Source organism: Eleutherodactylus coqui, chromosome 1 (genome assembly GCF_035609145.1).
Source record: "Eleutherodactylus coqui strain aEleCoq1 chromosome 1, aEleCoq1.hap1, whole genome shotgun sequence".
Classification (NCBI taxonomy): Eukaryota; Metazoa; Chordata; class Amphibia; order Anura; family Eleutherodactylidae; genus Eleutherodactylus; species Eleutherodactylus coqui.
In genome coordinates, this window is record NC_089837.1 from 458,001,255 (window position 1) to 458,140,699 (window position 139,445).

Below are 139,445 nucleotides of genomic sequence, written 5' to 3' on the forward strand. Positions count from 1 at the left end.
CCATTCTAGCACTCTATGATTCATTGGGCCTAAAACACCTTCAAGCAAAATGTCTGTTTTGAAAGTCACCTGCTGCTCCTTTCGTTTTGGGCCCCGTTGCATACGGACATAATATTAGGGCCACAATGGGTATGATTCTGAGCACAGGACAAACAGAAGATATCCATTTTGGTGTGTAAATCCTCATTTTTATGTGCACTATAGAAAAAAAAACTCTTTAAAATTACATATTTGCAAAAATATAAAATTAAATTTTTTTCTCCTCTAAATTGCATTAACTCCTGAAAAGAAACTGTGGGGTCAAAATATTCATGACACCCCTCAGTATATCTATTAAGGGGGTGTGGTTTTTAAAATGTGGTGATTTGTGCGGGTATCTATCATTCTGATGCCTTTGCAATTTTAGCTTCGTATAGGAAAACCAAATGTTCCTCGAAATGTTAATAATTAATGTTAAATTTGTACGTCTCCCAAATAGTTTTTCCAATGTGCATCCAGAATAAAGTAAACAGATTGGATTATATATCTAATAAAATTCTGTACAGTATGTTTGTACATATGTGACATATTGCTGTTGAAAATGTGAAAAAAAATCACAATTTTTTCCCAATTTTGGCGCTTTTAATAAACATACACAAATTCTATTTTTACAACCTAAATGAAGTACAATATTTGGCGAAAAAACAATGTCAGAATCACTTGGATATGCAAAACCTTTACGGAGTTATTATATGCTAAAGTGACACATGACAGATTTACAAAAATTTGCTTCGTCACTAAGGTACAACCAGGCTTTATCATTAACCCCTTAAGGACCCGGTTGTTTTGTACCTTAAGGACCAGACACTTTTTGGGGATTTTACCCATGTGGCTGTTTTACTGCTCTATTTTTTTTCCTTTAGCTACCAAAATTATTTTTGCTGTGTTTTTTTTTCCGTGACATATAGGACTATTTTTTAAATATCTTTTTCACTGACTTTTTTCCCCGTTTTTTAGTTTTATTGGGGGTAAAATGCTAAAAAAAAATGATTTTTTAACATTTATAGTTTTTTTTTAAATTATTTTTATATTTACACTAAAATAAAGTATGGAAATGGGTTCCTCTATTTGTTTCGGACGTTTTGATATATAGTATGTATGGTTTTTGTTCACAGGGCGCATACAGCGACGGTTTTTGTTGGCGTCTGCTTTGCGTTATTCTCTTTCTTTTGTATGTATTATTTTTTTATTCTGTTATTTTGTTTTACTTATGTAATTGTGTATTTTACTATCTGTGTCCCCCATGATGTTATATAAGACCTCTGGGGGACACTCACTTTTTTTTTTTTTTAACTTTATTTGACACTTTCCCACTGTAGCTGGGGCGTCCATAGGATCCCCAGTTGCAGGGGAAAGCAACCCCTGTGGTGACATTAGTCACCTGCAGAGCTGCCAGGGTCTAAGTCTGACCCTCCAGCTCTGCAGTAGCAGGGAATCCCGGGAGGTCACATGACCCCCCGAGGCTCCCGTAGTGAAAGAACTTCTTACTTTCACTTTGCCCCGACAGTGCTCATTGAGCACTGTATATCGGGGAAGCAGAAGGCAGGAAGGGTTAAAAACCACTCCTGCCATCTGCTCTGGGTTATCAGCTGTTATCAGGAGACTTGGAGCACCGCCGTATTTTTACGATCAGTGGTCCTCTAAGCCCAGCACCAGCCGCCGTATATATACAGTGGCTGGTCCTAAATGGGTTAAGGGGTTAAATAATGCAGTCACCATATGATGATGGCTCTATACAGTGATAGTGTCCCATCTGTGGTCCCTCAAGGTACTAGTGTCCTCCATCTGGCTCCAAAAAATAATAGTGCCCCTACTGTGGCCACATGAGGCACTAGTGCCCCCATGCCCCCGAATATCTGGCTAACAGCATAAGTTTTTCAGTAATTTAAAGGGGTTCTACCAAGTTTGCAAGTTTTACCCTATCCATAGGATAGGGAATAACTTGCTGATTGGTGGGAGTCTCACCGCTGAGAACCCAACGGAGCTCCAGAAATGTCTGTCACGGTGGGGGGGTCGCTTCTCCCCAGCAACATGAAGGGAGGGCTGGCACTCCATTCTTTTGAATAGGGCTGAAAGGTGCTGCTCGAGTATCTCCACTATTCCCTATTGAAAGTGAACGGAATGCTAGTGCGCTCACATGACCAAAGCTCATTTCAGTCTCCTCTTCACTGTGGGGGGTGCAGTAACCTTGCAGTGAGAAAGATGGGGAACATGAAAACACACTCTCAGGTTTGGAAGGGGTCTTAGCGAAGAGACCCTTACAAATCAGCAGGTTATCCCCTATCACTTGCAATCTTGGTATAACCCTTTTAGGGCTCTTTTACAGGGCAAGATAAATTGGAACAAGTGTGCAACCAGCAGTGACGTAGTAATCGTATATCGTTAGATTTGCATGCATCTACACTGAGCAATAATTGGGTAGTTTTGATCAATAATTTGAACATACCCACTCCTCTAGTTAACCCATTCTGCCACTGTTTTCTAATTGGGACATCATACGATGCCTGTTTATACCAAAAGATGCAGTGGCAGACGAACCATAACTTTCAGGTCTGCATAAAAGATCCAATTAGTGATGATTTAGCGCTGATCTTTATTGGCTGCCCGGGTTTATATTTAACAAATATTGTGCAAATCACTTGATTTAATGATTAGTTGCACAATAATTATGCCATACAAAAAGGCCGTTACAGTACTGTTGCTGGAAATTTTTCCCTCAGTCATTGCAGAGACGGCCTCCTCCTCCCTTTCTCTAGGAAGGAGGGGAAGGATCCGCCTGCACTGACTGAGGACTCCGTCTCGAGAATCAGTTCTGTAAGTTACTAAAACTCCTGTGCTGATGGCCGGACTTTCAGGGTAATAGGGAAGCGAGTCAGTGGTGGGATAGGGGGCGGGGGCCTTTGCCCACCCACGGCCCTATAGCAGTTGTATGGTCAGCGTACATTGGCAGTATGCCACTTTAGTACGAAATATGACTGCAAAGTTAGATTCACACATTTATTACGGCTGCAAACACTGACCTCAGGTCTAACTAACAGCATCATAGGCCCCTGTGATACTGGTCACATAAGCTGCCCACAATATGAGACCATTCGTTGAGCAGGTCACATTCCAAAAAGGCCTCTGTAACCTTTCCTTATCTTTACCCTATTGACATTGTCTGGCAGCCATGTGGTAATCCAAATAGTCATTTTGTCCATTTCATCTACCGGTAAATGTAACACAACTCCAATTGTGAATAAATGTTTTCCTCCAGGTTAGTGGTCTACAACCTGTGTGAAATCACGACTTCCTAGCATGTCTTGCAGCATCTGGAGAACCTCAGGTCACGGACTACTTCTTTAGGTCAAGTAAACTCTCATAGGTTCAGAAAGTGGATAATAAACTCAGTGGTGAGCAGATAAGCGATGGATTCTTGCTGATCCACCAGTACATATTTTCTTTCCATCGTATCATTTGGACAGATAGAGCAAGGTTCTCTTGGATTCCAAAGGTTAGATCAGATCTTTAAGTTGACAGCAGGTTTTAGTAGAAGAGTCTTCACTGTTTGGAAGTTGGGGAGAAGGAAATTGATGCCAGTGAGTACAGCCAGGACAAGGGTTGTTATGCATATAACTTTCCCAGAAAGGGTGTTCCCGGCACGTTGAAAGTACTTCTGTGGACTCTATCTCTTCAGTGATACACGATGACATCTACCGAAGAGACAGCAAAACCAACCGTGTGCCAGAGAAAGAATAATCCCACTCAGGATGATGCCATCCCACAACACAATGGTAACTATTGGGGTCTTTTAATTATGCAGATAAATTGTGGCTAGGGGGTTTGTGGTTATTTGGGAGAATGGTAATGATTGAAGGCATTACATACTGGTCTGCATTCTTTATTATGCCTTATGCATGGAGCATCATGACAAATGTAATAGCATGATTTTCAATTGTCCTTAATGAACGTTGTCAAAAATAAGTCTGGAATCACAGTTTTGTTTCTTATTTTTTGGCTATTAATCTAAAGGTACCTTTACAGGGGCGATTACAACCCAAATAATTGCTGGAAACAGTGAATTGGAGCGACAGTTGTCCTGTATACACACAGCCACTGACATGGCACTGAGCGAAAAAAATTTTCACTTGTTGGAGGTACTTGGTTTTGGCTCATCTAAAAACCAAGAGACTATCGGCCCGTATAAACAGGAACTGTTCGCGGGCAGCGAAAAGTGATCTCCGGCCCACTCCATCTCCATTTTCTTAATGACTATTGCATCTGTGTGAAATCAATGTGCTATGCCTAGAATTTAATATTTATAGTCTCAGAATCTTCCTGCCTGTCCACATCTTAATCTGAATATTATAGGGGTATGCCCATTTCGGAAACCCCATTTTTGTGTATTGCAAATGAAACAAAAGCACTTACCTATGCCATGTCTATTTCAAAAATGACCAGTTTTCTTGAAAAGCTGTAGCCTTCTTTGCAGTTGTTTCCTGCTCATTGCTTGGGGGACTGACCACCTCCGCTATGGAGCAAACAAGTCCTCATTGCTGGTGAAGCCCTTCTATGTAAAAAAAACAGCAGAACGCAGCAGTAGCTGGTGGCTGGGAGCTATTGCAAGTGCCATCCAGGGCACAAGGGTCCACTAGGGTTAAATTGTAACCAATCTTACCACAGCCTTTGCCATATAAGCTGAAAGCCACAGTTGGGTCCCCTTAAAAAGTAACAAAGTATATTAGAGTAGCAACGAATTAAAAAGATCAAAGTCTCAATGTAGTGTGAGTGAATGTAACATAATAGACAAAACTGTCTAGGAGAAACAATATCCTGCCCTGCTGATTATACACAAATATCAGGGTCATGACTAACGCTTGCTGCAAATCATGCACGCTACCCTGCAGCAATATACTGCTGTGTATTAAGGATTTTGCAAGTGATTTGATCTCTGTATGAACTGGCAGCATGTGTGATAAATGCTGCCAGATACACCGAGACTGAGATGAGCTTTAGCAGTATGAACTACATGTGCTAAAAGACCAGCTCCCCCAACATGTTTCACCAGAATTCTGGCGTCATCGGGGTATAAGATCTACACTGAGTTAGAAGTGCGCAAGCATCGGTCATGTCCGCTCCATAGCAGAGGTGGACGGTTCCCCTAGCAATGAGCAGTAAACAACTTCAAAGTAGGCTACAGGACGAAAACGTAGCATTTTGGAAACAGCCATGGCATTGGTGAGCGCTTTAGTTTTGTATTTGCAGCACATTGGCATGTTTTTGTTTTTTTTTTGCAGTTTTTTTTTTTACTACAACTACCTCCCAAACAGCAGAATAAATAGTGATCAAAAAGTCATCTGCAGCCCAAAATAGTAGCAATAAAAACTACAGGCTGTCCTGCAAAATGTAAGAGCCTTCAATGAAATAATAAAAATGCTATGCGGTGACAGAGAAATGATTTCATTTTATTTTCTAAGTGTTTTTAGTATGTAAAAGTAGTAAAACAAAAAAACTATATAAACTTGGAATTTACAACAAATTACACGTACCCTAAAGTGGTGTGACCGATGCTTCACATCTACAGCTGCGGTTGTGTTTTACTGCTCTGTTTGGGGAGCTGGAAATGGGAATTCCCTGGCCGAATGGGTCGTCGTGACTGAACCAAACAGTGCCAAATGGACTCCAATCACTATCATAGAATGGTAGAGTTGGAAGAGACCTCCCGAGTCATCTGATCCGACCCCATGCTCAGTGCAGGATCACGAAATCATCCCAGACAGATATTTGTCCAGCCTTTGTTTGAACACTTCCATTGAAGGAGAACTTACCGCCTCCCGTGGTAACCTGTTTCACTTATTGATCACCCTCACCATCAGAAAGTTTTTTTCTAATATCTAATTTGTGTCTCCTCCCTTTCAGTTTCATCCCATTGCTTCTGGTCTTTGCTTGTGCAAATACGAATAGGGCTGATTCTTCTGCACTGTGACAACCCTTCAGATATTTGCAGACAGCTATTAAGTCTCCTCTCAGCCTTCTTTTTTGCAAGCTAAACATTCCCAGATCCTTTAACCGTTCCTCATAGGACATGATTTGCAGACGATTATCATCTTGGTAACTCTTCTCTGAACTTGCTCCAGTTTGTCTATGTCTTTTTTTAAAGTGGGGTACCCAGGACGTGACACAGTATTCCAGATGAGGTCTGACTAAGCAAGAGTAAAGGGGGATAATTACCTCATGTGATCTAGACTCTATGCTTCTCTTAATACATCCCAGAATTGTGTTTGCCTTTTTGGCTGCTGCATCAGATTGTTGACTCATGTTCAGTCTATGATCTATTAGTATACCCAAGTCTTTTTCACATTTCAATTCCTCCCAATCTGTATGCGCTTTCTTCATTTTTCCCAGATGTAGGACTTTGCATTTCTCCTTGTTAAATATCATTCTGTTAGTCACTGCCCACTGTGCAAGCTTTTCTAGATCTTTTTGAATACTCTCTCTCTCTTTACCCTAGTGTTAGCTATCCGTCATAGCTTTGTGTGATCAGCAAATTTGATCAGTTTCCCATTAATTCCCTCCTCCAGATCATTTATAAAAATGTTGAACAACACTGGGCCTAGGACAGAGCCTTGTGGTACCCCACTTGACACATTCTTCCACTTGGATGTGCAGCCATTTATGACCACTCTTTGAGTACAATCACTCAGCCAGTTCTGAATCCACCTAACAGTTGCCTTGTCAATCCCATATTTGGTATTTGGGGTCCATTCAGTTTCCTCTCAGCTGCCCAGCATTTTACTGGAAGAGAAAGCGCTGCATGCAACTTTTTCTTTTGTTATTTTGTGTCAGATCTGCAATGGAACCTCTGAATTAAGGTTCCAGTGCAGATGTGAAGGCAGCCAAAAATATGCAACTTCACCTGCAAAAGACAAGGGGAAAACCTCATCAATTCTGCCATAGATGTTTTTTTTACAGCGTTGATCATGCAGCATAAATGACACAATACATTTTTTCCGCGGGTCGGTACGGTTACAACGGTACCAAAATTCTGCAATTTTTCTTTAGGTTTTTACACTTTTTTGCAATAAAAACCCCTTTTTTGGAAACACAGGTCTGCAAAAAAATCTTTTTTTTCCTATATCGCTGCATTCAAAGTCCTGTAACTGTATTTTTCTATGTACGGAGCTCTATGAGGTCTTATTTTTTGCGAGACGCTGTAGTTTTTATTGGTACCATTTTGGGGAATATACCGCTTTTTTGATCACTTTTATTGCATTTTTGGGGAGGCAAAATGCTAAAAATTAGCATTTTGCCTCTGTTTTTTAACGTTTTGTTTTATGCTTTTTGCCATACAAAATAAAAAGCGTGTTCAAATTTTTGTACACGTCATTACGGACGTGTCAATACCAAATATGTGTCATTTCATTTTTTTTTTTTACTCTTTTTTATGTTAATATTAGAAAGAGCACCAAAAATTTTTTTTTTACATTTTTCTTATCTTTCTTTCCCCCCATTTTTAGTCCCTCTGAGGGACTTGTAGCACAGCACTTATGATCGCTGTGATAAGGCATGGCAGGGCTACTGCCCTGCCATGCCTTATCGCTTATACAGCGATCATAAGCATTGGCACTACAGGACGCCAGTGTCTGGCATCCTGTTGCCATGGCGACAGACCAGGCTCTCATGATAACATTGCGAGAGCCGGCTGTAGACGCAGAGGGAGCGCGCTCCCTATGTGAACTCTTTCCCTGCAGCGATCTACTTAGGGAAGGGGTTAACAGTGCGTGCGGGGGGGGGGGGGGGGGGCGCATCTCCGATGCCCCCTGCTGTTGCAGCGGGAGGGCGGCTATCACTGACAGCCAGCTTCCGCTGCGGGATAGCGCGAGATCAGTCATGATCTCGCGCTATCCCGATGATGTAAGGGTACATCATTTTGCGGGAAGTACCAGCCTGCCATGACATACCCTTACATCATGGAGCGGGAAGGGGTTAAGTAGAGCCAGCTGTCTTCTTTTCCCAGCATTATACACCGAGTAACTCCGTCCCACTCCCTTTTTTTCCCGCTTCTATAAAAGTCTATTGGAGTTTTCTGCGTATCTTGGCAAAAGATAGGGCAAGACCTATCTTTTAACACGGCATATAAAATGTGCTATTTTTCCTGCCGCAATTTTTTTACACCTCCAAAAATCATTTATTTGAATGAACTCATTGGAATCCAATGCTTCAGATGGTCACGATTTTTGGGTGCTTTTTTTGTCATGTGAATAGGATCTTACTAGAGATGAGCGAACGTGTTCTTCCGAGCTTGATATTCGTGCGAATATTAGGGTGTTCGGGATGTTCGTTATTCGTAACGAACACCATGCGGTGTTCTGGTTACTTTCACTTCCTTCCCTGAGACGTTAGCGCGCTTTTCTGGCCAATTGAAAGACAGGGAAGGCATTACAACTTCCCCCTGTGACGTTCAAGCCCTATACCACCCCCCTGCAGTGAGTGGCTGGGAAGATCAGGTGTCACCCGAACATAAAAGTCGGCCCCTCCCGCGGTTCGGCTCAGATGCCGTGTGAGTTAGATGAGGGACAGTGCTGTTTGTACCGGAGCTGCTGTAGGGAAAGAATTGGTAGTTAGTGTAGGCTTCAAGACCCCCCAAAGGTCCTTATTAGGGCCACTGATAGCTGTGTGTTGGCTGCTGTTAGCAGTGGCAATTTTTTTTTTCTCAAAATCGGCTCTGCAGAGCGTTGCACCTGGCATTAGGGACAGAAGTGCTGCATAGGCAGGGAGAGTGTTAGGAGTGAGTGTAGCCTTCAAGAACCTCAACGGTCCTTTCTAGGGCCATATTTATCCGTGTGCAGTACTGTCCAGGCTGCTGTTAGCTGTGCTGCTTTTGTTTTTGCTTCTCAAAATCGCCTCTGCAGAGCATTACACCCTCCATTGATACTGCAGGGAAAGAATTGTGTAGGCAGGGCCACAACACAGTTATTATTCATTGAATATACGCAGTGCTGCCTTTTGGTGCAAAAAAACGGAAAATAATTCTATTTGTCCTGCCTCTGTCCGTCCTAAGGGCGGTGGACACGTGTCGGCTGCGTCTGCAACCTGTAAAAATCAGACGCACCCAGCTACGTTTTATTCCTTGCTTCGCCATTTGCTTTCCTTAATTGGGAAAAAAAATACCTGCTCTGCCACAGTTAATAACTCTGCTACCCTCACGTTCTGTGACACATTAGCAGGAAAACAGCACAGTTATTAAACTTCTCATGTTCATAGAATATACGCAGTGCTGCCTTTTGGTGCAAAAAAACGGAAAATAATTCTATTTGTCCTGCCTCTGTCCGTCCTAAGGGCGGTGGACACGTGTCGGCTGCGTGTGCAACCTGTAAAAATCAGACACACCCAGCTACGTTTTACTCCTGGCTTCGCCATTTGCTTTCCTTAATTGGGAAAAAAAATACCTGCTCTGCCACAGTTAATAACTCTGCTACCCTCACGTTCTGTGACACATTAGCAGGAAAACAGCACAGTTATTAAACTTAGATTATACATTCACTAGAGGCAGTGGGGCCTTTCGTTTTCAAAAAAGGGAAAAAATTATATTTGGCCTGCAGTCTTGCGCCAATTTATTAGCTGCCCGTGAAATCAAATCACTGGTAATACAGCATGCTGAGGGGTAGGGGTAGGCCTAGAGGACGTGGACGCGGCCGAGGACGCGGAGGGCCAAGTCAGGGTGTGGGCACAGGCCGAGCTCCTGATCCAGGTGTGTCGCAGCCGACTGCTGCGCGATTAGGAGAGAGGCACGTTTCTGGTGTCCCCACATTCATCGCCCAATTAATGGGTCCACGCGGGAGACGGTTATTAGAAAATGAGCAGTGTGAGCAGGTCCTGTCCTGGATGGCAGAAAGTGCTTCGAGCAACCTATCGTCTACCCGCAGTTCTGCGCCGTCCACTGCTGCAAATCCGAATCCTCTGTCTGCTGCTCCTCCTTCCTCCCAGCCTCCTCACTCCACTACAATGACACCTGCTCAGGAGCGGGAACACTCCCAGGAACTGTTCTCGGGCCCCTGCTTAGATTGGGCAGCAGCGGTTCCTCTCCCACCAGAGGAGTTTATCGTCACTGATGCCCAACCATTCGAAAGTTCCCGGGGTCCGGGGGAAGAGGCTGGGGACTTCCGGCAACTGTCTCAACAACTTTCTGTGGGTGAGGAGGACGATGACGATCAGACACAGTTGTCTTGCAGTGAGGTAGTAGTAAGGGCAGTAAGTCCGAGGGAGCAGCGCACAGAGGATTCGGAGGAAGAGCAGCAGGACGATGAGGTGACTGACCCCACCTGGTGTGCAACGCTTACTCAGGAGGACAGGTCTTCAGAGGGGGAGTCAAGGGCATCAGCAGGGCAGGTTGCAAGAGGCAGTGCGGTGGCCAGGGGTAGAGGCAGGGCCAGACCGAATAATCCACCAAGTGTTTCCCAAAGCGCCCCCTCGCGCCATGCCACCCTGCAGAGGCCGAGGTGCTCTAAGGTCTGGCAGTTTTTCACAGAGACGCCTGACGACCGACGAACAGTGGTGTGCAACCTTTGTCGCGCAAAGCTCAGCCGGGGAGCCAACACCAACAGCCTCACCACCACCACCATGCGCAGACATATGATGGCCAAGCACCCCGCAAGGTGGGACGAAGGCCGTTCAGCGCCTCCGGTTTGCACCCCTGCCTCTCCCCCTGTGCCCCAACCTGCCACTGAGATGCAACCCCCCTCTCAGGACACAGGCACTACCGTCTCCTGGCCTGCACCCACACCCTCACCTCCGCTGTCCTCGGCCCTATCCAGCAGTGTAGTTCAGCGCACCGTCCAGCCGTCGCTTACGCAACTGTTGGAGCGCAAGCGCAAGTACGCCGCCACGCACCCGCACGCTCAAACGTTAACCGTCCGCATAGCAAAATTCATCAGCCTTGAGATGCTGCCGTATAGGGTTGTGGAAACGGAGTCCTTCAAAAGTATCATGGAGGCGGCGGCCCCGCGCTACTCAGTTCCCAGTCGCCACTACTTTTCCCGATGTGCCGTCCCAGCCCTGCACGACCACGTCTCCCGCAACATTGTACGCGCCCTCACCAACGCGGTTACTGCCACGGTCCACTTAACTACGGACACGTGGACAAGCACAGGCGGGCAGGGCCACTACATCTCCCTGACGGCACATTGGGTGAATTTAGTGGAGGCTGGGACAGAGTCAGAGCCTGGGACCGCTCATGTCCTACCCACCCCCAGAATTGCGGGCCCCAGCTCGGTGGTGGTATCTGCGGAGGTGTATGCTTCCTCCACTAAAGCACCCTCCTCCTCCTCTGTCTCGCAATCAAGATGTGTTAGCAGCAGCATGTCGCCAGCAGTCGGTGTCGCGCGGTGTGGCAGCACAGCGGTGGGCAAGCGTCAGCAGGCCGTGCTGAAACTATTCAGCTTAGGCGATAAGAGGCACACGGCCCACGAACTGCTGCAGGGTCTGACACAGCAGACCGACCGCTGGCTTGCGCCGCTGAGCCTCCAACCGGGCATGGTCGTGTGTGACAACGGCCGTAACCTGGTGGCGGCTCTGCAGCTCGGCAGCCTCACGCACATGCCATGCCTGGCCCACGTCTTTAATTTGGTGGTTCAGCGCTTTCTGAAAAGCTACCCACGCTTGTCAGACCTGCTCGTAAAGGCGCGCCGGCTCTGCGCACATTTCCGCAAGTCCCACACGGACGCTGCCACCCTGCGCACCCTGCAACATCACTTTAAGCTGCCAGTGCACCGACTGCTGTGCGACGTGCCCACACGGTGGAACTCTACGCTCCACATGTTGGCCAGGCTCTATGAACAACGTAGAGCTATAGTCGAATACCAACTCCAACATGGGCGGCGCAGTGGGAGTCAGCCTCCTCAATTCCTTTCAGAAGAGTGGGCCTGGTTGGCAGACATCTGCCATGTCCTTGGTAATTTTGAGGAGTCTACCCAGGTGGTGAGCGGCGATGCTACAATCATTAGCGTCACCATTCCTCTGTTATGCATCTTGAGAAATTCCCTGCAAACCATAAAGGCAGCTGCTTTGCGCTCGGAAACGGGGGCGGGGGAAGACAGTATGCCGCTGGATAGTCAGGGCACCCTCCTGTCTATTTCTCAGCGCGTACAGGAGGAGGAGGAGGAGCATGAGGAGGATGAGGAGGAGGGGGAAGAGACAGCTTGGGCCGCTGCTGACGGTACACCGGCTGATTGCCTGTCATCCTTTCAGCGTGTATGGCCTGAGGAGGAGGAGGAGGAGGAGGAGGAGGAGGATCCTGAAAGTGATCTTCCTAGTGAAGACAGCCATGTGTTGCGTACAGGTACCCTGGCACACATGGCTGACTTCATGTTAGGATGCCTTTCTCGTGACCCTCGCGTTGCACGCATTCTGGCCACGACGGATTACTGGGTGTACACACTGCTCGATCCACGGTATAAGGAGAACCTGCCCACTCTGATTCCCGAAGAGGAAAGGGGTTCGAGAGTGTTGCTATACCACAGGACCCTTGCGGACAAGCTGATGGTAAAATTCCCAGCCGACAGCGCTAGTGGCAGAAGGCGCAGTACCGAGGGCAAGGTAGCAGGGGATGTGCGTAGATCGAGCAGCATGTACATCCCAGGCAGTGCAACAGTCTTTAAGGGCCTGGCCAGCTTTATGGCTCCCCACCAAGACTGTGTCACCGCTCCCCAGTCACGGCTGAGTCGGCGGGAGCACTGTAAAAGGATGGTGAGGGAGTACGTAGCGGATCGCACGACCATCCTTGGTGACGCCTCTGCCCCCTACAACTACTGGGTGTCGAAGCTGGACACGTGGCCTGAACTAGCGCTGTATGCCCTGGAGGTGCTTGCTTGTCCTGCGGCTAGCGTCTTGTCGGAGAGGGTGTTTAGTGCGGCTGGGGGAATCATCACAGATAAGCGTAGCCGCTTGTCAACCGACAGTGCCGACAGGCTAACACTCATCAAGATGAACAAAGGCTGGATTTCCCCAGACTTCTGTTCTCCACCAGCGGACAGCAGCGATACGTAAGCAATACGTAGGCTGCACCCGCGGATGGAAGCTACGTTCTCTCTCACCATCCAAAACGGGGACATTTCTGCTTCATCAATCTGTGTCTAATATTCCTCCTCCTCCTCCTGAAACCTCACGTAATCACGCTGAACGGGCAATTTTTCTTAGGGCCACAAGGCTCACTCAAATAATTTTTCTGAACAATTTTTATAAGTTTCAATGCGCTTAAAAGCGTTCGAACTTTAACTTGAACCAATTTTTCGTTACACTGGGCTGCCTCCAGGCCTAGTTACCACTTAAGCCACATTAACCAAAGCGATTAATGGGTTTCACCTGCCCTCTTGGCTGGCCATGGCCAATTTTTGGGATGTACATTAGTACTGTTGATACAGCAATTTTTGTGGGCCCTCGCCTACAGTGTAATCAAATTAATTTTTAGCCCACCTGCATTACAGCTGACGTTACCTCAGCTGTGTTGGGCAATGCAATGGGATATTTCTATGTACCGCCGGTGGCTTCCTGGCACCCACCCAGGCAGTGGGTCCACAGGGAGTTTAACCTACATGTGTCCACTTCTAAAGAACCCCAGTCTGACTGGGGCATGCAGTGTGGGCCGAAGCCCACCTGCATTAAGCACGACATTACTACCTCAGCTGTGTTGGGCAATGCAATGGGATATTTCTATGTACCGCCGGTGGCTTCCTGGCACCCACCCATGCTGTGGGTCGACAGGGACTTCACAATAGGGAGTTGTACCTGCCTGTGTCTATGAAATAAAAAGCCCGGTCTAACTGGGGCATGCAGACACCTTGACAGAATGAATAGTGTGTGGCACATAGGTTCCCCATTGCTATGCCTACGTGTGCAGCTCCTGATGGCGGTGGCACAGGATTCTATTTCTCATTGCTTCTGTACAGCATTGTGGGCTATCGCCCCGCCCCTTTTAAAGAGGGTCGCTGCCTAGCCATGCCAACCCTCTGCAGTGTGTGCCTGCGGTTCCTCCTCATGGCAGATGCACTTCTAAATAGACATGAGTGTGGCGTGGCATGAGGGCAGCTGAAGGCTGCGCAGGGACACTTTGGTGTGCGCTGTGGGGGGGAGGGGGGGCGGTTGGTCAGCATGTAACCCAGGAGAAGTGGCAGCGGAGTGTCATCCAGGCAGTGATTGTGCTTTGTTGTAGCTAGTGTGGTGCTTAGCAAAGGTATGCCATGCTAATGAGGGCTTTTCAGAAGTAAAAGTTGTTGGGAGGGGGGGGGCCCACTCTTGCTGGTATTGTGGCTTAATAGTGGGACCTGTGAACTTGAGATGCAGCCCAACATGTAGCCCCTCGCCTGCCCTATCTGTTTCTGTGTCATTCCCATCACTTTCTTGAATTGCCCAGATTTTCACACATGAAAACCTTAGCGAGCATCGGCGAAATACAAAATTGCTCTGGTCGCCCATTGACTTCAATGGGGTTCGTTGTTCGAAACGAACCCTCGAACATCGCGGGAAGTTCGTTCCGAATAACGAACACCCGAACATTTTGGTGTTCGCTCATCTCTAGATCTTACATTCAGGTAAAGACCCATTTTTCCAATTGCAGTTTTAGTTTTAAATATCGGCTGCTTCAGACCAGTTTCTGTTTCTGCAAGCAGTGTTGTGTCATCCACATAATGGAGATTGTTGATGTTTCTGCCACCTGTTTTTACCCCAGTTTCCAATTCAGCTTCCAATTCGACTACTTCAGGAGACTACCAAAGGTTAAAATAATAATGACAGTGATTAGATAAATCAGTTTATCTTGCCATAAGTTTGCATCTTACCAACCTACCCTAAGGCATCATGAACATAAATATATTGTTAGCGAAATGTAGCGCTATATGCATATTCTTGCTGTTCCATATTAAGGGTTAATAGTGTACTTTTCTGCCCATCAGGCTACATAGGGGGGCAGATATAAGTGTAAGAATAACGTACTTACCTGTAGATCCAATTGATCTGTCAGTCCAAATACAGGAGCACGGTTTAAGTGTCTAGTGGATAAAAAACATTATTCTGCGTTGTTTCTGTCTGGGTCACCAAGTTTTGTTAGTGAAATGTAGCGCTATATGTATATTGCTGTTCCATACTAAGGGTTAATACGAGCAGCTCAGAAAATCATTGACACATCACACACCACTTGATTCCGTTTATTTGTTAAAACAGCTGGAGAATACATAGTTCTTTAAGACAAATACATTGAAGTCAGGTGACCCAAAGTCACCCGATTTAACATATGCATAACTTACTAAGCCTTTTGGCACGTGCAGTACTCCTAAGCTTAGCCAAGGTCTAAATATATAGAAGATCAAATAAAATAAAAGAGATAAAAGTTCTATTTACTAATACATTTCTAAGACAAAGTCCATATTTAGCAAGCTGTCTGGGCACACATTTATATGAGGGAAAGGTCAATCACAGATCCTCATCTTCAGGCCTAGCAATCTTCTTTACAAAAAATATCTGAATATATGTCAAGTAAATCAGACAGAAATGGAAGGCAAACAAGTTTGTGTTTAATATACACTATGCTTACTCTCACAAATCCCCCCTTTTGTGACTATTTCCTCATGTCACTTTATCCCACGGTTAGCATTATCTCCATTCTCATCCCCGAAACTTGAGCTAAACACTAAGGAACATGTTGCCTTACCTAACTCTAGGAAGATGGATATTCTGAAGAATTATCCATGATCCACTCAGTTAGACCCATATAGGGTTGCCCTGGCTCATCCCCAAGGCCTCTATTCTAATCATGGGTCTGAGGGTAGGAGACTCATGTGTTCTGGATATGGTTATATATATATAGCATGAAGAAATATGACGCAACCATCTAGTTGTATCCGGGGCAGATATTCCTTAATAACATAAATTGCGATCCTGTGTGTATGAATCCATGAACCAATTATTACATAAAATCACTAGATTAGGTATAATCTGAATGCAGTAGCAAAGGATTATACAACTATACCACAAAGTATATCTAAGAGCACTGAACCAGGAACCAAAGAGCCGATCAAACCATCTCTAGTCCGTATCTTGCCTGAGTATTTGTACTACCTTTTTGTCCTAAAATTGGAGTTAGGTTTTTGATGCATGAGAATACCTATGTGCGACAAACTACAAAACATACTGCATATGCCACTCTTGGGCAGCTGTAAGGTAATCTAGCACTATTGTGTTTTGGTTGCTGACTATATACTATTAAGCTTGGATTGTATTAGTTTGATAAACCAGTCCCAATACTGTGAAAATCTGATTATCTAATCTGTAGCTTCCACTATCTTATCCCTCATCTGTAGTATGAGGGATAAGTACTATGGGCAAATAAACCATTAGCCATGCCCATAGACACTGTCTGAGGCCAATTATCCGCAGCTTTCTTGAAGAGTGTATGTTCAAGACTTACCACTTATGACTGGCCATCATGTGGTAACACAAGGATGGAATGTGTAAGCCTAGCAAGGGTACATGGCCTGTATGCCTAATAAGGCACCATTTGTATGTTGTATGATCTGATCTCCTCTACAGTGAAGTGCATAGACACAAAGGGCATAGAGGTGGATACTGTATCGGTTCAGGCACTAGGGTGGAGCCTCAGATGTAGCAGCCGCAGGTCTGCAGAGTAGTCAGGGAAGAGCCAGGAATCAGCAACGAGAAGTCTTAGTTTGCAGTACAAATGGATGAGGCGAGTAACGTAGTCAAATGGAAACCCAGGGGTCAGCAATGGGAAGTTTGGTTTGCAGTATAGTAGATGAGGCAGGTAGCGTAGTCAGATGAAAAGCCAGGAGTCGGTATCAAGAGGTCTAGTCGCAATAGCAGAGGAACAGGCAGAAGTGGAGCTTGATCAGTCAATGCTGTGGAGCAGAACAATCACGCACTGGATCTGAGGCAGGGCCAGGCTTTTATAAGAAGTCCCAGTTAGTAGCAGGGCCTGGGCCAACACAGGTAGACTGGAAGTGGACTTAACAGGAGCAAGGACAATGCTAAGATCAGCAGAGGAGCTGGTCCAGCCAGCTGGATAGCTCACTGAGGAGAGAGACCGTCTGGAGCACAGGTTCGGGTCAAGACAGGCACTGTAGGAGCATGAATTCATATTCTAACAATTTTTCAGGTTTCCTGCATAATGAAGTACTACAACAAGTGCTTCATGATTTTTAACAAACATATTGCCCCAATCATCTTCAACACATTATTGACATGTTTGTGTGTGGCAGCACATAGCAATAGTGACAAGAGTCTTTTTCTGGTTCTGTAACGAGGACTCTCTTGCAGCGGCTGGCGTGTAACCAGTAGTCTTTTCCTTCCGATTTGACTGAAGTCGCAGTTGTCAACTGGATCTAGTGTGGACCATCAAATCTCAGTTCCTAACATTTTCTGACATATTCTTTTAGGACAACCCAGTCACCTGAAAGCAAAACTATGCAACCCTTCTTTTGAGTCTGGATCAGTTTGATATGTTTCATCACATATCAATCATCCAATGGAGATCCTCAGAACACAACACAATACATGGTGGATTTCCACTTGCATACTCCTTACAGCCATCACACTTCACTTCATATGAAACTCTTCTACTATTCACCATTTCACCTCTCAACATTCAAACAGCTTTATGCACCCATATCAGCTCCTTCAATATTCTCTGTTTTCCTTACTTGTTTGCCCTCTATCTCTTCCACTACTTGTCTAGTTATCCTTTTTGGGTATTACCCCTCCCCATCCAACGCTTCCCTTCAGGTTTATCCTGCAACTCACAACACAAATACCTTGCTGTAATCAGAAAACCTACAAAAGTCTTTCCCCACAACACATGACATGCCACAGGTCTATTTCACCCTGTTTATCCATCATAATCGGGAAAGACTTAAAGCCCATTTACACGCAAAGCTAATCTTTCAAACGACTGAAAGATGGGACTTATGGTTTCCTCTCAAAGACAAGGTAATGCAAGACACATAGTAATTCACTCAATTACTCTGCTATCACCAATCACTACAGCTAGCAGTCAGATCTTACATTTACTAGTTAGGGGACAAGTCATTTAAACAACACCTTATTTCCTCTTTGTGTCAGTATCACATTGCAAACACAACAGTAATACCATTCCACAATTTGACAATCATATTCACTTCAAACAATCACAAAACTTACATTTACACAAATAACATCAGGAATATACCTCTATCTGGTTCGTTAGACGAGGCATAAACCCGACAGTAGTGTCCTTTTCTGCCATCAGCCTACCATCATTGCATAGGGAGGGACAGATATAAGTGTAAGAATAAGGTTCTTACCTGTGGATCCAATTGATTGGTCAGTCCAAATGCAGGACCACGGTTTAAGTATCCGGTGGATAAAAAAAAAGTTATTCTGCCTTGTCCCTGTATGGGCCACCAAGTTTTGTTAGCAAAATGTAGCTCTATATGTATATTCTTGCTGTTCCATATTAAGGGTTAATACAAGCAGCTCGGAGAATCATTGACACACCACACAGCACCTGTGTAAATCGCAAATGATTCTGTTTACTTGTCAAAACAGCCAGAGAATATATAGTCCTTTAAGACAAATACATTGAAGTCAGGTGACCCAAAGTCACCCGATTTAACATATGCATAACTTATTACGCCTCTTAGCACGTGCAGTGACGTCGGTCTTTTGGTTCCTTGGTCACGCGCTGTCTGAGGTCATTAATTGGTAATCTATAAGTACTCCTAAGCTTAGTCAAGGTCTAACTGTATAGAAGATCAATTAAAGTAAAACAGATAATAAAAGTTCCATTTACTAATACATTACTAAGACAAAGTCCATATTTAGCAAGCTGTATGGCCACACACTTATGTGAGGGGAAGATCAATCACAGATCCTTCTTCATCTTCAGGCCTAGCAATCTTCTTTACAAAAATATCTGTAGATATGTCAAGTATATCAAACAGAAATGGAAAGAAAACAAGTTTGTGTTCAACATACACTATGGTTTCTCAAACCATATTACGGTGCCAATCCAAATATATTCCATTTCATAAGCGGGCACTTGCAGGTTTTTTGGTCTATCAGATCCAAGAGGAAAATAGGACAATTAAAGTGTTTAACGCACTCCCCTTATTTCATTGTACAGTTGTTGATTGTACTCTATAAGAAATACTATCACAACAAGATACAATCTCAGTGGTGGTGGTTTGTGGGCCACGACACAGGCTGAAAGCAACCATGCAGTTTCAAAATAAAATTTTGTCCTGGGACAGGAAGGACACGCAAAAACTGCAACTGCATGAACTTCAAAAACTGCAAAATGGACTCCATCCATGCAGACAGACATAAACCAATGACTGACAAATGCTCAAAACACTTACCAAACATACCTGCACACATAGCAAGATGGAATAACTATAGGCTGTACAAGGTATTCATTCGTATTTTGGCCAAGATACTTAAACCCGCAAGCCAGCTTCAAGGGTTCTAATTCTTTTGCAGGTCCCTGCTCTAACGAGACAACTAAGACCAGGAAACCTGTCTGCATATAGGGCGATCGTCCAGATAGTGACGGCCCCGCACTGGAACCTAAGGACCTAACTGGTCCAGAGATGGTAAATGATCCAAGCGGCACAGGACACAGTTCACACTAACATAGCTTGGAATGCATAAACAACTGAACAGGACTGTTCCCACCACATGTCTGGCACCCAGCGCAGACACACAGAACACATCACAGCTCACACCCACAGAGTAACAAGCATGAATGCAAACATAAGGGGGAATGAGGAACACCAGCTCCCTCTAGCCAGAGGGCTGATATTTGTATGCAACAGATGAACACACGGTGATGATTGGCTGGCTGGAGAACACCACACCCAGCCAGCTCAATCATACCACACCTGTGGAAGTGTGCTCCTGTAAACCCATAGTACGGTACTACAGGTCTCAAAGCACAACCTGTATATTACCTGTGGTTGTTCTACTCTGCTGCCACTCCAATCCGGCAGTTTTGGGTCCTGTTTTCAGTCGCCCAAGATCGCTGCAGCAATTTTTAGTCTAAAACACACTGTATACTGCTCTCTGAGTGGCCAGGGCTCATCACATAGCTAGTTCTGGCCAATGAGAAAACAGCTATAATGCGTGGATACTCCTAACATAACCAATGCACTGTGGGGATTAGGTAGTCTGAAGATCAAGTCATCTATCTTGGATGACCAAAAACAGGACTCAGAATTGCAAAATTGAAGGCCCTGCAGAGAATAACAACAGCAGGTAATATATATCCCCACCCCCCTCTGGTCCCAGGACAGAATTTTATCCCGAAACTAGAGGGTCACTTCAATGGGAGGGTGGCTTATCTGTTGGAGGAGACAGGTAATATGGCAGGTCTTCATTTGGATGGGCCTGGGTAGTTCAAAATGTTGATCGGGAGTGGCTAGCTAGGGGCAGATGGGGAGACCTTGGTACTAACAGTGGGTAGACGGAGCCAGGAGTTGGGTAGAAAGGTATCTGGGGTTAGGTTACCAGACAGTTTAGCAGTGTGCTGTCATGTTCAATTAGGCTCCCCATTTGTATGTGTTCTTTTGTTAAAGTCTGCCTGATGCCTCAATTTTTTCCCATATTGAATTGTGCATGTGTGTGAAAGTAGCCTCCCTTGGATTTAAAGACGTACAGTAGCAAAATGCAGACTGCTGTGTTTATTTGGGACTGATGCCCCTGTGTTGATTAGGGGGTTGTGAGTTCGAAGGGAACCTATCACCAGGTGTGAGCCCTAGAAACTAAGTTACAGTGCTCATACGGCAGGTCCCCTGGAGTCCGGGGAAGTATTCCTTATACTTACCCAGCACCTCGATCCATTGCTGTCACCCCCAAAAGTCAGAGCGGACTGTGCAGCCGGGTGCTGGGTAAGTATAAGGGCTCATTCACACGACCGTGATTTCACCACATATTATGCATGTGATGCACAACCACCTGATATGATTGAATAGACTTTCATTGAAACGTTCACGTTTCATGTAAACACTGCGTCTAGAAATGTGCGTGAAAAAGATTGCAGCGCGCTCTATTTAATTGCGTATCATGCAGCGAGAGCCTTATTCTTTTCTATGGGTAACATATGCAGCGCTGTCCATACGCAATACATTGCATATGGGTAATGATATATACACAACCCTGCTATCAGCAATCAGTTACATTGCGTTCCGCAGTTCCACTCACATGTTCTATTTTGCTGTGCGTATACATAAGTGAAAGTCTATTGTTCTCTATGGGCGCATATGTATACGTCGCCCATACGCTGTCATGCGGAGTACAATTTCAACGCCATACGCGGCAGTATGACAAGTCACAGCCAGCTTCCCAGCTGTAAAACGCTGTGTGACCCTTGCAGCATTTTACGCTTACGGACGCGTGAGCCTGGCCTAAGAAATACCTCCCCGGACTCCAGGGAACCTGCTGTATGAGCAGCATAACTTACTTTCTAGTGCTCATACTTGGTGATAGGGTACCCTTAACGCCCCCTGTATTACATACATAGTGTTTCAGTTTCCTTTTCAGAGCGATGTCACCAGATGTCACCGCACAAGATGAGCATTGTGCACTTGAGCTTATGTTACTGTCCCTTTAAGACTGGATGACTATTGCTTCGTGCATGTGTCAGTTGGAAAATTTCCATTGGCGGCAGTCGTTTCACCGCTGAGCTTCACCACCGACTGCCGCCTATAAAGTACAGGGTGATTGTACAGGCTGCATTGTTATTTTTTAACATGGGCAGCCTATTTAAATAAATGAATAACTTGGATTAACCTTTGATGTCACCAAAAGGGACGCGTTCTGTGCCCTTGCCCTCTGCGGTTTTAGGTGAATTTTAATTGATTCGAAACTTTTATTCCAAATTAAGCCTGGAATCAGAAAAGCACATTCTCGTTCTGATTAATGGATAATTATGTTTAGTCTCTAAGGGCCCTTTAACACGGAACGATTATCATTCAAATCCTCGATGAATCGTGCAAAAATGAATCATGATCGTTCAACGTAAACACGGCCAATAACCAAACAATGAAGGCTGACTCATTTGCTTCTCTTCTTCATTTATTCTATGCAGGTATAAAAATCAGCGTTCGGCAGGCGATCGTCCAGTCGGTCGGAAACCATTTACAGACATTTCCAGACTCTTTTGACAGACTAACAATGAACTGAACAAACTATGACTCGTTCGCGCGTTCCAACGAATCATTGCTCCACGTTTGAGGACGTTAAGGCTATGATGCAGGCTTTTCACATTGGAAGGGTGGTTTCAGACGGCCATGTGCGTAACGACGCTCGCCAGTACGGAGTGTAGTTGCATATAAAATGGCTTTTTTTTACCCATCTAGCGCTTTTCAAATTCTGCGCCATAGTACAGGAGTTTGGAAAAAAAGCAGCCCCATATTGCATCTCCACCATGTGAATTCACTAGAGATGCAAGGTATTTTTGTGTGAAAACACCCTCGCATCACTTCGGAGATGAAAGGAAACTCTGGTGCAGCTGAGAGCCACGGCGGAGGATAGCGGAGGTTCTCCCATTGTTTTTGATAGGAGACCTCGCATCGCATTGCATGCGCTTTGCACATGGTGTGATGCTGCCATTAGCCCCATTGAAAATAACGTCCATCTGCTATGCGAGATCATGCAGCATGATAGAATATGCCGCGATTTGTTTCCTGCATAGCATTGCATCGCATTTCCATGCAGGAAAGAAGAGTGGGGTTCATAGTCTATGCCAGTCGCTACATTGGCTGCCCATTCACTGCAGAACAAAATTTAAACTTCTCACCCACAAAGCTTTCCACGGCGCTGTGCCCCCATACATCGCTTCCCTCCTGTCCGTACACCACCCAGCCCACGTACTCTGTTCCGCTAATACACTCAGACTAAATACCCCTCTAATACGAACCTCACATGCTTGCCTCCAGGACTTCACCAGAGCAGCACCAATCCTCTGAAACGCTCTACCCCAAAACATTCGGACAATCCCCTAAAAATGTACCTCTTCAGGAAGGCATACCAAATCCCCTGAAGTAGTCCCCTTGTCCCTCCCTATCGCTCTCCACACCCTCCACCCTGCCTATGACCCCTACCCCTGTATCTCCTTACTGCCCCAACCTGTTTGCTTCCTAATAACTGATTGCCACATGTAATTTCCGTACTGCTTGTGTTCCCCCGTGCCTCATCTACCCCCCTTGTACCTCCTGTGTCACCCCGACCCCTTTGTTTCAAACTGATTGTATACCACATGTAATCTGTTGTATTTGTCAGTGTTCTCCTGTGCTTGTAAGCGCTGCGGAATAAGTTGGCGCTATACAAATAAAGATTATTATTATTATTTACATGAGATTTATGCATCTCGCAATGCATAAACGTCACGCAACTTTGGCGCCCTGTGAAGGCAGCCTTAGAGCTCGTTTACATAAGCGTATTTGTGCAAAGATTTTTCACGCATAATATGCAGTGAATAGAACCCATCGATTTGCCTGGACATCCAAGTGGAAGAATGTATCAATTGGGGTACCACAAGGCTCTGTCCTAGGCCCAGTGTTGTTCAACATTTTCATAAATGATCTGGAGGAGGGAATTGACAGGAAACTGATTAAATTTGCCAACGACACAATGCTGGGAGAGATAGCTAACAATAGGGAAGAGAGAGAGAGAGTATTCAAAAAGATCTAGAAAAGCTTGAATAGTGGGCGGTGACTAAGAAAATGTAAAGTCCTACATCTGGGCAAATCTGGGAAAAATAGAACAGAATGGGAGGAATTAGGCTAAGCAGCAGCACATGTGAAAACGACTTGGGTATACCAATAGATTATAGACTGAACATGAGTAAACAATGTGATGCAGCAGCCAAAAAGGCAAACACAATTCTGGGATGTATTAAAAGAACCATAGAGTCTAGATCACGTGAGGTAATTATCCCCCTCTACTCTTCCTTAGTCAGACCTCATCTGGAATAACGTGTCCAGTTCTGGATACCACACTTTAAAAAAGACATAGACAAGCTGGACAAGTTTAGAGAAGAGTTACCAAGATGGTGAGCAGTCTGCAAATCATGTCCTATGAGGAACGGTTAAAGGATCTGGGAATATATTGCTTGCAAAAAAGAAGGCTGAGAGGAGACTTAATAGCTGTCTACAAATATCTGAAGGGCTGTCACAGTGCAGAGGGATCAGCCCTATTCTCATTTGTACAAGGAAAGACTAGAAGCAATGGGATGAAACTGAAAGGGAGGAGACACAGATTAGATATTAGACAGTGAGGGTGATCAATGAGTGGAACGGGTTACCATGGGAGGTGGTGAGTTCTCCTTCAATGAAAGTGTTCAAAAAAGGCTGGACAGTAGAGATGAGCGAGCACGCTCGGTAAGGTCAGTTATTTGCACGAGCCTCGCTCATCTCGAGTAACTGCCTTCTCCTCCGAGCGTGCTCGGGGGGGGGGGGGCAGCGGGGGAGAGTGAGAGAGATCTCTCTACCGCCCTCCGCTAACCCCCGCCGCCAAGCGTGCTCGCCCCACTGACCTTACCGAGCATGCTCGCTCATCTCCACTTGACAGACATGTCTGAGATGATTTAGTATTCCTGCTCTGAGCAGAGAATTGGATTCGATGACTTTGGAGGTCCCTTCCAAATCTACCATTTCACGATTCTATGATTTCAATGGGCTCATTCACTTGAGTGTATTTTTTCATATGATGTGCGATCACTTGAAAAAATATGCAACATGACTTATCTTTTGTGCATGTGCATACCACAAACCAATGGGTTTGCGTACATGCGCACAACATACGCAGAAAACCTTCACATTCTCTGTGCATATACACACAAAATCCATGCAATTTTGTCAGTATTTTTTGTGTACATAAACATGCGGTGCCTGTCCTCACAGAAATACACATGAAGCGGGCAAAATGTGCTTACGCCTGTGTGAACCCGGCCTGAGGGACCTTTCACATAGGCCAAAATTAGGATGTGCGAACATTTCTGCGTCACAATGTTATCCCTATGGGGCTTGAATTTCACATCTGTTAAAGTCCACGTGTCTTTACTTTAAAACCGCAAGCTGGAAAGCTTTCTGCTGTGGAATTAGGGACGTCTTGCAGAATAAAATGCAATTCCGCAGAACGCATTCTGCAGTTAAAAAGGCAACAAAATCCGCATCTGTGGTTTGTCCGGTGGGCAATTCCGTGCCCCTTTGGGAACTTTCACAGAGGATGGAATATTCCACAACAGCATTTAGCCGCCCCCGAATTCCACACCAAAATATGTACTGCTAACTGCGGATTTTGATGTGAAATTGCATGGTTCTGCTACTTTCAATTCCGAATTTTTTCCATAGCTCTCATTTACTTCAATGAGAGATACATAAACAGCGCTGGGCTGAAGTGCTTAGTTGCCTACTTAGGCTCGGGCCGGGTGGCCGGTAGCTATAACAGCGTTTCCCATCTTGGCTATGAATAGCCGAGAGGACGATACTGCTTCAAGTAGCATTCGTTAAGAATGCATCGCCCATTGTCTTCAATGGCAGAGTAAAATACATTGCAGGGCACTCGCATGCCGCGTGATATGCATGCTGTGTGATATGATGCTTCCCATTGAAATTAATGGGAAACACTTGTGATTCTCTGACGTACAGGACACACATGCCTGAGGATCGCAATTGCACAGAATTGGAAAACACCTCTCATCGGCGTGAATACACACGTTGGCAAGTCAAATATCCTGCTCGCCCTTGTGAATCCGGCCTTACAAGAGAAAAATTCCTTTTTTCCCCTTTCCCAGCCTCTTAGTTTGCTCCTACATGAGTCACACATGCCAGGCTGGTCCATGCAAGCTCCTCCTGACTGTGGGGGGTGTAGTAGGGAGGAAAGGGGGATAAGGGAGCTTTTTAATGATCAATGGAGGTCCCAGTGGTGGGACCTCCCATGATAAAACATTTATCACCTATCATTTAAATAGGTGATGAATATAAATTCTGGGAATAAACTTTTAATAACTTTAATGACATTCCGGGATTCTGCAGTCAATCACTGACCATTCTCGTATTGTTACCACAGGCGGTGTGTCTGATGACATAAACAGTCTAATAGAATGGAAGAGATACATCGAGGTAGGTTGGCTGTTGTATTTTCTATACTGAATAAACATATTCTTGCATTGTGTAATGACATAGTGGAGATATTCACATTTATGCACTGTGTTCTGCGTGACGAACACCAGCGGAGCCCGATAGAACCCGCTGACTTATAATAGGGTCCATTGTCTAGATGGAAAAATGACACTATGTGCACTGTAACTTTTATCTGTCAAAGCATATCAACCTTGCATCATACTCATATCAACCCAAATACTCATAATGGAGACTTTGACCCAGATGTGAAAATGTTAGGTGCACTTTTCAGACACAATCTTCTGCTTCTGTGTCTGGCAAATATGGGCGTCGTCCCATTCTCTCTGTTCCCTGAGCTTATATTCACTCTCTTCCAGCACTCCTAGGATTAATAGCTTCTAGTCTCCTGTTCAGCTGATGCTCCTTTTCTAATCACCATCCTATATAGCTGCTCTGGGCCTTTCAGACCTTGCTGCAGTGTCGTTGAGAGTTTTGTTCCCTTCACGTCCAGCCACTGCTTCGACAGTTACCTTGCGTTCAGCTTGTGTTTTTCGTTCGTGTACTGTGTGGTCTGTTATTCCCGTTGTCAGCTTCTCTGTTTATCCTTGTTTGCTTGTTCCTTCTTTGTTTTTGTACTGCCCTGTGTTGTTCTATCTTTGTCCTAAAGGTGATCTGGCCTGCCAGGGTAAGTCAGCGCCTAGAGGAAGACCGTGGGGTTGTCCTTATCGGGATGAGTGCTCTGCTTGGAGGCAAGGATCTCCTTCTCCTGGTTATCCGTTCAGGGCAAGATACCTTCCCTAGTTTCCATCCATATACAGGGCTGTTCATCTGGTATCTTACCTCCAACGCTGGGGTTGGCTGTCAGCCGTGCTGTATCGGATTTTCACCTACCCGGTAGGTTGACACAGTGGTTCCACATCCACAGTCCTTACAGTACACTGCAACCAACTACAGAGGTTTTCTTGAATTATTCTAGAAGATGATGCATCAACATGAGAGGAACATGAGAGGCAAGAGCAAATCTTGGCGTATCTTCACAATGTGAGTACCCGTCTTTCTGTTATTCTCCCTGCCATAGTGGTACCGCAGACCCCACCTGGTGGCACCGCCTCGCTATGATGGGGATCCCAGACAATGTCTCACTTTTGTTAATCAATGTACCTTGCATTTTGAGGTTTTGACACACTTTTTTCCTTTAGATCGCACCAAAATCACATTCATAGTGTTTCTTACAGGTCAGTCCTTGGCGTGGATCAATCCCCTCTGGTAACACAATGATCCACTAGTTAATAACCTCGGTTTGTTCATTGAGTCCTTTCAAAAGGTGTTTGACGAGCCTGGTAGTTCATCTTCAGTTGTGTCCGCCCTGTTGCGTCTCCGTCAAAATAACCTCTCAGTAGGCCAATACGCTATTCAGTTTCGAACTTTGGCCTCAGAGCTGGGGTGGAACAATGAAGCTCTGGTGGCGGCATTCTGGGAGGTACTAGCAGGTCACATTAAAGACAAGTTGGCGGGTCGCGAGGTTCCTACCTTGTTGGATGCCCTGAGTTCTCTGGCTTCGAGGATTGACCTACGGTTCCAAGAGAGATCCAGGGAAGTTATGCAAGAGAGAAGATCAATCTGTCTGGCCCCTCACTTCCAGAGACCACTCTTCTCACCGCCGACCACTCCCTAGTTTAGCAATCCTGAGCCAATGCAGGTGGATCGACTTAGAGTATCCGAGCAGGAGCGTGCACACAGACGTTCTAGGATGCTTTACATGTATTGCGGATCTCCTGATCACCTTGTTCACACTTGTCCTCTAAAACCAGGAAACTCCTCCACCTAGGGTCAGTTGGAGAGACTACTCTAGGTGAGGATTGCTCCTCTCCCAGGCTGAACTTGCCTGTAACCATGGTTCTTTCCAGTGCGTAGGTGTCAGTGGCAGCTTTCCTGGATTCTGGCTCTGCCAGCAACTTCCTCCAACAGGCCTTGGTGGACCGCTATTGAATTCCCATCTGGCGTCCCGAGAAACCACTCATGGTTATTACTGGTAATAGCAGTAAACTCTCTGAGACAATCCAGTTTGTCACAGAGACACTGGAGTTGAGGATTGGCGCTCTCCTGCTGGTGATGCCTGGGGCAACCAGCTCTCTACTTCTAGGTTTGCCGTGGCTTTGATTACACAACCTCACCTTGCACTGGAGTACTGGTGAGGTATTAAGTTGGGGCACCACCTGCTATACCAAGTGCTTGCGTCCTGTGCATCCTTTCCACCGGGTTACTTTCCTGTCTAACCTCCAGGGTCTACTTAAACCTTATCATGGTTTTGCGCACCTCTTTGACAAGAAAGAGGCTGAATGTCTGATTGACGATTGCCCAATTGACCTTGTTCCTGGTTTCCTGCCTCCTGGAGGTAGAGCATATCCTCTTTCCCTGCCCGAGACCCAGGCCACAGCTGAATATGTTACGGAGAACCTGGCCAGAGGGTTTATCCAAAAGTCCTCATATCCTGCCGGAGCAGGTTTTTTCCTTGTCAAAAAGGACGGATTGCTACGGCCCTGTATTGACTATTGTGGTCTGAACGCAATCATGATTAAGAATAAATACCCTTTACCCTGGATTCCTGAGTTATTTGATTGCCTGCGCGGCGCTCAGATTTTCACCAAGCTTGATCTGCATGGTGCTTATAACTTGACCGGCATCCACGAGTTAGATAAGTGGAAGACAGCTTTCAATACCTGAGACAGACACTACAAATACTTGGTGATGCCCCTTGGTCTGGTTAACGCTCCAGACATCTTTCAGGAATTTGTTAATGACATTTTCAGAGATCTCCTTCAGCAAAGTGTCATTGTGTATTTGGACGATATATTAATTTTTTTTCTCCAGATATACCCTTGCATCGGAGGCAGGTTCGCACGGTGCTCCAGCAATTAAGGGAGAATCGTTTGTTTGCTAAATTGGAGAAATGCGTTTTTGAATGCGAGTCGCTTCCCTTTTTGGGATATATTGTCTCCAAATAGGGTTTGGAGATGGATCCTGAAAAAGTCTCTGCAGTACTGAATTGGCCTTGTCCCTTCGGCCTTCGGGCAATCCAGCGATTCCTGGGCTTTGCAAACTACTATCGACAGTTTATCCCACACTTCTGCTCCCTGACTTCTCCCATCTTTGCTCTCACACGTAAGGGAGCTGATGCCAATCAGTCGTCCCATAGGCAGAGTCTGCTTTTCAAGCTCTAAAGGTAGTCTTCTCGTCTGCCTCTGTGCTGCACCGACCAGATGGTACAAAGTAGTTCTTTCTGTAGGTCGATGTTTCTTCCTCGGGTGCAGGGGCAGTCCTACTGCAAAAATGGGCATCTGGCAAGAAGGTGACATGCGTTTTTTTTTCCAAAGTCATTTTCCATGGCTGAGGGGAATTACTCTATAGGGGACTGCGAGTTACTGGCTATCAGGATGGCTCTGGAATGTTGGCGGTATCTGCTGGAGGGAGCCTTTCAAACCATCATAATTTACACCCACCATAAATATCTGACCTGTATTCAGATTGCACAATGGCTCAACCCCCGTCAAGCTCGGTGGGCCTTGTTTTTTGCACGGTTTGATTTTATATTGTATTTTCAGCCTGCCGACCAAAATATTGAGGCTGACGCCATATCCAGAGCATTTGACTGCAACGACACTGAAGAAGAACCACAATTCATCATTGAACCTGCCAGATTGGTGACCGTAGCTCCTGTTTGGGTTAAGGATATCCCACCAGGGAAGACATTCATGCCTGAGGCCAAGAGGAGAGGTGTTCTATCCTGGGGTCAATGTTCCAAATTAGCTGGTCATTCTGGGCAACGCAAGACTAGCTAGTTAATTCGCTGTCAGTACTGGTGGCAGTCCATGATGAAGGATATCTGCGATTTTGTGTCCTTCTGTACCTCCTGCGCTCAGTATAAACCACAGAAACTGAGACCTGCAGGGCTCTTGTGTCCATTACCTATACCTGAGGCGCCATGGCAGCATATTACCATGGACTTTATTACAGACTTACCTCCGTCCAGTGGCTGTACTGTTATATGGGTAGTAGTGGACCGATTTTCTAAAATGACCCATTTTGTGCCTCTGCCCGGTTTGCCATCTGCCAGTCAACTGTCTCAAAAAGTCTCTGCAGTACTGAATTGGCCTTGTCCCTCCAGCCTTCAGGCAATCCAGCAATTCCTGGGCTTTGCAAACTACTACCGACAGTTTATCCCACACTTCTCCTCCCTGACTTCTCCCATCTCTCCTCTCACACGTAAGGAGCTGATGCCAAGCAGTGGTCCCCAGAGGCAAAGTCTTCTTTTCAAGCTCTAAAGGTAGTCTTCTCGTCTGCCTCCATGCTGCACCAACCAGATGGCACAAAGCAGTTCTTTCTGGAGGTCGATGCTTCTTCCTTGGGTGCAGGGGCAGTCCTACTGCAAAAAGGGGCATCTGGCAAGAAGGTGACATGCGTTTTTTTACTCAAAGTCATTTTCCACAGCAGAGTGGAATTACTCTATAGGGGATTCATCATTGAACCAGCCAGATTGGTGACCGTAGCTCCTGTTCGGGTTAAGGATATCCTGCCAGGTAAGACATTCGTGCCTGAGGCCAAGAGGAGAGGTGTCCTATCCTGGGGTCACTGTTCCAAATTAGCTGGTCATTCTGGGCAATGCAAGACTAGCGAGTTAATCCACTGTTGGTACTGGTGGCCATCCATGATGAAGGACATCCGCGATTTTGTGTCCTCCTGTACCTCCTGCGCCCAGTATAAACCACAGAAACTGAGACCTGCAGGGCTCTTGTGTCCATTACCCATACCTGAGGCTCCATGGCAGCATATTGCTATAGACTTTATTATAGATTTACCTCCATCCCGTGGCTATACTGTTATATGGGTAGTAGTGGACCGATTTTCTAAAATGGCCCATCTTGTGCCTCCGCCTAGTTTGCCATCCACCAGTCAACTTACCGAGAGATTCATTGATCACATTTTCCGCCTCCATGGCTTTCCTAAGCATATTGTGTCAGATAGAGGGGTGCAATTTACATCTAAATTTTAGAGATCTCTTTGTAAATTGATGGATATATCCTTAGACTTCTCTTCAGCTTATCACCCACAGTCTAACGGGCAGGTGGAGCGTACCAACCAGATCCTGACTGGATATCTATGCCATTTTACCAATGTTCACCAGGATGATTGGGTCAGTCTTCTGTCCTGGGCAGAGTTTTCTCATAATCATATGGCAGTGTACGCATGCGTGCCCGTGATCAAGTGTGACTTCTATGCAGTTTAACATGGCAGTTCAACAGGGCAAGAGACAGGTATGCCGCATAAATTGTCCTAAAACACTGTACTCCCAGACCATCACCACTACTGTAGTCTCTTTTCTTATCTTTAGTGTTTTCTATCAAATATACATCCAGCGCCCACCTCTGGGGCATTGTATCTATATCAGCTCCTCTCTCCTTTCTTCACTCATATACAGTTCGCATGCACTCTTCACTGACCTAAAACATCTTAATTCTTCTGAAGCCGCAGTGAAACATAACTATCGCCTTCATAAATCCCCTAACCACCTGCTCACCCTCACTATACTGCTGCTACTAGCAGCAGGGGACATTTCTCCCAATCCTGGCTCACCCTCTAGTGCCCCTAACTTTTACTCCCCACCTGCCCCACTGAGACACCCTTTTAGTTCAACCACTAGTCCGTGCATATTCTCTCCGGTTTCCTTTCAATGTGCGCTCTGGAATTGCCAGTCAGCATGCAACAAACTCCTCACCATCTATGACTTTTTCACTGCTAAATCACTAAACCTGTTAGCTCTAATAGAAACATGGATACAGCAATCTGACACGGCCTCACTTGCTGCATTGTCTTACAATGGCCTGCAGTTCTCCTATATCCCAATACCAGAAGACAGGCAAGGGGGAGGAGTAGGTGCGCTCCTCTCCCCACAATGCACCTTCCAGGTCATCCCCCCAGTACCCTCCCTCACTTTCACATCATTCGAGATACATGCCCTACGGCTTTTCCGTCCGCTGTCTATGCGAGTAGCAGTTATCTTCCCCCCCAGGTGCTCCTCATGTGTTTCTGGACCACTTTGCCGCCTGGCTCCCCCACTTCCTCTCCTGCGAAATCCCAACCCTCATCCTAAGAGACTTTAACATCCCCACTAACGACCCTCATCTCCCCATCTGCCTCTCAGCTTCTTTCGCTCACCTCCTCCCTTGGTCTCTCACAACTCTCAGCCTCTCCTACTCACAGGGATGGCAGTACTCTGGATCTGGTCTTCTTCCGTCTCTGCTCTGCCTCCAACTTCACTAACTCCCCTCTCCCGCTTTCAGATCATAACCGCCTCTCTTTCTCTGTCAAGCTCCCTAACATTTCTCCAGACCCTCCTACCTCCCGTACCTACAGGAACCTTCAGGCTGTTCACAACAAAAATTTTGCTGAGTCTCTACAGTCTTCTCTGCCCCCAATCTCTCTCCTCTCCTGCCCCAGCCTGGCTGCCGCACATTACAACACCACTCTCAAACATGCATTGGATGAAGCAGCGCCCCCCATAACCCAAGCCATCCGATACAGACCACGGCAACCCTGGCTCGCGCCTCAAACGCGATTCATCCGTTGGGGCTCTAGGTGTGCTGAACGGCTGTGAAGAAAGTCTCCACAGCACCGCCCTTGCCCTACATTGCTTTCCTTAATTCCCCACCCAGCTCGCGCCCTCCGCTCTGCTAATGAAATCAGACTGAGTGTCTCTTTAATTCGAACCTCTCATTCCTGCCTCCAAGACTTCTCCAGAGCAGCACCTGTCCTCTGGAACGCACTACCAAAAAATATTCTGGCAATTACTGACACACTAAACTTCAGGCATGTTCTAAAAACGCACCTCTTCAGAGAGGCATACCATATTCCCTAAACCAAACCCCTTGTTACTCCGCCTGATAACATGCTCCCTGTCCCACAGACTGCAAACTCTGCTAGCCGTAATCAACTGGCACCTGCAGTCATCCTGATTCCACCACTATACGGCCTGACCATCGCCTGTGTGTATAGCATCCCTCACTCTCCACCTCGCCATACTGTGCACATTTCTAGCCTCTTTACCTTCTGTATCACCCCATTATTTGTGGTGTGTAAGCTCGTTGGAGCAGGACCCTCACCCCTACTGTTTCCATCAATTGATTACTTCATGTAACCGTTGTCTTGTGTTATTTCCCCTGTATTGTAAGCGCTACGGAATATGTTGACGCTATATAAATAAAGATGATGATGATGATTATTATAACCAGCATGTCAGCGACTCCACGAACACTTCTCCCTTTTTCATAGTATATGGGCATCAACCCAGAGTTCCCCTGCCAGTCTCCACGACTTCTGAGGTTCCAGCAGCAGATTTTTCAGCAGAGAGTGTTGCAAAGATTTGGCAGGAGACCAAGGTTAATCTGGAGAAGTCAATTGCTTCCACGAAGAGATTTGCTGATCGCAGACGTCGGTCCTCCCCACTGTTTGTCCCAGGGGATAAAGTGTGGCTTTCTCCAAACATATAATGGTTCAAAATATTTTTATTCATTTTACATTGTAAACAATAACTTTTTTACCAAAATAAATCAAAGTTCTTACAAAGAAACCGTTGTTGAGCTCTAGTCTTTAAATCTCCTCGAGTGTCCGCATTTCTTTGGTGAGCCTCTCCTAGGCTACCGGGTCTATTGCTGTTGCTATTAGATGCATGTTAATATCATTCAAACTAATAAAGGAAAGAACAAATGAAAAACATGGCTGTATATCCTACAGTTTCACTCTAGCCACCAATAGTAAAAACCAGCTTGATAACATATGGTTTAAGAGGGGCTTAAAAAAAAGGAGGGGGGGATAAGAGAGAAAGAAAGTTAAGAAGGGGGTGAGAGGGAGAGGTGGGGGGGATTGAGGGGAGGGGAGGGAGGGGGAGAGGAAATGGGTCCGACCTGTTTGGCTTCTGTTGGTTAAGTGGTGGCTCCCTTAATCATGGGGGCCCGCGGCAACCAGATGTGGACATGATCGGGGGGGGGGGGGGGGGTAGTTCCATTCACTACCCATGTGGTCACCTCCTGTGAGTCTCGAAGCTGATTCCAGACGAACCAAACTGATAAATATTTGTTATGTTTCAGTTCGTCTCTGGCATATAACTTCTCTAAGTGCCTAATGTTGTCTAGTGCTTCTAGCCACATTAACCGGGAAGGTGGGTCTGTGGACTTCCATTTCCTAGGAATCACCTGTTGCACTGCTAGTATAAAAAATCTCAATAATGAACTCTTGGTCTGGGCCAGCGATCCGGGAAACATGGACAATAACGCGAGTTCGGGGGTTAAGTGCATCTGGTTGCCACTGACCCATGTATAGAGGGCACACACCTTCCGCCAAAGAGGGCCTATCAACACACATGACCACCATATGTGAGTAAGAGTACCATTTTCGAACAAGCATCTCCAGCAGACATCCGGGTGTTGGGGGCAAAATCTGGCTAGCCTCTCAGGAGTCCTGTACCATCTCGTGAGGATTTTATAATTTAACTCTTGTAGTTTACTCGAGATGTTTATTTTAAATGTCAAAATGTAGGCTTTCCTCCATGACTCTTCTGTGAGTGTGACTCCTAGCTCTTGCTTCCAAGCCCTCTGCAAATTCTTTCCTTTGTCCCGTGTTTCCTCATCTACCAAAAATTTTTTGATTTTTTTTTTTTGTTTTTGTTTTTCGTCTGATTATAAATGAATTGATTCTCGAATGGTGTCAAAGGGGTGTTTATTTCTTCAGACTTTCCTAGGGATCTTATGTAGTGGCTTAATTGGAGGTACTGGTACCATGCTCCAGCCGGGGGCTCCCGTTCCCCAGTCACCTCCCTCAAGGGCTTGAGACTTCCTGTCCCCAGCATGTCCTAAACCCTCGGGACCTCTGTTGGGTGTGTGGCATTCATTATATTTGTGAGAGATGAGCCTTTGAGGAATAATGGGATATCCATGTTGCCTACCAGGGGCATTATGGGGCCCGGTCTCGCTATTAGTTTTGCCTTTGCCGCTGGACCTATCCAGGCCACCAGGATGCTTTCAATAAAAGGCAACAATCTCAGGTTTCTCAGACCCGTATGCCCTGGTAGCCATAGCAGGCCTTGGCCTTTGTATGGTATTGTGTCCTGCTCCATCGTCACTCAACGTTTTTGAGGGCTCCTATGTGTTAGATCTAGAATGCATCGAGATAAGGTGGCCTTGTAGTATAGTGCTATATTTGGAATTCCCATCCAGCCACGCTCCCGTGGGCCAGTGAGTGACCTCCAGTTACGTCTAGGTTGTCTGCCACCCCATATGAACCGCATCATCGTTCTCCTGATCTGGATTAAGAAGGCTCCCGGTAATCGTATCGGAACAGTTTGAAGGGTATATAATATTCTGGGGAGAATGTTCATTTTGACCTTACTAATTTTGCCAAACCAGGAGAGGGGTACCGCGCGCCATTTATCCATGTCTTTTTCTAGTTTGGTTAGGAGCGGCTTATAATTTTTTTGAAAAAGATCAGCTGTGTCAGGTGTGATTGTTATTCCTAGATATTTAATGCTGTTCTTATTCCATGTAAATGGGAAAGCAGGCCTCATGGCCTCTATTTCCTCTTCCGGGATGTTTACATTGAGGATCTCGGACTTACTCAAGTTCACTTTAAAGTTTGAAAGTCGGCCAAATTGGTGGAATTCTTTTAAGATGTTAGGGAGGGCAATTCTGGGGTTGGTTATGTAGATTAACAAGTCATCGGCATATAAGGCTATTTTTCGCTCGTCATTGTTCGGCCGGACTCCTCTAAAGCTCTCGTTTGCCCGGAGGGCGTATGCCAATGTCTCCATGACAATGATATACAAAAAGGGGGACAGGGGGCAACCCTGGCGGGTGCCGTTTTTGATCTGCAGTTGTTGTGATAACCTGCCACTAACCCTAATTCGGGCGCAGGGATTAGTGTACAATGCCATTAAGCATCCCCGAAACCTCGAGCCCAACCTCATTTGCTCGAGGCTCGCCTCCAGAAACCCCCACCCCACCCTGTCAAACGCTTTCTCAGCGTCAACCGTTAAAAGACATAATGGTTCTCCTGAGCACTGAGCCCAAGATAGGAGTGACAGCGTTCTTATTGTGTTTTTCTCCAGCTTCCCTCCCGGGTACAAATCCCACTTGATCCCCGTGTATTAGGTTGGGGATGTGGGGCTCGAGGCAACCCGCGAGCATCTTAGAGAATAATTATGTGTCAACATTTAGTAACGAAGTCGGCCTATAACTTCCGCACTGGGCAGGATCCTTCTCGGGTTTGGGCAGGACCGTGATCACCGCCTGCAGGGCTTGTTTCGGAAAGGGACATGCCCTGGAGATGGCGTTAAAGGCTTCTAACATTATAGAGGCCAATTGGTCAATAAATATTTTGAAGTGGGGCGTGAAGCCGTCCGGACCCGGACTCTTTCCTATCTTTAGTGACATTACTGCCTCCTTCAGTTCCTGTAGTGTGAGATCGCCTTCGAGGGCCTGTTTGTCGGGGTCCTGGATCTGGTTAGGGGTGTGTGTTGCGATGTATGTATTTCTCTCAGTTCTTAATTCCTGTCCTTGTTCTCCCCGTCCTTCCTCTAGATTGTATATGTCCCGGTAGAACGTTTGGAAGCTTTCCAGGATGCCAGTATTATGGTGCACCAATCCCTCTCCTGGTTTGTTGATTGCAAATATATACGACTGCTGTGTTCTAGGATTCAGGGATCTCACTAGTCCCTTGCCGCACTTATCTCCGAATTCATAAAACCTCCCTTTTAATTTATCTCGCTGACAAAGTGACGCCAGATCTAATATGCGGAATATTTCCGTCCACTTGGAAGATATTTCTGTAGCGATGTTATTTGCCGGGGATGACTTGTTGGCTGTCTTTAATTTATCTAGGCACACCAATAATTCTTCTAGCTTGGCTGTTTTGGTTTTTTTGAGTCTAGCCCTATGTGTGATAAATATTCCTCGTAAGATGCACTTAAGGGCCTCCCATTTAATGGGAGCTGAGGTGGGGTCTGTTTCATGATCAGTTCTAAAATCGTCTATGGTCTGTTGTATCTCCTGCTTACAGGCTACATCTTCCAACAAGTTATCGTTCAGACACCAGTTGAAAGACGTACTGTCTCTTCCACCAGTCCTCAGGGAACCCCAGACTGGAGCATGGTCCGACCATATGAACGTACCCATTGTTGAGGAGGGGGATCTATTTAATAACCCGTGTGTTATGTAAAGATAATCCAATCTATGATAACTGTTGTGTGCACATGAGTAATAACTATAATCTTTCTCCCCTGGGTGTAATGTTCTCCATAGATCTACTAGTCTGAGGTTTGCTAATTCTGATCTGAGTTTGCATGTGTCTGAGGGGGAAACCCCCAACTTACCCCCTGATGAATCACGTGCTGGGTCTATGCTGAGGTTAAAATCGCCTCCAAGAATGATATTGGATCCGTCTGCGAACTTCGCCAGTGTCCCCAACATCTGGATGCCAAACTGTTTCTGACCTTGGTTGGGGAAATAAGCATTTGCCACAGTTAAAGCATCATTATTCACCAATATCTTTAAAAATACAAATCTCCCATTTTTGTCTACTTCAGAAGATATGAATTTGTGGGGTAGGCATTTGTGGATGGCAATTGAGGTTCCACCCGCTTTTTTATTTGGATGAGGACTATGAAACCAAGTGGTGTAGTGACAGTGTTTGCATTTGGGAATTTTCGTATCTTGAAAATGAGTTTCCTGTAGGAGGGCTATCATAATTCTTTTCTTGTGTAGGTGATCAAGAATTTGTCCTCTCTTGGCCTTTTTGTTCAGCCCCCTCATGTTAAAAGAACAAAGGTTTAAGTCCGCCATCTGGTTTTGGTCTTGACAGGCCTTCTAGTGGGTCGGTCTGGGGGAGTGTGGGGCCTAGATGGGTGTTTGGTGGTAAGATGAGGAGAGAAAGTTGAGGAAAGAGATAGTAGTAGGTGAGGATGTGAGAGAGAGAAGGGGTCCGCCGAGTGCACCCTGTGCAGCATTAAGCTGCTGCGCATATTGAGTAGGTGAGCTACTGGCCTAATAATTGCCAGTATTTGCACAGAGTCCATTTGGTCACCTGCAGTGGGAGGCGTGAAGGAACAGCTGGTATAAGCTGTGTCCTCCCGCGTCCCCCCCAGGACTGGGAATTTTTTAATATGCAATAGGCCTCTGTAACAGGCCTTGTATGCTGACTCATGAGGCACCAACATTAGCATTAACATCAACAATAGCATAAAGGGAAACTGAACAATTTCTTAATCCACAAACTAGAAGTGGGGGGCGCTCAGTGGCGCTCAATCAAGCATGCAGCTAGCCAGAAGGGGAGGCAGACCCCGCACCATCTCAAGTCTGCCTTCCCCGCTGCCCCACCACGAGCCCCGCCGTGTCCCCTCCTCCTCTGATCCACAAAGTGAAAGGTGGCACAGAAAAAACTTTGCTACTGTAATCGCTGAGCTATGGCATGTAGAAAAAGTTAGTTAACTAGGGAACAATCATTCCTTATGGTCCGCGTGGTGGGGGTTGTTTCAGTAGGGTCAGAAGTTCCAAAGTCAAGTGGTTTCATCCGTCTCTCGCGTCGAGATCTTGATGGTATGGTTTGCCACTGTTCCTGGGCAGTAGGTGCTACCACTGTCGGCGTTTCCGACCAGTCTGGTAGTGATATCATTGGCAGATTTAGTGTGCCTAAAAAGTTCGGTAAGTCCCCTAAAGTGCGGAATGTGGCCATCTTCCCGTTCTTCCTGGCAGTGAGTGAGAAGGGGAATCCCTATCTATATGGGACTCCCTGGTTTTTCTGGGTTGTTAGGATCGGTCTCAAAGCCCCCCTTAACCGCAGGGTATGTCGGGCTACATCCTGCAAGAGCATGATTAGTTTGCCCTTGTATTTCAAGTCCCCTTTTTCTCTAGCTTTACGAAGAATTGTGTCTTTTATTTTGAAAAAGTGGATCCTACATATAATATCCCTCGGTCTATAGGGGTCAGTTGGCTTAGGACCTAAGGCCCTGTGGATATGGTCGATTCTCGATATGGCGCTCAGGTGGATAGTCTATCAACTGCTGGAAAAATGATTGCGCCCATGTTTCTAGATGTTGCCCTTCTATTTCTTCTGGCAGGCCGCGTATTCGCAAATTATTCCTGTGATTCCTGTTTTCCAGGTCATCAATATGCATGATAATGCCTGTAATTTGGTCAGCTTCTGCCTGTATTGCCTGCCTGTGTGTTTCTAAAATGGCCGCCGTGTTTTCCTGCGTCTCCTCGACCTGTAAGATTCTATGGCCCAGGTGCTGCATATCTGCATGTATCTGCTCCATGACATGTTTATTGGATGTTTCAAGTCTTTGGAAGAGGCTGTCCAATTCTGATCTTGTGGGTATGGCCATTATGCGGCTTTTCCAAGCCTCCTCTCCATCTTCTGCAGAGGGGGTTCGCACCCCTTTTTTCGATGCAGAGCCTGTAGTGTGGGGTTCGGGGTCTGTGGCCATGTGTATGGGCTGCTGTTCTCACCCTCCATGGGGACTGGGGCTGAGGGGGAGAGTGCATTGTGTGGGATGCATGGGCTGCTGCCCGCACTACTCACGTATCCCCTGCCTGCGGAGGTCACCGGCGCTTCCCCCTCCATCTCTGATCCACTCCTGGAGCCCTCTTTCTCCCTCTTCCTGGCGCCAGGCTGCTGGTCTTGTCCTTTTTCCCCTTGTGGGGACCTTCTGTGCCGCTGCTCGTCTCTTGCAGGAGCTGGCGCTGTGCTGCCTGACCCTGGCGCTCGTGCTCTCGCAAGAGCGGGCACCATCTTGGATTTTACTGGCGCTTCTGCCGGGGTTCCAAGAAACCTCTCCAAAGCACCTTTTCCTCCACCTATCGCGGGACCCTGAGTTCGCGGCTGCCTCCTCATTATTCCGCTGTATCCGTGGGTGAGTTTTGGCCGCTGCTGGGTGCCTCAGAGCAGCGGATCGGGTGGTGGACGCGGGAGCTCGCTCTGTGTTCGACCTATCCCACCATTAGCCAGGACATGCCCCCCCTCCAAACATATAAGGCTCAAAGTTCCATCTTATAAGCTCGCCCCACGATTTTTGGGTCCGTTTGAAGTGTTGAAGAGAATTAATTCTGTTTGTTACAGGCTGTGACTCCCAACCTCCCTACATATCCCCAACTCCTTCCATGTCTCTCTCCTCAAACCACTTGTGCTCAATAGATTTTTCAAAAATCCCAGACCAGATGCCTAGAGGAAGACCGTGGGGTTGTCCTTATCGGGATGAGTGCTCTGCTTGTAGGCAAGGATCTCCTTCTCCTGGTTATCAGTTCAGGGCAAGATACCTTCCCTAGTTTCCATCCATATACAGGGCTGTTCATCTGGTATCTTACCTCCAACGCTGGGGTTGGCTGTCAGCTGTGCTGTATCGGATCGTCACCTACCCGGTAGGTTGACACAGTTGTTCCACATCCACAGTCCTTACAGAAAATAGTCATGAGCATCAATCAAGACTAGTGAACTGAGTGAACCGAAACAGTCGAACACTGTTTTGGGTCGAATTTTTCTAAAGTTTTGTTAGGCACAAACTCAAACCTCAGGCTAAAATACTTCTTCTTCTCCTTCTTCCTTCTTTTAAAAAATAGGAAAAAGAAGAAGAAAGCATGCATGCAGTTATCTTCATTGTAGTTCATGGCAGCAGTGAAACAGTCGGCTGTTTCAGCATCTCAGATAAATTACAATGGATAGAGCCACATGCATGGTCTCTTCCTATGTGGACTGCGAACCACAGAGAAGGGGTCTTTCATTCTCCCAATAGGCCAGATTCATGGAAGTGGAGTCTGCAGCTGTCATTTATGGTGTATTGTTTCAATGTCTTTAATATTAGTGAGGGCTAATAAACCTTTTTACTGACCTCACTAATGGGCTTTATACCTGCAATACATAGGTAAGAAACAGCTAGCACTCGCATTGTATGGACCGGGATCGACCCCTGATCCCCCTCCATACAAACCCTAAAACTCCATGACGTCATTTTATGTCATGGAGTATTAACCCTTTCCAATCCAATTAGTATCCTGGTTTTCCTAAGGGGCGTACTCTTTTTCTGCCGTTATACAACGGCGCTATATGCTGGCTAAAGCTAGTACTGCATGAGATGACACATTGGATAGGCTCCGACAGCAGAGAGGCTGGCCATATACAGTAAGAGAACCCCGACGGACGTCTTCCAACATCTGAGCTGTACAGCCTTAAATCATAATGTCTTCAGAGGTCAGACAGTGGATTGGAAAGGGTTAAGGGCTTTAAAGAAAATGCGCAGAAGGTTAGAAAGACAAAAGAATGCAAAACAGAACAGTTCTAAAATAATGTAAACTGAAGCAGATGGAAGGAAACAGATAGAAATGCCCATTTTTAAAATTGATAACGGATATATTTACCAGTTCAGTTAAAAAACAGAAACTATAGTTTTTGTTTGAATTCCATTTCGCTATCTGTTCCACTTAGAAATAAAAAAAAGATCCGTTCAAAACTAAAATCAAAACGCTGATGTGAACGTACCTTGAGGACCGTTTCAGACAGGCGTACTGTTACACGTCCGTAATATGGAGCCGTATTACAGACTGTTACACATGACATTACAACCATATTTCACCAGCTTTTGATTTGTTTTTGCCCCCATATATTTTGTTTTCTAGTGAGAAAATACTGATCTGTATTTACACAATAGAAAAGAATAGCAATACAGAGGCAAATACGCAAAAAGTAGGTCATGCTGCATTTTAAAAAAACAGCCATGTGAATAGATACATAGATTTACATTAGCTCTACGGTCTCCAAAATACTGACCAACTATGGAGCTAATATAGGGTCATCTGATAGCAGCCTAATCTGTATATTGACCCTAGTGATTGTGTGGACAATAACTGATGTGAATGGTGATCTCTGTACAGCGCTGTGGAATATGTTGGTGCTATACAGTATAAGTAACATGAAAATAAAGTTACCGTAATAAAAAAAGTTATTACTCTGTGTAGCCCCTTTACTCTCTAGACAAGGACATATTACGTAGCTCACCATAAAAGAAATGCTCTTACAAGTGGAGGAAATGGGGCAGGGATTAGGTAGAGGACATCTCTCTATATGGTAAAAATGAATACATATATGTCCAATTCCTGACTCTTATGTGACACCTTGCTGACTGTAGGGAGTAAAGGCAGAACTTTTGGAGGACATGGGCTGCCATCTGAAAAGTCTCCTGGATAAAGCCATGACAAAAGCTGTGGAGTCATACACAAGGGAGGAAAAGACTACAACTGTTGGGTTCAAAAAAAGGTAAGTTGGATAAATAATGTCGCTTTCAATTCTGATCAGTCGGTTTTGGATCATCTGGGTCTATAGAGACCTATGGACCCGTTCAGCATTTGTCCCAGTAGGAAATCCCAACTCGGACAGAAATATACATTACTAAAAAAACCAGGAGAACAATACTAAACAATGGGGAAGGGAAATCTCACTCTATCATCGCCTTGACACAGGCGGCCCTAAGTTTAGAACCTGAAAACCAGTCTGTGCCTAGATGGAAAATGGTGTGAAAAAAGACAGATAATTATAATAGTTAGTTACAACAGTACTAGGTAGTAGAAGCACCACAGCAAGTCAAAAGTAAGAACACCAGGGACTTATCTGACAGAGATGGCACTTGGAGGATATTGACCAGACCGAAACTCCACCATGCAGAGGAATAACCAGCGTCCTGTGAAAGGAAGGGGGGAAATATATACACAACAATGATGGTTGATTGACCGGCTGGGGAAACAATTTCCTCACCAACCAATCAAACTCCACATTGGCAATTTGATGTTTTACACATTAGCAGCAGGTACTGATTGTCAGGGTGCTTGCACCAATGTCACAGTCACATGTGTCGGGCTGATGTCACGATGTCAGCCCTGACCTGCTTCCATGTTGTAGCTGTCATGCTGTGACAGTGTCAAAACTGTCAAGCTGTAATAATAGATTTTTTTTTTCTTTAATTTTTTTGTTGAACATTCTATCACTTAGATACACTGACTAGGCCTAATAATCCTGTGAACTAGACCACAAAAGGTGCAAGGTTTAACCATTCCCAGGTGTTCCTTGGGGGCAGGACTTAAATGTTCTGACTTTGGCATTCTGAATGTTTGCAAGCATGATCAGCATAAACAGATGATAGACCAACTCCCGTGGAATCCCACTGGCATGCCGTTATCACATCACTGGGGCACTGATGGATGACAGGGAGTCTCCTCCCTCTTTGCCATGACTAAAGCGGTGGGTGCACTCGGAAAGCATTGATGTGTCATTTCAATCATATCTGTGAATTTTTATTGCAGCTTATAAAGCGCAAATAAAGGATCTATATATCTATGTTTTACATCTACATTCCTGTGATGGTTTCCAATTTTCTTTCATTCTAATGGTCCAAAGCAAGGACTGTCTTATCTGGAATCAAAGGAGGGAAGTGTAGAAGTAAGCTAATCACTTAGATGCTGTGGTCACTGTTGACTGTGGCATTTGAGAGGTAAATGGTCAAGGTTGGAATTATCTTCGATCTTGACATTCGCAGCAGAGTATCAGCTTTGATGTAGGTCAAATGGCACCAAGGGATTTATGCCTTAATGACCACCCATACTTCTTTTGATGGCGGCCATTAAAGGGATTTATTCTGCAGCACCACTGGGGTAAGTGGGTGCTCGTAAGTTGGTGTTAAGATTACAGCCTGGCACTTGCTGTAACATCAGGACCTAAACTTTGGATCACCAGAATTTAACCTTTTACATGCCACTGTCAATACGACCACAGCATATTAACCATTTCCAATCCAATGTCAGGCCTGCCCCGACATCATCATTTCCCTCCACAGCTCCGATGTCGGGGCAGGCCCAACACTTCAGTGCAGGAGTGCATCTACACCCGATCATCAGACACATCGGATACACTCCTGCGCTGATCCTCATCAAGCACCCCCGAGGAGAAGGCAGAAAGGGTTTTTAACCCTTTCTGCCTTCTCCTTTACACATTACATAGCGCTCAATTAGCACTATGTAATGCAGAAAGATTCCGGACGGCGATCATGTGACCACCGGTGTTACCTGACTGTCGTCTTCCGCATTCTCCCTTCTGCCTCCTGGCCCGGCGATCATGTGACCGCTGGGTGCCACCTGACCCCAGCGGTCACATGATCGCCGAGTCGGGAGGCAAAAGGGAGAATGCGGAAGACGCCGGACAGGTAAGCAGGTCCCTCCACGGTGCAGTGAGCACCTGCACCCTCCTGAACTCTGTCAGTTCTGGAGGGTGCAGGGAAAATGTATTTTTTCTCATCCATTCTCCCCACCTCCAATTTATTTGGAGCTGGGGGAAATGGATGAGAAAAAATAAATGGATTGGAAAGGGGTTAAAGGCTGAAAGTGGGATTAGACTCCTTAAAAAAGTGTTTAAAAAAAAATGTAAATAAAATGGCAAAAACCTTTCCCGCTTTACTACGTAAAAAAAATAAAATAAATTTACATATGTAGTATCGATGGCAAAAATGGCTCATTTTATCTATGTCATCTTACAAAAAACAGAATAGAAAGTGATCAAAATGTCACATGGATCAACAAATGGTGCTATTAAAAAGTACAACTCTTTCACAGCGCTCTTGCCAAAAAAGAGAAATGTTATGGTTCTTTGAATGCAGCGATAAACCAAAAACTTTTTAAAGGTGTGAAAATAAAACTATATAAATTTAGTTGACGTAATTGTACTGCCCTGCAGAACTCATTGAACATGCTGCACGCTGAATAATGTTAAACATGCCAGAATTGCAGAATTTGTTAATATTGCCTCTAGAAAAAAATGTAATAAAAAGCAATCAAAATGTTATATAATCCCAAAAATTGGTTAAATAAAGACTAGAGATCATTCCACAAAAAAACAAGCCCCAATAGAGCTCTGTCGATGGAAACCTTAAAATGCTATGGCTCTTGGAATGCGGAAACACAAAAGCAAATCTTGGTATTGTGCTGACCCAGAGAATAATGTTACCACATTATTTATTCTGCACACTGAATGCCATAAAAATGAAATTTAAAAAACAAATGGCAGAATTTTTGAGTACATGTAATGTATTATAAAATACATTATATGTACTCAAAAATAATGCAATTAAGGCTTTTTTCACATGGGCAACGCCCCCCCCCCCCAATTTTTTTTTAGGGTAGGTCTTATTTTCGGGGAAACATGGTATGTATACATTAGTAAATAATGTTTTAATTATATTACTTTGATTTCTTAGACCCCATGAGCCAGTAGTGACAGAAAGAAAGAAAGTTTTTCATCATCGGGCATCCTTGCTGGAGTAAGTGTTATTTTGTCCAAACTTTGGAACAGTATTATTGTGTAATGTTAGTCCTTTCTATTCAATGATCCTTTTAAGACTTTTGCCTGGTACTGTTTTTTTTAATGGTACTGAAAAGTATAGTCTGCTACATTATACCTATGGCTTTTATGGAATTTTTTAAATAACGAAACGTAATGGGTGCTGATGTAATCTTGTTGGTTGAAAAGAAGAGACCACGATACAACATAGTAACATAGCATGTTAGGTTGAATGAAGACAATGTCCATCTGGTTCAACTTGTTTCAACCTTCCTGTTGATCCAGAGGAAGGCAAACCCCCCTCCCCAAGAGGCAGAAGCCAATTAGCCCCATCAGGGGAAAAATTCCTTCCCGACTCCATAATGGCAGTCAGAATAATCCCTGGATCAACCTCTGATAGTTCCTACCTGACTATAAGACCCAGATTAACAACCTGCTGGTCACCTAATGTCTATATCCTGAAATATCGTAGCGCTCTAGAAAGACCTCTAGCCCCCTCTTAAACTCCTCTATGAATTTTGCCATCACCACGTCCTCGGGCAGAGAGTTCCACAGTATCACTGCTCTTACAGTAAAGAACCACCTTCTGTGTTGGTGATGAAACCTGCTTTCTTCTAAACGTAGTGGATGCCCTCTTGTTTCCATCGCAGTCCTGGGTATAAACAGATCATGGGAGAGATCCTTGTATTGTCCCCTAATGTATTCATACATAGTTATTTGATTGCCCCTTAGCTGTCTTTTTTCCAGAGTGAATAATCCTAATTTTGATAGCCTGTCTGGGTATTCCAGTCCCCTTGTTCCATTTATTAATTTAGTTGCCCTTTTTTGGACCCCCTCAAGCACTGCTACATCTTTCCTGAGCACAGGTCTCCAGAACTGTACACAGTATTCCATGTGGTGCCTGACAAGTGCCTTATATAATCTTTAAATGCACCCCAAGACCTTATTAGCTTTTGCAGCAGCTGGCTGACATTGGTTGCTCCAGTTAAATTTACAATCTACTAGTACCCCCAGGTCTTTTTCCATATCACTTTTCCACAGCAGTACCCCATTTAGTGTATATTAGTGACATCCATTTCTCCTACCCATGTGCATAACCTTACAGTTGTCAATATTGAACTTCATTTGCCATTTTTCAGCCCAAGCCCCCAGTTTATCCAGGTCCTTTTGTGGCCATACATTGTCCTCCATTGTATTAATTTTGTATCATCTGTAAATATTGATATTTTGCTGTGCAGCCCCTCTATCAGGTCGTTGATAAATATGTTGAACAGAATGGGGCCTAGTACTGAACCGTGTGGCACCCCACTAGTGACGGTGGCCCATTCAGAGTATGAACCATTTATCACCACCCTCTGCTTTCTATCTCTGAGCCACTTCCTTACCCAGATACACACGTTTTCACCCAGTCCGAGCTGTCTCATTTTATATAGCTACCTATTATGCGGCATGGTGTCAAATACTTTAGAGAAATCCAGATATACGAAATTAATAGACTCTCCCAGGTCCAGCCTAGAGCTTACTTTATCGTAGAAGCTAAACAGATTGGTCTGACATGATCGACTACCCCCCTCCCCCCTCATGAACCAATACTACTGAGGAGTTATTCCATTGTTCTCCTTGAGGTATTCTAGGATGGCGTCTCTCAGAAACCCCTCAAATATTTTTCCAGTTATTGAAGTGAGACTTACCGGTCTGTAGTTTCCAGGCTCTATTTTGGACCCCTTTTTGTATATTGAAACTACCTTGGCAATGCGCCAATCCAATGGTACAACCCCGGTCTTGATAGTATCCATAAATATTAGAAATAGCGGTCTAGCTATCACTTCACTTAGGTCCCTTAGAACCCTTGGATGTATTCCATCTGGCCCCGGTAATTTGTCGATTTTAATCTTCTTTAACAGGCTCAGCACTTCCTCCTGTGTTAGGCATGCAATATTTTGCAGGGGGGTTCGTTTTATTCCGCTGCATCTCGTGTGACATTTCCTTTTCGTTTGTGAATACACTTGAAAAGAAACTATTTAATAGATTTGCCTTCGCCCCCCCCCCTATTGTTTTCTATGATCTCTCCTGTATTATTTGTTAAAGGGCCGGTGCTCTCAGTGCAAATCCTTTTGCTGTTAATATAATTCATCACCCAAATCATAGACATATATTATAAAGGGTAATATGGATTTGGAGGGGTGGCATTTTTATTGTGCAATTATCAACCGTGTATGCCAATGGCTGTAATTATCACTCCCAGTGTTATATGTATCTAATATAATGTCCCATCACGTTTACAGTGATTTGATGGAAATTGAACACTTGCGAACCATCTACCACATTTTTGTGGCTGCTTTCTGTGTTTTAGTGATCACCAAAACTGTTGTGGACTTTATTGACCAAGGGAGGTAAGTAAAGATTGTTGTTCCCAGTCTGCATTCAAACTATCCACTCATGCCATTGTAGCCCTGTTCTGGAGAAGTGTCTGTACAGAATGCATTGGGATATAGTGCACTGTGGAAGATGTAGTATTGATGTAGAGTTATCTGATTAAACTGCAGTTTACACCAAGTTAAACTGGAAAAATAAACTAAACAACATCAAGTAAAATTTATTTTCAGCCTAGTTAGTGCTGGTCTCTGTTTCAAAGATCTACTGGCCCTCAGAACATTACAACTTACTGGATTCATCATTGTAAGTTGCCAATCACGACAGCAACAGTAAGCAATGTCTCTACAAACTCCTGTAAGCTTGGACATCTTTGGATAAGGGCACTTGTGCCATCCAAAATACCCATAAGCTTCGGCATCTCCAGATAAGAGCACGAGTTACATTTCCACCCGAGCTTGGGCATCAATGGACAAAATCCCCTTTGCGATCTACAAACACCCATACGCGCAGGTAGCACTGGATAAGGGCACCTGTACCATCCATAAGCTTTGGTATTTCTGAACAAAGGCACCTGTGCCATTTACAAACATTATTACCATAGTGTGTAACTTGTTTAATGCTTTAATTTTTTTCTTTTCTTTCTTTTCTTAACTCATATACCGTATACATCTTTGTTTTCAGAGTCCTTTTTCTTTCCTTAGGCTAGTTCTGGAGTTTGAACTTCTGTTTTATGCATTTGGGCAGACTGGTACGGTGGTTTGGTCGTGGCTTTGTCTCTTTATATACACACTCCTGGTACCATACAAAGTGTTGTCTTTTTGGAGTTCTATGTATCCAAAGTCAAGACACAAGATTCTGCTATCTGCCTGTGTGGGAACGTTTCTGCTTGTGAGCCTGACGTGTGTACTCTGCGTATTCCCCGTGTATATAATAACACATTACCAGTTGCCCCCAGCATCAAGCTTAATTATCAGTCTGGAACAGGTGAGTTCAGTAACCAAGCCATCCTGAACCAGTAACCAGGTCCATCCTGAATCTTGTTTCACATATTTCCTTCTTGTGGCTACAGTGAAGGAATAATTTATTCCACCTTTCAAGAAATGGCCTCAATTCCCTCCTCTTGCCCACAAAGAAAATGTTTAATACTACTCTACACTGACGTACCAAAAGTCATGGAATAGCCACATGTAAATTGATTATGAGGTGACATTACCTCAGCTTGGGAACACCAACACTTGTATAAATTGTGAAGCATTATCTTATAGTGAGTACTAGACAAATTAGACCTTCCATTTTCAAAGATGTGCGGGCATTTAACATTCTTCGATCCACAGTGTCAAATGCATACTGTGAATACATCATTGAAGGCATTACCACCCACAGTGAACAGTGCAGTGGCCACCCACATGTGCTTAATGATCAACCAGTGGAGTGTGGCTAGAATTGTCAAAAAAAGAGTAGTCAGGATAGCCAGGAGTCATTATTGGGAAGTCTCGGTTGCAGTACAGTGCAGTGAGGTGGAAAGTGTAGTCAGATGGAAAGCCAGAGGTCAGCAACAGGAGGTCTTGGTATGCAATACAAATGGATGAGGCGGGAAGCGTAGTCAGATGGAAAGTCGAGGTCAGCAACTAATTTGCAGGAGAGGAGCAGGTTTAGGAGATGATGCTTGATTAAGGCAATGGAGCACAATAATCTTGCAAGGAGCTAGGGGAAGAGCCAGGCTTTTACAGGAAATCCTAATTAGAAGAAGGACAGAGCCAGAACAGGAAGGCAAGGACTAGGCAAGCAGGAATAAGGAACAAGTCTATGCAAGAGAATTTTACCAAAGACCTGAATGGCTCAACATGGAGAGCCGCTGGTCTGGGAACAGAAGGTCCAGGGTTCCAGTCCCAATGCACTGTGCAAGCTGGTGGTGGTTCCATACTGTTGTGGGGGTTCTCATAGCATCGGTTGGGTCCACTGGTCCACTTTTCACTGGTTGTTGACCATTTGCAGTCCTTCATGGACTTAATGTACCAAAAACATATTCTATTGTCCAGAGGAGCATTCTGAAGATTTCTTATAAAAAGCGTGGCCTGCATGTTTGCCTCACATGAGCCAAATTTATGAGATTTGGTGGAAAGGTCCATGCACACATGAGAACCTGCACCTACAAATACCACAGAGCTGGGGGTGGCTGTCCAGATGGCATGGCTCAACATCCCTCCAGACATCTTCTATCCATTTGTGAAATCAATGCCACATCGAGTTGTTGCACTTTCCTGGGCTGCAGAAAGGTCCTACTTCCTAGTTCCTGTTTCATGACCTTTGGCACATCAGTGTATATGAGGACTTTATATATAGGTAGTTGCTATATGTATTCTCTTAAATTATGGTTACACTTTGCATTATGATGCAGTACAACATTATTGACATACAGAATGTGAATGAGAATTTTACAAATGTCATCCACATACGTGTAACATCTGGAGGTGGACATAGCGTGAACTCGGCCTACTGTGGCTCTAAGACTACATCACCTCCTTACATTTTATAGCAGGAAAATGGATCCAAATGGATCTTGATTGTCCCCATCCTCCTAACCACCAACCACAGATTCCTTAGGGCACAATTATGTCAGTTATAGATTAGATTGTTAGTACCTGAATGTATGGTAGCAAGTGAATTACAGGAAAATGTTTTCCTTCTCTTGTTTTCTAGATTCGCTTCATAATGAAGAGTTATTCTTTTCTTAGAGAGACAGTTCCAGTTGTACTTCACGATGCAAGTAAAGGTAATTTCACATTCAGACCATCTGAGTGGCAACCGTAGTGGCAGGGCACATTATCCTGCTGCAAGAGGGCACTGCCATTAGGGAATATCGCTACCATAAAGGGTGTACAGGACCCAACATGGATGCCAGGACCCAACATTTACCAGCAGAACATTGCCCAGAATATCATACTGACTCTGCCAATTTCCCTTCCTACCATACTGTGTCCTGTTGCAATCTCCTCCCAAGTAAGACACATAAACACACACCAGGTTGTCCACATAATGCAAAAGGAAACATGATTTATCAGACCAGGCCGCCTTCTTTCATTATGCCATGGTCAAATTCTGATGTTCTGATGCTATTGTAGGCATTTGTCGGTGAACAGGGATCAGCATGGCTACTATGGCTGGCTCAGCGGCTACCCCGCCCCATATGCTGCGAAATTAAATGCACTGTGTGTTCTGATCCATGTCTATCATGTCAGCATTAAAGAAACCTGCCTAAAGCACTATCAACCAACTTATGGTGCTGTTAGGCGAGGTAAAAGTTGACTTGTAAGGTAGAGCACATGCAAGACTCTGAAAAGAGTCCGATTTTCATGCACCGCGCGATCTTCAGCGGGTAGTGGGTGAGTATAAAAAATATCTCATCCGACTCCCTGTCACCTCACCTAAAAGCACCATAAGTTAGTTTATTATGATGCTTTAGGGAGGTGACAGGGTTCATTTAAACTTTTCAGCAATTTATGTTACTGTACCTCCTTTGTGGAATAGTACTAGTCGGGTTAGCTTTTGCTCCATATGTGCACCAATAAGCCTTCAGAGTCCACAGCCCTATTACCAGTCCACCGGTTATCTTTCCTTGGACAACTTTTAGTTAGTACTAACCATTGTATACCAGGAACACCCTACAAGAGCTCCCGCTTTGGAGATGATGCTCTGACCCAGTCATCTATCTATCTATCACAACTTGGTCCTTGCCGCTCACTTTCTTACATTTTTGGTGGTTTCAACACTTCATCTTCAAGAACTGACTGTTCACTTGCTGCTTATTGTATCCCATACCTTGACAAACACCAATGTAATGAGATAATCAATGTTCACCTTCATCTGTCAGTTGTTTTGATGTCACGGCTGATCAATGTAGGTACCCTATACAGAGCCCACGTACTACTCCTCAGCAGTATATGTTGGGTTCGATATTACAGAATGTGTACAAGGCAGTTACATATGTTTTTGTGATTTGTAGTTTAATGATTTAACTTATCTTACAGAGAAAAATGCCCGCATACCTACACATTCCAGTTATCTTTATTTCCTCTTCTGCCCAACACTGGTTTACAGAGAGAGCTATCCCAGGTAACTCCGAAGACAAGTTCTGTTTAAGTCTGGGGGTCCTTTTATACAGTTTTGGAATATTAATAAGAAAAACAACCAAACGGTGATCTTAAAGGGAATGTCTAATGTATTTGATTATAATGTTATTCAGCACAACTCTGAAATCCCACAAACATTCTTACAAACACTTGTCTTCCCAATCATTGTCCCATGTAAACATACCTGCAATCAGACAACAAAAAGCAAATGCTGGATCGCTGCCTGCTCACATAATTTATGTGGGAAGAAAATGCTCGCTCGTTGGCAGCACATCACCCCATGTAAACAGGGGATGTGCCGATGCAGAATGCAAGTTACATGGGGATGAACAGTTGTATTAACAATCCTTTGTTCCCATTCTAGTGATCATCTGCTACATGTAAGCGGTATTAACAAGCTCTGTTTGACATGTTATATTATTGGTTGGTATTCATTAGTGGGCAGAAAATCTGCCCCATGTTAAAGCCTCCTCCAGCAGTACAAGAGAACTGTCATTAATGTTCATGCTCTAAAGATTACAAGATTACTCTGGTCATTTTGCCCCAATCTATACAGTAAAGCTGGCGATACACTTTAGATAGTTGTCAGCTGAACATGAAGGCTTATCTCCCAAGAACACAAGGATTGGCCAAGTAAAAATTTTATTGTCCTGCCCCATGATATCCCCCACTGGGGGAGAGGTAGAAAGCCACCTACACATTAGATTGTTTGTCAGTTCTAACGAAATTGCGGATTTGGCCAATATACTTCTGACAGTGCGTTTACACGGAATGATTATCATTCAAAAAATCGCTGGATCTTTCGAATTTGAATGATAATCGTTCAGTGTAGACACGGTCAACAATCGAACGATAAATAATCAGTTCACTTATAATTCAATATTGATTTCATGCAAGCATGAAAATCATCATTGGCTCGTTTGCTAACCATTCGGTTTAAAATACCCATCATTCAGTCATTCTCATTCACTGGTACAAGTGAGGTACATAAATCTGAGAGCAACAGTCTCTTATGACTGCTTTAGTGGTTGGTGTGAAAACTGGAATATTGACAGCAACGCTTTGAGTAGCCAGAATCAGCAAATGACACTGCATGACAGTATTGTATAGTGCCAGCGAGCCGCCTCCACAGTATACTGCTGGCCTTCATGTACACTGTCATCCAGTAGGACAGAGTTTGATGTCTGGCACAGCACAAGCTCAGGGCAAGGACTGATAAAAAAAGCAGAAGCTTAGTAATTATGGATGTACATTATGTAGTTGTCTCATCTTGGGAGATGTTAGTAACCTTGTAAACATTCAAAGATACAATGTCCGAAGTGTATTCTCTCCAGTTCATATAAAGTAAGACCTGTGTGACCTGCTTATGTTTTTGCTTCCACACAGAACTCCGTCCATCAGGTGGAAATTTGTGGCTAAGAACTTTGCCCAGGTAAGGTGCAGGTTAAAAGTGACCATAGACGGGAAGAGCTGTCTCTATTTCAATGTTATGATATATTTAAACCGTTAAGGACCAAGAACCATAAATTTACGGCGCTTGGTCCTGGCATCTAATTCCAGCCAATGGCAAAAATATGGTGCAGGATTAAAGCTCCTACAATGTAGCAAGAGCAGGTGGGGTCCTCGGCTATTAGTCACAGCCAAGGACTTGGAGGAGATGCCAGGCGCAGTTTTTAACAGCTTTTGCCTTCTCTCTTGCAGACTACATAGTGCACTATTTGATCCAGGCGATTGCATGACCACCGGGTGCCCCATGCCACAGCAGAGCTGAGGGGTCCTAGCAGACCCAAATCAGCTATGTTAGTGACTACTGTCACTAAAGAGGGATGTTTTCCCCTGTAAATTTGGCTCCTATGAATGCTCCAGTTACAGTGGAAATGTGCAAAATAAAAAAAAGACAATATGAATGATCCCCAGAGGTCTTATGTGACGTCATGAGGGATAAATAGATGTTACAAAAATAGCTGCAAAAATAAGTTAGAAAAAAGATCAGAATAAAATTAAAAAAATATACATTAAGAAGAAAATGACCCATTGCCAACACCAACCTAAATTGTGGCCCTTAATCCAAGACTATACAAATTATATATCAAAATGTGTGAAACAAAATGAGAAACCCATTGCCGTACTTTAATGTAGCGTAAATATACTAAGTTTAAAAACAAACAACTATACTTTCAAAAACTGTGTTTTTTTTTAGCCTTTTACCCCTAATAAAACTTAAAAACGGAAAAAAAATTTAAAGGCATGAAAACTGCAAAGGAACACATGTGGAATTAAGTATTAAACAAAAATGTGTTAAACAAACCAGACTATTTTAGATTGTTGACAGCTCTGCACACACTTGACATTCTCTCAGTCAGCTTCATGAGGTGGTTGTCTAGAATGGTTTTCAATTAACAGGTATGACTTGTCAAGAGTGAATGTGTGGAATTTCTTGCCTTCTTTATATGTAGAGGCCATCAGTTGTGTTGTACAGAGGTTGGGTTGGGACACAGTTCCTTAGTGTTCAGCTCTATTCAAATACTGTTTTAATGGCATTATATCAAGAACCACTTAAGTAAGTAAAGAGAAATGACAGTCCATCATCACTTTAAGATATGAAGGTCAGTCAATCTGGAAAATTTCATGCAGTCATGAAAACCATCAGACGCTAAGATGAAACTGACTCTCATAAGGACCTCCCTAGGAAAGTTAGACCAAGAGTTACCTCTGCAGCAGAGGAGGCATTCATTGGAGTTACTGCAAATTACCAGGACCTCAGATTAGAACCCACATTAATGCTTCACAGAGATCAACTACCAGATGCACCTAAATATCAACTGTTCAGTGGAGTCTACAAGAATCAGGCCTTTATGGTCAAATTGCTGCAAAGAAGCCAACTTCTGAGGAACATCAACAAGAAGAACAAGAGAATTGCTTGGACCAAGAAACACAAGGAATGAACATGCAACAAATGGAAATCTGTACTTTAGCTTGATGAGTTAAAATGTCAGACTTTTGGTTCCAACTGCCAAGTCTTTGTGAAACGCAGAAAAGCTGCATGGTGATCTACATGTGTGGTTCCCACTATGATGCATGGAGGACGAGATGTGGTGGTGATTTGTTGGTGATTTATTCAAAATCCAAGGCACAGTTAACCAGTACGGCCACCACAGCGTTCTGCAGCAACATGCCATCCCATCTAGCTTGCACTTAGTCGAACCATCATTTGTTTTTTAACAAGACAGTCAATCCAAACACACCTCCAGGCTACATAAGAGCTATTTGACCAAGAAGGAGAGTGGTGGAGTGCTGCATCAGATGACATGGCTTCTATAATCACCTGACCTAAACTCAATTGAGATGGTTTGGGATAAATTGGGCCATAGAGTGAAGGAAAGACAGCCAACAAGTGCTCAAAAGCTTTGGGTACGTCTTAAAAACTGCTAGAAGACGATTCCTGGTGATTACCCTATGAAGCTGATTAAGAGAATGTCGAGAGAGTTCAAAGCTGTCATCAAAACAAAAGCGGCCACTTTGAAGAATCGAAAATATAAAACATATTCTGGTTTAACACTTTAATGCCAAATGTGTTCCTTCATCATTATTATGTTTTCCATATGAATCTACAAAGTACATGTAGAAAATAAAAAAAAAACAAGGAAAACCACGGTAGGAAAAGATGTGTCCAGACTTTTAATTGGTACTGTATAGAGATGAGCGAGCACCAAAATGCTCGGGTGCTCGTTACTCGAGACGAACTTTTCGCGATGCTCGAGGGTTCGTTTCGAGTAACGAACCCCATTGAAGTCAATGGGCGACTCGAGCATTTTTGTATATCGCCGATGCTTGCTAAGGTTTTCATTTGTGAAAATCGGGGCAATTCAAGAAAGTGATGGGAACGACACAGAAACGGATAGGGCAGGCGAGGGGCTACATGTTGGGCTGCATCTCAAGTTCACAGGTCCCACTATTAAGCCACAATAGCAGCAAGAGTGGGCCCCCCCACCCCCAACAACTTTTACATCTGAAAAGCCCTCATTAGCAATGCATACCTTAGCTAAGCACCACACTACCTCTAACAAAGCACAATCACTGCATGCATGACACTCCACTGCCACTTCTCCTGGGTTACATGCTGCCAAATCCCCCCCCCCCCCCACGACCCAGTGTCCACAGCGCACACCAAACTGTCCCTGCCCAGCCTTCAGCTGCCCTCATGCCACGCCACCCTCCTGTCTATTTATAAGTGCGTCTGCCACAGGAAAAGCAGGCACACACTGCAGAGGGTTGGCACGGCTAGGCAGCGACCCTCTTTAAAAGGGGCAGGGCGATAGCCCACAATGCTGTACAGAAGCAATGAGAAATCCAATCCTGTGCCACCTCCATCTGGAGCTGCACACGTGGGCATAGCAATGGGGAACCCATGTGCCACACACTATTCATTCTGTCAAGGTGTCTGCATGCCCCAGTCAGACCGCGTTTTTTTATAAATAGACACAGGCAGGTACAACTCCGCAATGGGAATTCCGTGTGCACCCACAGCATGGGTGGCTCCCTGGAACCCACGGGCTGTACATAAATAAATCCCATTGCATTGCCCATCACAGCTGAGGTAGTAATGTCATGTTTAATGCAGGTGGGCTTCGGCCCACACTGCATACCCCAGTCAGACTGGGGTTCTTTAGAAGTGGAAACAGATGCATTTACAACTCCCTGTGGACCCACAGCATGGGTGGGTGCCAGGAAGCCACCGGCGGTACATAAATATATCCCATTGCATTGCCCAACACAGCTGAGGTAGTAATGTCATGTTTAATGCAGGTGGGCTTCGGCCCACACTGCATGCCCCAGTCAGACTGGGGTTCTTTAGAAGTGGAAACAGATGCATTTACAACTCCCTGTGGACCCACAGCATGGGTGGGTGCCAGGAAGCCACCGGCGGTACATAAATATATCCCATTGCATTGCCCATCACAGCTGAGGTAGTAATGTCATGTTTAATGCAGGTGGGCTTCGGCCCACACTGCATGCCCCAGTCAGACTGGGGTTCTTTAAAAGTGGAAACAGATGCATTTGCAACTCCCTGTGGACCCACAGCATGGGTGGCTCCCTGGAACCCACCGGCGGTACATAAATATATCCCATTGCATTGCCCATCACAGCTGATGTTATGTCAGCTGTAATGCAGGTGGGCAAAAAATTAATTGGATTACACTGTAGGCGAAAATTGGTGTACCAACAGTACTAATGTACCTGAGAAAAATTGCCCATGCCCAAGCGAGAGGGCAGGTGAAACCCATTAATGGCTTTGGTTAATGTGGCTTAATTGGTAACTAGGCCTGGAGGCGGCCCAGTTAAAATAAAAATTGGTTCAGGTGAAAGTTTCAATGCTTTAATGAGCATTGAAACGTATAAAAATTGTTTAGAAAAATTATATGACTGAGCCTTGTGGGCCTAAGAAAAATTGCCCGTTCGGCGTGATTACATCAGGTTTCAGGAGGAGGAGCAGGAGGAGGAGGATGAATATTATACACAGATTGATGAAGCAAACAGGTCCCCGTTTTGGATGGTGATAGAGAACGATGCTTCCATCCGCGGGTGCAGCCTACGTATTGCTTAGGTATCGCTGCTGTCCGCTGGTGGAGAAGAGAAGTCTGGGGAAATCCAGGCTTTGTTCATCTTGATGAGTGTAAGCCTGTCGGCACTGTCGGTTGACAGGCGGGTACGCTTATCCGTGATGATTCCCCCAGCCACACTAAACACACTCTCTGACAAGACGCTAGCCGCAGGACAAGCAAGCACCTCCAGGGCATACAGCGCGAGTTCAGGCCACGTGTCCAGCTTCAACACCCAGTAGTTGTAGGGGGCAGAGGCGTCACCGAGGATGGTCGTGCAATCGGCTACGTACTCCCTCACCATCCTTTTACAGTGCTCCCACCAACTCAGCCTTGACTGGGGACCGGTGACACAGTCTTGCTGGGGAGCCATAAAGCTGTCAAAGGCCTTAGAGAGTGTTCCCCTGCCTGCGCTGTACATGCTGCCTGATCTCTGCGCCTCCCCTGCTACCTGGGCAGCGGAAATGCGCCTTCGGCCACTAGCGCTATCGGATGGGAAGTTTAGGGGTTTCACAGTTGCAGGACGAACACCTCGATGAAAAAATGGATATGTCACAGTAGGGTTCAGTTAAGTCTCTAAAACATAGCTTTTATTGAAAAACTAAATAAAAAGGAGTTTGTAACACAAAGTCCTAAACTCTAGACACAAATACACAAATAAATAAAAAACTGCACCCCTATGTCAAATGAGGGGAAAGCAGTATATACGTTGCCTAGGAACCGATATTTTCTCCCAACGGAATTAAAGTTTCTATTTTTGTTCTCCGTGGTATATATCCTAGAGCTAGTTGGATAGGCTCGTTAAGAATGGTGTTCCAGCTTGTATAGACAGCTATAGATATTCAATAGATGGGGGACTTGTATCCGCTTTTTAGAGCACGTGCGTTATTCCTCCCAAATAGAGAAAGATGCATAGACTGTCAAACAATGCCGTAGGTGAGAGAATATTCACGCTACTTTGGCTAGTTTCAGAAAAATCCGATATAAAGCTGATATCAGAATGCTGTAGCTTGCCAACGTTTTTTGCGAGTTGTAGCCACCAAAACAAAAGTTATAATGCAGTACACCAAACTGCCAGCTCAATTATTTTGTAGGTTCAAAAAAATCAGTGGTTCAACGCGTTTCCGCTACCTGTTACGTAGCCTCATCAGGAACCATAAGAGAGTTTTTACAAACAAATCAGCTTCCAGCTAAACGGTTAATCCCCAAATTGGGATATTATAACCTTTTAAGAGGAGGGAGGTAGATAATCCTATCACTAGGTAGATCAAGGTAAATGAACCCAGTTTCCCCCCAGGAAAAATAGCTTCCAGCTAAACGGTTAGTCCCCAGATTGAGAAATCATAACCTTTAGAGAGAGGGAGGTAGACAATTCTATCACTAGGTAGTTCAAGATAAATACACCCAGTTTCCCCCCAAAGATAGCAGGAACAAAAACAAAAAAAAAGGCAGCAGCACCAGCCTCTGTGGTAGACTGGCGGCTATGAGTGTTCCCCTGCCTGCGCTGTACATGCTGCCTGATCTCTGCGCCTCCCCTGCTACCTGGGCCGCGGAAATGCGCCTTCGGCCACTAGCGCTGTCGGATGGGAAGTTTACCATCAGTTTGTCCACCAGCGCCCTGTGGTATAGCATAATTCTCCAACCCCTTTCCTCTTCGGGAATGAGAGTGGAAAGGCTCTCCTTATACCGTGGATCGAGCAGTGAGTACACCCAGTAATCCGTAGTGGCCAGAATGCGTGTAACGCGAGGGTCACGAGAAAGGCATCCTAACATGAAGTCAGCCATGTGTGCCAGGGTACCTGTACGCAACACATGGCTGTCCTCACTCGGAAGATCACTTTCAGGATCCTCCTCCTCCTCCTCTGGCCATACATGCTGAAAGGATGACAGGCAAGCTGCATCTGTGCCCTCAGCAGTGGGCTAAGCTGTCTCTTCCCCCTCCTCCTCATGCTCCTCCCCCTCCTCCTCCTCCTCCTCTGGCCATACACGCTGAAAGGATGACAGGCAAGCAGCATCTGTCCCCTCAGCAGTGGGCCAAGCTGTCTCTTCCCCCTCCTCATGCTCCTCCCCCTCCTCCTCAACGCGCTGAGATATAGACATGAGGTTGCTCTGACTATCCAGCGACATACTGTCTTCCCCCGCCTCTGTTTCCGAGCGCAAAGTGTATGCCTTTATGCTTTGCAGGGAACTTCTCAAGAGGCATAGCAGAGGAATGGTGACGCTAATGATTGCAGCATCGCCGCTCACCATCTGGGTAGACTCCTCAAATTTTCCAAGGACCTGGCAGATGGCTGCCAACCAGGCCCACTCTTCTGTAAATAATTGAGGAGGCTGACTCCCACTGCGCCGCGCAAGTTGGAGTTGGTATTCCACTATAGCTCTACGCTGCTCATAGAGTCTGGCCAACATGTGGAGCGTAGAGTTCCACTGTGTGGGCACGTCGCACAGCAGTCGGTGCACTGGCAGATTAAACCGATGTTGCAGTGTCCGCAGGGTGGCAGCGTGCGTGTGGGATTTGCGGAAATGTGCGCAGAGCTGGCGCACCTTTCCGAGCAGGTATGACAAGTCGGGGTAGCATTTCAGAAAGCGCTGAACCACCAAATTAAAGACATTGGCCAGGCATGGCACGTGCGTGAGGCTGCCGAGCTGCAGAGCCGCCACCAGGTTACGGCCGATGTCACACACGACCATGCCCGGTTGGAGGCTCAGCGGCGCAAGCCAGCGGTCGGTCTGCTCTGTCAGACCCTGCAGCAGTTCGTGGGCCGTGTGGCTCTTCTCTCCTAAGCTGAGTAATTTCAGCACGGCCTGCTGACGCTTGCCCACCGCTGTGCTGCCACGCAGCGTGACACCGACTGCTGGCGATGTGCTGCTGCTGACACATCTTGATTGCGAGACAGAGGTTGCGTAGGAGGAGGAGGAGGAGGAGGAGGGTGGTTTAGTGGAGGAAGCATACACCCCCGCAGATACCACCACCGAGCTGGGGCCCGCAATTCGGGGGGTGGGTAGGACGTGAGCGGTCCCAGCCTCCACTAAATTCACCCAATGTGCCGTCAGGGAGATATAGTGGCCCTGCCCGCCTGTGCTTGTCCACGTGTCTGTTGTTAAGTGGACCTTGGCAGTAACCGCGTTGGTGAGGGCGCGTACAATGTTGCGGGAGACGTGGTCGTGCAGGCCTGGGACGGCACATCGGGAAAAGTAGTGGCGACTGGGAACCGAGTAGCGCGGGGCCGCCGCCGCCATCATGCTTTTGAAAGCCTCCGTTTCCACAAGCCTATACGGCAGCATCTCTAGGCTGATCAATTTTGCAATGTGCACGTTTAACGCTTAAGCGTGCGGGTGCGTGGCGTCGTACTTGCGCTTGCGCTCAAACTGTGGCGCTAGCGACGTCTGGACGCTACGCTGAGAGACATTGCTGGATGGGGCCGAGGACAGCGGAGGTGAGGGTGTGGGTGCAGGCCAGGAGACGGTAGTGCCTGTGTCCTCAGAGGGGGGTTGGATCTCAGTGGCAGGTTGGGGCACAGGGGGAGAGGCAGTGGTGCAAACCGGAGGCGGTGAACGGGCATAGTCCCACCTTGTGGGGTGCTTGGCCATCATATGCCTGCGCATGCTGGTGGTGGTGGCTCCCCAGCTGATCTTGGCGCGACAAAGGTTGCACACCACTGTTCGTCGGTCGTCAGGTGTCTCTGTGAAAAACTGCCACACCGTAGAGCACCTTGACCTCTGCAGGGTGGCATGGCCGCGTCCACGTCCTCTAGGCTTACCCCTACCCCTCAGCATGGTGTATTAGCAGTAGTGCAGAAACAGAACGCTGTAATTAAATGTGCCGCTTATTGGCCTGTGGTTGGAGGCTGACTTTGTTTACGGAACCCCAGGAAATAATTTGGCGCACGCCTGCTGTAACACTTAGCTGGCTGCGTATTTATTTGGAGAACTACTACCCCCAGCAGACACGGACCCAGAACACTGAGCACAGTGACAGGCAGGCCAAATAGATTTTTTTCCAATATTTTTTGGAAAAGGACCACTGCGTATATTCAATCTATACTATATGTCTTCTGGCCCTGCCTACACAATTCTGTCCCTGATGTGTGTGTCACGGAACTGCAGTCTTGCACTGTTATTAACTGCAACAGAGCCGTGATTTCAGAGCCAGGAAATAATTTGGCGCAAGCCTGCTGTAACACTTAGCTGGCTGCGTATTTATTTGGAGAACTACTACCCCCAGCAGACACGGACCCAGAACACTGAGCACAGTGACAGGCAGGCCAAATAGTTTTTTTTCCAATATTTTTTGGAAAAGGACCACTGCGTATATTCAATCTATAATATATGTCTTCTGGCCCTGCCTCCACACTTCTGTCCCTGGACTATTACTGCAGGGCGCAATGCTCTGCACGGCCGATATACCAAAAAAAATAAAATGTGCAACACTGCTAAAAGCAGCCTCCACAGTACTGCGCACGGTTAGATGTGGCCCTAAGAAGGACCGTTGGGGTTCTTGAAGCCTACACTAACTCCTAACACTCTCCCTACAGCAGCTCCAACACGATACCACTTTCCCTGATCTCTGTCACAACGCATCTGAGGCGAGCCGCGGGAGGGGCCAATATTTATACTCGGGTGACACCTGATCTCACCAGCCACTCACTGCAGGGGGGTGGTATAGGGCTTGAACGTCGCAGGGGGAAGTTGTAATGCCTTCCCTGTCTTTCAATTGGCCAGAAAAGCGCGCTAACGTCTCAGAGATGAAAGTGAAAGTAACCCGAACATCGCGTGGTACTCGTTATGAGTAACGAGCATCTCGAACACGCTAATACTCGAACGAGTATCAAGCTCGGACGAGTACGTTCGCTCATCTCTAGTACTGTATGTTTACACCATGAAATCTGCACTGTTGCTATGGATTTATGACATGACTTATACTGTGCAGGTATTCTACTATCAGCTACAGGTGGTCATGTTGGGTGGCATGTGTCCTGTGTACCTCCGGGAGATGAGCTAATGGTCCCCTGGACTCATAAAGTATGTGTTAGGTACACCTACAGCAACTAGAACTACTAGGGATCAACACTGTATGAGTGACTGTCCTCACAAAGAAACACATAAGTTTGCATCACACGGTATGAGTGAAACTCTAACATTGTTTTGATGGTTATCATGACTCTACCTCTGCGTACAACAAGTTCTGGTGATATGAACTTATTGTTGGTGGCTATTAACCCTTTCCAATCCAATTTTGGATTCAGGGTTTCCTAAAAGGCTTTCTCTTTTTACTGTCCTACAAGTGTGCCATCTGTTGGCTAAAGCCAGTGTGTGGCCACCAGAGAGGCTCTGACAGCGGAGTGGTTGGCAATAGACAGTAAGAATACCCTGTCAGACGTCTTCTGACATTGGAGCTGTACAAGCTACAATGAGCAGCATGACTAAGTGTGTTATATATGATCAGATATAAACAATGAACGTTATCCCTCAGCTACTTCAGTAGTATATTGTGGTATGAATAAAATCATCTGTGGTGTAAGATATAACCTGTTTTTTTATTCCCTTTTTCCATATCTCTAGTTCCTTGGCTGTCTACTTTTGATAAACTTTGTCATGGTAACACTATGCCTCCCTTTATTCAAAAACATGAGCAAGCAGCCGTTCAATACGAAGACCTTAGTGCTTTCCATCTTCCATTCTATACTGCCTGGTAAGACTAAGAACTGCCTATTAAATATATACACACCGTCTTTATATAATTCATTGATTTACATATCAAGGATAAAGACTGATTCAACTATGGTAGAAGGTTCGAAAGATTGGAAGACTTTACACCCCGAGCCTTAACCCCTTAAGGACATGGCCTATTTTGGGCTTAAGGACACAACGATTTTTGGCGGATTTTCATCTCCACTTTTCAAAAGCCATAACTTTTTTACTTTTCTGTCGACGCGGCCGTGTAAGGACTTGGTTTTTGTGTGTCGAACTGTAGTTTTTATCGGTGCCATTTATTAGTTTTTTTTTATGATAACAAAGAGAAAACACATCAATTCTGACAGATTTTTTTTTCTACAGCGTTAATCATGCAGCATAAATGACACAATAGATTTTTTTTCTGCAGGTTGGTAAGATTACAAAGATACCAAAATTTTTATATTTTTTTAGGTTTTTCCACTTTTCTGCAATAAAAAACAATTTTTGGAAATCTTTTTTTTTCTAAATTGCTGCATTCAAAGTCCTATAACATTTTTTATTTTTTCATGGACGGAGTTCTGTGAGAGCTGTACTTTTTATTGGTACCATTTTGGGGTACATATGGCTTTTTTTTATCACTTTTATGACGTTTTTTGGGGAGGTAAAATGCTAAAAATTTGCATTTTGCCTCCTTTTTTGAGTGTTTTTTTAATGCGTCTTGCTGTACAGGATAGAAAGCTTGTTCAACTTATTGTACACTTTGTTATGAACATGACGATACCAAATATGTGTTGTTTTTTTTTACATTTTTCTTTTTTGTACACTGTTTTTAACCTTTTTTTACACCATTTGTGTCCCTCTGTAGGACTTACATCATAGCACCGATGATCGCTATGATAAGGCATTGCAGGACTTCTCTCCTGCAATGCCTTATCGCTTGTTATAGCGATCATAGGCAATGGTAATACAGGACGCCTGTAGGTGTCATCCTGTGGCAGCCGGATAGCGCGAGATGAGAAGGGACCAGTTGCGGGAAGTACCCCGATGCCATGACGTACCCTTACGTCCTGTAGAGGGAAAGGGATTAAAGAGGCCTAGAACATGAATAAAACAAAAGTTTTTTTCATTAAGATGTTGATGAAACTACATTTCTGTGATTTGCTGTGATGAGATATTCCTGGACATTGGTGTTGGATATTTCACCAGTAGTCCGCCATCATATACCTATCCCATCGTCCGCAGTCTTGTTCTTCCTCAGTCTTTATTTCCTGATTAAATCACTCACCGTGTTCCTCATTTACATCACCAAGACAATCTGGAATTCAATCCAGAATGACTTTAGGTCCTGCAATTTAAAGTCACTTTACAATCATGTGTTCAAAAACAGAAGTGCACATATTCGCCACAAGTTCATCATAGTTTATGGCCTTATAGTTCCCAAGGAAATGCTTTACAATCATACAAAACAACGACCGCGTCGCACCTTAACCCTTTCCCATCCAATTTGTATCCTGGTTTTCCTAGGGGGGCTTACTCTTTTTCTGCCGTAATACAACGGCACTATATGCTGGCTAAAGCCAGTACTGCATGAGGTGACACGTTGGATAGGCACCCCAGACAGCATGGGAGAGGGGATGTATACTTTTTTTTTCTCTTCAGTTACAACCTCCTAATTATATTCATGATGATGAGTAGGAGATCTCATGAGCACCTGATCACCAGGTAAAGTAGCTGCTGCTCGGGGTGCAGGAAGTCGCAGGTTCGAATCCTGACAGTAGCCCCCTCCAGAATGGCCTCCGTATTTTCCCAGGTACCTGTAGTGAAAGTCCTGCATGGATGTCGGCTCCCAAGAGTTTTCCTTTGGCCCATATCCTTTCCACCTTATACTGCAAACTCCCTCCCAATGAAGTCTCGTGTCCAGAATATTGTCCACAACACACTCCTCTTCCCCTTGAACATTCACTGGTGGAAGAGGTGGCTGGCTTCTTCCTGGAAAGGGGTCGTATGAAACACAGGATGGATCTTTAAATTGCTAGGCAGACCCAGATGGAACGCTACTTGGCCCATCATTGCCATGATTGGAAATGGCCCCATATATTTTGGTTCGAGCTTGAAAGAAGGGACCTGGCTCTTCAGATTCTGGGTAGACAACCACACCTTGTCCCCTACCTGAAAGGCAGGAGAGGCCCTGTGATGGTGATCTGCAGCTCCTTTGTAGTTCTCCTGGGCTTCCTGAAGTATTTCCTTTAATTTTTCTTGAGTTTCCTGTAAGGTTACCCAGTCTGTTGTTGGCTGTGGGGACAGGAAGTTCGACCGGGAGGCCTGGAATGGACACTGGATGTAGTCCATAAATCACAAAAAATGGACTCGAGCAATGTCTGTGTTGGGGAAATGTCCCCTAGTATGTCATTCGGCGTCCAAATTGAAGTGAATCTGCAGATTCAAAAGGATTAATAAGTACCAATTGGTAGAGAGAAATCACATACACCCTCTTTCGATAGTGTACAGGTCATGTCTGAGTTTATTGCAGTTAACACAGGTCTTTATAAGCATAACACATAATTAAAGTGACATTGATTTTGTGCCAAACATTACATACATGTTTACATTTCAGCATTTTCTTGCCTGCCACTTGTCACTTCAAAGTCTATTCTTAATATGTGCTTTTTCCTCATAGTCAGCTATCTTCTATATAGTTATTCTAATTATAAATTAATTTATGGCATTTATCGTCTGGGAGCTTTATCTTATCCACCTCATGACTAAATATCAGCTGTTTATTACTGTATGAGGTTGTCTTGACCATTTATTACAAGATACGGCCATAGTAACCTTCGCCTATCATTATATTAGTTTTATTAGAAATGAACATAATTCTAAAAGACACTAGTATTTAAAGGTAATGTAGAACAAAATGGAATCATGAGTAATTTCCCCCACACCTGGCGTTATTACATGTGAACTCTGCCATTGGTAGGCAGTCCACCCAATCATCATGGAGATGGGAGGTGAAGCACCAGAGATACTGTTCTTGAGTTTGGTTTGTCCTGTTCGGTCTGACCGTTAGACTGGGGGTGAAATGCTGAGGATAGATTTATGGTGATGCCCAGGGCTGTGCAAAAGTTCTTCCAAAACTTTGATCTGAACTGTACCCCCATGTCAGAAACTACATCATTTGGTATTCCATGCAGCCTGAAAACTTCTCTGATCCCCTTTGGTGGGGATGAAATGGGCTATCTTAGTAAGCCGGGCTACCACCACTAGAAGGTAGCTTGTTGATTTTCATATTTTTATCTATTTTCAGGTATTCTTGTGCTCCTTGCCTCATTCTTTGGATTTCTGCACTGTTGGATGAATGCTTTTGCTGAGATGCTCCGTTTTGCAGATCGCATGTTTTATAAGGTGACTGGACCATCCCACTTCTTATACACTGGTGTTGTGCCTTATATTGGTTTGTAATACAGTTGTTGTCTTCATTCTCTATAGGACTGGTGGAATTCCACATCCTTCTCGAACTACTACCGCACATGGAATGTGATCATCCATGACTGGTTGTATTATTACCTCTACCAGGATCTGCTGTGGGTGAGGATTCAACCATATGATGATTAGAAAAACCTAAAGATGTGATTCTGCACTAAGCAAGTAAACAATTCCTTATTTTTCAGCTACTCAAGAACCGTTGTCGCTCAGGAGTGATGCTGACCGTATTCCTCTTCTCTGCCTCTGCACATGAATATGCTTTTACATTGTCTCTTGGTTACTTTTATCCAGTCATGTTCTGCCTATTTGCTATTTTTGGAGGTATACTTGACCACAGTTTCCCTCTTTTTTCCATAATGTTGTTGTTAGTCTAAGTAGAAGAAATGGGCTCCCATTATGTTGCTGGGTTTTGACACCCAGGACAGAAGGGTCAAGTGCGCCAGTTACCAACCCCTTGTTTGGAAACTATGCAGTTCCTCTAGAGTTCCTCATCAGCAATAATAAAAGGAACAGCACTAACCAAGCCTGGTCTCCTCCGTCTGAAGAACCCCTTAGTACCCAAGTGACCTGACTCTGGTAAATATGCCTTTGGTTAGTTGGGTCCAAGGGTGTAGACTTAATTCACCTCTATGTTTAGTTATTATTTACACCTAACCATCACTATCCCCTTTGGCTTCTTCAAAGCTGCAGCACCTTGTGTGCTAAGATGCAAAGACCTGTCAACATCCTACAGTAAGTACCTTGGACCGGCACTAAAACGGAAAACAATAATACTGCAAGCTGGAACGTATAAGTTGATACACCTTCCATGACTTCGTGGCCGGCTTCATTGTGTATAACCAGTACATAAAAATGCAACCTTGAAATCACACTTTTTAAAAAATTCTCCCCCACTTAAAGGGGTTGTCCCGCGCCGAAACGGGTTTTTTTTTTTTCAAACCCCCCCCCCCCCGTTCGGCGCGAGACAACCCCGATGCAGGGACTGAAAAAAAGAACAGCACAGCGCTTACCTGAATCCCGGCGCTCCGGTGACTTCTATTCTTACCGGTGAAGATGGCCGCCGGGATCCTCTACCTCCGTGGACCGCAGCTCTTCTGTGAGGTCCATTGCCGATTCCAGCCTCCTGATTGGCTGGAATCGGCACGTGACGGGGCGGAGCTACACGGAGCTACACGGAGCCCCATAGAGAACAGCAGAAGACCTGGACTGCGCAAGCGCGGCTAATTTGGCCATCGGAGGGCGAAAATTAGTCGGCTCCATGGGAACGAGGACGCCAGTAACGGAGCAGGTAAGTATAAAACTTTTTATAACTTCTGTATGGCTCATAATTAATGCACAATGTATATTACAAAGTGCATTAATATGGCCATACAGAAGTGTATAGACCCACTTGCTGCCGCGGGACAACCCCTTTAAGACAGTCTTATAGGACCAGTTTGGACCTTGTTACACCACAGTATAGTCCTGATTGTTTTAATATATCATTCCGTTTCGCTTGAGCAATTGTAGTTGATTTCCTACCTTAAGCTGGCTAAACACATTTGATAAATGTCATTTGAATCCTTCCAAATTTGGTGGGATCTACCCATGATTAAACATGAATGAGGGAAACTAGACAATTCCTTGACAGCAGACATATCTTATGCCCCTATTGGATTTAAGCATCCTCACAGGTATCCGAAGGGTTAGCTCTCCATTTTGAAATTAATATGGTAACACAACCAATCCAATCAAAATTATTCAACCCCCATTGCCCAATTTACAAACGTTTAGCTGCTTGCAAAAAAAAATAATCAAGCAAAAACAATTTAAGGCCGGCAGCACATCTGGGTTGGATTGCGGATGTGGAGTCGTGCAGCGGAATCCGACCCTGTGCCTGGCTGGGGACCCCGCGTACCTGTCAGTTGTCGTCTTTCTTCTGTACTGCAGATAGGCCGGACGGCTCAACGTCGGACATGCGTAGTACAGATTTTACCGCGCCAACGCCTAGTGATTACGCAGAATCAACGACCTGTCCGAAATGTTAATTGCAGACTGGCCGCGGGTCGCACGACTTCCATTGACTTTAATGGAAGCCGTCTGTGCGGACACCACACTACAATACAGCATGCTGCAATTTTTCCTCTGCGTGTGGAAAGTTGCAATTGATTTACGATATAGTGCAGGAAAAAGCCATTTTTCCCATAGCATACTATGGACCGTTTTGCTGCGGAATCCGGTTGTGTGCAGTCAGCCTAAGGCCTCCTTCACACGAGCAAATTTGCATTGCGAAATCTATGGGGGGATTCCGCCGCTGGATTCCACAGCAAATCCAGCCCATAGCATGCTACGATACAACAGTGATTTCCCTCCCACGAGCGGAAATTGATTGCGATTTATGACTCACGGGTGAGAATCGCACCATGCTGAAATTCTGTGCTGGCTACGCGCGGCCGTCTTCCACTGAAGTCAATGGAATCTGTCCGTCCCATGGCACTTCCGCAGTGAGCACTGTGGAAGTATCACGGAATCCGCGTCATTTCAGAGCACCGGCGGCTACTGCGCATGCATGATGGAGTGCCAACCAGCTCATCCGCAGAGCTGAACATAAGCCGCCGGAGAGGTATGCAGGGTCGAACTCCGCTGCGAGAATCACGCATACGGAATCTGACCGGCCTGTGTAAAGGAGGCCTTAAGTGCTCAACACTATTAACATACCAAGTGATATCCCCAAATGAAACACAAAGTACCACTTTTAACCCCTTAATGACACGGCCTATTTTGGGCTTAAGGACGCAATGATTTTTGGCAGATTTTCTTCTCCATTTATCAAAAGTCATAACTTTTTATTTTTCCGTCGACACGGCCGTATAAGGGCTTGTTTTTTGCGTGGTGAGCTGTAGTTTTTATCGGTGTCACTTTTGGGTACATTTGATTATATTGTAAAACTTAGTTTTTTTTTATGATAACAGGGAGAGAAAATGCATCAATTCTGCCATAGATTTTTTTTTTACAGCGTTAATCATGCAGCATAAATTACACAATCCATTTTCTCTACGGGCCAGTGCGGTTACAATGATACCAAAATTCTTACATTTTTTTTTAGGTTTTTCCCCTTTTCTGCAATAAACCCCTTTTTTTGGAAAAAAAATTTTTCTAAATCGCTGCATTCAAAGTCCTGTAACTTTTTATTTTTTTATGTACAGAGCTCTGTGAGGGCTTATTATTTGTGAGATGAGCTGTAGATTTTATTGGTACCATTTTGGGGTACATACGGCTTTTTTGATCACTTTTATTGCGTTTTTAGGGAGGCAAAATGCTAAAAATTTGCATTTTGCCTCAGTTTTTTAGCGTTTACCGTGCACACTCAAAAGCATGTTCAGCTTATTTTACGCGTCGTTACGGACGCGACAATACCAAATATGTGGGTTTTAATTTTTTTAAACCTTTTTTATGCTAATATGAGAAAAAGCATAAAAAAGGGGTTTTTACCTTTTTTTTTTACATTTTTTTTTAATTCATTTTTTTAATCTTTTTTTTACACAACTCGAGTCCCCCTGGGGGACTTTGACCACAGTACTGCCCTGCCATACCTTATCGCTTATACAGCGATAGTAGGCATTGGCAATACAGGACGCTGGTGTCTGGTGTCCTGTTGCCATGGCGACAGGCCGGGCTCTCGCGATAACATCGCGGGAGTTGGCTGAAGACACAAAGGGAGCGCGCTCCCTCTGTGAACTCTTTCCCTGTCACGATCTACTTAGATCGCGGCAGGAAAGGGGTTAACAGCGGGGGGGGGGGGGGGGGCGCATCTCCGAGGCCCCCCCGCTGTTGCAGTAGGACGCCGGCTGTGACTGACAGCCAGCTCCCGCTGCGGGATAGCGCGAGATCGTATGTGATCTCGCGCTATCCCCAGGACGTAAGTTTATGCCCTGTTGCGGGAAGGGGTTAATGACTGCTGCAGTCTCAGAATTATTCAAATACTTCAATAGAATCCCTCATGAGAGCACACATTTGCAAATCAGATGTTGTTTCAAACACACCTGATGCAACTAATCAGGAAATCCTAGGAGACAACATCATACTTTCTGTGAGGAAACTGAAGCTTGGGCATCAATGGATCTTCTAATAGGACAATGATCTCTAGAATACGTCAAAGTCCAGCAAGGCTTGGTTTCAGAAGAAGTCCTGGAAGATTCTGGAGTGGCCGTCACAGTCTCCTGACCTAAGCCCTTCAAAAAAATTGTTGGTGGGATTAGAAGTAGGTGGTTATAGCATGCAAACCCGAGAATATTAGTGAACTGGAGGCCATTGCCCATGAGGAACGAGCTAAGATTCCTCAGGAACGCTGTTAGAAGCTGCTGTCTGGCTATTCATCATGTTTTCAGCAATAGGTGCTCTACTAAGTTCTAAAGACAATTGTCATGAAGGGGTTGAATAATTTCGAGACTGTAGTAGTCATTAAAAGTGGGATTTTGTGCTGAATTTAGAGAAACCGTTTGTTATATAAGTTGTGTTGTACGATTTAAATTGTTCTTGCTTGATTTGTATTTTACTCATACTTTTGTAGAGAACCTGTTATGTATCTTTAGTTACATCTCCTTTCATGCTTCATGTGTTTTCCAGTCCTTTTTAATTTCATGCTGAATGATAAGAAGACCAACCCGGTGTGGAACATTATTTTGTGGACCTTCCTCTTCATCGGCCAGGGAATCCAGCTGTGCTTATACTGCCAGGAGTGGTACGCCCAGATACACTGCCCCCTCACAGAGGTAAATCCGAATTGTGATTAATGAGCTAGATGCAGTTTAGGGAAAATGATGATGTTTCTAAATATCACCGAAGCATTATTTCACTCACTGATAAAATTCTGAAGCTTTGCAGTTCTCATTTCACCTATTAACCCTTACTACATGTGCCACACCGTTTAAGTGTCCTGTTACCAGTATAAACAGATCACAAAAGTGCAAGCATCCTTAATCCAATAGTCAAAATTCTAGAATGACCAGTAGGACAGTAGGAAGATCTGTGATGAATAACTCTCCTCCAAACTAAGAAAACTACATTAAAGAGCCGCTCCGGTGAAACTTTTCATCGTTTCCTCGGAGTACAGCTGACATATATTGCATACTAGGCAGTTAATACAATTATTGGCTGCGTTATTAATGTTTCCGTCCGGTCCTTCACTGTCCCATGTGACTCACGCAGTGACTGGTCGAATCCCACAGCACACCGGAAATCACTGTCTCTATTCATTCCTATGAGACTCACATTGGTTCTCATAAGAATGAATAGAGACTGTGACTTCCAGTCTGCTGTAGGATTCGGGCAGTCACTGTGCAGGCCTCATGAGACAACAGGGAATCGGAATTTAATAAATCGGTCAATAAGAATACTTCCTACCTTAGTGGGCACTCTATGTCAGTTGTCACCATCTTCTAACAGCCATAACATTTTTATTGTTCCATCGACATAGTTGTACGAGGGCTTATTTTTTGCAGGATGTCCTGTAGTTTCTATTGGTACCATTTTGGAGTACATACAAGTTTTTGATCGCTTTTATTACATGTTTTTTTAGAGGCAGGGTGGCTTAAAAAGTGCCATTCTGGTGGCGTTGTTTTTTTACCTGACAAGGTTTACCCAGCGGGGTGCATTATGCGTTCCTTTCATCGATTGGACTTTTACGGACATTGCAGCGTTACCAAATATGTTATGGGGTTTTCTTTAGATTTAGATTCTTTTATTAGGGCTCCCATACACTTGCGTTTGCGGTTTTTGGTAACGCGATTGTCAATGGGACTTTTTAATGTTAAAAACGCAACGCAATGCACCAAAAACGCATTGCATTGCGTTTTAATATTAGAAAGCCCCATTGACAATCACGTTAACAAAAACCATGCTTCAATTTTGTGCGGCTTATACACTGCTGGCTTCAATTGCAGTCAATGGAAATGGTCCGTCCTGCGGCACTTCCGCAATGAGCACTGCAGAAGTATCGCAAGATATATGTCACTCCCCCAGCGCCGCCAGCTACTGCGCATGCGCGACCGAGTGTCGCCTGACACATCCGCAGCGTGTGCAGAAGCCGCTGGACAGGTACTCTGGGGGCACCAATTTCAAACTCCACTGCGGGAATCTCACATACGGGGTCAGACCCACCCATGTGCAGGAGGCCTAAGGCCTCCGGCGATGTCCCCTGATGGGATCTTTATTCGTTGACCTTTTATCCAACTTCGGCACATGAACACGTCGGCAAAATGGTGGACGCAAGCACAGAAGCTGGGGAGAGTCCAGGAAATTTAAAATCTCCTGGCTCCTGACTACTAAAGGTAGCGGAGAGCCTAGGGCAGTCACTGAGGACCGCGGTGAGCGGTTTCCGATCACATGATCGCCGTCCAAAAGGTAATGGCGATCACGTAAAAGTTAAAAATAGTTGATCGTCAATGCTCCTTTTGGTTTGGGCCCCGTTGTGCAGCCCGACAGAAGATTAGGGCCACAATGAGCATATTTCTGAACATGGGACAAACAGGGGTATCTATTTTGGGGTGCAAGCCAAAAAAATGAAAATCATAATTTTTTGCTTCTGCTTTGCTTAGATTCATTCAAAAACTGTTGGGTCAAAATATGCAGTACACCCCTAGTTGAATTTGTTAAGGGGTCTCAAAATGGGGTCATTTGTCCTCCATTTGTTCGCTGTTGTTTTGGCCGCTCAAGGGCTCTACAAGTGGGCAATGCGGCCTAAGTCATCTTTAAGCAAAATTTCTGTTCTGAAAGCCACCGGCTGCTCCTTTCAATTTGGGCCCCGTTGTGCATACAGACATAATATTAGGGCCACAATGGGTATGTTTCTAAACACAGGACAAACAGGGGCATCGATTTTGGGGTGTAAATTCTCTTTTTCATGTGCAATACAGAAATAAAAATATCTATTTGAAATGACATGTAGTTTTTAAAATGGGGTCATTTGTGGGGGTATCTATCATTCTGACACCTATGAGCCTTTGCAATCTTGGCTTGGTGTAGGAAAACAAAGTGTTCCTCAAAATGTTGATAATCAATGTTAAATTTGTAAGTCTACTAAATGGTTAAAAAAACCAACGTTTTTCAAATGTGCGCCAGAATAAAGTAAACAAATGGAAATATATCTTAGCAAAAATGTGTACAGTATGTTTGCACATATTTGAGATATTACAGTTGAAAATGTGAAAAAATATATTTTTTTCCAATTTTGGCACTTTTAATAAATATACACAATTTCTATTAGTCTTTTTTTACCACCTAAATGAAGTACAATATGTGACGAAAAAACTGTGGCAGAATCCCTTGGATATGCAAAACCTTTATGGAGTTATTCTATGTTAAAGAGACACGTCAGTGTTGAAAAATTTGGCTCTGTTACTAAGGTGCAAACAGGCTTCGCCTCTTAGGGGTTAAAGGGTTAATAGCTCTGCTCAGCAGCTCTGCTTATTAGAGTTGTTGCAGGCGGGTGTCGGCTATAAAAAAAAAGACAGCACCCAAATTGTATGGTGCAGGATTGACCCCTGATTACCCTCCGTACATAGCCCAAACCTCCAGGATGTAACTGTACATCCTGAGGCGTTAAGAGGTTATGAATAGAGATGAGCGAACGTACTCGTCCGAGCTTGATACTCGTTCGAGTATTAGCGTGTTCGAGATGCTCGTTACTCGTGATGAGTACCACGCGATGTTCGAGTTACTTTCACTTTCATCTCTGAGACGTTAGCGCGCTTTTCTGGCCAATAGAAAGACAGGGAAGGCATTACAACTTCCCCCTGCGACGTTCAAGCCCTATACCACCCCCCTGCAGTGAGTGGCTGGCGAGATCAGGTGTCACCCGAGTATAAAAATCGGCCCCTCCCGTGGCTCGCCACAGATTTATCCTGACATAGAGGAGGGAAAGTGCTGTTGGTGCCGGAGCTGCTATAGGGGGAGTGTTAGGAGTATTTTAGGCTTCAAGAACCCCAACGGTCCTTCTTAGGGCCACATCTAACCGTGTGCAGTAGTGTGGAGGCTGCTTTTTGCAGTGTTGCACTTTTTTTTTTTTTTGTATATCGGCCGTGCAGAGCATTGCGCCCTGCAGTAATTATACATACTCCAGGGCCAGTAGTGGTGGTGAGGCAGGGACAGAAGACATATTTATTGAATATAGGCAGTGAGCCTTTCCAAAAACATTGGGGGAAAAAAATCTATTTGGGCTGCCTGTGACTGTCCTCAGTGTACTGGGTCTGTGCTGGGTGTAGTTGTCCTCCTAATTCATACGCAGCCAGCTAAGTGTTACAGCAGGCTTGCGCAAAATTATTTCCTGGCTCTGTGTTGGCTGTTACACCACATTCCAGTCCACAGTGCAACAGTCTGCAGTTATTTTACATACTCCAGGGCCGGTAGTGGTGACGCAGGGACAGAAGACATATTTATTGAATATAGGTAGTGGGCCTTTCCAAAAACATTTGGGGAAAAAAATCTATTTGGGCTGCCTGTGACTGTCCTCAGTGTACTGGGTCTGTGCTGGGTGTAGTTGTCCTCCTAATTCATACGCAGCCAGCTAAGTGTTACAGCAGGCTTGCGCAAAATTATTTCCTGGCGTTCGGTAAGCGAAGTCAGCCTCCAACCACAGGCCAATAAGCGGCACATTTAATTACAGCGTTCAGTTTCTGCACTACTGGTAATACACCATGCTGAGGGGTAGGGGTAGGCCTAGAGGACGTGGACGCGGGCGAGGACGCGAAGGCCCAAGTCAGGGTGTGGGCACAGGCCGAGCTCCTGATCCTAGTGTATCGCAGCCGACTGCTGCGGGATTAGGAGAGAGGCACGTTTCTGGTGTCCCCACATTCATCTCACAATTAATGGGTCCACGCGCTAGACCTTTATTAGAAAATGAGCAGTGTGAGCAGGTCCTGTCGTGGATGGCAGAAAGTGCATCCAGCAATCTATCGAACACCCAGAGTTCTGCGCCGTCCACTGCTGCAACTCTAAATCCTCTGGCTGCTGCTCCTCCTTCCTCCCAGCCTCCTCACTCCATTACAATGACACATTCTGAAGAGCAGGCAGACTCCCAGGAACTGTTCCCGGGCCCCTGCCCAGAATGGGCAGCAAGGGATCCGAATCCTCTCCCACTGGAGGAGTTTGTCGTGACCGATGCCCAACCTTTGGAAAGCTCCCGGGCTCCGGGGGATGAGGCTGCGGACTTCCGGCAACTGTCTCAAGACCTTTCAGTGGGTGAGGAGGACGATCACGATGAGACACAGTTGTCTATCAGTGAGGTAGTAGTAATTTCAGTAAGTCCGAGGGAGGAGCGCACAGAGGATTCGGAGGAAGAGCAGCAGGACGATGAGGTGACTGACCCCACCTGGTTTGCTACGCCTACTGAGGACAGGTCTTCACAGGGGGAGGCAAGGGCAGCAGCAGGGCAGGTTGCAAGAGGCAGTGCGGTGTCCAGGGGTAGAGGCAGGGCCAGACCGAATAATCCACCAACTGTTTCCCGAAGCGCCCCCTCGCGCCATGCCACCCTGCAGAGGCCGAGGTGCTCAAAGGTCTGGCAGTTTTTCACTGAGAGTGCAGACGACCGACGAACAGTGGTGTGCAACCTTTGTCGCGCCAAGATCAGCCGGGGAGCCACCACCACCAGCCTCACCACCACCAGCATGCGCAGACATATGATGGCCAAGCACCCCACAAGGTGGGACGAAGGCCGTTCACCGCCTCCGGTTTGCACCGCTGCCTCTCCCCCTGTGCCCCAACCTGCCACTGAGATCCAACCCCCCTCTCAGGGCACAGGCACTACCGTCTCCTGGCCTGCACCCACACCCTCACCTCCGCTGTCCTCGGCCCCATCGACCAATGTCTGTCAGCGCACCGTCCAGCCGTCGCTAGCGCAAGTGTTGGAGCGCAAGCGCAAGTACGCCGCCACGCACCCGCACGCTCAAGCGTTAAACGTGCACATAGCCAAATTTATCAGCCTGGAGATGCTGCCGTATAGGGTTGTGGAAATGGAGGCTTTCAAGAGTATGATGGCGGCGGCGGCCCCGCGCTACTCAGTTCCCAGTCGCCACTACTTTTCCTGATGTGCTGTCCCAGCCCTGCACAACCACGTCTCCCGCAACATTGTACGCACCCTCAGCAACGCGGTTACTGCCAAGGTCCACTTAACAACGGACTCGTGGACAAGCACAGGCGGGCAGGGCCACTATATCTCCCTGACGGCACATTGGGTGAATTTAGTGGAGGCTAGGACAGAGTCAGAGCCTGTGACCGCTCACGTCCTACCCACTCCCAGAATTGTGTGCCCCAGCTCGGTGGTGGTATCTGCGGCGGTGTATGCTTCCTCCACTAAACCACCCTCCTCCTCCTCCTCCTCCTCCTACGCAACCTCTGTCTCGCAATCAAGATGTGTCAGCAGCAGCACGTCGCCAGCAGTCGGTGTCGCGCGGCACAGCAGCACAGCGGTGGGCAAGCGTCAGCAGGCCGTGCTGAAACTACTCAGCTTAGGAGAGAATAGGCACACGGCCCACGAACTGCTGCAGGGTCTGACAGAGCAGACCGACCGCTGGCTTGCACCGCTGAGCCTCCAACCGGGCATGGTCGTGTGTGACAATGGCCGTAACCTGGTGGCGGCTCTGCAGCTCGGCAGCCTCACGCACGTGCCATGCCTGGCCCACGTCTTTAATTTGGTGGTTCAGCGCTTTCTGAAAAGCTACCCACGCTTGTCAGACCTGCTCGGAAAGGTGCGCCGGCTCTGCGCACATTTCCGCAAGTCCCACACGGACGCTGCCACCCTGCAACATCGGTTTCATCTGCCAGTGCACCGACTGCTGTGCGACGTGCCCACACGGTGGAACTCTACGCTCCACATGTTGGCCAGGCTCTATGAGCAGCAAAGAGCTATAGTGGAATACCAACTCCAACATGGGCGGCGCAGTGGGAGTCAGCCTCCTCAATTCTTTACAGAAGAGTGGGCCTGGTTGGCAGACATCTGCCAGGTCCTTGCAAACTTTGAGGAGTCTACCCAGATGGTGAGCGGCGATGCTGCAATCATTAGCGTCACCATTCCTCTGCTATGCCTCTTGAGAAGTTCCCTGCAAAACATAAAGGCAGACGCTTTGCGCTCAGAAACAGAGGCGGGGGAAGACAGTATGTCGCTGGATAGTCAGAGCACCCTCCTGTCTATATCTCAGCGCGTTGAGGAGGAGGAGGAGGAGGAGCATGAGGAGGATGAGAAGGAGGGGGAAGAGACAGCTTGGCCCACTGCTGAGGGTACCCATGCTGCTTGCCTGTCATCCTTTCAGCGTGTATGGCCTGAGGAGGAGGAGGATCCTGAAAGTGATCTTCCTAGTGAGGACAGCCATGTGTTGCGTACAGGTACCCTGGCACACATGGCTGACTTCATGTTAGGATGCCTTTCTCGTGACCCTCACGTTACACGCATTCTGGCCACTATGGATTACTGGGTGTACACACTGCTCGACCCACGGTATAAGGAGAACCTTTCCACTCTCATACCCGAAGAGGAAAGGCGTTCGAGAGTGATGCTATACCACAGGACCCTGGCGGACAAACTGATGGTAAAATTCCCATCCGACAGCGCTAGTGGCCGAAGGCGCAGTTCCGAGGGCCAGGTAGCAGGGGAGGCGCAGAGATCAGGCAGCATGTACAGCACAGGCAGTGGAACACTCTCTAAGGCCTTTGACAGCTTTCTGGCTCCCCAGCAAGACTGTGTTACCGCTCCCCAGTCAAGGCTGAGTCGGCGGGAGCACTGTAAAAGGATGGTGATCCTCCGTGACGCCTCTGCCCCCTACAACTACTGGGTGTCGAAGCTGGACACGTGGCCTGAACTCGCGCTGTATGCCCTGGAGGTGCTTGCTTGTCCTGCGGCTAGCGTCTTGTCAGAAAGGGTGTTTAGTGCGGCTGGGGGAATCATCACAGATAAGCGTACCCACCTATCAACCGACAGTGCCGACAGGCTTACACTCATCAAGATGAGAAAAGCCTGGATTTTCCCAGACTTCTCTTCTCCACCAGCGGACAGCAGCGATACCTAAACAATACGTAGGCTGCACCCGCGGATGGAAGCATTGTTCTCTACCACCATCAAAAACATGGACCTTTTTGCTTCATCAATCTGTGTATAATATTCATCCTCCTCCTCCTGCTCCTCCTCCTGAAACCTGACGTAATCACGCCAAATGGGCAATTTTTCTTAGGCCCACAAGGCTCAGTCATATAATTTTTGTAAACCATTTTTATACGTTTCAATGCTCATTAAAGCGTTGAAACTTTCAACTGAACCAATTTTTATTTTAACTGGGCTGCCTCCAGGCCTAGTTACCAATTAAGCCACATTAACCAAAGCGATTAATGGGTTTCACCTGCCCTCTTGGTTGGGCATGGGCAATTTTTCTGAGGTACATTAGTACTGTTGGTACACCAATTTTTTGGGGCCCTCGCCTACAGTGTAATCCAATTAATTTTTTGCCCACCTGCATTACAGCTGACGTAACATCAGCTGTGTTGGGCAATGCAATGGGATATATTTATGTACCGCCGGTAGCTTCCTGGCACCCACCCATGCTGTGGGTCCACAGGGAGTTGTAACTGCATGTGTCCACTTCTAAAGAACCCCAGTCTGACTGGGGCATGCAGTGTGGGCCGAAGCCCACCTGCATTAAACATGCCATTACCTCAGCTGTGATGGGCAATGCAATGGGATATATTTATGTACCGCCGGTGGCTTCCTGGCACCCACCCATGCTGTCGGTCCACACGGAGTTGTAACTCCATGTGTACACTTCTAAAGAACCCCAGTCTGACTGGGGCATGCAGTGTGGGCCGAAGCCCACCTGCATTTAATCGGACGTTACCTCAGCTGTGATGGGCACTGCAATGGGATACATTTATGTACAGCCGGTGGGTTCCAGGGAGCCACCCATGCTGTGGGTGCACACGGAATTCCCATTGCGGAGTTGTACCTGCCTGTGACTATTTATAAAAAACTGCGGTCTGACTGGGGCATGCAGACACCTTGACAGAATGAATAGTGTGTGGCACATAGGTTCCCCATTGCTATGCCCACGTGTGCAGCTCCTGATGGAGGTGGCACAGGATTATATTTCTCATTGCTTCTGTACAGCATTGTGGGCTATCGCCCTGCCCCTTTTAAAGAGGGTTGCTGCCTAGCCGTGCCAACCCTCTGCAGTGTGTGCCTGCGGTTCCTCTGGCAGACGCACTTATAAATAGACATGAGGGTGTTGTGGCATGAGTGCAGCTGAAGGCTGCGCAGGGACACTTTGGTGTGCGCTGTGGACACTGCGTCGTGAGGGGGGGGTTGGGCAGCATGTAACCCAGGAGAAGTGGCAGCGGAGTGTCATGCAGGCAGTGATTGTGCTTTGTTGGAGGTAGTGTGGTGCTTAGCTAAGGTATGCCATGCTAATGAGGGCTTTTCAGAAGTAAAAGTTGTTGGGAGGGGGGGGGGCCCACTCTTGCCGCTATTGTGGCTTAATAGTGGGACCTGGGAACTTGAGATGCAGCCCAACATGTAGCCCCTCGCCTGCCCTATCCGTTGCTGTGTCGTTCCCATCACTTTCTTGAATTGCCCCGATTTTCACAAATGGAAACCTTAGCAAGCATCAGCAATATACAAAAATGCTCGAGTCGCCCATTGACTTCAATGGGGTTCGTTACTCGAAACGAACCCTCGAGCATCGCGATAATTTCGTCCCGAGTAACGAGCACCCGAGCATTTTGGTGCTCGCTCATCTCTAGTTATGAATGGTTTTGCTCACGCATTTTTGATGCAATTTTTTGAGCAAAAGCCAGAAGTGAATTCAAAAAGAATGGGAAATATAAAGGAAGGACTTATAAGGGGGGTGTCCTACTAGCTGGAGGCCCTGATAAATTGACTTTAACTCCAAGGCTAATAAACACATTTTAATTAAATTTGGTCAAAACATACCTTACCCAATGAGAATGAAGAACCACAGTTTGCAGTCAGACATGTTAGTGGGGAGGCCGCAGTTGGAATAAGGCCAAGTCTACTCGTATTTTCTGCGTTAACTCATAAAGCGGTGGCTCTAAGGAGAGGGACCTCGGTTTGACATGCAAATACCTTAACAGGGCACATTGATTGGGGTCACTTTGATAAGACAACCCCTTTAATATTCAATATGAATACATATTTAGTATTAACTTCATAACCTTTTCTTTTTCCGCAGAAAACATTCTGGGGACTGGTCACCCCACGCTCATGGTCGTGTCCTTTGTGATTGGAGAGACTTTAGAAGGTCCTGAAAATGACCTAATGTGCAATATATCTCACTCACTAACCATCTGTGGAATGTGAAAGACACGGCATGTTCTAATGACATGTAGTCCTGATTTAAGAAACTTGTCCTCTCATTTTGGATCTGAGAGACTAAAATGATGACGTTGCATTAGGTTTCCTTTTTTTTTTTGGTTTTCTAAAAAATATATTATGAATGTAAAATATCTAATGACATCAAATGTTATAAAAGCTTCAGAGAGAACAAATACTCTAGTTATCTCAGGGGAGGATCGGTGGTTGTTAAGCTAAAGGCACTATACACTTTTTCACTCTTTTTTTCTCAATCAGTTTGTTGAGACTTTTTGTAATTGCTTTTTATTAAAATTGTCTGATTTTTGGTTTCTATGCTTGTATTGTTTCCGAAGGCACCGCAGACTGGAGGCTATGTTATCTATATATATAAAATTGAATGTATGTCTGTCTGCGTGCGTGCGTGCGTGTCTGCGTGCGTGCGTGTCTGTTTGTCCTTTATGCGCTACTACACCATTCATCCGATCGCCATGAAACTTTGGGAAGTTGTTAAGTACACTCCTGGGAAGATTATAGGCATAGTACAAATATCCTACGATAAATGGCGCGCGAGCGTCGTCGAAAGTTACGCCCCCCCCCCACGTAGATCGAGTAAGTAAGCCACCTGCTATTGTGATGTCATCACTGATGTCATCAACATCGGACGCCCTTGAACATGCCCCAACATGTTCTATAAAGCTGCATTGTGATGTCATTAAGGCTGTATTATGACACGTACAGCTTGGAACCACTAGAGCACGCCAGCCAATTACCATTGGAGTTGGAAGTGGGTAAACAAGTACTAGGATATCTTCCTAAGAAGCCACAGCAGCCGGATAAATTGTATGTTCCACCCAACGGCTATTTTATTCAGCCCGCAAGGGGGAAGCAGCGGCCTACAAAATCTCATTCAGGTAGGTAGGTTCAGTTCTTGGAGGTTGGGGAATGCTTATGGGCAAGGCCTTATGTCTCATCCCAACTTAATTCTCTCACTTCCCAATGTCATAGAAACTTAAAATTTGGCACGAGCATTGATTATGTCATAAATAGGAAAAGTTAATGGGTCCCAACTCGATTATTCAATTCAAAGCGCCAAAGAATTAGCGTTCAAATTTTACGTACGGAATCTAATTCTCTCATTTCCTGATGTCATAGATAGATAGATAGATAGATAGACTGTATGCAATAACCCTGATAGATAGATAGATAGATAGATAGATAGATAGACTGTATGCAATAACCCTGATAGATAGATAGATAGATAGATAGACTGTATGCAATAACCCTGATAGATAGATAGATAGATAGATAGATAGATAGATAGATAGATAGATAGATAGATAGACTGTATGCAATGACACGTACAGCTTGAAACCATAAATACTAGAGCACGCCAGCCATTTACAGTCAGTCTCCATTGGAGTTGGAAGTGGGCAAACATGTACTAGGATATCTTCCCAAGAAGCCACAGCAGCCGGATAAATTGGATGTTCCACACAACGGCTATTTTATTCAGCCTGCAAGGGGGAAGCAGCGGCCTACAAAACCTCAGTGGTCGCTGCTGCCGTCATCTAGATATATAAAAACGAATGTATGTATGTATGTCTGTCTTCGCAGCAACGCGCGACGGGTACGCTAGTCTATATATATAAAATTGAATGTATGTCTGTCTGCGTGCGTGCGTGCGTGTCTGCGTGCGTGCGTGTCTGTTTGTCCTTTATGCGCTACTACACCATTCATCCGATCGCCATGAAACTTTGGGAAGTTGTTAAGTACACTCCTGGGAAGATTATAGGCATAGTACAAATATCCTACGATAAATGGCACGCGAGCGTCGTCGAAAGTTACGCCCCCCCCCCCCCCACGTAGATCGAGTAAGTAAGCCACCTGCTATTGTGATGTCATCACTGATGTCATCAACATCGGACGCCCTTGAACATGCCCCAACATGTTCTATAAAGCTGCATTGTGATGTCATTAAGGCTGTATTATGACACGTACAGCTTGGAACCACTAGAGCACGCCAGCCAATTACCATTGGAGTTGGAAGTGGGTAAACAAGTACTAGGATATCTTCCTAAGAAGCCACAGCAGCCGGATAAATTGTATGTTCCACCCAACGGCTATTTTATTCAGCCCGCAAGGGGGAAGCAGCGGCCTACAAAATCTCATTCAGGTAGGTAGGTTCAGTTCTTGGAGGTTGGGGAATGCTTATGGGCAAGGCCTTATGTCTCATCCCAACTTAATTCTCTCACTTCCCAATGTCATAGAAACTTAAAATTTGGCACGAGCATTGATTATGTCATAAATAGGAAAAGTTAATGGGTCCCAACTCGATTATTCAATTCAAAGCGCCAAAGAATTAGCGTTCAAATTTTACGTACGGAATCTAATTCTCTCATTTCCTGATGTCATAGATAGATAGATAGATAGATAGATAGATAGACTGTATGCAATAACCCTGATAGATAGATAGATAGATAGACTGTATGCAATAACCCTGATAGATAGATAGATAGATAGATAGATAGATAGATAGATAGATAGATAGACTGTATGCAATAACCCTGATAGATAGATAGATAGATAGATAGATAGATAGATAGATAGATAGATAGATAGATAGATAGATAGATAGATAGACTGTATGCAATGACACGTACAGCTTGAAACCATAAATACTAGAGCACGCCAGCCATTTACAGTCAGTCTCCATTGGAGTTGGAAGTGGGCAAACATGTACTAGGATATCTTCCCAAGAAGCCACAGCAGCCGGATAAATTGGATGTTCCACACAACGGCTATTTTATTCAGCCTGCAAGGGGGAAGCAGCGGCCTACAAAACCTCAGTGGTCGCTGCTGCCGTCATCTAGATATATAAAAACGAATGTATGTATGTATGTCTGTCTTCGCAGCAACGCGCGACGGGTACGCTAGTGTATAATAAAGAAGAATATGGTGTACTTGGTATAGAATAAGTTCTGCATTAAGTTCACACAGCTATGATACAGCAATCCACCCCTTAATGTGGAGTGTTATAACCGTCCATTGCAACTAATCGTACAAAGTTGCATATAACAACACACTACCGGCATTCTGCGGAATAACTCCAAACAATGTTATCCCAAAGTTCCCAAGCTTGGTATAATAAGAAATCCCAATCACAGTTCATACCAGTTATTCAAGCCTAATTCTTCTCACTACACTCATAGCAGGTCTGCTAATCCCTAAAAGTCACTATAAAACCTCGTTCAAACGAGCGTGTATTTGTGCGCTCGTATGTCCGCAAAAAAATGCGCTCCTTGCTTATGCAGAGAACGCGTGAACGGGCAAAGTTTGGCATGAAACTTTGGCTGTTCACTGGAACAGCTGCTCCACGAAGGTCCCCACAGTGTTCAGTGATGATGGGACTACAGCGGAGACGAAAGAATCACCTGTCACAGCTGTGGCAGAGGATCGCAAAGCTCTCCCACTGATTTCAGTGGGGCCGGCGCTGCTGCCGCCCCATTGAAAGCAATAGGATGAAGCAACCCCCACAGGGATTTTCAGGGAAGGGCTTGAAATGTTAGCCCTTCCTGAAAATCATCCCTAGCTGCTTGAAAAAATAAAAAAAAATATACTCACCTCTCCGCCACTGTCGGGGCTCAGGTGCGTCTTGTCCCTAGCTTCCCCGGGAAGTGATCTGAATCTGTTTTAGCAGGCAGAGATTCATTGAATTCAATTAATGGCTGAGCGCTGCCTCTGATTGGCTGAGTGCTGTGATCAATCACAGGCAGTGCTCAGCTGTCATTCAATGAATGGCTAAGTGCTGCCTGTGAGTGTCTGAGTGCTCAGCCAATCAGACACAGCACTTTCCCTGGGCGGGGATTTTTAAATTCCCGCTCAGGGAAAATGCTTCAGAACACTGCCAGGGATGCCAGAGCAAAGATGCTCCAGAACCCGGACAGCGTGGCTAGGTGAGTAGGTTTTCTTTTCCAACGCCTATTGATGATTTTCAGGGAAGGGCTTATATTTAAGGCCCTTCCCCAAAATTCACTGCAGTGGTTGCTTGTACTAGCGGTGACCCCACTGAAAGCAATGGGAGAACATCGCGTTCCTATGCCACAGCTGTGGCAGGGGATACTTTACTCCCCGCGGGGAGTCCCATTATCACTGAAAACTGGAACAGTGCTGTCACAGTGTTCAGTGATGAGGAAACTCCCCGCAGGGAATATATACACGAGCACGGACCTTCCCAGTGCGTGGATGTCCTATTTTTTGCTTGTGAGTGAATTTGCACACCTGTAAAAGACGGACACGTGAACACATCATAGGAAACTAATAGTTCTAATAGACGCGCTGTTTTATGCGCACACAAATACATGCTTGTGTGAACGAGGCCTGAGTGCGCATTTGATTCAACTTTTATTGAGGCTTGCCTCATGATTCTGATGCTGAAGAAATCCTCAGCCTCATTCCGGTGGACCCATAACACAATTCGAAATCTCGCTTGCAGCCTGTCTTTACTCAACTGCGTTGACACTCTCCGTTAAGAGTTCTCAAGCAGGTATAGGCAGCCTCTAGTAGCCCACAAAGTACTGAGCTTAGAGATGCCCTTAAAGTTGAAGACTTCTATTGAAGGAGAACTCACCACCTCCCATGGTTTAGTTTCCATAGTCTATAAATTCAAGAGTTGACACATAGCCTGAAACACATAGCCGGGCAAAGTTTGGCATGAAACTTTGGCTGTTCACTGGAACAGCTGCTCCACGAAGGTCCCCACAGTGTTCAGTGATGATGGGACTACAGCGGAGACGAAAGAATCACCTGTCACAGCTGTGGCAGAGGATCGCAAAGCTCTCCCACTGATTTCAGTGGGGCCGGCGCTGCTGCCGCCCCATTGAAAGCAATAGGATGAAGCAACCCCCACAGGGATTTTCAGGGAAGGGCTTGAAATGTTAGCCCTTCCTGAAAATCATCCCTAGCTGCTTGAAAAAATAAAAAAAAATATACTCACCTCTCCGCCACTGTCGGGGCTCAGGTGCGTCTTGTCCCTAGCTTCCCCGGGAAGTGATCTGAATCTGTTTTAGCAGGCAGAGATTCATTGAATTCAATTAATGGCTGAGCGCTGCCTCTGATTGGCTGAGTGCTGTGATCAATCACAGGCAGTGCTCAGCTGTCATTCAATGAATGGCTAAGTGCTGCCTGTGAGTGTCTGAGTGCTCAGCCAATCAGACACAGCACTTTCCCTGGGCGGGGATTTTTAAATTCCCGCTCAGGGAAAATGCTTCAGAACACTGCCAGGGATGCCAGAGCAAAGATGCTCCAGAACCCGGACAGCGTGGCTAGGTGAGTAGGTTTTCTTTTCCAACGCCTATTGATGATTTTCAGGGAAGGGCTTATATTTAAGGCCCTTCCCCAAAATTCACTGCAGTGGTTGCTTGTACTAGCGGTGACCCCACTGAAAGCAATGGGAGAACATCGCGTTCCTATGCCACAGCTGTGGCAGGGGATACTTTACTCCCCGCGGGGAGTCCCATTATCACTGAAAACTGGAACAGTGCTGTCACAGTGTTCAGTGATGAGGAAACTCCCCGCAGGGAATATATACACGAGCACGGACCTTCCCAGTGCGTGGATGTCCTATTTTTTGCTTGTGAGTGAATTTGCACACCTGTAAAAGACGGACACGTGAACACATCATAGGAAACTAATAGTTCTAATAGACGCGCTGTTTTATGCGCACACAAATACATGCTTGTGTGAACGAGGCCTGAGTGCGCATTTGATTCAACTTTTATTGAGGCTTGCCTCATGATTCTGATGCTGAAGAAATCCTCAGCCTCATTCCGGTGGACCCATAACACAATTCGAAATCTCGCTTGCAGCCTGTCTTTACTCAACTGCGTTGACACTCTCCGTTAAGAGTTCTCAAGCAGGTATAGGCAGCCTCTAGTAGCCCACAAAGTACTGAGCTTAGAGATGCCCTTAAAGTTGAAGACTTCTATTGAAGGAGAACTCACCACCTCCCATGGTTTAGTTTCCATAGTCTATAAATTCAAGAGTTGACACATAGCCTGAAACACATAGCCGGGCAAAGTTTGGCATGAAACTTTGGCTGTTCACTGGAACAGCTGCTCCACGAAGGTCCCCACAGTGTTCAGTGATGATGGGACTACAGCGGAGACGAAAGAATCACCTGTCACAGCTGTGGCAGAGGATCGCAAAGCTCTCCCACTGATTTCAGTGGGGCCGGCGCTGCTGCCGCCCCATTGAAAGCAATAGGATGAAGCAACCCCCACAGGGATTTTCAGGGAAGGGCTTGAAATGTTAGCCCTTCCTGAAAATCATCCCTAGCTGCTTGAAAAAATAAAAAAAAATATACTCACCTCTCCGCCACTGTCGGGGCTCAGGTGCGTCTTGTCCCTAGCTTCCCCGGGAAGTGATCTGAATCTGTTTTAGCAGGCAGAGATTCATTGAATTCAATTAATGGCTGAGCGCTGCCTCTGATTGGCTGAGTGCTGTGATCAATCACAGGCAGTGCTCAGCTGTCATTCAATGAATGGCTAAGTGCTGCCTGTGAGTGTCTGAGTGCTCAGCCAATCAGACACAGCACTTTCCCTGGGCGGGGATTTTTAAATTCCCGCTCAGGGAAAATGCTTCAGAACACTGCCAGGGATGCCAGAGCAAAGATGCTCCAGAACCCGGACAGCGTGGCTAGGTGAGTAGGTTTTCTTTTCCAACGCCTATTGATGATTTTCAGGGAAGGGCTTATATTTAAGGCCCTTCCCCAAAATTCACTGCAGTGGTTGCTTGTACTAGCGGTGACCCCACTGAAAGCAATGGGAGAACATCGCGTTCCTATGCCACAGCTGTGGCAGGGGATACTTTACTCCCCGCGGGGAGTCCCATTATCACTGAAAACTGGAACAGTGCTGTCACAGTGTTCAGTGATGAGGAAACTCCCCGCAGGGAATATATACACGAGCACGGACCTTCCCAGTGCGTGGATGTCCTATTTTTTGCTTGTGAGTGAATTTGCACACCTGTAAAAGACGGACACGTGAACACATCATAGGAAACTAATAGTTCTAATAGACGCGCTGTTTTATGCGCACACAAATACATGCTTGTGTGAACGAGGCCTGAGTGCGCATTTGATTCAACTTTTATTGAGGCTTGCCTCATGATTCTGATGCTGAAGAAATCCTCAGCCTCATTCCGGTGGACCCATAACACAATTCGAAATCTCGCTTGCAGCCTGTCTTTACTCAACTGCGTTGACACTCTCCGTTAAGAGTTCTCAAGCAGGTATAGGCAGCCTCTAGTAGCCCACAAAGTACTGAGCTTAGAGATGCCCTTAAAGTTGAAGACTTCTATTGAAGGAGAACTCACCACCTCCCATGGTTTAGTTTCCATAGTCTATAAATTCAAGAGTTGACACATAGCCTGAAACACATAGCCGGGCAAAGTTTGGCATGAAACTTTGGCTGTTCACTGGAACAGCTGCTCCACGAAGGTCCCCACAGTGTTCAGTGATGATGGGACTACAGCGGAGACGAAAGAATCACCTGTCACAGCTGTGGCAGAGGATCGCAAAGCTCTCCCACTGATTTCAGTGGGGCCGGCGCTGCTGCCGCCCCATTGAAAGCAATAGGATGAAGCAACCCCCACAGGGATTTTCAGGGAAGGGCTTGAAATGTTAGCCCTTCCTGAAAATCATCCCTAGCTGCTTGAAAAAATAAAAAAAAATATACTCACCTCTCCGCCACTGTCGGGGCTCAGGTGCGTCTTGTCCCTAGCTTCCCCGGGAAGTGATCTGAATCTGTTTTAGCAGGCAGAGATTCATTGAATTCAATTAATGGCTGAGCGCTGCCTCTGATTGGCTGAGTGCTGTGATCAATCACAGGCAGTGCTCAGCTGTCATTCAATGAATGGCTAAGTGCTGCCTGTGAGTGTCTGAGTGCTCAGCCAATCAGACACAGCACTTTCCCTGGGCGGGGATTTTTAAATTCCCGCTCAGGGAAAATGCTTCAGAACACTGCCAGGGATGCCAGAGCAAAGATGCTCCAGAACCCGGACAGCGTGGCTAGGTGAGTAGGTTTTCTTTTCCAACGCCTATTGATGATTTTCAGGGAAGGGCTTATATTTAAGGCCCTTCCCCAAAATTCACTGCAGTGGTTGCTTGTACTAGCGGTGACCCCACTGAAAGCAATGGGAGAACATCGCGTTCCTATGCCACAGCTGTGGCAGGGGATACTTTACTCCCCGCGGGGAGTCCCATTATCACTGAAAACTGGAACAGTGCTGTCACAGTGTTCAGTGATGAGGAAACTCCCCGCAGGGAATATATACACGAGCACGGACCTTCCCAGTGCGTGGATGTCCTATTTTTTGCTTGTGAGTGAATTTGCACACCTGTAAAAGACGGACACGTGAACACATCATAGGAAACTAATAGTTCTAATAGACGCGCTGTTTTATGCGCACACAAATACATGCTTGTGTGAACGAGGCCTGAGTGCGCATTTGATTCAACTTTTATTGAGGCTTGCCTCATGATTCTGATGCTGAAGAAATCCTCAGCCTCATTCCGGTGGACCCATAACACAATTCGAAATCTCGCTTGCAGCCTGTCTTTACTCAACTGCGTTGACACTCTCCGTTAAGAGTTCTCAAGCAGGTATAGGCAGCCTCTAGTAGCCCACAAAGTACTGAGCTTAGAGATGCCCTTAAAGTTGAAGACTTCTATTGAAGGAGAACTCACCACCTCCCATGGTTTAGTTTCCATCTATATATATAAAATTGAATGTATGTCTGTCTGCGTGCGTGCGTGCGTGTCTGTTTGTCCTTTATGCGCTACTACACCATTCATCCGATCGCCATGAAACTTTGGGAAGTTGTTAAGTACACTCCTGGGAAGATTATAGGCATAGTACAAATATCCTACGATAAATGGCGCGCGAGCGTCGTCGAAAGTTACGCCCCCCCCCCACGTAGATCGAGTAAGTAAGCCACCTGCTATTGTGATGTCATCACTGATGTCATCAACATCGGACGCCCTTGAACATGCCCCAACATGTTCTATAAAGCTGCATTGTGATGTCATTAAGGCTGTATTATGACACGTACAGCTTGGAACCACTAGAGCACGCCAGCCAATTACCATTGGAGTTGGAAGTGGGTAAACAAGTACTAGGATATCTTCCTAAGAAGCCACAGCAGCCGGATAAATTGTATGTTCCACCCAACGGCTATTTTATTCAGCCCGCAAGGGGGAAGCAGCGGCCTACAAAATCTCATTCAGGTAGGTAGGTTCAGTTCTTGGAGGTTGGGGAATGCTTATGGGCAAGGCCTTATGTCTCATCCCAACTTAATTCTCTCACTTCCCAATGTCATAGAAACTTAAAATTTGGCACGAGCATTGATTATGTCATAAATAGGAAAAGTTAATGGGTCCCAACTCGATTATTCAATTCAAAGCGCCAAAGAATTAGCGTTCAAATTTTACGTACGGAATCTAATTCTCTCATTTCCTGATGTCATAGATAGATAGATAGATAGATAGACTGTATGCAATAACCCTGATAGATAGATAGATAGACTGTATGCAATAACCCTGATAGATAGATAGATAGATAGACTGTATGCAATAACCCTGATAGATAGATAGATAGATAGATAGATAGATAGATAGATAGATAGATAGATAGATAGACTGTATGCAATGACACGTACAGCTTGAAACCATAAATACTAGAGCACGCCAGCCATTTACAGTCAGTCTCCATTGGAGTTGGAAGTGGGCAAACATGTACTAGGATATCTTCCCAAGAAGCCACAGCAGCCGGATAAATTGGATGTTCCACACAACGGCTATTTTATTCAGCCTGCAAGGGGGAAGCAGCGGCCTACAAAACCTCAGTGGTCGCTGCTGCCGTCATCTAGATATATAAAAACGAATGTATGTATGTATGTCTGTCTTCGCAGCAACGCGCGACGGGTACGCTAGTAGTCTATAAATTCAAGAGTTGACACATAGCCTGAAACGTAGCCGAAAACTTTAGAGCAAGTAACAGTTTGCAATATACCTCTGACTCCTCCGACATCACGATAACAAACTATGCAGACCTGGATTGACTACTAGACACAATATCACACAATAATCTCTTTAAGAGTAAAGTTGATGATTCAGAAGTCCGGTTATTGCTGATGTTACATTGAAGGGGTTTAAAAATAAGTTTTTCTTTAATTTTTCCATGATTTAAGTCTGGTATTGCAACTCTGCCTCATTCCAAAATGTGAGTCGGAGCTGCAATAGCAGACACAGTCTATATACAAAAGGGGCACTGTTTCTGGATAGAAATCAAAGCCCTTGGGTAAATGCATATATGGTGGACTTTTTGCTACAAATTTGGCAGAAAATTAGTAGTTGTGCAGATCTATACACAAAATCTATAGTAATTCCAGTACATGTGAATTTACATTTTTTTGTTTCTAATCTAAAATGTGCAGAAAAGTAGAAGGAGGAAAACTGTCTAGCTCCACTTTAAGTGTCTACCAAGTCAATGTCCAACTGTTTAAAGAGCCATAAAACATGAATTGGGTTAAAGAGGTATTCTGGTTATGTCAAATTATCCCCATCCACAGAATAGAATATAACTATCTGATCTGTGGGTATCTGACCGTTGGGGTTGCCACTAGCACAAGGATCTCATGTCTCCCTGTATGACTGGCAATGAATGGAGTGGCAGCACATTTGTTCAGTCATCGCTCCACTCATTTAAATGGGACGGCCAGAGATAGCCAACTTAAAGCGTAGCCATCCTGATCCCCTGTACTCTGATTCCAGAAGTTCCTGCAGCGGTCATGCGCCATTCATGGCAGTATGATTGGTACGTGACCATTGCGGGAGCTTCCAGTACAGGATCGGCATGGACCAGGGAGTCTGCACTGGATCAGGGGGACATTTAACAAGTGAGTAATGCATTTTTTTCTTGCTAATTCCGTGCCCATAATAATTTTTCATCTCAGAATACCCATTTTTAAACAAATATTTTATTAAAATTGCTGTCAACACAAATCCCATAAATGAAGTGCTCATGAACAACATATGGAAATAAGGAAAAAACACGATGATCCAATTATAATCTGGCATGCACTATCTGTAGTAAATGCATGCAATAAAACACCAACATGCCATAAGGGTCGTCACGTCTTATAAGTTGTATCGTTCCATTAATACAATCTCAGAATACCCATTTAATGACGTTGATAAATCATCTGCAATTCCCAAAATTCTGTCTTGGTCATGTGAAAGTGAAATGTATATAGAGGAAATCTCCGCACTCCAGGAATCGGGGGTTACAATAGGATTAACCCGATGGCCTGAAAGGTTATAACAGTGTTTTGTTAGGTCTATAGCAATGCGTTTTGGCATAAAATATAAGATAAATTCTTACATATATAGGTACATATAGACTTATTCTGAGTGGTCCACGTCAGACGCCGGGATGGTTGCAGTGACGTCATCTGTGGGAGGGGCTTTAGCTTTACTTTGACCGTAGTCATATCTGTTGCAGTGATTTCTAAAAGGTATACATAAATTCAACTTACATTTTTCATCTCATCATCCATAAAAACATAATAATAATTCTGTCTTGGTCGTGTGAAAGTGAAAGGTATAGTTTAAAGTGGAGGCTGATCTATAAAAACCTACATAAGATACATCAACAACTATTCCCTATCATTGAGTTATATTACAAGTTGGAATGTTCAAGTACTAGGTCCTGAAAACCGGAATATAGCTAATAGGTTTACAGGGGCAACAGAGGAAACTTAACTTTGTCACTGACTGTTATCAGAATACCCCTAAAGGGAGCAATCCTATAACAAGATGTAGAATATCAAACTGCTTTTTATGTAGTTCCCTAAGTGCAGGTTCATTAAATTATCGTTTTTTTTGGAAAGGCGTTCAATTTTGTTTTCATAGATAAAACCAGATAACTTATGTATGTTATGTGTCAAGTATGAGGTGCATTCAAGTTCTAAGGTCTCCTAACCTTCTTCTTGGGAATAGGAGCAGATGGAACCATGGGACACACAAACATTCCTTAGGGATGAGTCAGGAACGCTATCTTTTCTCCTTAGAGAGAGCACCTAGAAGGTGAGTGAGGAGACTTATAATGCCATTCATGCTCCTCTAGGTAATATGCAAATAAGGTAGATGGAACAAACTCTGCAGCACCACGTATTGGAAGGCAGAACTCATGCAAGTTAATGTTAGACTCTTTATACAAGCCTTGTAACAATGACTGGAAATTGAAAGCCAAGCCAGAACCCGTACACAGAAAACTATTTTAGGGTGTTTGTCCCTTATTAGTGCACAGTAGGTTTCTGGCTTGGTTAGCAAGAGCGGCCTGTGATGTGGATCAGGAACTCTATCTTTTCTCCTTAGGGAGAGCACCTAAAAGGTTATTGATGAGGGGCAAACACCCCGAAACAGCTGTCTGTGTATAGATTCTGGCTTGGCTTTCAACTCCCAGTCATTGTTACAACGCTTGTATAAAGAGTCTAATATTGACTTGCAGGAATGCTGCCTTCCAATAGGTGGCGCTGCAGAGGTATTGTTCCATCTCCCTTACTTACTAAAGTCTCACCTATGAAATTGTAGTCATACAGAGGTACTGTAGAACACTATAGAGGCCCTATTATGGCTCCGTACAAAACAGAGCTCCAATAGAGCCATCTGTACGTGCCTTGACAGTATTGTTTGGACACATTTATGCTTAGTTGACTGGACTGGATGCATGATCTAATTTATCACCATCTCTTATTTGGCAGCACGGGCACAAATGTTGCATCCACTTGTTTGTATACTTCAGATTATGTTTTATTTTGTAAGCTTTTATGTGGAAAATGTTCAAGTACATAGAAGGAATTTGACTATTTTCCCAGAAACATCATTGCAATCATTCAAAACTACATTTTTCTGCCTGGGAACATAGGTCTGGCTTCACAGGACATGTGAACGAAGCAGAAGGCAGAACATGTTGTACTCCAGGATGATGTCATTTCTGCCAGATATGAGATGCCTTCCCATTCCAAGTATAATAATAAACAATAGTATACATGTCATATACTGGATGTACATAATGCAGTTCAGTCCAAGACTTGACAAAGACCGCTGATTTTGTGGTCGAAACGTTGCCATTTTTGGGCACAATAAAGATGATTTAGACCAATGGATGTAAGTGAAAACCTTTATTAAGAAGATACCCCTTGATGCTGCTTCACATACATATGGACTATTGGTATTTACTGGTTCAGGATCCAGAACCAGGTGAGAAGCGTGCATCTGAGAACCCTTTGTAGACACCTCCCTCGTATATGAGGTATCTGTGTGTGCTGCTGCCAAACCCATATTTTCAACATCTCACAGATAAGTCCAATCAATAGAGGCCCCAACTCATGACTTACAAGATCGACAGCTAACATCTTGGTACCAGATACCACAGAACATATACAGAGGTCTTGTGGAATGCAAGGCTTGATGGGTTACAGCTGTTTTGGTGGCAAGAGGGGAACCTCTACAATATTAGGGATCTGTGAAATATGTAGGAAACACAAGTTACATCCATGGAGGCAGGAACTGTCACATACAATTACACACAGATATCCGTCTGGCTTGTGGTGAGGTGACCCAAGGGACTGGAGAAGATAGGTGAGGAGAAGATGCGGTAAGAAGACTGATGGGGAGGGATAGGTAAGTATTGATTTTTTTTTTAAATGACAAAACCCCTTTAAGACTGATGGAAGTGATTATCAATGAGTGTTTTCAATAGTCTCTTGTTTGCCACTCCACCCACTTGCAACACTGCTTAGCTCCTCCTCTGTGACATTGGTGACGCGATGATGGAGGAGGGTGCCATGGAAGGGACGTAAGTTTATTTTTTATTACTTGGGTTCAATGGTTTATTAATTACTGATGGGGCACAGTGACTTATTACATGCTTAGGGGGGCACTGTGGTTTATTAATTACTGAGGAGGTACAGTCACTTATTAATTACTGAGGGTAAATAATGGAGCTTGTTAAATATTCAGGGGACACAATTGCTGAGGGGGCACATTGGAGCTTGTTGAACATTCAAGAGCAGTGTGTGTGTGGCAATATTAACTGTGTTTGTTAACATTGGGCTTAAGGATATAAAAAAGGGAAGAATAAAAGACATCGGTGTGGCGACCCATTAAGAGACAAGTAGTATCTGGGTGATGTCTTCATGCTGATCTGGGCCAGGTGGAGAAGAAAAGAAGAATAATTCCAATTACAAATCATCAGACAGCAAAAGGAGATTGTACTAGCAGCACCAATGGAATACCCACTTTGGGTCGGGCTATAAGATGCAACAGTCAAAAAAGAAGAGAATCGGGGGGCGGGGCTGACTGCCGATGGAGTGAGCTGTTTCTGCTCTGAGCTCCTGCCGGACCCGACGTAAGCACAGACCAGTGGACCACCGCAGAACCCAAACTGACCTGGCATGTCGAAGAGGAGGCAGGCTGAGACCCCCAGGCACCCGCAGAACTCCTCCAGAGCCGGCATGGAACGCTTCCTCCGCTCCTCTGAAGAGATCCCCGCATCGAGCGGGAAAAACAAGATGGCGCCGCGCCAGCAGAACAGAGAAGTAAGAGGGGGGAGGGAGGAGGAAGCAAGGAACAGAGATGCAGTGAACTCGGCCACCGAGAGTACCAGGAAGCTGAGCACCTCAGAGGGGAGAGAGAAGGGAGCGGCAGTCCCCAGCGCTGAACCAGCCCCGCGGGGATACATTACAGGAGACGGGGAAGGAGGGGGGGGAGGGAGAGAGCGGCGGGGCGCCACGCAGCAGAGAGACAGAGGCTATATATCATCTGCCTACCCAAGCTGCAGGAGCCCACCCCCCCAGACCAAAGGCAAAAGTAATCAAGGTCACAATGAACCCTGTGCAAAAGCTACTCCTGATAGCAGCCATACACAAGGAGACCCACAATTAACCCCTCAAACCCCATCCCCCCCCCCCCCCCCCCCCCACAAAGGCCCCCTAGGGACTCAGAAGGGCAAATAACACTCCGCGAACCAGCTACCTCTGGTGAATCAACTACCCACACAAAAAATGGACAGGCTACCCTCCCCGCCAAACCCAGACAAAAAGACTCCAGACCGCTGGCTCCGACTCATAACATGAAACGACACCCTGGTCCCGGGACATCCCAAACACCACCGTCAAGTAACGAGGAGTGGGACTGGAGGGCACACTTAAAGTCTATCCCCACAAAAGGGGAAATGAACGACCTGTTGCTGAAGCTGGATGCTGCACATAAAGAAGAGATAGCCGTACTACAAGAAAACATTAGAAACATAGGGCAGAGGGTAGTCGAAGTGGAAGAAACCCAAGACAAGTTCCAAAGCACCTTAACCGAACATGCGCATATCATGGAAATGCAAGCCTACCAAATTGCGGAGCTAACAAATCATATAGACGATATTGAAAACAGACATAGGCGCCACAACCTTCGCATCAGAGGCTTATCAGAAGAGATTGACAGAAAACAACTAGAAGACTGGGTCACAGAATTATTCAATCATCTATTGGACAGACCCCCAGACGCAGTCCTGGAGTTAGACAGAGTACACCAAGCATTGGGCCCAAAATAGCTAGACCTGGCTAAGCCCAGAGATGTAATTTGCCAGGTGCACTTCTATAAAGAAAAAGAACAAATCTTGCAACGCTCCCGCACAATCGAAGACCTACAATTTAAGGGCCATACGGTGGCCATATACCTGGACCTATCAAAACGCACCCTTCAGATTCGCAGAGCCCTTAAACCACTGCTGACTGCCTTAAGAGAGAAAGACATCCCGTACAGATGGGGGTTCCCTCTTCAGCTACAAGCTAAAAAAGGAGGCAAACTAGCCACCTTCAGACACCTGGGTGACCTCCCCAAGTTCCTAGGAACCCTGGAATTGCCCCAAATAGCAATCCCAGATTGGCCCAAAATCAGAGGGATGTCGGTCCCCCAGCCCAGAATGGAATGGCAAGCGGTAGGTGACGCAAGAAAGAAGACCAGGAACAGAGCACCAAGAGACCAAAGCACTGACTGAGACCTGCAGAGCAACATAAATGGCAATTTGCTTTATGCTGCTTCACGTTTCCATGATGGCCACCCATGAAGGAGGCCCTGAAAGATTGACTTCCTCCTACTTGAACTTGAAACTGTTAATCTGAGTTTCCTCAATTGGAAGATGTTAAAGGGTCCTGTGGCGGACACGACAGCAGTCTGCAGACAAGCAAACTCTCTATGCCACCATTAAATCTTCTCCCCCCCTTTCTCCATTTCTCCTTCCTCTCCGCCCCTCCCTCCCCCATCCCCCTTTTTTCTCTTTTCTTTTTTTACTCTCTCCTTTCTTTTCTTCTTACCTTACTTACTAGCCCTTTCTCATCTCTGGCCTCACCTCCCTATCCCCCTCCTCTTAAGAGAGTATAAAAGACGCACTTGTTCGGTGTGGACAGACCTCTGTTGTTGGTCTTCCCTCACCTCCACCTAGACTAGGCAGCTTATAGCTGCACTATTGATAGTAGACTTAGTTTTAGTTAACATACTAATCTTGAAAGGCCTACCTAAGGCCGCATAATGTTTCTGTTTTATATCCTTCCTCACCCATCCCCCTCAAAACGCTACCCATCCCCCCTCTTTCCTATCCCCTGTATTTTCCAAACCAGGGACAGACTGCCTTCAGAATAGACACCTTGAGGGAACTATCGGAATTCGCTGATGGAACCGTCATCATTCTAGGGGGCGACTTCAACTTGGCGATGAACCCAGAACTAGACACGTCATCTGGTAAGTCCTCAGTCTCCCGCTCGGCAACACGATCCCTGGTAAAGGAGCTGGGGAACATGCACCTTGTAGACGTATGGCGCCTGCTGCACCCGGGCACCAGGGACTACACATTCAACTCAACAGCCCACAATAGCTATAATAGGCTCGACTACATTTGGATCTCTCACGCCCTCCTAGACTTTAAACCAACATGCATGTTCGGACCCTTCATTTGGTCAGACCATGCCCCGGTATACGCTGACCTAGATGGCCCCCTCAGGGACCCCCGAACACAACAATGGAGACTCAATGACAATATATTAAAAGACCCTGCATGCGTACAAGAGATCAAATCAACTATAAACAACTTTTTAACTGACCATAGCAGCGACCCCACACGGACCCCATTTAAATGGGAGGAGTTAAAATGCGTACTGAGAGGCACATTGATATCACAAGGGGCCAGGTTAAAAAAAGAACGCGCAAGGGAATTGGGAAATCTGTTTAATTTATTGCAAGAAAAAGAACTAGCGAATAAGAAATCCCCAAGAGACATCCTGCGGGCAGAATTATCGACAATCCGACAGAAGATCATATCAATTCTAGATCAGAAGACATTAGCCTTCAGAGATAGAATTCGAAGGGAAACATATGAGACTGGAGACAAATGTGGGCGCCGTCTAGCGCGAGTTCTTCATCCTAGAACTCCTCATACGTTCGTTCCTAAGATACGGAGAGCCAAGGGAGGGCCGGCGATCTCCGCAAAGGATATCCTAGAGGAGTTTCGCCTATACTATAAGAAACTATACGATATAGACAGGCCCACCCAAACAAGTGAAGGGGAACAAGCTGAAGAAAGACTTCCTAGACAGATACGGACCGGGTCCGTAAGAGGCTGGGGTTATGGAGGAGGACTTTACCTGCGAAGAGATAACTGAAAGAATTAAAAATCTTAAGCTAGGGAAGAGTCCAGGCCCGGATGGATTCTCAGCCAGGTTCTTCAAGCTTTTTGCGGATGACCTGTCTCCTTTTCTAACTCAGGTTTTTAATGATATCTCCAGGGGTTTCCCCCTCCCTCCACAGGCTCTCCAGGCCCATATAGCGGTAATTCTAAATACAGGCAAAGACCCCTCCTCATGTGCTAGCTACAGGCCTATCTCCCTGCTGAATATAGATACAAAAATGATGGCGAAACTTCTAGCAAACAGGCTCAGCAGAGACATCCCCGACCTAATACACAAAGATCAGACAGGATTTGTCCCTGGTAGAGAAGCGCACGATAACACCATCAAAGCCATCTCCCTAATCACGCGCGCAAGAACAGCAGGCAAACCACTGTGCCTGCTGGCTATAGACGCTGAAAAGGCGTTCGACAGGGTCAGGTGGAGCTTCTTAGAGGGGACTAGGGCAAAGGATGAGAGAGTGGATCATGGCACTATATAATGGCTCCTCCGCAAGGATACGAGTGAATGGTACCTTGTCAGATGTGATAATGATAAAGAACGGGACGCGGCAGGGCTGCCCCCTCTCGCCTCTGCTATACGCCCTCACCATGGAATCCTTGGCCAATGCCATCAGGGAGAATGGCTCGATAAGAGGTCAGGTGGAGGGCCCCTCCGAGCATAAGTTAGCACTGTTCATGGACGATCTCCTCCTGTTCCTGTCGAACCCTAGGATAGGGTTACCAGTGGTGATGAAGGAATTCAAAAGATTCGGTCAAGTCAGCAATTTTAAGGTAAACCTACAGAAATCGGAAATTCTCAACGTAACCCTACCCCAGGAGGAAGCTGAGACACTAGCCAGCTCCTTCCCTTTTAAATGGAAGCCATCCGCTATAAAATATCTAGGGGTTCAGCTACCGGCAAACCCGGCACAAATTTTTGAATAAAATTTTCTTCCCTATGTAGACAAGCTAAGGGCAGACTTAAACAGGTGGAACCCACTGTACGTTTCATGGACGGGTAGGATTAACTCCATAAAGATGGACGCCCTCCCGAGTTTCTTTATCTATGTCAGACCCTCCCAATTCACTTAGGATGACAATACCTCTTTAACATTCGCACCCTAATAATTAACTTCATATGGAAGGGACGCAGATCAAGGCTCAGTCACAGAATGCTTACACGAACCAAAGAGGAGGGAGGTTTGGGGCTACCAGATTTCATGTTATACTATAAAGCAAGTATAGCCAACTTCGTCCTCACACTACTACAAGGAAAGGAGACAAAACTATGGATAGAAATGGAACACGAGACAGACACCAGAGAAATACAAGGAGTCCCATGGATTCCAAAGTGCTCCCTAGCTAATCTCACTTCCCTGTCACCCCTAGTCAACGAAATCTTCAAGATTTGGGGAACATTCACGCCGAGGCTAGGACTTGTAACGATACTGGGCCCCCTCACTCCACTGTTGGCTAATCCTCAATTCCCAGCAGCTAGAAACAACACATCGATACTTTCCCTCCCTGGCCTTTCAATACCAAGAGTTAGAGATGTAGTGACACAAAGCGGGATGAAGTCTCTGACGGAGATACATGGGAACTCCACCCCACACCCAGGAGCATGGTTGAGATATCTCCAATTTAGGGACTTCGTGGGGTCCCTGGCGCCCGCGGGTTGCGGTAGTAAACAACTAATGCCGTTCGAATGGTTGTGCATGTCCCCAGCTCCTACCGAGCATGGAATATCCACTATCTATAAGATGCTGCTGAGGGAGGAGAAGGGGGATGAACCACCTAGTTTTACAGCCCAATAGGAACTGGAGTTTGGTAAAACACTAACGAGGGCAGACTGGCAGAGAGCATTCATTCTATGCCACAAAAGCTCCAGATTCGGCAGGCTTCAGGAGCAAAACTACAAGGTCTTATCTAGGTGGTACTGGACACCGTCAAGACTGCATCAACTAGATAACCAAATACCCCCAACCTGCTGGAGGTGTCAGAGTGGTCTCGGGACAATGTCACACATATGGTGGGAATGCCCGCCAGTTAGAGACCTCTGGCGTAACGTTGAACTATTATACAACTAAATGACCAGGTCGGCGGTGTCCCTGACAGCTGAGATGGCCCTGCTTCTGATGCTCCCTGGGTCTATCGCCAAAGTCAAGGCGGACCTACTGAGAATGGTCATATTGGCGGTAAGGATGTCTGTCCCGGGGTTATGGAGATCAACAATTCCGCCGTCCAGAGTAGCCTGGACCGAGAAGTTGAACCTCCTCATGAGATATGAGGAAGAGGGGGCTGAGTATGAGCAGGACCGATTGAACCACCATGACTTCTGGAGCCCCTGGATAGTAATGAGAGCCTCAGATAACTTTGGCTGGACTCAGGTCGTTTTGTGCAATAAAAATTACCTAGAGCAGGTAAGCGAGGTCGACGTACCCCCTAACCCCACCTACCCCTTCTCCTGCTTTACCTTTCCCGCCATCCCCTCCCCCCCCCCCCCTTCCCAGTTCTGTTAACTTTATACTTTGAAGTTTTCAGCTACAGACATGGGACATGGGATACCACGTTACACAATTGAGCCCATGTTATATATGTTATGATACCAAGACGGAGAGAACCGTATTTACATAGCTGTACGAAGTCATTTATACCGTCCATACCATGTCTGTATAATGTACAATGTTTTTCCATAAGAAAATAATAATAAAACCCAATTGAACTAAAAAAAGAAGAGAATCAAAAGCTTAATTCTCCCAGAAAGTCCAGATGACAAAGAAGAAGCTTTGGCAGGATGTGAAGGTGAAAAATATAAGTAGAATTTATAACCCCATCGCAGTAAAAATGCAGCAAAGTTTCAACCGTGATCTTGAGAAAGACCTCATGGTTGAAACGTTGCTGCATTTTTACTGTGACGGGGTAATAAATTCTATTTATATTTTGCACCTTCACATCCTGCCAAAGCCTCTTCTTCGTTATCCAATTACATATCGCATCACCTGTGATCACTGTATGTCATTACTTATTCTGCCACTGACTGTCTGATCAGTGCTGTATTCTCTTGTATCTGCAACGTGATAATACTCTGCACACCGCCTGTAATAACTGACCTGGTATGTGACCTCTATATTGTCACTGATTAGCTTTTAAGTAAGATAATTTTGAATTGTCTCTATAGGGGTGGAATATGCCTTATTTGCCTATAGCCCAATGGTGCTCCCTCCGTCTCCTCTCCGACTGTACTAATGTTTTTAGGCAAGTCTGCCATCTGGTGGTGAAGGGTGAGCAACTCCAAAGTAATGTTCTCCTTTCACCAGCAGATGGCACATAGTATTAATTACAGGCCATGCAGACTGTCTAAACAGGTGGAGGAGGAGAGTCATGGAGATAACCCACGGAAGCAGTGAGGGGATAAAGGAAAGCTTTCAACCTTATGACCCCCCTCCCCTTTGTCCATGCTTCTGACCCACAGAAAGGCGCAAAACAAAGTGGTGGAGAAGCTTATGTGAAAAGCCTATTATACTTCTGCTTTTGTCAGCAAACACAAGTTGAGTGCATGACTTTATACTAATATTTGGACTGACTATTTGGCCTCATATGTCAAGTCAAAATTCTCTAAAGAAAAGGTATTTGAGATTGCATTTTCTAAGCTAGACAATCCCTTAGAGGGGTTTTCAAAAAGGAAAAAACTGCAGGCCATCCTTAAAATATAGCTGAACACATCCTCACCTGAGCCCCAGCAGTCTTACCTGTGCTATAGATGTCTCATACCTCCCATTCATGACACTCCTATGCCATTGGACATGACATAGGAGATATAAGAGTTATGATATTGAAGGGTGGTTTCCAGCCACAAAACCATAGAAGGATTTGGGAATATAAATTTATAAGAACTTTTGACACGTTCAATAGAGGGCTAAATTATTCATGAGGATTTATGGGTGAATGGGAGGTATGAGACATCTATAGCACAGATAACACTGCTGGCCTGGTGACAACCCCCCCCCCCCCCCTTCCCCAACAATTCAGGGACCATAAAACTTTCACTCCCTTATCAGTGCCTAGTTAAAAATGTTTGTCTCTGTTGCAATATTCCTTTTAAGTGCAAACCAATCACATCCATGTCTGTGCCTTGTCATACGTATGTATGTCATAAGTATGTATAAATATTCATGGCTCTTCGGATCTATTCCATTTTGGCCTGAGCAAGACCCCTAAGAGGTTCGAAAGCTCACAATAACATCATCTATTTTTGTTAGCCATTAAAACGTATCATATCTATAAGACCACGTGGTTTCTCTTGCTGGGGGCAATCACAGTCTGCCAAAAAAAACGTCACGTCACCCTAGGAGTCAGTCATGACTCGGTGCTTGCACCAGGGGACTTTACCTTTCCTCTTAGGTTCACATATGCATGGGATAGAATAATGTTTAGTCCTTGTAACATCCTGCCAACCATCCTCTTCTATGTTAAGATCATTATTAGAGATGAGCGAGCACCAAAATGCTCGGGTGCTCGTTACTCGAGACGAACTTTTCGCGATGCTCGAGGGTTCGTTTCGAGTAACGAACCCCATTGAAGTCAATGGGCGACCCGAGCATTTTTGTATATCGCCGATGCTCGCTAAGGTTTTCGTTTGTGAAAATCTGGGCAATTCAAGAAAGTGATGGGAGCGACACAGAAACGGATAGGGCAGGCGAGGGGCTACATGTTGGGCTGCATCTCAAGTTCACAGGTCCCACTATTAAGCCACAATAGCGGCAAGAGTGGGCCCCCCCCCCCCAACAACTTTTACTTCTGAAAAGCCCTCATTAGCAATGCATACCTTAGCTAAGCACCACACTACCTCCAACAAAGCACAATCACTGCCTGCATGACACTCCGCTGCCACTTCTCCTGGGTTACATGCTGCCCAACCCCCCCCCCCCCACGACCCAGTGTCCACAGCGCACACCAAACTGTCCCTGCCCAGCCTTCAGCTGCCCTCATGCCACGCCACCCTCATGTCTATTTATAAGTGCGTCTGCCAGAGGAAAAGCAGGCACACACTGCAGAGGGTTGGCACGGCTAGGCAGCGACCCTCTTTAAAAGGGGTGGGGCGATAGCCCACAATGCTGTACAGAAGCAATGAGAAATCCAATCCTGTGCCACCTCCATCAGGAGCTGCACACGTGGGCATAGCAATGGGGAACCTATGTGCCACACACTATTCATTCTGTCAAGGTGTCTGCATGCCCCAGTCAGACCGCGATTTTTTATAAATAGTCACAGGCAGGTACAACTCCGCAATGGGAATTCCGTGTGCACCCACAGCATGGGTGGCTCCCTGGAACCCACCGGCGGTACATAAATATATCCCATTGCATTGCCCATCACAGCTGAGGTAATAAAGTCATGTTTAATGCAGGTGGGCTTCGGCCCACACTGCATGCCCCAGTCAGACTGGGGTTCTTTAGAAGTGGACACATGTAGTTACAACTCCGTGTGGACCCACAGCATGGGTGGGTGCCAGGAAGCCACTGGCGGTACATAAATACATCCCATTGCAGTGCCCAACACAGCTGAGGTAATAATGTCATGTTTAATGCAGGTGGGCTTCGGCCCACACTGCATGCCCCAGTCAGACTGGGGTTCTTTAGAAGTAGACAGATGCAGTTACAACTCCCTGTGGACCCACAGCATGGGTGGCTCCCTGGAACCCACCGGCGGTACATAAATATATCCCATTGCAGTGCCCAACACAGCTGATGTAACGTCAGCTGTAATGCAGGTGGGCTAAAAATTAATTTGATTACACTGTAGGCGAGGGCCCCCAAAAATTGGTGTACCAACAGTACTAATGTACCTCAGAAAAATTGCCCATGCCCAACCAAGAGGGCAGGTGAAACCCATTAATCGCTTTGGTTAATGTGGCTTAATTGGTAACTAGGCCAGGAGGCAGCCCAGTTAAAATAAAAATTGGTTCAGGTGAAAGTTTCAACGCTTTAATGAGCATTGAAACGTCTAAAAATTGTTTATAAAAATTATATGACTGAGCCTTGTGGGCCTAAGAAAAATTGCCCGTTCGGTGTGATTATGTGAGGTTTCAGGAGGAGGAGCAGGAGGAGGAGGAGGAATATTATACACAGATTGATGAAGCAAAAAGGTCCACGTTTTTGATGGGGATAGAGAACGATGCTTCCACCCGCGGGTGCAGCCTACGTATTGCTTAGGTATCGCTGCTGTCCGCTGGTGGAGAAGAGAAGTCTGGGGAAATCCAGGCTTTGTTCATCTTGATGAGTGTTAGCCTGTCGGCACTGTTGGTTGACAGGTGGGTACGCTTATCTGTGATGATTCCCCCAGCCGCACTAAACACCCTTTCTGACAAGACGCTAGCCGCAGGGCAAGAAAGCACCTCCAGGGCATACAGCGCGAGTTCAGGCCACGTGTCCAGCTTCGACACCCAGTAGTTGTAGGGGGCAGAGGCGTCACGGAGGACGGTCGTGCGATCGGCTACGTACTCCCTCACCATCCTTTTACAGTGCTCCCGCCGACTCAGCCGTGACTGGGGAGCGGTGACACAGTCTTGCTGGGGAGCCATAAAGCTGTCAAGGGCCTTAAAGAGTGTTCCCTGCCTGTGCTGTACATGCTGCCTGATCTCCGCGCCTCCCCTGCTACCTGGCCCTCGGAACTGCGCCTTCGGCCACTAGCGCTGTCGTATGGGAATTTTACCATCAGTTTGTCCGCCAGGGTCCTGTGGTATAGCAACACTCTCGAACCCCTTTCCTCTTCGGGTATGAGAGTGGAAAGGTTCTCCTTATACCGTGGGTCAAGCAGTGTGTACACCCAGTAATCCGTAGTGGCCAGAATGCATGTAACGCGAGGGTCACGAGAAAGGCATCCTAACATGGAGTCAGCCAAGTGTGCCAGGGTACCTGTATGCAACACATGGCTGTCCTCACTAGGAAGATCACTTTCAGGATCCTCCTCCTCCTCCTCCTCCGGCCATACACGCTAAAAGGATGACAGGCAAGCAGCATGTGTACCGTCAGCAGTGGGCCAAGATGTCTCTTCCCCCTCCTCCTCATCTTCCTCCTCCTCCTCACGGCGCTGATATATAGACAGGAGGGTACTCTGACTATCCAGCGACATACTGTCTTCCCCTGGCTCTGTTTCCGAGCGCAAAGCGTCTGCCTTTATGCTTTGCAGGGAACTTCTCAAGAGGCATAGCAGAGGAATGGTGACGCTAATGATTGCAGCATCGCCGCTCACCACCTGGGTAGACTCCTCAAACTTTCCAAGGACCTGGCAGATGTCTGCCAACCAGGCCCACTCTTCTGAAAATAATTGAGGAGGCTGACTCCCACTGCGCCGCCCATGTTGGAGTTGGTATTCCACTATAGCTCTACGCTGCTCATAGAGCCTGGCCAACATGTGGAGCGTAGAGTTCCACCGTGTGGGCACGTCACACAGCAGTCGGTGCACTGGCAGATTAAACCGATGTTGCAGGGTGCGCAGGGTGGCAGCGTCCGTGTGGGACTTGCGGAAATGTGCGCAGAGCCGGCGCACCTTTCCGAGCAGGTCTGACAAGCGTGGGTAGCTTTTCAGAAAGCGCTGAACCACCAAATTAAAGACGTGGGCCAGGCATGGCACGTGCGTGAGGCTGCCGAGCTGCAGAGCCGCCACAAGGTTACGGCCGTTGTCACACACGACCATGCCCGGTTGGAGGCTCAGTGGCGCAAGCCAGCGGTCGGTCTGCTCTGTCAGACCCTGCAGCAGTTCGTGGGCCGTGTGCCTCTTATCTCCTAAGCTGAGTAGTTTCAGCACGGCCTGCTGCCGCTTGCCCACCGCTGTGCTGCCACGCCGCGCGACACCGACTGCTGGCGACGTGCTGCTGCTGCTGACACATCTTGATTGCGAGACAGAGGTTGCATTGGAGGAGGAGGAGGGTGCTTTAGTGGAGGAAGCATACACCGCCGCAGATACCACCACCGAGCTGGGGCCCGCAATTCGGGGGGTGGGTAGGACGTGAGCGGTCCCAGGCTCTGACTCTGTCTAAGCCTGCACTAAATTCACCCAATGTGCCGTCAGGGAGATATAGTGGCCCTGCCCGCCTGTGCTTGTCCACGTGTCCGTTGTTAAGTGGACCTTGGCAGTAACCGCGTTGGTGAGGGCGCGTACAATGTTGCGGGAGACGTGGTCGTGCAGGGCTGGGACGGCACATCGGGAAAAGTAGTGGCGACTGGGAACTGAGTAGCGCGGGGCCGCCGCCGCCATCATACTTTTGAAGGACTGTTTCCACAACCCTATACGGCAGCATCTCCAGGCTGATAAATTTGGCTACGTGCACGTTTAACGCTTGAGCGTGCGGGTGCGTGGCGGCCTACTTGCGCTTGCGCTCAAACGCTTGCGCTAGCGACGGCTGGACGCTGCGCTGACAGACATTGCTGGATGGGGCCGAGGACAGCGGAGGTGAGGGTGTGGGTGCAGGCCAGGAGACGGTAGTGCCTGTGTCCTCAGAGCGGGGTTGGATCTCAGTGGCAGGTTGGGGCACAGGGGGAGAGGCAGCGGTGCAAACCGGAGGCGGTGAACGGCCTTCGTCCCACCTTGTGGGGTGCTTGGCCATCATATGTCTGCGCATGCTGGTGGTGGTGAGGCTGGTGGTGGTGGCTCCCCGGCTGATCTTGGCGCGACAAAGGTTGCACACCACTGTTCGTCGGTCGTCTGCCCTCTGTGAAAAACTGCCAGACTTTAGAGCACCTTGGCCTCTGCAGGGTGGCATGGCGCGAGGGGGCGCTTTGGGAAACAGTTGGTGGATTATTCGGTCTGGCCCTGCCTCTACCCCTGGACACCGCACTGCCTCTTGCAACCTGCCCTGCTGCTGCCCTTGCCTCCCCCTCTGAAGACCTGTCCTCAGTAGGCGTAGCAAACCAGGTGGGGTCAGTCACCTCATTGTCCTGCTGTTCTTCCTCAGAATCCTCGGTGCGCTCCTCCCTCGGACTTAATGCCCTTACTACTACCTCACTGATAGACAACTGTGTCTCATCGTCATCGGCCTCCTCACCCACTGAAAGGTCTTGAGACAGTTGCCGGAAGTCCCCAGAACTTTCCAATGGTTGGGCATCAGTCACGATAAACTCCTCTGGTGGGAGAGGAACCACTGCTGCCCAATCTGAGCAGGGGCCCGAGAACAGTTCCTGGGAGTCTGCCCGCTCCTCAGAATGTCTCATTGTAATGGAGTGAGGAGGCTGGGAGGAAGGAGGAGCAGCAGCCAGAGGATTCTGAGTTGCAGCAGTGGACGGCGCAGAACTGTGGGTGGACGATAGATTGCTGGAAGCACTTTCTGCCATCCACGACAGGACCTGCTCACACTGCTCATTTTCTAATAAAGGTCTACCGCGTGGACCCATTAAATGTGCGATGAATGTGGGGACGCCAGAAACGTGCCTCTCTCCTAATCCCGCAGCAGTCGGCTGCGATACACCTGGATCAGGAGCTCGGCCTGTGCCCACACCCGGACTTGGGCCTCCGCGTCCTCGGCCGCGCCCACGTCCTCTAGGCCTACCCCTACCCCTCAGCATGCTGTATTACCAGTAATGCAGAAACAGAACGCTGTAATTAAATGTGCCGCTTATTGGCCTGTGTTTGGAGGCTGACTTCGCTTACGGAACGCCAGGAAATAATTTGGCGCAAGCCTGCTGTAACACTTAGCTGGCTGCGTATGATTTTGTAGAACTACTACACCCAGCACACACAGACCCAGAACACTGAGCACAGTGACAGGCAGGCCAAATAGATTTTTTGCCCAAATTTTTTGAGCAAAGGCCCACTGCCTATAATCAATGAATATGTCTTCTGTCCCTGCCTCCACACTTCTGTCCCTGGAGTATTACTGCAGGGCGCAATGCTCTGCACGGCCGATATACCAAAAAAAAAAAAAAAATGTGCAACACTGCAAAAAGCAGCCTCCACAGTACTGCACACGGTTAGATGTGGCCCTAAGAAGGACCGTTGGGGTTCTCGAAGCCTACAATAACTCCTAACACTCTCCCTATAGCAGCTCCAACACGATAGCACTTTCCCTTCTCTATGTCAGAACGCATCTGTGGCGAGCCGCGGGAGGGGCCGATTTTTATACGCGGGTGACACCTGATCTCGCCAGCCACTCACTGCAGGGGGGTGGTATAGGGCTTGAACGTCGCAGGGGGAAGTTGTAATGCCTTCCCTGTCTTTCAATTGGCCAGAAAAGCGCGCTAACATCTCAGAGATGAAAGTGAAAGTAACCCGAACATCGCGTGGTATTCGTCACGAGTAACGAGCATCTCGAACACGCTAATACTCGAACGAGTATCAAGCTCGGACGAGTACGTTCGCTCATCTCTAGTCATTATTTATTATTAGCAAATACGCCCATGTGAGGGAGCTCTTAGACTGGGTTCACACAGGGCGGATTTGCTGCGGTTTTGCCGCGGTTTTTCTGTTGCGGTTTTGCCGCAGAAGAAATGCTTCTGTGGCAAAACCGCTTCAAAGGTTAATTTTGGTTTGCGGATTTTCCTGTGGATTTTCTTGTGGAAAAATCCGCAAGCGTTTTTTTCCGCAGCGTTTTTTAACTTTTTGCCACGTATTTTGGTGCGGGCTTTGCTGCGTCCATAGAGGTCTATGGACAAAAAACGCTGCGGAAAAGACAGAAGAATGGACATGCTGCATCTTTGAAAACCGCGCCACAGTTGCATTTCCGCACTGCGGCCGTGTGGAAAAAATCCGCCTTGTGAGAACAGCTTTTTTGCAAAACTCATTTGTGCTGCATTGCACTGCAAACGCAGCGGTTTCGCCGCAGTGCGGATATGCAACGGCAAACCGCAGCAAAACCGCGGCAAATCCGCCCTGTGTGAACCCAGGCTTAGTGTTTCTTTATTTTTACTCCACTAAAACGTTTGGGAAGTGTAGCACACTAGAGGGGTCGGGGGACAATGGAGGGGATGGGGGCCTATTTCTATACCCATGCACTGGGCCCACTTGGGTATTAAAATGGCCTTGCTTAAAGATATCCATAAAATTGATGGTGTTTATTTACGGTCTACATTTACATGATTATAGTCCGCTTCTGTAGTTCATGTTCAATAAGAAGTCCACATGTCTCTTTTACTTGCTTTGAAGAAAGAGCTGACAATTTTGCCAACTTTTGAAGTCTGACTAAGCGCATATTGTAATCTGCTGATAAGTATTAGGCTACAGAACTCGATGTTCTGTGTACTCGCTGCTCATACTATTAATATTCATTTTTCATTTCTGATTGCATTTTGAAGATAAAAATGTTAGTATTTTCTGGCTGTAAGACGGACACACTGCATCTGCTGCAGGTTTAGTTCAACAGATCTTGAGCACCTCCTATGGGTTCTCTCTGGTACTGTACTGTCCAGGTTAGTGGATGCTAGCGTCCCATATTATGGAGGCCTCAGATGTGAGGTACACACAGACCCGGCTTTATGTTGCTTTTATAGTCCTCTGTGTGGTTGTTATTGTTAACCCCCTCCTCATAAGAGCATAGTGCCTAAATAAAAATGTGCAGCGGCAAGAAATTGGGGTCTTGAGACCCCTGTTCTAGTGATTGGTGGGGGTCACGGTGGTGCGGCCCTCCCATGATAAGATAATCATCACTTGACCCATGGAGGCCAGAATGTCCCATTCTGCACCCGTCCCCCCAATTCCCCAAAAAAGACAAACACCTTTTATTTGGATAATGTTGGCCACAGCAGCCTTTATTAACAAAACTCTACAATGATTACCAAAAATAACGAGGGGGGAGTCCTTGGAGCCACAAACTCTGGTGCCGCCACAATCAAACTGATAAACCCTGCCCCACAGCCGGCGAACAGGCTCAGGGGCACCACAAGCCTCCCTTAGGTGGCTACCACAATTGGGACTTCCAGCCGGAGGAGAGTCTACTGCCCCCCCCCCCCCCACCAGCCAAATCCCCGCACCAGATACTATACTGATTACACAGGAGGGAGTCTTAACGGGTGGGACCGTGCCCACCCAACTTCCCCCCTACACAATTTCCACCTACTCCAAGGACCCCCCACCCGCCACAGCCAGCACGGCTTAAACCTCAGCCTGCGCCGCCCCCAATAAACTCAAAGCCCTTTCTATCCCCTCTTGTACCCCCACTGCCCAAATATCAATGGCCACATCATTCAAGTGTACTCCGTCGTCTGCCCAATACTCTTCAACCCCCCTTTCTAACTCCATGTGTCTAACGCAGACCCCCCCGTTCCGTGCCACAAAAGCTGAGATGTGCCTATTTAGTTTAACCCTGGCCCTATTAATGCCTACCAATGATCTGGCAAATCGCCACTGCTTACGTGGGATAATTTCAGACCAAACGATAATCATGTTTGGGTACAATTTTCAAAGTCGCAGGAAATCATATTGAATATCCCGCCTTAATTCCTGAGCAGGGCGACTCCCCAAATCATTGCCCACCACGTGTAATACCAGGATATCCGGACTCCTGTCAAAACGCCCAAACCTCTCCACCTCCTTCAGCACCTGGCACCACTTCATGCCCCTAATTCCCAACCAACGGAGAATTGCTACCTCCCTCCTAAAGCCCAACTGCCTTCCGTTTGGTCGGACCTTGGCACGCTTCGCTGCCCAGTACACGTATGAGTGTCCAAGCAGCCAAACCAGAGTCGGTAGCTCCTGATTAATTAATTAAAATAGATTTTTTTTATTTTTTTTTAATAATCACTCAACTAACTCTGGCCGAATGTAAAGCTTGAACCGTCTTGAGTTCCATCTACCTATCTTTTTTACCATGTCAGACCCCAAACCCCTACTTGCCGCCTCCGTTGCAGCTCCAATCCTGAACGAATGGGAAGAATACCTGCCCTCTAAATCCAACTTCAACATGACTTTCTTAAAAACGCCGTTAAACTGACATTTTGACAAAAAGGACCCATCCGCATGAATAAACAACAGGCCTGGCTTATTCGTCCTCAACTTTCTATACACCTCGAAACACTGTACTGGACATAACCTGGCCCCCGGCACTCGACCCAAATGGACCCTTTTACCTCTCCCAAACTGATCCGTCTTCGACTGCCTGAGCACTATTTCCAGAGCCCCCTCGCACAAAGACACATCCCCAAACTCCAAACCCCCTCTTACCGCCCTGTTGGGTGACACCATTTCCCCCAACCTAAAAGCTCCATAAAAAGCTAGTGCAAAAACACAACGAAACAAAGCCTCTTCGAAGCCATCTCTACAAATTTCCCTCAAAACTACCCCCATGCTCTCCAAAATAGAAAATGTCACAGGACGCCTCCTATCTTTTACCGTATGACCCTTGCGAAAACCCCGTAGGGCTTGACGCACCAAAAAACTCTTGGTTATGTCTTTTAACCCCCGAAGCTTCAACCCAAAAACTAAACCAGCGATAAAACGGTCCACCTTGGACACAGACCAACCCATTTCCATTGCGTTCCCTAAAAAGGACAACAAAGCTTCCACTTTGGCACTCTCCGAATCCATTCCTCCCAGCCTGGTTACCCACTGCCACCATTGTCCCCAGGCCAACTCATACGTCTTCCACGTACCCTGTGCCAGCGACCTCTCAATCAGGCGTTGCGCAGCACGTCTGCCACGTTCCATAATTCCGAAGGACAAATCAGGCCCTCCTCCTCTGCCTCCGGCGCCAAAGCCCGAAACTGCTCCCACTGGAAACGAGAAAGTGCATCAGCTAAACCATTCTCCGTCCCGGGGACGTGAACAGCCACAATCCACGCGGTCAATGACAAGCATGGCAACACCAGATACCACAGCAAATTCACCACCGGCGGTGATCGAGCTGTTACCCCATTAATCGCTTGTACAACTCCCATGTTGTCACAATGGAAGCGCACCTTCCTGTTCCTGAAACTTTCTCCCCATATGGAGACTGCGACCACAATAGGGAACAACTCTAACAAAACTAGATTTTTTACCGCCCCACTCTGCCGCCATTCCTTGGGCCAAGGAGCAGTGCACCATTGTCCCTTAAAATAAACTCCAAAACCTGTCGCCCCTGCTGCGTCTGTAAACAGTTCCCAATCGAAATTATCCACCTCCTGATCTATAAACAAAGACCGACCGTTATACCGTTCCAAAAAGGAAACCCAAACTGCTAAATCTGCTAGATCTCAGCGGTAACACGTATAAAGTGATGGCCTGCCTTTACCCCCGCAGTTGCTCCCGCCATTTTTCGACAAAAAACCCGACCCATTGCCATGATCCTGCAGGCAAAATTCAACTTTCCCAATAACGACTGTAAGTCGCGCAGGGTAATCTTTCTTGCCTGACTCGCCTTCCCCAGATCATGTCGCAACGCAAGCAACTTGTCCTCGGGCAACCGGCATTCCATTCTGACTGTATCTATAACAATTCCTAAAAAACTCAGACAGGTCACCGGACCTTCAGTCTTTTCCGATGCCAATGGTACTCCAAATTTGTTGGCGACCCATTGCACCGTTGACAACAGTAACTTACAAACTCTGGAACCCGCCGGACCCACACACAAAAAATCGTCCAGATAATGCAAAATAGATTGCACTCTGGACACGTCCCTAACCACCCACTGCAAAAAAGAACTAAACGCTTCAAAATAAGCGCATGAAATAGAACAGCCCATTGGCAAACATTGGTCAACAAAATATTCACCTTCCCAAATGCATCCCAACAGGTGAATGCTCTCCGGGTGAACCGGTAATAATCGGAACGCCGATTCCACGTCCGTCTTGGCCAACAACGCCCCCTGTCCACATCTCTGAACCCACCTGACAGCCGCGTCAAACGACGTGTAAACCACTGAACACAACTCGGGCGCTATTCCATCATTAACCGACTCACCTCTCGGATACAAAAGATGGTGAATCAACCCAAACTTACCTGGTTCCCTTTTTGGGACAACTCCCAGCGGGGAAACCACTAAATTAGGGAACGGCGGAGTAGCAAACGGCCCTGCCATGCGCCCCAACGAAACCTCTTTCCACAACTTCTCCCTTACCACTGATGGGAATTCCCTAGCTGAACGCAGATTCCTAACCAAAGGGGGACCTGATGCTCTGGCTCCGGTATCCGAAAACCTTCGGAAAAACCCAGAAACAACAAACGCCCCTTTTCCGTGTCTGGATATCTACTTAGAAAGGGGGCCATCTTGTGAACTTTCACCGGCGTTCTCCCTTTTTCCTTCAGTACCCCCGACCTTTCCCTTACCTCATCGAAAACACTTGGACGCCCCATGGGACGACCCACTGCAAATGGAGCAATTGTGTTTGAAGCGACAACTTGCCCCAAACTTGCACTGGCCTTCATTATATTGCCAGCAAAACCCTGCCTTCCTTTGCCCCGACGTCCCTCCGCTTCCTGCCAAACTTCCTCCACTAGCTGAGCCGGCTGACTCGACGGCCCCGGAAAAGGACTGCCCAAAACGCATTGGCGCCATAACCTTCAGCCATAACCCAATATCTTTATGATCCCAACGGATACAGGGACGCACCGCTTTACGCTGACGAAACTGCTTGTCATACTTCAACCAAGCCTGACCACCATACGTCCTGTGTGCCTCACCAATGGAGTCCAAATAACAAAAAAGCGCGGAACAATTTTCCGTCGCCTTCTCCCCAATCACCCCCGCTAAAATTGCAAAGGCTTGTAACCAATTTGCAAATGTCTGCAGAATCAGCCGCCACCGCTTCTTCTCCTCCTCATCTTTCTTAGTCTCAGTCCGCTTCCCCTTCTCCAAATTAAACTTCTCCAGAGGCAACAAGGAAAAAATCTCAACATACTTGTCCCTCCAGATTTTCTACCTAACCTCTTTTTTCAGGTGCGCCCCCAAAGGACCTTCAAAACAAACATACATCTCTCCCCACGCCTTATCGTCAAGACGAATAGCCTCGCCATCCTTTTCAGTCTGAACCGCTACAGTAACCCCAGTATTCCGCACGCTACCTAAGCCCTCTGTAACCCCAGAGCTACCCCCGACCCCCACTTCATTTCTAACGACCTGCGGCACCCACGACGCCACCGGAGACGGGGCCCCAACCCCCGCCCCCTTCACACCGCTGTAATAATTCCCGTACATTACCCATTAATTCCCTTAACTCACCTCCAAATGCCCCCCATAAAACACTATCCTCCCCCACATTAACACTTGCTCCCCTTAACCGACCCACAAATGCATCATTTGACAAACAAGACAATGAGCCATGCTCACCTGGCTGCGTGGGCGCTGTGTCACCACCAGCTGGCCCTCCGAGGTCCTGGACATCCGCGTCGCTAATGGTCCCATCCGAATCGTCCTGCTCCTGGTGTCTTTCATTCCGCTGCGGAACGAACACAACAGACCGAAGCCTGCCCGCGCCAGTCCCAGCGGATCCCTCCTGGATCTGTCGTCGGCTATCCGATGCACAAGGCTGCTCTCTGTTGTTGGACCCGGTCCGCCCCCTGGCCGGCACTTCACCAACAGGGGCCACTGTGCTGACTCTCCTCCTCTCCCTGCCGCTGCCTCCAGCTCTCACAGCCATCCCTGCTCTCTCCGATCTCCTGCCAGATGCTCCCCCGGCCGGTACATCACCAGGGGAGACATCCGTCCTGGAACTCTTCTGTACGATGTCAGACGCCACAGGCCCCGCCCCCCGACGGAAGCGAGTGGTCCTGCCCGCCGTGCTCACCAGCAGCTGTATCGGACTCCTCCGCAGCCGCGCCTCCCTGCCCCGAGGCTTGGGGAGGGAAACTGAACTGCGAGGGTCCCCTGAGGGACTCCGGAGCCGCCGGCGAGCCCTGGGAGCACTGTCCTCCTCTATCAGTCTCTCAGGCGGTCTTGCTCGACGTGAACTCTGCTCCGGCTCACTTGGTTCCGCTGCCTCCGCTGCTGCTGCTTCTGCTGCTCTGCTACCCAGCACCCCTGCCACCTGAGCCTGCAACCAGTCTGGACCATACCGGCTTGCCGCTGCCCTGAGCTCCTCCAGCATCTTCTCCACATTCTCCATTTTTGTCAGGTTCGTTTCTACACTCTCTACTCTCTGCTATCTCCTCTCAAAGGTGACCACCCACGAAGCCCCCCACTTTATATAGCCCCCCTCCCACTAAACTTTCCACCTATCCTGAACCTTTCCACCCATCTTCCAGCAATTTCTACCCCCACCTCCTCATAATATTAACCCCTTCCTGACTACGGCTGTCTGGCCCCACGCGTCATGCTGGGCTTCCTCTTAAAGGGACCACGGCCCCTCACGCTCCAGCCCATAACTTATTCTATGTATAGGTGATAAATGTTAATTGGCAGCACAACCAGTTATTGTTCTTTGTTTTTCGCTTTTATAGCAATTAGAAAGATGTAACATTACCTCTATAGCGCCACCTATTGGAAGGCAGCATTCCTGCAATCAATGTCCCTGGGAGGTCGGCTGGTGACCAAGCACAGGTTAGGTGCAGAAGTCATGCTGTCACTGGGAGAACCAGGAGTCTTACAAGGGTGGATGACCATTTGACTGGCACCCTGACTGGGTACAAAGGTGTTAGGCCTAGTGCCTCAAACATTTACCAAAGTTCATGTTAGAGAAGCCAGGGCTGTGCATGTGTATGTGTATACTGTGACATATGACAACGGTACGAAGATTGTGTTAGGCCTCCTGTCCACGGGTGATTTTTCACAGCATTTCCCACGGCGATAATCCGGCCGCGGGAAACGCAGTGAACACTTTCCATAGACTACTATGGAAAGCGCAGCCCCGCTGTCCACGAGCGGACAATAGTAGCGATTCTTCGTTCGCTGGATTTAAATCACAGTATGCTGCGATTTGCCATGATTCTCCGCGGTGAGCCTATCTAGCTGTCAGCTCTCCCCTGCTCCCCGGTGGTGGCTCCCACGGCAGAGATCTAGTTGACTTTGATAAGTTTATTATAAAATGTGGTTTATGTCTGTCACGTCCGTGCAACACACAAGCACTAATCTCAGCACGGACGCAGGGTGATGATAACCACGACGGTAGAAAATCGACTATTGCACTGACACAGTGAGCACCACAACCGAAGTATGTGACCCAGAAGTAGGCCCGTGCGACACCAGAATACAACACTCCGCACGGAGACAGGGAACTTGCATATGGTAGCAGATAGCCACACACCACGCTATACGGGATGGTAGCACCACTCCAGGGAGAGGAAAGGAAGGCTGGCCCTAACATAGCAGGGAGGGTGATGGGTCCCTGACTAAAGCGGGGACATCGCCTCTATAAAGTGGGCACAGCGGTCTTCTTTCTGGGAACTGATTGTCCCTATAGGAATCCCAGGAGAGATGCACCGACACGCAAAGCAAAACAGAAATGAAAAGCAACAAAACAAACTGAAAAGGAACCAGCAGCTACTCATCTGCAAGTTGAGAGACACCCAGCACAGCAGAGCTCCAAACACCAAGTTTTCCACTGTGGAATGGAATAAGCAGCACTGGTCACCAGAAGGGGTGAAAATATATAGCCCCTCTGCACCTGAACACTGGCAGAATGCATAGCAAACCACACCTCCAGCTTACTCTTAGGCATGGCTAATCCAGCATACTTCCATGCAGCAAAGGCAGACAGCAGCAACAGAACTCTGCACATGGTGCATTAACCCTTAACCTGCTTAACAAGACAACAGGTCTTTGGACTGTGTTGAGGCCACCATGCCACGACGTTGTCGTGACCGACAGGTAACTACAATGTCGTACTTTTTGGTGTATTTGGGCTTTTTAATTTTTTAGGCCACGGTCAGACGAGCATGGACCCCGCTATAGGGAATTCCCTTGGCGAGAGAGGTGGAAGGAGTCCCCAACTGCCCCCCCCTGCTGGGGAATTGCCCAACAGGAGGGCAGGAGGAATACCCCACTGCTTACAGCAGGACATTTAAAAAGTGCTGCCCAGAAGCACCTTTTAAATGTCCCGTTGTAAAATCCTATTAGTCCCCACTGAGATTAACGGAACCCTCGGGAAATCACCTCATCCGCGCAGGAACTAACTTCTGAACAGAAGCACCTTTTAAATGCCCTGTTGTAAGCAGCGGGTATCTATTCCCAGCGCAGGAGTTTCCATTAACTCCTGCTCCCATAGGAGTCAATGGAAGCTCCTGCCGCTGCGCACCAAACATCGTGCATGTTCTATCTTTGTTAGGTGCACGCTGTTTTGCGCTGCTAATTCCTCACATGTGAATCCATTGGTTCTTTTAGGAGCGTTCATTTTCTGCGCACATATAACACGCTCGTCTGACCGAGGCCTTATTTATTCATTTTTAAATGGATATATGAAAAAGTTTAACATGGAAATGGTGGACCTGAGGTGAACATTAAACGTTGTATCATCAGAGTCTTATAGATTGTCTTCACTGCACTCCAACTACGTGCCATATCCAAATCCCTTTGGTCCAAAACTTTTCACATAACAAGCTGTGCAATGCAAATAAGGGAGATGGAATAAATCCTCCACAGTGCCACCTATTGAAAGGCAGCATTCCTTCGAGTCAAAGTCAGACTCTTTATACAAGCCTTGTTACAATGACCGAGAATTAAAAGCAAAGCCAGACTCCATGTACATACAGCTGTTTCAGGGATTTTGCCCTTCATCAGTGTACAGTAGGAGTCTGGCTTTGCTAGTGAGAGGCCTGTGCAATAGATCTCTCCATCTTTTTCAGTCCATGCTGTAAATTCTAGACTTTGACACATTTTGCACATCTGAAACAATTCTTATGCCATGACTTCCCGCCTCCCATTAGTTTCTCAGTATCTTGGACACTTATCAGCTTCTTAAAACTTCTGGGCAAATTTTGAAGGATTAGCAGAGGCACCACAATGTTATTGCTATAATTCTTCAGGTCTAATGCCGAATTGTTCATCTCTGTCCAATCCATATTCAATGTGCCCGCTCTTTGCCCATAGTCATAGACCTTGGGTCCATAGTTTTTCTCATAATAGGATTGACAGTAAATCTCATCTTCATGAATAGCCACTATTGTATTAATAAGGTATTTTCTGAAAGCTATACAAAGGACACAATACTTATGATAGCGCTTGTCATCGCACTGCACCAATATACTACAGGCCACATCTCCCCAGTTAGGCCGACTTCACATCTACCTTGGAATCTCTGGCCGGAAGTTTCACCGCAGATCAGTGTCAAAATACTGAAAGAAAAAGCGCTGCCTGCATGGTGGGCAATTTGTTGATATAATCATCCAGATTCTAACATTCCAATAATGCACCTCCTAGAATCATAGAATGGTAGAGTTGGAAGGGACCTCCAGGGTCATCTGGTCCAACCCCATGCTCAGTGCAGGATTCACTAAATCATCTCAAACTCTGTTAAATGGGTAAAAGCTCTGGTGATCAACAAGCTCTACACAAGCAGAAGAAGAGGTCACTACATACATGTAGCCTCTGAGAGCCTTTTTAGCACTCAGGTCCTGATTTCACACCCAACCAGACCAAAGATAACATCTTCAGGGAGTTTGTATGCTTCCTCCATACAAGTCTAGGTTATGCAGTCAATGGATAGGATGCTTCGCACCGTCCGCTGGAAGGACCCAACGCAAACGAAGTGGAGCGACTTGAAGCTCAGGGATGAGAATCCTTCTCTCCCCACTGCGGTAGGCTGGCCATCTCCTCTTGGAGGTTCCTCAGTTGTCTTGTAGTGTGTAGTGCTGGATGGCTTCCAATAAACCTGGCTACCTGGCAGGGTGAACTCCTTGTATCGCCATGGGATAAATAAGTATTCAGTAGTCAGTTGTCCCCTCCCGTGCTTGCTCCCATTATGGAGGTCAAAGGTCAGAGAATGGGGGGCACTGCTTCGTTCTCGTTGTATCCGCCGTTCTTGCGCAATGTACGTACAATACTATAACACACGTTTAGTCACAGTTTATTAGGTGGGACAAAACCTATTGTCTAAATAAACAGTGTTAATAAAAATGTGCTACAGCATTGTACATTCATTGCACAAGAACAGGGGATGCGACTATGAACAGTGTCCCTCGTTCCCTGACCTTTGACCAGTTTCAGATGAGCATATTTTACCTCCGAATTTGGTTTGTGGTGTTCTGTTGAAATGTCATTGGTAATACGGACCTGAATTACGAACATGTTAAAGCTCAATTGCATGGGACAACCTGTCAGGCACTGATGCCCAGCAATCGTCTCAGCCATGATCATTCTTCTGAAAAAGAACAGGTAGTAGAGCCCTGCGTGATAGTGAGTGCTCAGGCAGCAGAAATGTAGTCCAAAACTCTCGCTCACGACCTGAAGGTTGCAAGTTCAATCCCTGAATGGTTTTTCTGAGGCTGGTAAAATGAGTATCTAGGGGGGGTAATAAATTACTCTACAGCACTGCGGAATAAGTTGACGCTGTACAAATAACAAGATTTATTTTTCGGTATGATCATCGCTTTGTGAGTAGAGGCCTGAGTGACAATACGCTTATCTAAAACTGGTCTTAAGGGAGATACAGCATTTGACATTGACCAGGCACAGAGCGGGACTCAACCATCACCACATCAGGCTCCTCCATCTCTGCACTTTTTCTGTAGCTGCTCATTGTTGCAGACGATGCCATACTTCCTCTCCAGCGTCCACATGCTGCTTCCTGTGAGTTGGGTGCTGATAGACCAGTGTGATTATGACATGTGGTGTGGGCCCTATCAGATGGACCGGCAGTACTGTCTCCCAGCATCCTAGTGGCCATGCCCTGTGGCTCATGGATGGATATCTTGTGTGGGTGTGAAAGAGTGTGAACTTGTGAGTGGACTATATACCGCTCGTGAGAGTGTGTGACGCCAGACATACGCACATATATGTTGTCGGGGGCCTCTCTGGCATGTCCCGTAATGCAGTATTGGCTCTAACCAGCAGATGGCTCTATTGTATAATGGCAGAAAGAGAAAGCCCCCTAGGAAACCCTGAATCCAAAATTAGATTGCAAAGGGTTAAACCCTAGATATTTCTTGCCCACCAATTAGACTTTGGACAGGTCAAATATAGTTCTATCTAGAGGTTATTCAGTTTTTTTTTTGCTTTCACAAGTCTTAAGCAATATTTCAATAACCCAAAGAAACACTTTATTTAAAACGATTTGAAATCGATTAGTCTTACATGTGTGTGAGCGGAGCATCCATAGACTTGCATTGCCGCAGCAGTGCCTCCTCCCACATACCTTTTGCGCATTTTTAATTGGGCAAATTTTTCGCTTTCGCAAACGAAATATCTCCTTGCAGACACAGAAGAGTCCAGTGTGCAGCAATCCCTCCATAACAAAAGAATGTATCAGCAGCTCACAGTATATATGTGTAGCAAATTGCCATTCACATGGCCGTATTGCATATTTCGGTCTATAAATGTATTTATGTGCGTAAAAAAACAAAAGCACAAAATCACATTGATTTCTTGTGTAAAAATGTAGCAAATACACAGGGTTCTTACGTATATATGCATGCCCATTCACTTCTATTGGATATTTTGATAATCAACACTTTACAATCCCGTGTCAGACCCTGTTCAATATTGAGATTTTCCTCCACAGCTCCCATGTTGGATAAGGTCCGACACATGTTTCTAACACTATGCAGAAGTGAGCTTCAACATCAGGATGTTTGACGTCTCTTCTGCATAGTGTAATATGAATATTTAACATACATATGGGTTTTTAACCCTTTCCAATCCAATGTTGGGCCTGCCCCGACATCATAATTTCCCTCCACAACTCCGATGTCGGGGCAGGCCCGACACTGCAGTGCAGGAGTGCATCTGCACCCGATCATCAGACACATCGGGTGCAGATGCACTCCTGCACTGATCCTCAACAAGGACCCTCGAGGAGAAGGCAGAAAGGGTTGTTCTCCTTACACATTACATAGCGCTCAATTAGCGCTCACTACACTATGTAATGCAGGAGATTCCGCCCGGCGATCATGTGACCACCGGTGTTACCTGACCCCCAGCGGTCACATGAATGCTGAGCCGGGAGCCAGCACCATGGGGGACCTGCTTACCTGTCCGGCATCTTCCGCATTCTCCCTTTTGCCTCCCGGCCTGGTGATCATGTGGCCGTTGGGTGCCACCTGACCCTAGCGGTCACATGATCGCCGAGTCGGGAGGCAGAAGGGAGAATGCGGAAGACGCCGGACAGGTAAGCAGGTCCCTCCACGGTGCAGTGAGCACCTGCACCCTCCTGAACTCTGTCAGTTCAGGAGGGTGCAGGGAAAATGTATTTTTTCTCATCCATTCTCCCCAGCTCCGATTTATTTGGAGCTGGGGAGAATGGATGAGAAAAAATAAATGGATTGGAAAGGGTTAAATGTTAATCATACAGCATGAATGACTACTTTTTTCTGACTGTTGGTACGAGTATGTGCCTAATATAAAAAATGTTTTAGGTTTTTCCACTTTTGCACAACAAAAACCTTTTTTGATTTTTTTCTTGCATCGCTGCATTCTAAGGGCTTATTCAGACAACCGTATATCGGCCGTGTATTTACGCCCAGCCAATATACGGCGTCCATCTCTGCAGGGGGAGGAGGCTGGAAGAGCCGGGAGCAGTGCACTGAGCTTCCGCACCCTCTCCACCTCTCGGCACTATTTGCAATGGGATGGCCGGGATGGGGGTGGAGCTAAGTCCCGAAACTTAGCTCCGCCCTGTCCCACCCCTCTCATTGCAAATAGTGCAGAGGGGTGGAGAAGGGGTGGAGAAGAGGCGGAGAGGGGGCGGGAGCTCAGTGCACTGCTCCCTGCTCTTCCAGCCTCCTCCCCCTGCAGAGATGGACACCGTATATCGGCCGGGTGTTAATACCCAGCCGATATACGGTCGTCTGAATAAGCCCTAAATCCTATAATTCTGAGGGCTTTTTTGGGAGGCAAAATGAACAAAATAAGCAGGATAAGTGCAGGATAAATAGTGTGTTCAAGTCATTGTACAAGTCATTACGGATACGAAGATACCAAATATGTGGGGTTTTTTTACATTATATTATTAAAACAGTTTGGTAATTTATTTTTTACATGTTTTTTTCACTCCTGAGCCTGTGCCAATCACATGAACGTAAGTTTATGTCCTGTTGTGGTAAGTACCATCCTTACCTTTTATGACCTTTGAGTAAATGGTACTTCATTATGTTCACTACAACATATGGTAGCTGTATCCAGTATCCCGGTCTATATGCATTGCAGTTGTACAAGGAGGTTGAAGAAGTGGCTGCAGATTGGGTAAGACAGTCATTGTGGACTGGATGTCATACCCAGGCATTTGGTCCATAGTATACACAGCTTGGCGTGAAGGCTGTGCAAGCTGACTACAATTTGCATTAAATCAGTCTTCATGAAGTTCGCCAGGTAGTCCCTTAGTCTGTCAAAAGCCTCTTATAATGAAGCCTTTGATGCTCAGTCATGCTCTGGCCGATGTGGTCGTACTCATCCGGTGGGTTTTCAAGAAATTGTTTGGCCATTTGCAATAGCTCATTTCATCTGTGTACCTTCTCAGCTCTTTTAAGGGGTCAGGTGGTGTGTTGAGATGCCCATAACACAGATGATGGCATTGCTGTGGCCGTCTGTGCCTGGGGGGTCTGTTCAGGGGTCTTGATGACTTCTCTCTCCATCACTGTATTCTGGGGGAAATAATAGAAAAGATTTTAGTTGGGCAAATGAATCACTTTTGAAATGATGATAGCCATGTGCTCTTTGAGGCGGAGCTAGTCATGGACTTACGCTGTCCAAGGGTGGCTGGCTTGTTTGTGCCCTGTCTGTGCCATCACTATTTGGCTCCTGTGTGCAACCTTAATGTGGGGGGTCTCAACGGAGACCAGTGCGGATGTTGCTTGAGTCCAAATTCAAAGGAAAGTTTATAACGAGTACTCGAGGAGAACCATAAGAATCCACGATACACACAGCATGTGAATCAGAATGAGTTCTACTTTATTTGGAGAAACACACAGCTTATATAGGCCATTGCCCGCGCAGGGTGCAACTTTGAAGAATTACTTAATCAGGTGACTGAAACAGAATATTAGCACATTTCATTCTTGGGAAACCAACGTATCTTAGAAAGGAAACACATCTGCTGTGGTTCGGGTGCATCCGACCACAAACTGTTAGTAAGCCCGCCACAAACGGTCAGTAGGCCCGCCACAAACTGTCAGTGAGGAAACTTATCACTACTTAGTTCGTTATCTGGTGCAAGGTCCGGGTTAAAATGAGGAACTTCTCATGTTAGGTTACTCAGAAACAAAATTAACCTTTATCAATCCCCCATTTGGACATCAGAGCCACCATTATCTCCTGGTTCTGTCACCCGTTGGATCCGGCTCCAGCCGGATCCCCAGGTAGGAATGGTGCACTCTATGTCCATCTAGGGTATCAAGACATTTAAATGGGTGCAGAAAATCGGCTTTCAATACAATTAGCTACGCATGAAATTATTACCTTTATTGCAATATATATACATAAGATTATCACTACCACTTGTAATATACTTTGTAGAATTCCCATGAACCAACCTCCTAACCCCGAGAACCAATTGGCAGGGTTAAGAAAGCTACACCATCCCTGATCTTCATCTTGTTTTATGCTGGCAGCTATTTTCAATATATCTTTTGACATATGATTCTATATCCAAGTTCTATTAGCAACTTCCGAATGTTTTCCATATTTTTCATTTCCATAATACATAACATATACAACCAAATAATCTAATGTCACATTTATTACACTGTTCCCTATATTTTCATTTGCTATCAACATAAAACCAACCTTGTCAAATCTGGGCTTGAAAAACAAAAAAAAATTCAAAAGAACCATTAGATGTTGAATACAAATGTCTCTTCCTGTAAAATTGTTTCTTCTTCTCTTGATCTTCTTTAGATCCTTAACCTATAGGATCTCCGATGCAGGGAAGCAATGGGGGATTATTATGCCCTCACTGCTTTCCCTGGTTAGCCAAAGAACAGACCCTAAGTAGGAATCTGTCCCTGCCCATTTAATTGGTATCAAACAATCTTCTCCATATCCAGAAGTATCCACAGCTGACTATAGAGCCCCTTTATTCCAATGTTGCAGATGCCCTCTCTACACCACTTTGTTGCCCAAGGTCTTTAGGGAGGAGCTGTGAGGCTTAGCCCTCCTTTGACGTCATCAGCTGGCGGTCAGCATTCTGCAGAACATCTGAGGTTCACTCCGGTGACAGTGTAGCAGTAGTCAGGCACACGTGTCAGTTCTTCAGGCTCAGTTGGATAGTCTCAGCGTATGGACAGATGCAGCATGCACTTAGAGAAGATGAAATTTCAAATCACAATTGCAAAAGTCCAAATGTCCTGGTGGAAATGACTCAGTTCATAAATTTACTCAGTCCCAAATAAACTTGATGCAGAATAAATCAGTCTATAGCAAATCAAACAAAAACAAAATCACAATCTGGGGCCTTGTGTGCTTTTCTTCACCCCTTCATAAAAATAGATAAAATAAAAATCTGTAGGTCAAACTTATCAATAAAACAATCTCTCCCCAGAGGGACCGGAGTAATTGTCTGTTGTAGCAAATGAATATTTCTAATATTCCTAATCTCTCTACATTTCAGCACAAATACCTTCTACATACAGTAGACATAAAACTCAAGAATTCCTAGTCATTCAAACAAATGACATAATTTCAAATATTGCAAGTCAAATCAATCAAGTAACAATACAATAACCTTAGATTTATCATCAGCAGCAACAGTTATAAGTTTATCATATATGTTATTAAATACTGCAAACCAAAATAATCAAAATTTTATAACACAATATTCCTAGATTTGTCATGATCCTCTTCATTAGTAGTTATGTATTTACCATATCCCATTCCTAGATTTGTAATAACACGTTTCCGTAATTAAGATTGTCATGCAATATACATTCACATAATTTTTCCACAAAACAGAACCCAAATAGATATTCCATTAGTCCATCTCATGTAAATAAATTTGTACATAGTAATATCCCAGCACACAGTCACAATTATGTGTATCTCACACTCACACTTATTAGGGTCCCAATCAACTCCCGCCTTGGCCACTACAGTATGAACCTTTTTCTTATTTACTCTATCATTTCCCTTGCTCTCCGGGGACTGCCACTGCGTGTGTGCTTTAACCTTTATTATGGCCACCTGTTCTGGCAACATGATGGCCTGCATTAATCTACTTACTGATACACCATTCTTTATGGGCTTGCCTTGTGCCGTGAGAAAGCTCCTGGACCGCCAGATGGGTCCATAATTGTGTGCAGTACCAAAGGCGAACCTGGAATCAGTGTAGATGTTAGCAGTGGTACCTTCGTACAGGCCTCAGTTAGAGCACGGAGCTCAGCCTCCTGCGCTGACATGTATGGCGGCAGTGGTTTTTGTACAAGCATCTCATTCAGTGTGACTACTTCAAAACCTGTTACAAACCTTCCTTCGTCATTCAGGTATCTAGATCCATCCACAAACATTTCAAGGTGGGGGTTTAGGAGGGGTTTGTCAGTGACATGTGTGAACCCAGCTGTCTCCTGCTATCATGTTGGTGTTCTGCGTCAAAGGCCTCCTCATCATCATCAGTCAGAGAATTTGCAAAAAGCTGGCCCCTGTACTTACTCCCCCATTTGAATCAGTGTCACCTAATGGTAATAAGGTGGCCGGATTCAAAGTGGTGCAACGTTGAAATGAGACATTGGATAAGGAGTGTACTGCAAGTTCCATTTTGATCTGTCTAGCAAGGGACAGATGTCTACGGCTTACCTGTGTCAGAATTCCATGTATGTCATGTGGGGTGTAGATCACCATGGTGTGATCTAAGACAACGTCAGAACTTTTGTCCAGTAGCGCCTGAACTGCTAGAACCGCTCGGACGCATGATGGACACCCTCTAGCCACCGCGTCACGATAGGCACTGTAGTATGCTACAGGTCGCTTTTTGTCACCATGCATTTGTGTCAGTACAGCGGTGGCGTGTCCCGCATCTCAGTGACGTACATTTGGAAAGGTTTGTCATATTGTGGCAGCCCCAGTGCGGGTGCGCTGGTTATCTGTACTTTCAGCTGATGGAAGGCTGACTCGGCTTCCGGGGTCAAAGCAAATGGCTTAGAACCCAGGCTGCATGGTCATGGAGGCAGAGCGTATCCATGGCCAACAGTATGAGACCAGTCCCAAGAAGGTACGCAACTGGGCATGGGAGGTGGGAAGTTGCATGTCACTTACCACCTTCGTGCGCTCCGGCGTCAGGTGTTTAGTGCCTGGACCTAGACAGTGGCCCAAGAACACTACGTGAGATTTGCAGAACTGAAGTTTGTCTTTACTGGCTTTGCAGCCATTCTACTCTGATGGAGGAAACACAAAGGCTTAGTGATGCATTGAGGTAACTATTTGGGTCAGGAGTACATAAAAGTAAATCATCAACATATTACAAAAGGGCGGTGCCCTCGGGAATTGGCCAGGCGTCTAATACCAGCTTCATGCATCTGGTGAGCTGATTTTGGGCTATTCTGTGCCCCTTGTGGCAGCACTGTCCAACAGTACTGCTTTCCTCTGAAAATAAATTCAAACAAATACTGACAGTCTGTCGGGGTCCGTCTGACTGGTAGCCCAAAGGCTCGAAGGAACGACACTAAGAGCTTGTTCCTCTGCGTGCGTAAGAGTGAGGACAGGGAGAGGTGTCGCTAGGTCTGCTGCCATCCGACAGAAAGTCGGGTGACTTTCAGACCCGGGGTGTATACGAGCCTCACCGGACGGGTGAAGTTCGATACAACATCCCAAGGGTCCCATCACGTCAGTTCCTAATATGCTTTCAGGACTTTCCAGCACAAGCAAGCGTATGAGGCATCACGACCCTTTAGCGTCTTTTCTTTACTGGAAAAAAAAAGAGGGGTGTTTGCTGGAGAATGTATCTCACGCAAATCCCCAATCGGAACCAAGTCTCCCACTTGTTCCCCAATCAGCATTTTTCTTGTGGGAAACTAAAGGGATACTGTTTGACCCAGGGGTGCGTATCCTGGCTTCAGATTTACCATCATAAGGGGTTAATTCAATTTCCCTATGTCTGTCTTGCAGGTGGCTTACTATTTGTCAGGACCTGCGGAAAGCTGAGTTTCTGCAGTAGCTATCAAGACAAATACATGAGCCGGATCTACCAAGAGAGCAGTTAGTTTACAAAACTCTTCTGAACTGTCACCTGAGGTCTCAACCCGTACCGATCCATCTGGTGAGAATTTGATGGATGCAGATAAGGCTTGTAAGATATTAGTACAAATAACAGAGACATGAATTACAACAAGGCAGAATAATCCACAAACATCTATCCACATTGGAATATTATATTCTTTAAGCAAATTCATTATTAATCTGATCCTACCTGCAATTACTCATCAAATTTGAAAAAATACTTTTCCTAACTGCCAAAGCTCCTCACCCCCTCCTTTGTAGACAAAAGAAGGATGAAACATTACATACTTTTACATCATCTAGCTCCACCCCTTCGATGCTGGTCGTTTGCATGTCTCTCCTACAGAACATTTTCTCAGAGACAGTACAGTACTAACAGCATTTAGCAGTGATACAGATGTCCAACCAATCACAGAACTGACATTTACCCAGAAAGCAAAAATATATATATCTTAAAATCCCTATATGTTTTCTATTTTTAAGACAGTATAATTCACGTAATTCATTACAAGTTTCTTATTTCATCAGCATTTGTCCCTCTCTCTATGACCCTGAATTTTATCTCTCTATGAAACAGAACAATAGCTAAGATATTAATAAGCAGCCAGAACATTCAGACTTTAAACAGCATTAATCATTAGTAATGACAAGAGGTATATTTCTCTGAGGATACGAATAGTTAAACACATAGAAAAGAAAACATGCTAAGAGCTTTTAACAGCGCAACATTTTCTGCATTTTTAACCCTTGTATTCTTAAAAGCCCCCACAGACACGTGAGTGGGGTACAACTTTCTTACACTTTCTTACACTTTGTTGTAGAAGACTAAGATGTACAACAAAGATTAGATTACAAAACATCAAGACATACAAGACAAACAATAATGGTTATTTGTCACATAATTGTCCACAGATTCTGCATGAACTTACTTCATGTCACAGGAGGACATAGACTATAAAATTCTGACAGACTGATAACCCATTACTACTGTATCTACACTTGCCTCAATCCATCTGTTTAACGTACTTTTATCCAACCTTTTGTCTATCTCTGAATCTTTCCCAAACTTCTGGTCTAAGACTCCCAAAATTCTAAACACCTGCTTTTCTCAACAACTTACTACATTCTCTCCCTATGACTAACTTACTTTCTCTGTCTTTTGCTATTTCATAAGCTATAGGCATACCCCTTGCTCTGTACGTTTCTCATCTGTTTGTATACTTTATAAGCTTGTCTGCATACGTCTCCCCCTTCCCCCTCCTTGATTATCTCTATAGGGGTCAGATAAGCTTTAGACTGTTCAGACCCCATTTTGATTTGTCCCATAGACCTTATTTTTATTATTATTATTATTTTTTTTTTTATTCCCTTCCCCGAAGGTAATTTATTTCCCACTATTCATCACTACGTATACAGGACCTCATATCACACAGTATACTAAGGACCCCTGGTCCCTGGTCCTGGAATAGTTTTACGGACTCACTACAGCAGTCTCTTAGACTACTTAGGGGGGGTTTAGGGGAGACCAGACCTCTCTTCTAAGGGAACATCTGGAGATATTATAACAGATTCAGTAAAAGCAAATTATGGCTAAAATGACATAGACTATCAACGTACAGATTTCAACAATTACTACAGGCAACATGACATGAAAATATCCCAGTAGTGAGTTCTTCCGTCTAACACGGTTACTAAGAACACCGTAAATAACAGGCAGAAGCATCCTATATAACATGCAGTGACTCACCTCCTGTCAACACGGGACTGAAGTCAGGGGAGCCCAGAGCTGGAGTGGTAAGTCAAGGGCTTACCTTACACCGGTGTTTTGTAGATCTGGGGTCCCGTGGCCTCTGGTCTGGCTGGTCAGCAGGTAGGGTCGTCAGGTATCGGCTGCAGGTAAGGAGTTAGCTTCTGCCCCACATTGGGCAGCCAAGTATACTGTGGGGGGTCTCAACGGGGACCAGTGCAGATGTTGCCTGAGTCCAAATTCAAAGGAAAGTTTATAACGAGTACTTGAGGAGAACCATAAGAATCCACGATACACACAGCATGTGAATCAGAATGAGTTCTACTTTATTTGGAGAAACACACAGCTTATATAGGCCGTTGCCCGCGCAGGGTGCAACTTTGAAGAATTACTTAATCAGGTGACTGAAACAGAATATTAGCACATTTCATTCTTGGGAAACCAACGTATCTTAGAAAGGAAACACATCTGCTGTGGTTCGGGTGCATCTGACCACAAACTGTTAGTAAGCCCGCCACAAACGGTCAGTAGGCCCGCCACAAACTGTCAGTGAGGAAACTTATCACTACTTAGTTCGTTATCTGGTGCAAGGTCCGGGTTAAAATGAGGAACTTCTCATGTTAGGTTACTCAGAAACAAAATTAACCTTTATCAATCCCCCATTTGGACATCAGAGCCACCATTATCTCCTGGTTCTGTCACCCGTTGGATCCGGCTCCAGCCGGATCCCCAGGTAGGAATGGTGCACTCTATGTCCATCTAGGGTATCAAGACATTTAAATGGGTGCAGAAAATCGGCTTTCAATACAATTAGCTACGCATGAAATTATTACCTTTATTGCAATATATATACATAAGATTATCACTACCACTTGTAATATACTTTGTAGAATTCCCATGAACCAACCTCCTAACCCCGAGAACTAATTGGCAGGGTTAAGAAAGCTACACCATCCCTGATCTTCATCTTGTTTTATGCTGGCAGCTATTTTCAATATATCTTTTGACATATGATTCTATATCCAAGTTCTATTAGCAACTTCCGAATGTTTTCCATATTTTTCATTTCCATAATACATAACATATACAACCAAATAATCTAATGTCACATTTATTACACTGTTCCCTATATTTTCATTTGCTATCAACATAAAACCAACCTTGTCAAATCTGGGCTTGAAAAACAAAAAAAAAATTCAAAAGAACCGTTAGATGTTGAATACAAATGTCTCTTCCTGTAAAATTGTTTCTTCTTCTCTTGATCTTCTTTAGATCCTTAACCTATAGGATCTCCGATGCAGGGAAGCAATGGGGGATTATTATGCCCTCACTGCTTTCCCTGGTTAGCCAAAGAACAGACCCTAAGTAGGAATCTGTCCCTGCCCATTTAATTGGTATCAAACAATCTTCTCCATATCCAGAAGTATCCACAGCTGACTATAGAGCCCCTTTATTCCAATGTTGCAGATGCCCTCTCTACACCACTTTGTTGCCCAAGGTCTTTAGGGAGGAGCTGTGAGGCTTAGCCCTCCTTTGACGTCATCAGCTGGCGGTCAGCATTCTGCAGAACATCTGAGGTTCACTCCGGTGACAGTGTAGCAGTAGTCAGGCACACGTGTCAGTTCTTCAGGCTCAGTTGGATAGTCTCAGCGTATGGACTTAGAGAAGATGAAATTTCAAATCACAATTGCAAAAGTCCAAATGTCCTGGTGGAAATGACTCAGTTCATAAATTTACTCAGTCCCAAATAAACTTGATGCAGAATAAATCAGTCTATAGCAAATCAAACAAAAACAAAATCACAATCTGGGGCCTTGTGTGCTTTTCTTCACCCCTTCATAAAAATAGATAAAATAAAAATCTGTAGGTCAAACTTATCAATAAAACAATCTCTCCCCAGAGGGACCGGAGTAATTGTCTGTTGTAGCAAATGAATATTTCTAATATTCCTAATCTCTCTACATTTCAGCACAAATACCTTCTACATACAGTATACATATAACTCAAGAATTCTTAGTCATTCAAACAAATGACATAATTTCAAATATTGCAAGTCAAATCAATCAAGTAACAATACAATAACCTTAGATTTATCATCAGCAGCAACACAGTTATAAGTTTATCATATATGTTATTAAATACTGCAAACCAAAATAATCAAAATTTTATAACACAATATTCCTAGATTTGTCATGATCCTCTTCATTAGTAGTTATGTGTTTACCACATCCCATTCCTAGATTTGTAATAACACGTTTCCGTAATTAAGATTGTCATGCAATATACATTCACATAATTTTTCCACAAAACAGAACCCAAATAGATATTCTATTAGTCCATCTCATGTAAATAAATTTGTACATAGTAATGTCCCAGCACACAGTCATCAATTATGTGTATCTCACACTCACACTTATTAGGGTCCCAATCAACTCCCGCCTTGGCCACTACAGTATGAACCTTTTTCTTATTTACTCTATAATTTCCCTTGCTCTCCGGGGACTGCCACTGCGTGTGTGCTTTAACCTTTATTATGGCCACCTGTTCTGGCAACATGATGGCCTGCATTAATCTACTTACTGATACACCATTCTTAATGGGCTTGCCTTGTGCCGTGAGAAAGCTCCTGGACCGCCAGATGGGTCCATAATTGTGTGCAGTACCAAAGGCGAACCTGGAATCAGTGTAGATGTTAGCAGTGGTACCTTCGTACAGGCCTCAGTTAAAGCACGGAGCTCAGCCTCCTGCGCTGACATGTATGGCGGCAGTGGTTTTTGTACAAGCATCTCATTCAGTGTGACTACTTCAAAACCTGTTACAAACCTTCCTTCGTCATTCAGGTATCTAGATCCTTCCACAAACATTTCAAGGTGGGGGTTTAGGAGGGGTTTGTCAGTGACATGTGCGAACCCAGCTGCCTCCTGCTATCATGTTGGTGTTCTGCGTCAAAGGCCTCCTCATCATCATCAGTCAGAGAATTTGCAAAAAGCTGGTCCCCTGTACTTACTCCCCCATTTGAATCAGTGTCACCTAATGGTAATAAGGTGGCCGGATTCAAAGTGGTGCAACGTTGAAATGAGACATTGGATAAGGAGTGTACTGCAAGTTCCATTTTGATCTGTCTAGCAAGGGACAGATGTCTACGGCTTACCTGTGTCAGAATTCCATGTACGTCATGAGGGGTGTAGATCACCATGGTGTGATCTAAGACAACGTCAGAACTTTTGTCCAGTAGCGCCTGAACTGCTAGAACCGCTCGGACGCATGATGGACACCCTCTAGCCACCGCGTCAAGATAGGCACTGTAGTATGCTACAGGTCGCTTTTTGTCACCATGCATTTGTGTCAGTACAGCGGTGGCGTGTCCCGCCATCTCAGTGATGTACATTTGGAAAGGTTTGTAATATTCTGGCAGCCCCAGTGCGGGTGCGCTGGTTATCTGTACTTTCAGCTGATGGAAGGCTGACTCGGCTTCCGGGGTCAAAGCAAATGGCTTAGAACCCAGGCTGCATGGTCATGGAGGCAGAGCGTATCCATGGCCAACAATATGAGACCAGTCCCAAGAAGGTACGCAACTGGGCATGGGAGGTGGGAAGTTGCATGTCACTTACCACCTTCGTGCGCTCCGGCGTCAGGTGTTTAGTGCCTGGACCTAGGCAGTGGCCCAGGAACACTACGTGAGATTTGCAGAACTGAAGTTTGTCTTTACTGGCTTTGCAGCCATTCTACTCTGATGGAGGAAACACAAAGGCTTAGTGATGCATTGAGGTAACTATTTGGGTCAGGAGTACATAAAAGTAAATCATCAACATATTACAAGAGGGCGGTGCCCTCGGGAATTGGCCAGGCGTCTAATACCAGCTTCATGCATCTGGTGAGCTGATTTTGGGCTATTCTGTGCCCCTTGTGGCAGCACTGTCCAACAGTACTGCTTTCCTCTGAAAATAAATGCAAACAAATACTGACAGTCTGTCGGGGTCCGTCTGACTGGTAGCCCAAAGGCTCGAAGGAACGACACTAAGAGCTTGTTCCTCTGCGTGCGTAAGAGTGAGGACAGGGAGAGGTGTCGCTAGGTCTGCTGCCATCCGACAGAAAGTCGGGTGACTTTCAGACCCGGGGTGTATACGAGCCTCACCGGACGGGTGAAGTTCGATACAACATCCCAAGGGTCCCATCACGTCTGTTCCCAATATGCTTTCAGGACTTTCCAGCACAAGGAAGCGTATGAGGGATCACGACCCTTTAGCGTCTTTTCTTTACTGGAAAAAAAGAGGGGTGTTTGCTGGAGAATGTATCTCACGCAAATCCCCCATCGGAACCAAGTCTCCCACTTGTTCCCCAATCAGCATTTTTCTTGTGGGAAACTAAAGGGATACTGTTTGACCCAGGGGTGCGTATCCTGGCTTCAGATTTACCATCATAGGGGGTTTATTCAATTTCCCTATGTCTGTCTTGCAGGTGGCTTACTATTTGTCAGGACCTGCGGAAAGCTGAGTGTCTGCAGTAGCTATCAAGACAAATACATGAGCCGGATCTACCAAGAGAGCAGTTAGTTTGCAAAACTCTTCTGAACTGTCACCTGAGGTCTCAACCCGTACCGATCCATCTGGTGAGAATTTGATGGATGCAGATAAGGCTTGTAAGATATTAGTACAAATAACAGAGACATGAATTACAACAAGGCAGAATAATCCACAAACATCTATCCACATTGGAATATTATATTCTTTAAGCAAATTCATTATTAATCTGATCCTACCTGCAATTACTCATCAAATTTGAAAAAATACTTTTCCTAACTGCCCAAGCTCCTCACCCCCTCCTTTGTAGACAAAAGAAGGATGAAACATTACATACTTTTACATAATCTAGCTCCACCCCTTCGATGCTGGTCGTTTGCATGTCTCTCCTACAGAACATTTTCTCAGAGACAGTACAGTACTAACAGCATTTAGCAGTGATACAGACGTCCAACCAATCACAGAACTGACATTTACCCAGAAAGCAAAAATATATATATCTTAAAATCCCTATATGTTTTCTATTTTTAAGACCGTATAATTCACGCAATTCATTACAAGTTTCTTATTTCATCAGCATTCGTCCCTCGCTCTATGACCCTGAATTTTATCTCTCTATGAAACAGAACAATAACTAAGATATTAATAAGCAGCCAGAACATTCAGACTTTCAACAGCATTAATCATTAGTAATGACAAGAGGTATATTTCTCTGAGAATACGAATAGTTAAACACATAGAAAAGAAAACATGCTAAGAGCTTCTAACAGCGCAACATTTTCCGCATTTTTAACCCTTGTATTCTTAAAAGCCCCCACAGACACGTGAGTGGGGTACAACTTTCTTACACTTTCTTACACTTTGTTGTAGAAGACTAAGACGTACAACAAAGATTAGATTACAAAACATCAAGACATACAAGACAAACAATAATGGTTATTTGTCACATAATTGTCCACAGATTCTGCATGAACTTACTTCATGTCACAGGAGGACATAGACTATAAAATTCTGACAGACTGATAACCCATTACTACCGTATCTACACTTGCCTCAATCCATCTGTTTAACGTACTTTTATCCAACCTTTTGTCTATCTCTGAATCTTTCCCAAACTTCTGGTCTAAGACTCCCAAAATTCTAAACACCTGCTTTTCTCAACAACTTACTACATTCTCTCCCCATGACTAACTTACTTTCTCTGCCTTTTGCTATTTCTCTAGCTATAGGCATACCCCTTGCTCTGTACGTTTCCCATCTGTTTGTATATTTTATAAGCTTGTCTGCATACGTCTCCCCCTTCCCCCTCCTTGATTATCTCTATAGGGGTCAGATAAGCTTTAGACTGTTCAGACCCCATTTTGATTTGTCCCATAGACCTTATTTTTTTTATTATTATTATTATTTTTTTATTCCCTTCCCCGAAGGTAATTTATTTCCCACTATTCATCACTAAGTATACAGGACCTCATATCACACAGTATACTAAGGACCCCTGGTCCCTGGTCCTGGAATAGTTTTAAGGACTCACTACAGCAGTCTCTTAGACTACTTAGGGGGGGTTTAGGGGAGACCAGACCTCTCTTCTAAAGGAACTTCTGGTGATATTATAACAGATTCAGTAAAAGCAAATTATGGCTAAAATGACATAGACTATCAACGTACAGATTTCAACAATTACTACAGGCAACATGGCATGAAAATATCCCAGTAGTGAGTTCTTCCGTCTAACACGGTTACTAAGAACACCGTAAATAACAGGCAGAAGCATCCTATATAACATGCAGTGACTCACCTCCTGTCAACACGGGACTGAAGTCAGGTGAGCCCAGAGCTGGAGTGGTAAGTCAAGGGCTTACCTTACACCGGTGTTTTGTAGATCTGGGGTCCCGTGGCCTCTGGTCCGGCTGGTCGGCAGGTAGGGTCGTCAGGTATCGGCTGCAGGTAAGGAGTTAGCTTCTGCCCCACATTGGGCAGCCAAGTATACTGTGGGGGGTCTCAACGGGGACCAGTGTGGATGTTGCCTGAGTCCAAATTCAAAGGAAAGTTTATAACGAGTACTCGAGGAGAAGCATAAGAATCCACGATACACACAGCATGTGAATCAGAATGAGTTCTACTTTATTTGGAGAAACACACAGCTTATATAGGCCGTTGCCCGCGCAGGGTGCAACTTTGAAGAATTACTTAATCAGGTGACTGAAACAGAATATTAGCACATTTCATTCTTGGGAAACCAACGTATCTTAGAAAGGAAACACATCTGCTGTGGTTCGGGTGCATCCGACCACAAACTGTTAGTAAGCCCGCCACAAACGGTCAGTAGGCCCGCCACAAACTGTCAGTGAGGAAACTTATCACTACTTAGTTCGTTATCTGGTGCAAGGTCCGCACTAAAATGAGGAACTTCTCATGTTAGGTTACTCAGAAACAAAATTAACCCTTATCACTTAAGAAGTCTTTAGAACACATTGTGAAGAATATCAGACTTCCTGGTCCTTGGTGATACCACAGTCTTGGTTTGTAAACGCCATCCACACCAGCCCCAGATCTTTTGCTGTTCTCCACTTTGTCCAATTCTTTCTTAGAAACAGTCTGCAGGTTTTGAATTTTTGACATGACAAATTTGACATCGATGTGCTGTGCAGGGAAATATTTCTGCGCAACGTAAATCAACTTTTTATAAGCATCTCCCTTTTTTTTACTGATTACAGTACTCTGGGCTGGTTACCTTCCACAAGCAGGGGAAAGAGGAGTAGACTTCAATGAAATCCTTGAGGAACTCTTCACGCCCCATGACTCCCCTATGGAAACAAAACCAAGATGTTAGAACCCTCGTGGAACACTGGTGTAGTATCACAGATCTATGAGATATCAGTATGAAATCCTACATTCCAACTGAAAGCACACTTAGTAGGGTTCGTTCACATCTTCACATCAGAATTGGAGGTTCAGTTCAAAACCTCCGTCGCCGATTTACACTAGAAAACAGGACGAAATGGCAGCATTATCTCATCCCGTAGACTCTGGCAAGATGACAGACTACGTATTGGAAATTAAACAGACCTCCATTATAGTTAATGGGCGGACCATTCACTTCCATCTTAGAATGGAGCTTTTCGGCCAGGGATTGCCATTTTCCTTCCTCCCTGAATGGAACAGAAAAACAGAATCCCCTAACGCTGATGTGAATGAGCCCTTATAGACTCTAACTGTCCAGTCTCTTGTAGGGGTCCAGACCCATAGGCCACTTCAGAATGTCTTTTATATTTGTCTTATGCCTTGTATTGTCTGCAACTTCTGTGTGCATGAAGTATGTATGGTACACCTCTGCAGCACTGAAAGAGTTAATGTCTGCATGAGCTGTCTCTGTCTGGAAATGTATCATTTTGTGTTGTGAGTTTGTGGTCACCTGACCATGCTATATATTACTGTTTGCACATTGTGAGTGGAGAAAGGGAGTCAGCAGTAAATTTCAGTGTGAGCGAGCCAGCTAGTCTAGCCAGTCCATCTGCAAGTAGTCTGGCCTAAGCTACTAGGAATGGAGGAGGTCGAAAGGTATCACCCATCTCCCTTGGACTTAGGCCTTATGCCTACGGCCTTGATGGGCTCCGCAAGCGGAATACTCCATCGGAGTCCGTCACGGCACCCCCCCAAAGACCCCATACTCACCTATGGATCTGCAGCGTAGCTCCCGTATAACACTGTCAGCGCGCATGCGCAGTAGAGCACATGATGCGCCGGCAGTGTCATATAACGTACCGGCGGTGTCACATGACCACGGCCGGTGGGGCGCGTCTAAACGCTATACTTCCGCTGTGCTACAGCAGAAGTATAGCGTGACGGGCGGCTTCCATTGACTACAATGGAAGGCGTACTCCTGCGGCAAATAGAACATGCCGCAGATAATTTCATGCTGCGGAATTCTGCGGTGGAATTCCGCAGCATGGTTATTGAGCTACTAGGTTCAATAGAACCTAATAGCTGCAGTGATACGCTGCGGATTTCTGCCACGTTTTACGCAGTGGAACTCCAGCCATGGGAATTAGGCCTTAGCTGATCTCAGGAAACCTCAGGATAACTACAAGCCCCTGTGAGCAAGAGAAGTTTGCCATACAGCATTGAGAAGCGTCTGACAAGTGAGTGTTGACAGGTTGAGAGTCCAGAGAGGAAGGAGTGTGTGATTTTCCAAGAGCGGAGTGCGCAGATAACTAGGACTGTGGGCCCAATATTCATTCTGTGTTCTGCCTCCCTGTCTCACTACTAATTCCATCTATAGCTGTGCTGTATTGGACTTGCGTACTTTTGAACTGATTATTACTGGAGTTCGAGTAAGGCAACATTGCCGACCATTCCCAGCTTTGTTTTTAACTACTCTGTGTGTGGACTATCTTTCTATAGCCTTGCCGCAGAGGAACTGTGGCGTCACCTGTGACAATCCAGCAGAAGAAACCAGGTAACCAAGTTCCCGGTTGCCCACACTTTAATAGCCTACCCGTGGCCCTGTTGGACAGGCCCCTTGCTACCCTCTGTGAGACATTTTTGCTTGCAAATTGGAAAGGGCACTTAAAGGGGTTGTCTCGCAGCAGCAAGTGGGGTTAAGCACTTCTGTATGGCCATATTAATGCACTTTGTAATATACATCGTGCATTAACCCCTTGAGTGGCACGCCCAGAAAATTTCCGGGACGAGCTCCACTGCTCATAGCAACATAGCCCGGAAGATTTCCGGGCTATGTATCACTATGGGAGCTGCAGAGCACAAAGCCACAAGCTGTGACAGTGTGCTCTGCCTGCACAGTCCCACAGAGAACAAAGCAAGGGCTTTGAAAAACCAGCAGAAGATATTGCCGATATACCGGCAACCTCCTGCTTTGTTTACAGGTTGCCATAGAGACCATCGGCTTGTCAGAAGCAAGCCGATGGTCTCTGTGGCAGGGAGAGCTTGGTGCTTGGCTGTGAGAGGACAGCTAGGTACCAGCTCTTACAGCAGAGATCAGAGAAAACCTCCGATCTCTGCTGTGTTAACC

At 45.9% G+C, this 139,445-nt stretch overlaps 1 protein-coding gene and 1 pseudogene across 1 annotated transcript; one reads left to right on the forward strand and one right to left on the reverse strand.

Annotated features, from left to right (window-relative positions):
- Positions 1–2,797: 2,797 nt before the first annotated feature.
- Positions 2,798–81,515, forward strand: LOC136583093 (sterol O-acyltransferase 2-like). Its single transcript, XM_066584222.1, has 16 exons — positions 2,798–2,853; positions 3,716–3,812; positions 26,128–26,180; positions 42,400–42,527; positions 45,511–45,573; positions 47,879–47,986; positions 48,671–48,953; positions 50,670–50,742; positions 51,998–52,082; positions 53,486–53,531; positions 63,262–63,391; positions 66,680–66,777; positions 66,862–66,960; positions 67,044–67,179; positions 71,464–71,609; positions 81,063–81,515. Exons 2-16 carry the CDS (start codon positions 3,725–3,727, stop codon positions 81,111–81,113), a joined length of 1,587 nt encoding a protein of 528 aa, XP_066440319.1. The 5' UTR covers positions 2,798–2,853; positions 3,716–3,724; the 3' UTR covers positions 81,114–81,515.
- Positions 81,516–118,343: 36,828 nt separating this feature from the next.
- Positions 118,344–122,031, reverse strand: LOC136605970 (cysteine and glycine-rich protein 2-like; annotated as a pseudogene).
- Between the last annotated feature and the right edge of the window lie 17,414 nt (positions 122,032–139,445).

Coding starts and splice junctions, on each gene's coding strand:
- LOC136583093 (XM_066584222.1), top strand. CDS start 3,725: ATGACATCTACCGAAGAGACAGCAAAACCAACCGTGTGCCAGAGAAAG. Junction 47,987..48,670: donor GACTTTATTGACCAAGGGAG/GTAAGTAAAGAT, acceptor TTCTTTCCTTAG/GCTAGTTCTGGAGTTTGAAC. Junction 48,954..50,669: donor TAATTATCAGTCTGGAACAG/GTGAGTTCAGTA, acceptor CTTGTTTTCTAG/ATTCGCTTCATAATGAAGAG.